This window comes from Rattus norvegicus, chromosome 14, assembly GCF_021556685.1.
Source record: "Rattus norvegicus strain SHRSP/BbbUtx chromosome 14, alternate assembly SHRSP_T2T, whole genome shotgun sequence".
NCBI classification, from domain to species: Eukaryota; Metazoa; Chordata; class Mammalia; order Rodentia; family Muridae; genus Rattus; species Rattus norvegicus.
Genome location: NC_141547.1, coordinates 57,715,886 through 57,860,064, shown reverse-complemented (window position 1 = coordinate 57,860,064; position 144,179 = coordinate 57,715,886). Strand labels below are relative to the sequence as shown.

At 36.4% G+C, this 144,179-nt stretch overlaps 1 pseudogene; it reads left to right on the top strand.

Annotated features, from left to right (window-relative positions):
* The first annotated feature begins 42,164 nt into the window (after positions 1-42,164).
* Dnaja3-ps1 (DnaJ heat shock protein family (Hsp40) member A3, pseudogene 1) lies at positions 42,165-139,372 on the top strand (annotated as a pseudogene).
* The last annotated feature ends 4,807 nt before the right edge of the window (positions 139,373-144,179 follow it).

The following is a 144,179-nucleotide window of genomic DNA, read 5'->3' as shown; positions in this document are numbered from 1 at the left end:
CTATCTAACTCTCTGAAGAATTGGGTTGGTATTTTGATGGGGATTGCATTGAATCTGTAAATTGCTTTTGGTAAAATAGCCATTTTTACTATATTAATCCTGGCAATCAATGCTTTTATTTTATGCTAAATTTTACTTTATTCACTATACTAGTAAATCTACTATCCTCCATCTCCCAATAAATGGCAGAAAGTATGTGGATTTTGATGTCATCACAGGTGGATAGAAACTGGAAAGGACTAGGAAGGAAAAATCATAATCAAAATATATCAAATACCTATTTCCATTAAGAAAAATTTAGGCCAGCATAAAGTATTTTTATATAATAACAAATTGTACATATTTTCTTAACTAGTTTTCAAATAGTGTATTTACTAAACTTATCTATATGTCTATAAACTGCCTATAATGTCTATAATGGGCTAAACATTTTTAGATATTCAGCTGTAGTACTTGAAATAAAATGTCAGCTCTTAAGTCTATCAACAACTGCTAATTAATTAATAGGTAGTATTACAAGAGATCATTAGTAAAAAATTTAATTTTACAATGAAAACAATGTAGTTCATATTGATAAACCATGCTAATAGTAATTTAGCTGATAAATGTTTTAAGGCACAGTATAAAAATGCTAGGCTTGTTATTTTGTTTCTCTCATGTTATGAGCTGTTAATATCTTTGAAGCAAGTTGAATTCATTGGCATATATTAGCAGAAAAGTTAAGGTTCACACATTTGGGGAAATTATCGCAGTTAGGATAATTTAGCCAAAGTTCAACTCTAAGCCTTAATTAATCTTTAATACAAAATAAATGCTTATCTGTGGTTTTAGTGCCTGTAAACCTAACAGTCAGAATATTAGGTTTCATTAGTCTCCCGGTTTGTCCCAAATATAGTCATAAGGAAGTTGCCTAAGAAACAAGACTTTCTACTCAAATTCTTTACAAGTGATTTATATATATTTATTCATTAGTTTGTGAAGAGAAATAAAATCATTTGTCATGATAATTAGTTCATAATAATCATTAAATATACCACATTTTAAAAGTTTAATGAGTTTTATGAGTAGCTATACAAACACAATATTTTAAAAATCTCTAAGAATTAACTGGATTATTTTCCAAATGCATTATAGTCTGCAACTGGAATATTTCCCAAAAATCTATATGTAGAATACTTGGACTACATATAGGCAGAATCTAGGTTTTTGTGGTCTAGTAAGAAGCTGTCGTCATGGGCCCAAACAGGCCCTTCTTTTTTCTCTAGCTTTCTCAACTTCATGGTGATGATGTGACTGGTCTTGCTTACCATGTATCACTGCTAGGATGTGCTCACATAACAAGAGCAAAAATCAACAGGAAAATTTAATTTAAACTGGAGCTTTTAAATACAGGAGTGCAATAAGGACTCCATTGCAAGTATTGTCCACAGTGACAAAAAGCTATACCAAAATCTTCAATCTTTTCTTTAGAAAACACATAACAGAGGTAAAAGGAAATTAACATTTGATAACATCTCAATTGTGAGATGAATGAAGTTTTTGTACTTTTCCCCAATTTTTCATATTATCCCCAATCTTTTTCTTGTTGTTGTTATTAATAATTCAATTTAGAAGAAAAAGTGTGATATTTTCAGTGAAACGGCCATAATTTTTCCATAAGGCAGACAATATACTGCTAAAAAGAAAAATATATTATCAATATTAAAGACATATATAATGTCCATATTTGCTGAAAAGCTCAGATAAATTGGTGTGGTTCTGATCACTTTAATTGGACTGTTTTAGTCATCCTATGTCCAAAACCATATGTCCAATTTGCTCTCTTTAGCCTCATACATATTCCACACTTAATGAGAAGGCAGACACAACAGTTTACTGTTTCCAGATTACCCAGGTTGGAACCTGTAATACTTAGGAATAAAGCAGACTACTGAGCCAAAATATTGACAGATTCCAAACTATGAATGTGAATGACATAATCAAGTCTCCCCTTCAGGAGTCACTTGAACTGTACCTGTCTCTGCTCCAGAACTCAGATTTTTCATGTGTAAGAAAAAAGTCGACTAGAGCAACCATCTTGCCTCGATGGGCTGTGATTAGCATCTTATATATTTGTTATATTTCTAAAAATATGTTTGCAATAATATGTATCAAATGCCTTTAAAAACATAAAACATAGCCATTTAATAGTATACACAATTTTCGTATTACATCCAATTATTTTCTAATTTCTTCCTCTGTCTTTATGCATTAATTTTTAACCTACTCCTATTAATTTATTAATTTACCAAATGTAAAAGGCAAGTGTTTAAGACAAATTTTATGGAAAAGTCATAAAAAAATGAATAATTTTTTCTTTCCATATATTTGTAACTCTATGGAAGAAATAAAAATAACAAATATATTTACATATATTGGATTATATTAGAAATAATATATTATTTTTATAATGGTATCATACTGAGTTATACAATTATTACCTAATAGTAGCTATTTCCTGTGCACCACACACAGTCCTGAGGGTAATATTATTAAATCGTCACAATAAACCTGGCCCAGGTTATTATGGTATTCTTCATTTTTATGGTCAAGAAAAGTAAGGAATAAAATAGGAGGCTGAAAGTGCTCACAGTTACATTTCAAGTAAAGACCTAAACCCAGAGAATATGGCATACAACCTCTGCTTTTTACCACTATGCTATGAATGTAAAAAATAGAAATGGTGAATGTACATATTGGACAGAAATGCCATGGCTACTTGATATCCATGGGAGGCCTGCCATTTTCTGAAGAGAATGGAGGAGGAATGAGCAGGAATGAGTGTGAAGAGAGAGGAAAATGAAACTGCTGTGGAGATGCAAAATAAATAGACAGATGGATGATTTATAGATGGATGATAGATGAGATAGATAGATAGATGATAGATAGAGACAGAAAGACGCAAAAATAAATCAGAACTAAATCAGATCAGATGGTAATTTTCTTCACATGTTCAAGGAGAGCCTTCCTAAGAGAAAAGGCAAATAGTCACAGAAATACTTAAGGAGCAACATGGAGTAGTCCTCGGAGAGAAAGTCCTGATCTCAGTCAGAGATCAAAATAACCACTATGTGGCCAGAGGGAGAACAAATTTGTGTGGACCAGACACTGCCACACTTTCAGTCTGTATATTTAATATGTGCAGAATATAACCTCAAGGCACTCTAAGCGAAGAAATGACATGTTTGTTTGAAAATATTGTGTGCAATACATTTCAAAATATAGTAACAATATTCAAGGTGGAAAAAATGAACCCATTAAGATTTGAAAAAATGATCTGAAGTTTATTCAGTAAAAAATGGTAAGATATGTTCAGCATAAGTTTCTATATGCATACTGTTTATGTTAATATTGACAAAATAACATAGGTGAGCATAGAGGCAAAAATCAGCCTGGCTTTGATGATTGACCTTGGCACACACAAACATTGGGAGACAGGGTCAGTCTTCAACCTACAGCTGTACAATTGCAATATCCTTATTATACCTATACTCTGTAAGATAAGATTCATAAACTATTGAGAATGCTCTCTTCTAGCAAAAGAAATTAAGTCAGTTAAATAAAAAAATCAAAATTAGATCGTTAATAAAACTTCAACTTAACTTTAAGAACTGTCATTGAGCTTTGGTATTGATAAAGCTGTAGGAATATTTCAAATAATTTGTTTTCTGGGTCTAATATTTCAATAAACATGTGGCATCCTGTAATTTGTCTTATTATTGTATAATTCAAGTTGGTCTAAAATGAGATTTGTTATATCCTTCCCTCAACCACTTATTCCAAATCTCCTAATGTATGGTCATTGGTGACAAATATTTAAGGTGTCTACCTTGAGCTATACATTTTTATAATTGTTCCATTTATCCAACAATAAAGAGTAAAATAATAGTACAAAGGAGCAAACCTGTGACATTTCACTTGGGAAAGTGCAGCTATCAACTCACTGCAATGATCAAAGAGCAGCAAGAAACAACGTAAGTGAAATGGGTGATCTTGTCTCATAATTTGAGCAGATGCAGACAGGGATGGGTAAAGTGAGGAGATACTGCCAGAATGTGGCTGGTTTCAGTGCATCCCAAGTCAGGAAACAGGGAGAGGAAGGCTAGTATTCAGCTCACTTTCTTTCTTTGGACAGTGGAATGGTGTCAGTCATTGTTACTGGTGTCTTTAGACCTTAGTTAACCCACTGTATAAAGCGCTTCATAACTCCTTCATACATTCCGTCTCCAAGGTGATAATATCTATCCCATGAAGCTGACACTCAGCATGTTCCATCAGCGTTGTTTTCTCTGCTTTTTGTAGATAAAGACATTTACCGAATCTAGAAATAGAGTCTGTAATGAACAGGTGTTTTTTTTTCACTTTATAAATATGAATACTGAGTGTGCCGATGTTAAATGTATGGCATAGTCTTTGCACGTTGTAGTATGGGTTTTTCTTCATTGCTCTTACTGATGCAACTGCTGCTATCACCTTCATCTCTCCCCTTTAGTTAGCTTGATGAGAGGGCAGCCCAGCTCAAACGCTGCAGCTGAGCGTTTGAAGAGAGACAAGCACTTAATGTGTACAGACATACTTACAAACTTTAAATGGTGTCACAGAATAAAAAGTGAAATGATTTCTTTGACTATATGTGACTGGCAAGCTCTATACCCATTAATTTCCTGCTTTTTGTGTAATTTTGAAAAATTGTATGTTGTTTGCCTTTCCTCCTCCTATTTTCTGTTGCAGTAAAAAAGTTACTTCACTATTTCTTTAGAAATAAATAAGAATTCATCTTATAAAGCATTGTAAGAGACAATATTTATGCTCTTCTATGTGATTAAAAAATATTAAGAATATGATTCTCATTTTGCCATGGGTGAATGAGCCAATGCTTGAAAAACCCATAGGTTTCTCACTCATTAACCCAATCTTTTCTTTCTGCACACATTCTCCCTTCCTTGTTCTTTCTTTTTAATTCTACACTACTTTAACTCTAACAATCATAACAAATATGCAGAGGACCTAAGGCATACCTCTGCATGCTCTACAACTTCTGTTTAGGTTTCTCTTGGGCCAATGAGTCCTGCATAGAATCTATAGACCTTGTTATCCAGATATCCTTGACTCTTCTGGCTCCTATACTTCTTCCTGCCCTACTTCTGATGGCCTACCTCCAAGGGGAAAAACCAGAGGGAGTTCTCCAATTTGTGCTCATTCTCTGTCTAAGCTTGGGCTAGGAGTCTCTGAATCTGCTCCTATCAGCTGCCAGAGGAAGCATTTCTCATGATGATTGGGCTAGAGAGCAATCTATGAGGACAGCAGAATCTCATTAGAAATCACTTTATTGATTTTTCTGTATTTTTTTTACTTTTTCTGTTAAGATATAATCACTTTATGTATGTATCAGTTATAACCTGATATTCTTTTTCTTCTATCCTTTTAATATTGGATTTTTATTTACATTTCAAATATTATTCCCTTTCCCGGGTTCCCAGACATAAGCCCCTTATCCCATACCCCTCCCTCTTCTTCTATGAGAGTGTTCCCCTTCCCCAACCACCCTCCTTCCAGCCCTGGCATTCGCCTACACTGGAGAGCGGTCGAGCCTTGGCAGGACCTCTCATTGGTGCCCAACAAGGCCATCCTCTGCTACATATTCAGCCAGAGCCATGGGTCAGTCCATGTATAGTCTTTGGGTAGTAGTTTAGTTCCTGGGAGCTCTAGTGGGTTGGTATTGTTCTTATGGGGTTGCAAGTCCCTACAGCTCCTTCAATCTTTTTTCTAACTCCTCCATTGGGGACCATGCTCTCAGTTCAACGGTTTGCTGATAGCATTTGCCTCTGTTTTCGACATGCTCTGGCTGAGCCTCTCAATAAACAGCTGTGCTGTATCAGGGTTATTACCATGAAATTCTTGGCCTCATCAATATTGTCTAGGTTTGGATATATATATATATATATATATATATATATATATATATATATATATATATATATATATATATATATATATATATATATATGGGCTGGATCCCCACTGGGGTCAGGCTCTGAATAGTCATTCCTTTGGTCTCTGCTCCAAACTTTGTCTCCATACTCCTATGAATATTTTGTTCCCCTTTTTAAGAAGGACTGGAGCATGCAAACTTTGGTCATCCACCTTCTTGAAATTCATGTGGTCTGTGTACTGCATCTTGGGTAATTTGAGCTTTTGGGCTAATATCTACTTCTCAGTGAGTGCGTAACAGGATGACATTTTTTTGTTCCATCCATTTACCTATGAATTTCATGAAGTCATTGTTTTTTAATAGTTGAGTAGTACTCCGTTGTGTAGATGTACCACATTTTCTGTTCTCATTTCTCTGTTGAAAGGCATCTTGGTTCTTTCGAGCTATTATAAATAAGGCTGCTATGAACATAGTGGAGCATGTTTGAGTATATGTCCAGGAGTGGTATAGTGGGTCCTCGGATAGTATTCTATCCAATTTTCAGAGGAATCTCCAGATTGATTTCCAGAGTGGTTGTACCAGCTTGCAATCCCACCAACAATGGAAGTTTTCTTCTTTCTCCACATCCTTGACAGTATCTGCTGTCACCTGAGTGTTTTAACTTAATCATTCTGACTGGTGTGAGGAGGAATCTCAGAGTTGTTTTGATTTGCATTTCCCTGATGACTAAGGATGTTGAGCATTTCTTTAGGTATTTCTCAGCCATTCTATACTCCTCAACTGAGAATTCTTTGTTTATTTCTGTATCCCATTTTAATAAGGCTATTTGGCTCTCTCGATTGTAATTTCTTCGGTTCTTTGTATGTATTGGATATTAGCCCTCTATCAGATGTAGGATTGGTAAAGATCATTTCCTACTCTGTTGGATGCCGTTTGGCCAAATAACAATGTCCTTTGCCTTACAGAAGCTTTGCAATTTTATGAGGTCATATTTTTCAATTCTTCACTTTCTAAGCCATTGGTGCTTTGTCCAGAAAAGTTTCCCCAGTGCTCATGTGATCGAGACTCTTCCCTACTTTTTTTTCTATTAGTTTGAGTGTATCTGGTTAGATGTGGAGGTCCTTGATTCACTTGGATTTAAGCTTTGTACAGGGAGATAAGAATGGATCAATTTGCATTCTTCTACATGCTGACCTCCAGTTGAACAAGCACCATTTGTTGAAAATGCTACCTTTTCCCACGATATGGTTTTAGCTCCTTTGTGAAAGACCAAGTGATCATAGGTGTGCGAGTTCATTTCTGGGTCTTCAATTCTGTTCCATTGATCTACCTGCCTCTCTCTGTACAAATACCATACAGTAGTTATCACTATTGCTCTATAACACAGGTTGAGGTCAGGGAGGGTGACTCCCCAAGAAGTTCTTAAATTTTTGAAGATAGTTTTCCCTATCTTGGGTTTTTTGTTATTCCAAATGTATTTGCAAATTGCTATTTCTAACTCTATGAAAACTGAGTTGGATTTATGATGGGGATTGCCTTGAATTATGATGGAGATTGCTTTGTCAAAATGGACATTTTTACTATATTAATCCTGCAGATCCATTTACAAGGGAGGTCTTTCCATCTTCTGAGATCTTCAAATTCTTAAGAGACAAATTTCTTGTTATACAGATTTTTCACTTCCTTGGTTAGAGTCACACTGAGGTATTTTATTTTATTTGTACTATTGTAAAGATTGCCATTTCCCTAATTTCTTTCTTAGCCTGTTTATCCTTTGAGTGGAGGAAGGCTCATTGTTTTGAGTTAAATTTCTATCCAGCCCCTTTGCTGAAGTTATCAGGCTTAGTAGTTTTCTGATGGAACTTTTTGGGACACCTTAAATGTACTATCACATGATCAGCAAATAGTGACATTTTGACTTCTTTCTTTCCAATTTGTATCACATTGACCTAATTTTGTTGTGTGACTGGTCTGGTTAGATTTTGAGTACAATATTCAATAAGTAGGAAGAGAATGGGCAGCCTAGTCTAGTCTCTGATTTTAATGAGATTACTTCAATTTTTCTCCATTTAGTTTGATGTTGGCTACTGATTTGCTGTATATTGCTTTTACTATGTTTACTTTTGGGCCTTGAATTCCTTATCTTCCCAAGACTTTTAACTTTGTCAAATCATTCTTCAGCATCTAATGAGTTGATTGTGTGTGTGTGTGTGTGTGTGTGTGTGTGTGTGTGTGTGTGTGTGTGTTTTAGTTTGTTTTCATAATGGATTACGTTGAGGGGTTTCTGCATATGGAACCCTCCCTACACCCCTGGGATGAAGCCTATTTAATCATAATGGATGAACCTGTTGATGTGTTCTGGGATTCGGTTTGTGGGAATTTTATTGAGTATTTTTGCATTGATATTCTTTAGGGAAATTGGTCCGAAGTTCTCTTTTTTGATGGGTCTTTGTGTGGTTTAGCCATAAGCATATAATTGTAGCTAAATGGAAGGAATTGGGTAGTGTTCCTTCTGTTTCTGTTTGTGAAATAATTTGGATAGTATTGGTATGAGGTCCTCTATGAAAGTCTGATAGAATTCTGCACTAAACCAATCTGATCCTGGGCTTGTTTTGGTTAGGAGAATATCATAACTGCTTCTATTTCTTTAGGAGTTATGGGATTGTTTAGATTATTATCTGATCCTGATTTTAACATTGGTACTTTGTATCTGTCTAGAAAAATGTCCATTTCAACCAGATGATCCAGTTTTTTTTAAATATAGACTTTCATAGTAGAATTTGATGGTTTTTTGAATTTTCTCAGATTCTGTTGTTATGTCTCCCTTTTCATTTCTGATTTTTTAAATTTGTATATGCTCTCTGTGCCCTCTGGCTACCCTGGCTAAAGGTTTATCTATCTTGTCGATTTTCTTAAAGAACCATCTCCTCGTTTTGTTGATTCTTTGTATAGTTCTTTTTGTTTCTACTTGGTTGATTTCAATCCTAAGTTTGATTACTTCACGCCTTCTACTTCTCTTGGGTTTATTTGCTTCTTTTTGTTCTACAGCTTTTCAGTATGCTGTCAAGCTGCTAATGTATCCTCTCTCCAGTTTTTTTTTTTTTTTTGAGGCACTCAGTGCTATGAGTTTTTGTTGTAGTATTGCAGTCATTATATCCCATAAGTTTCTGTATGTTGTATGGAAACTCATTGTCATTATATTCTACAAAATCTTTAATTTTTTTCTTTCCTTATTCCTTGACCAAGTTATCATTGAGTAGAGCATTGTTCAACCTCCATGTGTATGTGGGCTTTCTCTAATTTTTGTTGTTATTGACCAGCCTTAATCTGTGGTGATCTAATAGGATGCATGGAATTATTTTAATCTTCTTGTATCTGTTGAGGCCTGTTTTGTGCCTGATTATATTGTCAATTTTGGAGACGCTACCATGAGGTGATGACAAAAGGTATATTCTTTGGTTTTAGGATGAAATGTTCTCTAAATATCTGTTAAATCCATTGGGTTCATAACTTTTGTTAGTTTCTCTATGTCTCTGTTTAGTTTCTGTTTCCATGTCCTGTCCATTGATGAGATTGGGGTGTTGAAATCTCCCACTATTGAGGGAGGTGTGAGGTGCAATGTGTGCTTTGAGTTTTAGTAAGGTTTCTTTTACGAATGTAGGTGCCCTTTCATTTGCAGCATAGATATTCAGGATTGAGAGTTCAATTTGATGGATTTTTCCTTTGATGAATATGAAGTGTCCTTCCTTATCTTTATTGAGAACTCTGGTTGATAGTTGATTTTATTCAATATTAGAATGGCTAATTCAACTTGTTTCTTGGAACCATTTGCTTTGAAAATTGTTTTCGAGTCTTTTACTGTGAGGTAGTGTGTTTCTTTGTCACTGAGATGTGTTTTCTGTATGCAGCAAAATGCTGGGTCCTCTTTAGGTATCCTGTCTGTTAGTCTACATCTTTTTATTAGGGAATTGAGTCCATTGATATTAAGGAGCAGTGATTGTTGCTTCCTTTTATTTTTGTTGTTACATGTACATTTTTATTTCTGTTTCTCTCTTCTTTTGGGTTCATTGCAAGATGATTAGTTTCTTGCTTTTTCTAGAGTGTATTATGATCCTTTGTAGGGCTGGGTTTGTAGAAAAATATTGTGTAAATTTTGTTTTATCATAGAATATCTTGGTTTCTCCATCTATGTTAATTGAGAGTTTTGCTGGATAGAGTAGCCTGGGCTGGCATTTGTGTTCTCTTAGGGTCTGTATGACATCTTCTGGCTTTCATAGTCTCTGTTGAGGAGTCTGGTATGATTCTAATAAGTCTTCCGTTATATGTTACTTGACCTTTTCCCTTTACTGCTTTTAATATTCTTTCTTTGTTTTGTGCATTTGGTTTTTTGATTATTATGTGATGGGAGAATTTCTTTTCTGATCCAATCTATTTAAAGTTATGTAAGCTTCTTATATGATTATGGACGTTTCTCTCTTTAGATTAGGGAAGTTTTCTTCTGTAATTTCATTGAAGATATTTACTGGCCCTTTAAATTGGGAATCTTCACCCCCTTCTATTCCTATTATTCTTAGGTTTGATCTTCCCACTGTGTCCTGAATTTCTTTGTCTGGGTTAGGAATTTTTTTGTGTTTTACATTTTCTTTGACTGCTGTGTCAATGGGCTCTATGCTATCTTCTGCCTTTGATATTCTCTCTTCTATCTCTTGTATTCTGTTGTTGATGCTTGCGTCTATGACTCCTGATCTCTTTTCTAGGGTTTCTATCTCCATTGGTGTCTCCCTTTGGAATTTCTTTATTGTTTCTATTTCTATTTTTAAATCCTTGTTTGTTTGTGATTTCCCATAATTCTTTAAGGGATTTTTGTGTTTCCTCTTTAAGGACTTTTACCTGTTTACCTGTGTTTCTTTAAGGGAGTTATGCATGTTCTTCTTAACATCCTCTATCATTATCATGAATTGATTTTAAATCCAAGTCTTGGTTTGTCCAGTTTGTTTGGATAGCTATAATTTTCTTTGGTGGGAGAACTTGGCCCTGATGATGCCAAGTAGTCTTGGTTTCCTTTGCTTTGCTTCCTGTGCTTGCCTCTCGCCATCAGGTTGTCTCTGGTGCTGGCTTGTCTTGCTGTCTCTAACAGTGGTTTTACCCTCCTGTAAGCCTGTAGGTCAGCACTCCTGTAGAGCTGATTTTTTTTACAGCCAGATCTGAGTACCGAGAGCTGTGGGGCTAGACCATCTCAGGGCACAGGCCAAAACCAGAAGGGTCCTGTCCTAGACTCCTCCTGGCTTTGTGTTTCCTGAGGCCTCCAGGATTGCTTAGAACAGAAGAGTTTGTCTTACCTGTGCTCTCAGCTGTGTCAGTGCTCCTGGTTACTGGCTTTTAGCTCTGGATGCAGGCAGAAGCTTGAAGAGTCCTGCCCCTGACTGCTCCTAGCTTCCTGTGTGGAGATGGCACTAGGCAGGTTCTTCTGAGACCAGGAATGTGAGCAGAAGTGGAGGTCTCCTCTGAGTTCTTAGGAATATCTGCACTTCTGAGAGTCCAGCTCTCTCACAATGGGATTTGGGTACAGAGAGCTGTGGGACAGGTTCATCTCCTGAAGGGTCCTGTCCCAGACTGCTCCTGGATTTGTGTGTCATTAGACCTGCAAGCGGGTTGCTTGGAGCAGAATAGTTGGTCTCTGCTTTCAAGTGTGTCAGAGCTCCTGGCGACTGGTTTTAAGTTCATAATCTGATTTTCTTAAATGTTTTGTAATAGTTTCATATTTTCTCACTATAAAAAACAAATAAACTTTAAATTCATGTCTCAACATATACAACACCTGAACTATTCATAGTTTCATTGGCCATGATTTTTAAATTTTATACATATTGCATATTTAAGAGAACATTGTCATTGTCATATGCACGTATTTACAGATACATATGTATACATATAGCCATCAAAATATATTTTTAAAGAAGTCTAGATTTAACCACAGTACTTAAAAATGTATATCTGTCTTGAATTATTCTCTAGTTTTACTTACATATACTGATAACAGTATCTTATCTTAAATCTTGTACTTTTCTTGGCAGAAAGAATATTTGTGAGTTCTTTTGCAGACATTTTTGCATAAGTATAAAGTCTCAGTGAAGTAACTAGGTGAACAAAACCATAATCAAATGAATAATTTTAGGTGTGTGGGTGTGGGGGGATAAACTCAAATTCCTCCAACCTCTGTTTCTCAAATGCTGGATGCACAGATGTAACTAGTGTTTCTTCTTTATCTCTTCTGTGAATATACCTAAGTGCATTCAGTAATAATTCTATTTGATCAGCACTTCTGAAAACGTAACTTTTCATTTTTAATGCCACTATATAGCACTTTAGTAAACAAACTTAAAGTTACATTTTTTTCGATGCAATAAGCAAGAGGTTTAATGATCCAGTGTACTGGGGTGGCCCTGTAATGGAGACAGAGGTGACCTCGAAGAACAAAGGCACACACTCTTTAAACTTTTTCAGGTTTAGGTTACAACATGAGTTGGCTATTTCTCATTGGCGGGGCTTATTACCTTTCGATTTCATTGGTGGCTGCCTATTGTCACACTTATATCTTTAGGAATGCACGGCTAGGCATGACTTTGAAAGGGTTAATGTTAACTTAGCTTTTATTGAATGTCACTATTATTGACAATGTTATTATAGAAAAAGCTTGTTCATATTATATCTCTAGGAACATTTCAAAATTTAGGTGAATGAAATCTACACAAATTGATGATAAAATAGTAATTTCCATTATTAAACTGGGAACTAAGCTTGGCGATGTGGTACAGTGGATGAAGGTGGTTGCTGCCAGCCTGATAAATTCAGGAGTTATAAAAAAAGAATATATTTCTGTAAATTGTCCTCTGAAATCCACCCTTGCACACAACATACATACATAAACACAAAAACACACTCACTCATAACCAAAGACAGGGAGAGAGAGAGAGAGAGAGAGAGAGAGAGAGAGAGAGAGCGAGCCAGAAACAGCGTGGTAGAGAGGAAACAGAGATAGAGAAGAGTGAGCACTGGGCAAGAAATGTAATAAGATGGAATAAAATATTGAATAAATTGACTTATTTCATAATTTGTGTACAAAGCTTCATGATCCTTGCTAGGATTTCAGAATGTGTTCTTCATATTCTGTGAACATTTTTGGTTAGTCATCATCTCTTGACACTCAGAAAATTGCTATAATCTGGAGATTCACATTGCCAACAAAGTACCACTGTCTCATAGATACATATCTCCAGATGACCAGAAATAATTAATATAAATTCAAACACTAATAGTGAGGTAAACTTTCTTTTTTGTTATTCATACATTTTTTTAAATTTCCCTTCCTGTACTTCCCCACCCTCATGTACTTTCAACAATCTCTACCTCTCAAGTAGAGCCCAGCAGTTGAGGTGAACTTATGGCAAGTCACTATGTAACTGGTACCATGCTGTGTTTTATGACCATTATATTATTAACTCTTCTAAATGCCATTGTGAAATATTTGGCATTATGATTTTTTACTCTATAAGTAAAGTAATTCTGTTTGAAAGGCTTGTTTGAGCAAATCCTACATTGAGAAAAGACCCATTATTTTATCCCCAAATCCTTGTTTTTTTACTACACACTGCACTTCAATTCTTCTCAAAGACTCAACAACACTTTGATCTCCTTAATATATTAGCAGTGAAGATGTCTGTTTGGGATCTATTGACCTATGAATTGATTTAGAGGAAATCCCATATATGGTGTCTTCTTAATTGGATTTATAGCTAATTTTACCTATATAATATATTCTGCATAGGCCATAACTTCCATAGGAAAAGTCTCAACCCTCATACTCAGGAATCTCTAAGATTCAAGTCCACACTAATACATGAATGTGCTCTGTTGTAATCATTATCCTTATTCATGCTAGATGCCCACAACTGGTCTATACAGACCTCTTTCTGGTTAAGTCAACTGAAACAGATTATTAAATAGACACTTGTTCTTTGCTGACAGCTACAATAAAGAGTGTTGTTTGATCAGTGGAGACACTTTATAGAGCATGAGCTTTGTAGTATTGTTCTTCATTGCATACATTACTATTACTCCCTTTCTTACATTTCTACTCTCTGATGAACATTTCCTTTTAAATGTATACATCATTTTTTCCATATTTCACTTCAGATAATTTGAGCAATTATGTCTTTTGTCTTTTGGTTCATCCGTATATCAAAGATTCCAACAGTATAGAAATTCACATCATATCAAGTCCTAGAATATGGATTTTTAAAGGAACATAGTAATTCAGATGAATTACTATAGCATATATTAAAAATTAATAAACTCTGTATTGCTTTTGAGTTGCAACAAAATTTTGCTTTGGATATTCATGGGGTTCGAATGTTAACTTTTCTACATATTACTTTGTGTATCTCTATACAAAGCTCTTCAATGATTTTTGTCTTCCTGATTTTGACCTTGAATAATTTATGTCTGTTATCTTCTTTCATAATGCTAAACATATTTATAATCAGTAATAAAATATTGGTCATTCATTAATCTGATTATCGCTCCAAGCACAGGGTCTGAGCCTATCTTGCTTATCTTGCTTATGAAAATATTTTCATGCTTCCTAGCAAAGTGGTTGGTTCTAAATATTATGTATTAGAAACTTCTAAATGAATACTTGTTCCAGGTATATGATCACACTGTAAATGCTGAAATTCCTCTGTTTACTGGGGAAAGTAAAACTATTTTTGTTTTGGTGTCCCTCAACCCTAACAAACATCCCTAATCCAAGAGCTTCCTGTTTATTGTAAACAGGATTAAATAAAGACATCTATAGGTTAAGAGTTAAACCAAACATCCAGTTGAAAGGGAGTAGGGGATGGACATGGAGAAATAGAGAGGAAGACAGAAGGAAAAGTGGAGAGACACAGGGGAAGTAGAAGAAGGGAGGGATATTAAGTTTGAAGGATTTTTTTGTTTTGTTTTGTTTTTTTTGTTTTTTTTTTTTGATGAATTGAAGAACTTTGTCTTTTTTCTGGGACATCTGCTGAGGAGAAAGGTCAGCCTTGTGCTTTGTCTCTCTGTTCCACCCGGTTTTCACCCTACCATCTGGCTCCAGAGTCCTTATTAGTAAAATAGAATGTTTAAGATTTTGATAAAAATACAGAAAATCCAGGACTCAATGAGAAGATCAAACCTAAGGATAATAGGTATAGAAGAGAGTGAAGACTCCCAGCTCAAAGGACCAGTAAATATCTTCAACAAAATCATAGAAGAAAACTTCCCTAACCTAAAAAAAGAGATACCCATAGACATACAGGAAGCCTACAGAACTCCAAATAGATTGGACCAGAAAAGAAACACCTCCCGTCACATAATTGTCAAAACACCAAACGCACAAAATAAAGAAAGAATATTAAAAGCAGTAAGGGAAAAAGGTCAAGTAACATATAAAGGGAGACCTATCAGAATCACACCAGACTTCTCGCCAGAAACTATGAAGGCCAGAAGATCCTGGACTGATGTTATACAGACCCTAAGAGAACACAAATGCCAGCCCAGATTACTGTATCCAGCAAAACTCTCAATTAACATTGATGGAGAAACCAAGATATTCCATGACAAAACCAAATTTACACAATATCTTTCTACAAATCCAGCACTACAAAGGATAATAAATGATAAAGCCCAACATAAGGAGGCAAGCTATACCCTAGAAGAAGCAAGAAACTAATCGTCTTGGCAACAAAACAAAGAGAATGAAAGCACACAAACATAACCTCACATCAAATATGAATATAACGGGAAGCAATAATCACTATTCCTTAATATCTCTCAATATCAATGGCCTCAACTCCCCAATAAAAAGACATAGATTAACAAACTGGATACGCAACGAGGACCCTGCATTCTGCTGCCTACAGGAAACACACCTCAGAGACAAATACAGACATTACCTCAGAGTGAAAGGCTGGAAAACAACTTTCCAAGCAAATGGTCAGAAGAAGCAAGCTGGAGTAGCCATTCTAATATCAAATAAAATCAATTTCCAACTAAAAGTCATCAAAAAAGATAAGGAAGGACACTTCATATTCATCAAAGGAAAAATCAACCAAGATGAACTCTCAATCCTAAATATCTATGCCCCAAATACAAGGGCACCTACATACGTAAAAGAAACCTTACTAAAGCTCAAAACACACATTGCACCTCACACAATAATAGTGGGAGATTTCAACACCCCACTCTCATCAATGGACAGATCATGGAAACAGAAATTAAACAGTGATGTCGACAGACTAAGAGAAGTCATGAGCCAAATGGACTTAACGGATATTTATAGAACATTCTATCCTAAAGCAAAAGGATATACCTTCTTCTCAGCTCCTCGTGGTACTTTCTCCAAAATTGACCATATAATTGGTCAAAAAACGGGCCTCAACAGGTACAGAAAGATAGAAATAATCCCATGCGTGCTATCGGACCACCACGGCCTAAAACTGGTCTTCAATAACAATAAGGGAAGAATGCCCACATATACGTGGAAATTGAACAATGCTCTACTCAATGATAACCTGGTCAAGGAAGAAATAAAGAAAGAAATTAAAAACTTTTTAGAATTTAATGAAAATGAAGACACAACATACTCAAACTTATGGGACACAATGAAAGCTGTGCTAAGAGGAAAACTCATAGCGCTGAGTGCCTGCAGAAAGAAACAGGAAAGAGCATATGTCAGCAGCTTGACAGCACACCTAAAAGCTCTAGAACAAAAAGAAGCAAATACACCCAGGAGGAGTAGAAGGCAGGAAATAATAAAACTCAGAGCTGAAATCAACCAAGTAGAAACAAAAAGGACCATAGAAAGAATCAACAGAACCAAAAGTTGGTTCTTTGAGAAAATCAACAAGATAGATAAACCCTTAGCCAGACTAACGAGAGGACACAGAGAGTGTGTCCAAATTAACAAAATCAGAAATGAAAAGGGAGACATAACTACAGATTCGGAGGAAATTCAAAAAATCATCAGATCTTACTATAAAAACCTATATTCAACAAAATTTGAAAATCTTCAGGAAATGGACAATTTCCTAGACAGATACCAGGTATCGAAGTTAAATCAGGAACAGATAAACCAGTTAAACAACCCCATAACTCCTAAGGAAATAGAAGCAGTCATTAAAGGTCTCCCAACCAAAAAGAGCCCAGGTCCAGACGGGTTTAGTGCAGAATTCTATCAAACCTTCATAGAAGACCTCATACCAATATTATCCAAACTATTCCACAAAATTGAAACAGATGGAGCCCTACCGAATTCCTTCTACGAAGCCACAATTACTCTTATACCTAAACCACACAAAGACACAACAAAGAAAGAGAACTTCAGACCAATTTCCCTTATGAATATCGACGCAAAAATACTCAATAAAATTCTGGCAAACCGAATTCAAGAGCACATCAAAACAATCATCCACCATGATCAAGTAGGCTTCATCCCAGGCATGCAGGGATGGTTTAATATACGGAAAACCATCAACGTGATCCATTATATAAACAAACTGAAAGAACAAAACCACATGATCATTTCATTAGATGCTGAGAAAGCATTTGACAAAATTCAACACCCCTTCATGATAAAAGTCCTGGAAAGAATAGGAATTCAAGGCCCATACCTAAACATAGTAAAAGCCATATACAGCAAACCAGTTGCTAACATTAAACTAAATGGAGAGAAACTTGAAGCAATCCCACTAAAATCAGGGACAAGACAAGGCTGCCCACTCTCTCCCTACTTATTCAATATAGTTCTTGAAGTTCTAGCCAGAGCAATCAGACAACAAAAGGATGTCAAGGGGATACATATCGGAAAAGAAGAAGTCAAAATGTCACTATTTGCTGATGATATGATAGTATATTTAAGTGATCCCAAAAGTTCCACCAGAGAACTACTAAAGCTGATAAACAACTTCAGCAAAGTGGCTGGGTATAAAATTAACTCAAATAAATCAGTTGCCTTCCTCTATACAAAAGAGAAACAAGCCGAGAAAGAAATTAGGGAAACGACACCCTTCATAATAGACCCAAATAATATAAAGTAACTCGGTGTGACTTTAACCAAGCAAGTAAAAGATCTGTACAATAAGAACTTCAAGACACTGAGGAAAGAAATTGAAGAAGACCTCAGAAGATGGAAAGATCTCCCATGCTCATGGATTGGCAGGATTAATATGGTAAAAATGGCCATTTTACCAAAAGCAATCTACAGATTCAATGCAATCCCCATCAAAATACCAATCCAATTCTTCAAAGAGTTAGACAGAACAATTTGCAAATTCATCTGGAATAACAAAAAACCCAGGATAGCTAAAGCTATCCTCAACAATAAAAGGACTTCAGGGGGAATCACTATCCCTGAACTCAAGCAGTATTACAGAGCAATAGTGATAAAAACTGCATGGTATTGGTACAGAGACAGACAGATAGACCAATGGAATAGAATTGAAGACCCAGAAATGAACCCACACACCTATGGTCACTTGATTTTTGACAAAGGAGCCAAAACCATCCAATGGAAAAAAGATAGCATTTTCAGCAAATGGTGCTGGTTCAACTGGAGGGCAACATGTAGAAGAATGCAGATCGATCCATGCTTATCACCCTGTACAAAGCTTAAGTCCAAGTGGATCAAGGACCTCCACATCAAACCAGACACACTCAAACTAATAGAAGAAAAACTAGGGAAGCATCTGGAACACATGGGCACTGGAAAAAATTTCCTGAACAAAACACCAATGGCTTATGCTCTAAGATCAAGAATTGACAAATGGGATCTCATAAAACTGCAAAGCTTCTGTAAGGCAAAGGACACTGTGGTTAGGACAAAACGGCAACCAACAGATTGGGAAAAGATCTTTACCAATCCTACAACAGATAGAGGCCTTATTTCCAAAATATACAAAGAACTCAAGAAGTTAGACCGCAGGGAAACAAATAACCCTATTAAAAAATGGGGTTCAGAGCTAAACAAAGAATTCACAGCTGAGGAATGCCGAATGGCTGAGAAACACCTAAAGAAATGTTCAACATCTTTAGTCATAAGGGAAATGCAAATCAAAACAACCCTGAGATTTCACCTCACACCAGTGCGATTGGCTAAGATCAAAAACTCAGGTGACAGCAGATGCTGGCGAGGATGTGGAGAAAGAGGAACACTCCTCCATTGTTGGTGGGATTGCAGACTGGTAAAACCATTCTGGAAATCAGTCTGGAGGTTCCTCAGAAAATTGGACATTGAACTGCCTGAGGATCCAGCTATACCTCTCTTGGGCATATACCCAAAAGATGCCTCAACATATAAAAGAGACACGTGCTCCACTATGTTCATCTCAGCCTTATTTATAATAGCCAGAAACTGGAAAGAACCCAGATCCCCTTCAACAGAGGAATGGATACAGAAAATGTGGTACATCTACACAATGGAATATTACTCAGCTATCAAAAACAACGAGTTTATGAAATTCGTAGGCAAATGGTTGGAACTGGAAAATATCATCCTGAGTGAGCTAACCCAATCACAGAAAGACATACATGGTATGCACTCATTGATAAGTGGCTATTAGCCCAAATGCTTGAATTACCCTAGATCCCTAGAACAAACGAAACTCAAGACGGATGATCAAAATGTGAATGCTTCACTCCTTCTTTAAATGAGGAAAAAGAATACCCTTGGCAGGGAAGGGAGAGGCAAAGATTAAAACAGAGACTGAAGGAACACCCATTCAGAGCCTGCCCCACATGTGGCCCATACATATACAGCCACCCAATTAGACAAGATGGATGAAGCAAAGAAGTGCAGACCGACAGGAGCCGGATGTAGATCGCTCCTGAGAGACACAGCCAGAATACAGCAAATATAGAGGCGAATGCCAGCAGCAAACCACTGAACTGAGAATAGGTCCCCTATTGAAGGAATCAGAGAAAGAACTGGAAGAGCTTGAAGGGGCTCGAGACCCCAAAAGTACAACAATGCCAAGCAACCAGAGCTTCCAGGGACTAAGCCACTACCTAAAGACTATACATGGACTGACCCTGGACTCTGACCCCATAGGTAGCAATGAATATCCTAGTAAGAGCACCAGTGGAAGGGGAAGCCCTGGGTCCTGCTAAGACTGAACCCCCAGTGAACTAGTCTATGGGGGGAGGGCGGCAATGGGGGGAGGGTTGGGAGGGGAACACCCATAAGGAAGGGGAGGGGGGAGGGGGGTGTTTGCCCGGAAACCGGGAAAGGGAATAACACTCGAAATGTATATAAGAAATACTCAAGTTAATAAAAAAAAAAAAAGATTTTGATAAAAAGCAGCAAATACTTAAACTATGTCAAAATACAGAAATTGATGGATAAAATGCTTTAGAATATTTATATTTTATTAATTCTACATAATCGTATAGTATGGTTTGATTCTGAAGTTTTATTACAGGTTAATTGTTTGAATGCTTATTCTCTAGCTAATGGTATTGTTTTAGAAAGCTCTAAAAACTTTGGAAATGGAACATCTGAAGTAAAATGGTCACGAGGCAGGGATTTGATGCTAGACCCTAGCCTATAGGCATAGCTTTGTTGTTATCTCCTAGTCTTCAGGTATATAACAGTCTTCTTCTACTGTCTCTTACACACCATGACAGAAATGCATGAAGGGTAAGCAAGCCCGAAAGTTATTTTGGCAAGGTATTTTATCACACCAATGCAAATACAATTCCTAGAGTTCAAAATATTGTCACTTCCATAGTAAGCACAGATGTATTTAATCAAGAATTATGTAAAATCGAACAAAATAAAAGAAGGTCCAGTTTTGTACAAGTTCTAACACTCATTTAATTACATTTATTTTAAAATTCTAGAATAAATAAATTACATTTATTTTTAAATTACATATTATAGGTTCTGAATACTTTTAGTCTTTACATAATTTACCTGTTTATTGTAATATATATATATACATATATATATATATATCTTTGTTATTCCTCCCCCCTCCAACTTCCATTAGCCTTGTGTTTCATTCTTAATATCCTTCTTCCCTCTACCTCACTCCAAGAGAGTCTTCCCTTCTGCTTCAAATATACATAATTTATATAATTTTTGTTCCCTTTCTTACATTTCTACTCTCTAATGCATGGTCTTTTAATATGTAAAACATTGTTTCCATTTATCATTTCATATATTTTTAGCAATTCTAGTTGTTGCTATTGGTTCATTCATATAACAAAAGATTCTAACACTGTAGACATAGACATCATATCAAGTCATAGAATATCAGATTTCTAAAGCAATATATATATATGTATATTTCTATGTGTATGATTATATGTGTATATGATAAAAATGAAATCAGTCTCATTATTTCTAGAAATAATATTCAGAACTTCTGTGGTTACTATGTCTATCTATATTGTTTCATATGACATATTAATATATAATCAATAAATATCCTTACATATAGTATAGATTAGCTTTAATAACTAACATTGTATAAGTAATACATAAGTAAATACTGTGTTTACATAGTTAATTCTTACTGGAAATGAGAAGTAAAGAATTGCCTCTTTCTCTCTGTGTGTGTGTGTGTGTGTGTGTGAGAGAGAGAGAGAGAGAGAGAGAGAGAGAGAGAATTAGATGAGGAGAAATAATCAACTCAGGACCACAATCAATACATGGAAATAAAAGAACAACAACTACTACACAGCGATAACAAGAAAACACTAAAAGAATCCATGAAACATGGAGTTGAATCTTCAGGATAATCAATAAGACTGATAAACCCAAATCCAAATTAGCTCAAAGGTATAGAAAATATCCATATTAACAAAATTAGAAATCCAATTAGAAATTAGAAATACATGAACATACAAACAGAAATTGACACAATCCAGAGAATCATAGGGACATGCTTTAAAAACCTTCACTCTACCAAATTGTAAAATCTTTTTTCAAAAATTGATAATTGTCTGGTAGTAACAATTTAACAAAGTTAAATGAAGACCTGATAAGAAATTTAAACATAAATAGATAGACCATAGTAAAACAGAAGTAGTCATATCATTAGAAGACTTCCAGCTGAAAAAAATCCCAGGGCCAGTATACTGTAGGGTAAAATTCTACTGGACCTTGAAAGAACAGTTAATGCAAATGCTCTTCAAATTATTCCACAAAATAGAAGCAGAATGAACATTGATCATTTCCTACCTGAGGCCACAGTTATCCTGATACTCACCGTACATAAAAGAACATAGATTACAAAATCATTTATTTATTTATTTATTTATTTATTTATTTATTTATTTATTTATTTGCTTGCTTGTTTGTTTGTTAACAACCCATATGCTGTCATTCCTTCCCAGGACTCCTCTCATAGATTACTTCCCACCTATTCTACTTTTCCTCTGAATGGGTACCCCTGGGTAACCCATCACCTTGGCACATCAAGTCTGTGCAGGATTAGCTATAGACTCTTCCAATGAAGTCAGACATGGGCATGGCAGCCCAATAGGGGAGCAAATTCCACAGAGAGTCTATAGCTTTACTATAAAAGATGCATGGGCTGACAAAGAAATTATGAAATAAACACCCTTCACAATAGCCACAAAAATATAAAATATCTTGGTATAACTCAGACCAAGCATGTGAAAGATCTATATGACAAGAACTTCAAATCCCTGAAAGAAAGAATTGAAGAAAATCTCAGAAGATGAAGATCTCCAATGCTCATGGATCAGTAGAATTAACATAGTGAAATGGCCATGTTACCAAAAGCAATCTACAGATTCAATACACTTCCCATGAAAATTCCAACACAATTCTTAACAAACCTTGAAAGAGCAATTTTCAGCTTTATATGAATAAACCAAAAACCCAGGATAGATAAAACAATCGAGAACAATAAAATAACTGCTGGATGAGTCATCATCCCTGACGGAAGGCTGTACTCGAAAGCCCCAGATATAAACCCACACAAATATGGGCACTTGATTTTTTTACAAAGAAGCCAAAGTCATACTATGGAAAAAGAAAGTATCTTTAAAAAATGCCTGTCTAGTTAGATGTCTGTATGTAGATGATTGCAAATAGATCCATATTCATCACCCTGCACAAAACTCAAGTCCAAGTGGATCCATGACCTAAACATAAAGTGGATACACTATATCTCATAAAAGAGAAGTGGGAAATAGCCTTGAATGCATTGGTACAGGATACAATTTCCCTGAACAGAGCACCAATGGCTCAGGCTCTGAGATCAATAATTGATAAACGCAACTTAGGAAACTGAAAAGATTCAAAATTTTTTAATGTAATACTTGCAAACTAAATCAAAGACCCAATCAAAAAATATCCATATGATCAAATAGGCCCTAATCCATGCTACTGGTATTGTTAAAAATACATAAATTGAAATGATAAAAATCATTGAGACATTAGGGATGCAAGGTTTATACCTAAGCATAATAAAGATAGTTTACAGAAAGCCCATAGTCAACAGCAACTGAAAGGAAGAGAAACTCAAAGCAAACTAAGGTAAAATAAGGAACAAGACAATGTTGTCCAATTTTTCCATACCTATTCAATATAATAATTGATGATTTTGCTAGAGACATAAGAAAACTAAAGGATTCCATGGGGAGAACAATTCGAAAGATGAATTTAAAGCATCTTTATTTTCATAGTAAATAATAGAATGTATAAGTTACCCTAAAGATTCTACTGAGAAAGTCTTACAACTGATAAACAATTACAAAAAAAACAGTAGCTGGTCACAAAATTAATTCAACAAAAAGTACCCCTCCTATATACAAATTATAAACTGACTGAGAAAGAAATCAGAGAAACAATGCTTTTCACAATATACAAAAATTATATAAATATCTTGGAGTAATTCTAACACAGCCAGTAAAAATTTCTATGATAAAATCTTTAGACACGGAAAGAAGAAACTGAAGAAGATACTGGAAAATGGATAGATATCCTGTGCTCATGGATTGGGAAGATTAATATGGTAAAATAGTTATTCCACCAAAAGGAATATACATATTCAATGCCATATTCATCAAAATTTCAATATAATTTTTGAAAAGAGTCTTCATCTTCACATAGGAAACACATACACACGCACAATAACAATCCTAATAACAACAAAACAGTTTGCATACAATTATCCCGAACAATAAAAAAACAGCTGCAGATATTACGATTCCCAATTCAATTGTAATAGATAGTTATAGCAATAAAAATTTCATGGTACTAACACAAAAACAGGAAAATTGATCAGTATAATACAATTGAAGACTAAGACATACATGTACACGCCTTTGGTCATATGATTTTTCATAGAAAAGTCTCTCTCTCTCTCTCCCTCTCTCTCTCTCTCACACACACACACACACACACACACACACACACACACACACTAAAGAAACAGCAACTGAAACATAAAATACGTAACACAAACACAAAATAACCATAACAAAAATAATCTAGCATCATCAACAAATCATGCTGGTAAATAAGTTGACTAGATGTAGAAGTATACAAATAAATTTGTACTTGTCACCCTGCTCAAAATTCAAGTCCAAACAGATGAAATACCTCAACATAAACCCAGACACACTGAACCTGATAGAAGGGAAATTGTCAAACAGCCTTGAATGTATTGGCACAGGACACAACTTCCTGAATATAACACCAATAGCTCCGGCAATAAGATCAACAATTAATAAATGGGATCTCATGAAACTGAAAATCTTCTGTAAGACAAATAGACCATCAATAGGACAAAACTGCAGCATGCAGAGTAGAATTTCTTCTTTTCTTCTTCTTCTTCTTCTTCTTCTTCTTCTTCTTCTTCTTCTTCTTCTTCTTCTTCTTCTTCTTCTTTTTTTTTCCTTCTTCTTCTTCTTCTTTGATATTTCTTTATTTATATTTCAAATCTTATTCCCTTCCCTTGTTTCTTGTCCATAAGCCCCCTATCCTATCCTCTTCCCCTTCTTCTATAAGGGTGTTCCCCTACCCATCCACCCCCTCACATTTGCTTACACTGGGGGTCCAACCTTGGCAGGACCAAGGACTTATTTCTGACCAGAACCATGTTACCACAATCAATAAATAATAAATAAGATCTCATGTGACTGGGAACCTTCTACATGACAAAGGATGCTGTAATTCAGACAAGTGGCAGACTATAGAATGGAAAAATTACTAATGACATAGCTAATGAAGAACTAATATCCAAGACATGAACAGGGTGAAAATAATCAATAATTAGATATCAATAAAAGAAATAATGGAATTTAGAATAAGATAAAGATCAAAACAGAATTCCAAAAAGAGGCATCACAAGTGACTGAGAAAAATGTAAATAAAGATTCAGTATCCTCAGTCATCAGGGGAAAATGCACATTAAAAAATATTTTTGAGATGTTTAATCTTAAACCCATCAGTAAGGGTAAATTAAATGAAACAAGTGATAGTTCATACTGTCAAGAATTGAGTGTACAGGGAACACTTATCCATTGCTGGTGGCAGTGCAAATTTGACCAACATACAATAGAAATTAGTGTGGTGGCTCCTCAAGACTGTGGGAATCATCTACCCTAATAGGCAGCTATATATGTACTGGGCATTTACTCAAAGGTTGTTTTGTCCTATCACAGAGACACTTGTTCAACCATGATTTTTTGCTGCTCTATTCATAAAAGCAAAAACTGGAAACAAACTACATATCTTTCAGCAGAACAATGAGTGAAGAAAATACAACACATGTACATAATAGATTATTACTCAGCAATTCAAAAATTGAAATGGAATTCACAGTTAAAATGTATAGAACTAGGAAAGAAAAAAATCATCCTGAGTGAAGTATTCCTGATTAGAAAGACAAATAAGGTATATATAACTTTATATTTGATATTAGCTATAAGATGATAACAGCCATGCTATAATCCATATGACCAGAGATGGCAGGTTTGGAATAAGGGTCTAAGAAGTACAGAGAGATCGTCTTAGGAAAGGGAAATAAAAGATTTAGGAGAAGTGGGAAGATCAAGTTGGGAGAAGGGGAAAGAAAGGTAGAAGAGGGAATATGGTGAAAGATATCTACAATTAAGGGTTATTATGTGTGTGTGTGTGTGTGTGTGTGTGTGTGTGTGTGTGTGTGTTTCAAAAAAGTAGAAAGAAGTAGGTGGATGCCACTTCTCTAACATAGAGGATATCTCCAGTAGATAACTACATACAAATAAAAATTTAGTTTTATGCAAGGGAATTTCAATGAGAAAAGCAACCTAGTCTTTCTGGTAGATTCATGCCTAACAGTGTATGGTCAAAAGAAGAAAAATTCGGTAGCATATTTGGAGGCACTTTTTATAATACTATGTAAGGTTAGGGCTATTTCTTGTTTGGTTGCCTGTTTGTATTGCCATATTTATTTATTTTTGCTTATGTATTATTTTTCTTTTCTCCTTTTACCTTACTCGTACTCTGCATACACAGTTTATTTCCAGTTTATTGTTCTCATGGGATTATGCATAAATGAGAGAGCAAGCCTCTGCACCTCCATCTGTTTTTCCATCTTTACTAAACTGGGTATTTCAACCCAGTGGTTTTTTTTTTTTTTTTTTTTTTGGTTCTTTTTTTCGGAGCTGGGGACCGAACCCAGGGCCTTGCGCTTCCTAGGTAAGCGCTCTACCACTGAGCTAAATCCCCAGCCCCTAAACTGGGTATTTCTTATTTACATCTCAAATGTTATTCCCATTCCCGGTTTCCAGGCCAACATCCCCAAACACCTCCCTATTCCCTTCTACATGGGTGTTTCCCTTCCCATCCTCCCCACATTTCCGCCCTCCCTGCAACAATCACATTCACTAGGGGTCCAGGATTGGTCCAAGGACTTCCCATTCCACTGGTGCCCTTCTAGACTATGCATTACTACCTATGCAGTTGGAGACCAGGGTCAGTCCCTGTATAGCCTTTGGGTAGTGGCTTAGCCCCTGGAAGCTCTGGTTGGTTGGCATTGTTGTTCATATGGGGTCTCAAGCTCCTTCAAGCTCTTTCAGTCCTTTCTAAGATTCTGGCTCAGCCTTTAAAGGCTAGACTCACAACCAAAACTTTTGTTTTAACTTCACAGAAATTTAGACTTTTGCTGCTGGCATTCACCTATGTATTTGCCGTATTCTGGCTATGTCTACATCCGGTTCCTGTCATCCTGTTCATTTGCTTCATCCATCTTATCTACTTTGGTGGCTGTTTATGTATGGACCACATGTGAGGCAGGCTCTGAATGGATGTTGCTTCGGCCTCTGTTCTAAACTTTGCCTCCCTACACCCTGCTAAACTTATAATTGTTCACCTTTTAAAGGAGTGAAGCATCCACATTTTCGTCATCCTTCTTGAGGTTCATGTGTTCTGTGCATCTTGGGTAATTCAAGCATTTGTGCTAATATCCACTTATCAATGAGTGCGTACCATATGTGTTTTTCTGTGATTGGGTTCGCTCTCTCAGGATGATATTTTCCAGTTCTATCAATTTTCCTATGAATTTCATAAAGTCATTGTTTTTGAGAGCTGAGTAGTATTCCTTTGTGTAGATGTACCACATTCTCTACATCCATTCCTCTATTGAGGGGCATCTGGGTTTTTTCCAGCTTCTGGCTATTATAAATAAGGCTGCTATGAACATAGTGGAGTACGTGTCTTTGTTCTATGTTGGAGCATCTTTTGGGTGTATGCCCAAGAGAGGTATGGCTAGGTCCTCGGGTAGGTCAATGTCCAATTTTCTGAGGAACCTCCAGACTGATTTCCAGAATGGTTGTACCAGTTTGCAATCCCACCAACAATGGAGGAGTGTTCCTCTTTCTCACATCCTCGCCTGCATTTGCTGTCACCTGTGTTTTGATCTTAGCCATTCTCACTGGTGTGAGGTAAAATCTCAGGGTTGTTTTCATTTCCATTTCCCTTATGACTAAAGATGTTGAAAATTTCATTAGGTGCTTCTCAGTCATTCACTATTCCTCAGCTGTGAATTCTTTGTTTAGCTCTGAACCCCATTTTTAGTAGGGTTATTTGTCTTCCTGCAGTCTAAGGTCATGAGTTCTTTGTATATTTTGGATATAAGCCCTCTATCAGTTGTAGGATTGGTAAAGACCTCTTCCCAATCTGTTGGCCACCTGTCCTAAAAACAGTGTCCTTTGCCTTACAGAAGCTTTGTAGTTTTATGAGATCTTAGAGCATAGGCCATTGGTGTTTTGTTCAGGAAATTTTGTCCAGTGCCCATGTGTTCGAGATTCTTCCCCACTTTTTCTGCTGTTAGTTTGAGTGTATCTGGCTTGTTGTGGAGGTCCTTGATCTTCTTGAATTTAAGCTTTGTACAGGGTGAATAAGAATGGTTCAATCTGCATTCTACATGCTGACCTCCAGTTGATCCAGCACTATTTGCAGAAAATGCTGTCATTTTCCATTGGATGATTTTGGCACCTTTGTCAAAAATCAAGTGACCATAGGTGTGTGTGTTCATTTCTGGGTCTTCAGTACTATTCCACTTGTCCATCTGCCTGTCTCTGTCCCAATACCATACACTTTTTTTACCACTATTGCTCTGTAATACTGCTTGAGTTCAAGGATAGTGATTTCCCCCAGAAGTCCTTTTATTGTTGAGGATAGTTTTAGCTCTTCTGGGATTTTTGTTATTCCAGATCAATTGGCAAATTGTTCTGTCTGACTCTATGGAGAATTGGATTGGAATTTTAATGGAGATTGCATTGAATCTGTAGATCGCTTTTGGTAAAGTGGCCATTTTTACTATATTAATTCTGCCAACCCATGAGCATGGGAGATCTTTTCATCTTTTGAGATCTTCTTCAATTTCTTTCTTCAGAGGCTTGAAATTCTTATCATACAGATCTTTCACTTCCTTGGTTAAAGTCACACCGAGGTACTTTATATTACTTGGGACTATTATGAACTGTGTCGTTTCCGTAATTTCTTTCTCAGCTTGTTTCTCTTTTTTGTAGAAGAAGGCCTGTTACCTGTCTAGGAAATTGTCCATTTCCTTCAGATATTCAAGTTTTTTTGAATGTAGACTTTTGTAGTAGGATGTGAAGATTTTTTGAATTTCCTCTGATTCTGTTATGTCTCCGTTTTCATTTCTGATTTTGTTAATTTGGACACACTGTCTGAGTCCTCTGGTTAGTCTGACTAAGGGTTTATCTGTCTTGTGGATTTTCTCAAAGAACCAGCTTTTGGTTCTGTTGATTTTTGTGTAGTCCCTTTTGTTTCTACTCAGTTGGTTTAAGCTCAGAGTTTGATTATTTCCTGCCTTTAAATAATACTGCGTGTGTTTGCTTCATTTTGTTCTAGAGCTTTTAAGTGTGCTGTCATTCTGCTAATATATGCTAATATAGTCAGGCACTCAGAGCTATGACTTTTCCTATTAGCACAGATTTCATTGTGTCCCATAACTTTGGGTATGTTGTACCTTCATTTCCATTAAATTCTAAGAAGTTTTTAATTTCTTTCTTTATTTCTTCCTTGGCCAGGTTATCATTGCGTAGAACATTGTGCAACTCCCATGTATATGTGGGTGTTCTTAATTTATTTTGATTTAGACCAGCTTTAGCCCGTGGCTGTCTGATAGGACGCATGGGATTATTTCTATCTTTTTGTATCTGTTGAGACCTGTTTTGTGCCTGACTATATGATCAATTTTGGACTAAGTACCATGAGGTGGTGAGAAGAAGGTATATCCTTTTGTTTTAGGATAGAATGATCTCTAATAAATATCTGTTAAGGCCATTTGGTTCCTAATTTCTTTAGTCTGTCTATGTCTCTGTTTAATTTCTGTTTTCATGATCTGTCCATTGATGAGAGTCGGGTGTTGAAATCTCCTACTATTATTGTGTGAGGTGCAATGTGTGCTTTGAGCTTTAGTAAGGTTCTTTTTATGTATGTAATTACCCTTGTATTTGGAGCATAGATATTTAGGATTGAGAGTTCATCTTGGTGGATTTTTCCTTTGATGAATATGAAGTGTCCTTACCTTTTTTGATGACTTTTGTTTGAAAATCGATTTTATTCAATATTAGAATGGCTACTCCTACTTGCTTCTTCAGACCATTTGCTTGGAAAGTTGTTTTCCAGCCTTTTACTCTGAGTTAGTGTCTGTCTTTGTCTCTGAGGTGTGTTTACTGTAAGCAGCAAAATGCTGGGCCCTCATTATGTATCCAGTTTGTTAATCTGTGACTTTTTATTGGGGAGTTTAATCTACGGATGTTTAGAGATATTAAGGAATAGTGATTGTTGCTTCCTTTTATATTCATATTTGGATGTGAGATTATGTTTGTGTGCTTCTCTTTGTTTTGTTGCAAAACTATTAGTTTCTTGCTTTTTCTAGGGTGTAACTTGTCTCCTTTTATTGGGCTTTACCCTTTATTATCTCTTTTAGGTCTGGATTTGTGTAAAGATATTGTGTAGATTTGGTTTTGTCATGGAATATCTTGGTTTCTCCATCTATGATAATTGAGAGTTTTGCTGGATACAGTAACCTGGGCTGGCATTTGTGTTCTCTTAGGGTCTGTATGACATCTGTCTGGGATCTTCTGGCTTTCATAGTCTCTGGTGAGAAGTCTGCTGTAATTCTGATAGGTCTGCCTTTATATGTTACCTGACCTTTTCCCCTTACTGCTTTTAATATTCTTTGTTTGTGCATTTGGTATTTTGACTATTATGTGGGAGGAGTTTCTTTTCTGGTTCAATCTATTTGGAGTTCTGTAGCCTTCTTGTATATTTATGGGCATCTCTTTCTGTAGGTTAAGGAAGTTTTCTTCTATGATTTTGTTGAAGATATTTACTGGTCCTTTGAGCTGGGAGTCTTCTCTCTCTTCTATACCTTTTATCCTTAAGTTTGATCTTCTCATTGTGTCCTAGATTTCCTGTAGGTTTTGGGCCAGTCACTTTTTCTGTTATACACTATCTTTGACAGTTGTGTCAATGATTTCTCTGGAATCTTCTGCTCCTGAGATTCTCCCTTATTTCTCTTGTATTCTGTTGGCGTTGCTTGTATCTACGGCTCCTTGACTCTTCCTTTGATTTGCTATATCCTGAGTTGATTCCCTTTCTGATTTCTTTATTCTTTCTCTTTCCATTCTCAATTCCTTCACCTATTTGATTGTGTTTTCCTATAATTCTTTCAGGGATTTTTGTGTTTCCTCTCTAAGGGCTCCTCCTTATTTACATTTCTTTTCCTGCATTTCTCTAAGGGAGTTCTTTATGTCTTTCTTAAAGTCCTCCGTCATCATGATCAAATGTGATTTTAAATCTTGATCTTGCTTTCTGGTTTTGTTTGGATATTCAGTGTTTGCTTTGTTGGGAGAATTGGGTTCTGATGATTCCATGTGGTCTTTGTTTCTGTTGCTTAGGTTCCTACGCTTGCCTCTCGCCATCAGGTTGTCTCTGGTGTTACTTATTCTACTATTTCTGACAGTGGCTTGACCTTTCTATAGGCCTGTGTGTCAGGAGTGCTGTATACCTGTTTTCCTGTTTTCTTTCATCCAGTTATGGGAACAGAGTGTTCTGCTTTCACACATGTAGTCATTCCTTTCCACTGGCTTTTAGCTGTTCCTGTGGGTGTGTGTAGCTGAGTCCACCGTGCAGGTCACTTGGAGCAGAAAAGTTTATCTTACCTCTGGTCTCAGGCCTGAAGTTGTTCCTTGGGGTTGGGTTTCAGCTCTCCTTGAGGGCAGCAACCAGAAGGGCCTGCCCCTACTTCTGGGTTCCTGTGTGCAGGAGGTCCTGATGGTGCTAGGTGTTTTCCTCTAGAGTCAGAAATGTGGGCAGAGTAGTCTCCTCTGGTTTCCCAATCATGTCTGTCCCTCTGAAGGTCTAGCTCTCCCTCCCAAGGGATTTGGGTGCAGGGAGCAGTTTGACCGTGTCTGTTCAGATCCAGGTGCAGTCTTGACTGCAGGGCTCCTGCAGCTTGACCGCCCCTATCTTCCTGTGCCCAGAGGCCCTATACAGTTTCCTCTTGGACCAAGGATGTGGGCAACGGTGGGCAGAAGTGTCAGTCTCTCTTGCCCTGCAGTCTCAGGATTGCCCACATGTCTGGGCTATGAGTTCTCTCTCCCACAGGGTTTGGGAGCAGAGAGCTATGGGCCAGTTTCAGCGAGGTTCGGGTGCCAGCTAGAAACCAGAAATGTCTGGTCCCAGAAATATTTTGCTTTGTGTGTCCTGAGTCAACCAAGCATGTCACTTGGAGCAGAAAAGTTGGTCTTACCTCTGGTCTCGGACCTGAAGTCGCTCCTTGGTGCTAGGTTTCAGTTCTCCGTGAGGGCAGCAACCAAAAGGGCCTGCTCATACTTCTGGGTTCCCTCTGTGCAGGGCACCTCCATCTTTTTTGTGTCTTTTCTTGAGATCTCTTTCCTCTTCTTTTCTTCCTTTTGTCCACATTACTTATTATTATTATTATTATTATTATTATTATTATGTTTAGATTATTTTATTTTATTTCATTAGTATCATAAGCCTATTTTCTCTAGTTCTCATTATTTTTTAATGTTATACATTTCATCCCAAATACATTTTTCAATCCTTCCACTCATTCCTATCCTCTCCTTTCTCTACCTTCTTTTCCCACCAAATTCATTCTTCCTCTGTTTCCCTCTAAATAAAAGCATATCTCCCAGGGATAGCCATAGAACATTTCCTCTCATGTTACAATAAAACTAGGCTCAAACCCTCATATCAAGGCTGAATGAGGTAACCCAGTAGGAGAAAACATGTCCTAGTAACAGGCAATAGAGTCAGTGATACCATGCTACAACTGTTGGGTTCCCAGCAGAACACCAAGATACAAAACCATCAGGTATATCCAGACGACCTGGTTTTGATCCATAGAGAGTCCATGTTTGTCTTGAAGCCTGTTTTCTAATTAGAGACTGAAAAAGGATGGCTCTCCACAGGAGGGGAGTTGTGAAAGAACAGAGGAGGGGAAACAATAATCAGGAAATATTGTGTGAAAAAAATCTATTTTCAATAAAAAAATGAACTTTATTTTTCCAATAATTTTATTTTTCTTGGATATTTTATGTATTTATATATCAAATGTAGTATTATTCCTTATCATTGCAAGAGTTAAATATGTCAAAAATGTCATGTATTTAAAATCTTATTAGCTGAGACTCAGTGGACTAATGTGGAACAGAAGAATATTAATGAAATTACAATAAGTATTAAATTATCTCAATTCGAAACTACCTCTGTGTATTTGAGAAATCTTGAGAAATATCATTCAAATTTAATTGTCAATAGTTTTAATTAATAGTAAAGGTATGAAGGGGAAATATATTAAATCCTTTATCCAACACTGTTTTCCAGACATGAAACACAAATACTTTCCATTCAGACCATGAAAAAGCACTGTGCAGACTTTAGAAACTGGATTAAAATAACCTGCCATCTCAAAAAACATAACTTTATCAGTATGTAATCATGATTAACCTACAATTTTTGTTGACATTTTGCTCACTGGTACACAGATATCCACTTTCACTATGTATTACATAAGAGATTCTTGATTTCATGCTAGTTTTTTCTGTAAGACAGCAGACGTTATTACACAGACGTACACTAAACAAAGATTCTCAACACTGGTATTTCCAATTTGTTAATGTATGAATTTTGTGGAAATTTATGTTTTAGGTATTATGCGTCATTATTGACCATGACTAAGAAGAAGATACACTGATATTTAGTTTAAAATCATTGTACTTCCATTTCAGATCCTTTATTCTTAAGTCAATTATCTTAACAGACCTTATTAACTCCTATTCAAGATTAGTACTTTGCTTTAATTTTGTTATACAGGTCTTAGTTTTGATAATGTGTAAATGAACAAATAAAAATAAATATGATATTGAAGTTAATAATATAATGCAATTTTACCCACAAAACAATACTAGTATTTTTATCATATCAGACTAATGACTTAGTTTAATATATAAAGAGAATTAAAACTCAAACTTATAAAATTCATTTATTTTGATAAGTACTCTTTTAGTTTGTATTTGATAAGCAGGAAAGTAAATAGGGTTAATTGCGGCTAAATCAGTGATTAGCAGGATATGAGTAATATGGAAAAAACTGGAAACACACAGATGAAGATCAATATAAAGAGGAAGAAGGAAGAACAAATTACACTCAGGATACATGATAAAGCTTCAAAGAATCATATTGCTATATACGCACCTAAAATGTCACATGTATTTAAATGGCCTGAAAATGATGTCTACAAAAGTCATAGACTTTGTCACAAAAATCCAAGTTAGGGTTCTCTAAGAGCCTCTTAAAACAATATAGGCTCCTACTATCGCACTTGTGGCTTCTCAGAAGTTGTCAGTAAGACCCAGTGTTGACAGTAAGTTCCCTTTGGACACGGGATTCATAAGATTCAATCTGGACAGAACCTGAAATTCTTTCCTCTGAGAACTAACAGAAAGTCCAATGCAAGCTTTCCTGGAAGAAAATACTCACTACTACTACTACACAGATATAAATATCTACTAACAACAACAATGAAAAGTGTGGCAAGGTATCACTAACAGTACCATAATGGTATGCATATAATAACTGTAAGAAACAACTATTTAATTGGAATTAAAGCCTCCTCATGAGGAAAAAATCTATGCATGCTATTGTAAATTTAAACAAACGCAATCTACGGATTCAGTGTAATCCCCATGTCTCAAACACATGCACACTGGGGAAAATTTCCTGAACAAAACACCAATGGCTTATGCTCTAAGATCAAGAATCGACAAGTGGGATCTCATAAAATTGCAAAGCTTTTGTAAGGCAAAGGACACTGTCAATATGACAAAACATCAAACAACAGATTGGGAAAAGATCTTTATGAATCCTACACCCAATAAAAGCCTAATATTCAATATATACCAAGAATTCAAGAAGTCAGACACTAGAGAACCAAATAATCATATTAAAAATGTGGTAGAGAGTTAAAGAAACCATTCTCAACTGAGGATTATTGAATGGCTGAAAAGCATCTAAGGAAATGTTCAATATCCTTAGTCCTCAGGGAAATGCAAATCAAAACAACCCTGAGATTCCACCTCACACCAGTCAAAATGGCTAAGATCAAAAACTCAGGTGACAGCAGATGCTGGTAAGGATGTGGAGAAAGAAGAACACTCCTCCACTGTTGGTGGGAATGCAAGCTGTTAAAACCACTCTGGAAATCAGTCTGGGGGTTCCTCAGAAAATTTGACATAGTACTACCTGAGGACACAGCAATTTCACTCCTGGGCATATACAAAGAAGATACTCCAACCTATAATGAAGACACATGCTCCAATGTGTTCATACCAGCCTTATTTATAGTATCCAGAAGCTGGAAAGAACCCAGATGTCCTTCAGCAGAGGAATGGATAGAGAAAATTTAGTGCATTTACATAATGAAGTACTTACTACTCAGCTATTGAAGACAATGGCTTAATGAAATTCTTAGGCAAATGGATGAAACTAGAAAATATCATTCTGAGTGAGGTAACTCAGTCACAAAGGAACATACTTGGTATGTACTCACTGATAAGTGGATATTAGTCTAAAAGCATGGAATGCCCAAGATACAATTCTGAACTATCTGAAACTCAAGAAGAAGGAATACCAAAGTATGGATGCTCCTTTCCTTCATAGAAGGGGGAACAAAATACTCATGGGATGAAATACAGAGACAAAGTGTAGAGAGGAGCCTAAAGGAAAGGCCATCTAGAGTCTGCCCCACGTGGGGATCCATCCTATATACAGACACCAAATCCAAACACTATTACTTATGCCAAGAAGTGCTTGCTGACAGGAGCCTCATATGGCTGTCTCCTGAGAGGCTTTGCCAGAGCCTGACAAAAATAGAGGCAGATGCTTGCAGCCAATCATTGGACTGAGCAAGGGGTCTCCAATGGAAGAGAACGGATTGAGTTAGAGAAAGGACAAAAGGAGCTGAAGCATCCCCATTTAAAAAAAACGAAATTAACCAACCAGATCACCCAGAACTCTCAAGGAGTAAACCACCAACCAAATAGTAAACATGGAACAACCGATAGCTCTAGCCACAAATGTAGCAGAGGATGGACTTGTTGAAGATCAATGAGAGGAGAGACTCTTGATCCTGTGAAGCCACAGTGTAGGGGAATGCCAGGGCAGGGAGGTGAGAGTGGGTGAGTAGGCAGGGAAGGACCTTCTTAGAAGCAGGAGAAGAGGGATGGTATAGGGAGTTTCCAGAGGGGAAACTGGGAAAGGGGATAACATTTGAAATGTAAATAAATAAAATATCCAATATAATAAATAAAACATTAAAACAAAAAACAAACAATAGTGAGGTCATGAATTTTAAATGAGTATTTCGTACCACCTCTTCACTAGATCAGAATAATTTTCCAACTATATTATGAAACTTATTCCTTTTCCTACAAGGAATTGCTCATTTCATTCCATGTCAAGAAATCTTTCTCTCTGCAACAAACAGAGAAAGTGACAGTAAACAACAACTGGACACAATGCAGGCAGCAAATCATCATGGAGAGCCCAGGACCAACAGATGCATATTCAGCACATCTTCTGCATCCAAAGCTCAGAGGACACCAAAGAATAGGAGGAGGAAATTTAGTTAAAATATGAGAATAAGAAATCTGCTGTGAAGTTGTTTCCCTGATCAAAGACAGGGAAACTATACTCATGATACTTCAAAAATATGACTGCCTAATCAAGACCTGAACAAGGCCAACACCAATAGTCATGGTAAAATAGAAGGGGAAAATGTCATAGTCCCACCCTTAGACAAAGAACAAAAGAACTAACAATCAGAAATAATTTCAGAGACAGGGACAATTTATTCCTTCCTAGATATGAGCTCCCTGATTGCTTATCTAATAAAAAATCATCCCTGAAATATACATACATGAACAAAAATGAGCAGACTGAGCAGGTACAGGTTGAATTCACAAATATATACATAACTATTGTATGTGCACATATATACGCATACATACACAAACATACATAACAATAATAACACTAAAAAGGAGGCCATGAATTTGAGAGGGAATGATGGTGGTACGTCATAGGGACAAAAGGGAGGAGGCATGAGCATGGATAGAAGGAGAAAAGAGGGGAGAGAAGTAATATAATTATATTTTAATTAAATATTTGAAGGAATGATATTTTATGCTCAGGGTTTTTTGTTTGTTTGTTTGTTTGTTTTTTCAGTGCTCTTTGTTCACTTCAAAACATGTGAAGTAACGTTGAAATGTTAAACATACTAAAAATAGTGTTCTGAAGACACATCAGATCGACCTTTACACTAAACCTAACTTTAATAGTTTTATTCTAGGATTTTATAAGCTGCAAAACACATGTAAAGAGTGATCACCACTTGTTAATGTATTTAATTTTAATCTTTTATTAAAGTAATGTTACACCATTTTCTAATTTTCTATTTCTTGACATTTATAATATGAAGTGCTGATATTTAATCTTTATCTAGTACTAGAGAGTAATTCTATGTATATGATTGACCCTTTATAAATCTGGCAAATGATTTTTGATGGATTTTTTTTTCTTTTTGGATTTTCCACAATTTGTAATGCTGTCAATGTCCTTGATATTTAACTCTCAGTTGCAAGTACAGAACAACATAAACCATTGTCAAATATTGTATTTATAAAAACTGTAGGCTATAGCCAAGCATGGTGAGAATTATTTCTCTGCAGGTGTCTTAACAAGTACAGATGGTACAATCTATTCCCTGTTACTTACCACTTTATTTCAAGAGAAACATGCAATAGTAAAGTTTGCACCTTAAAAAGCACCCCCAGGAATTTGGATAAACTACAACAGCTTGAGGGGATAGATTATTGAGTGTCTTTTCACACGATGTTAAAACAGGAGTGAGAGTTTCAGTAACCTAGCAGTAAACAGTCTTGGTATCATAATGGAACACCTATTTGCAGCTGTTTCTCCTTGTTTGCTTCTAAAACACCACAAGGAAGTGGGAAGGGAAGGAGAACAAGAGGCGAGCATGTGGGTGACATCAGACAATTATGTGAGCTGCCTAGAAAGTGGCATGCCTGCTCCATTGCTAAGCTATAAGTGGAGGCATATCTGACCTTGGATTTGAGTTTTGTTCCTGGGATCCTAGTTTCTCCTGTGCCCTGCCTGTTTTCTTGATATTATCCTTACACCTTCTCCTTACCCACTACATTCACCTACAATGTAATAACATTATTTCTTGTCCTGAATATGGATCTAAGTGAGACTCAATGACATTCACTGAATTAGACAAACTTGTTGATGTTAAAGTCAGGGTCAGATCAATCGGTCATCTTTGATTCCCAGTTTGGCTCTAGTCTGGGGAGACTGTAGCAGAGACAGATTATATTTACTAAGAGAAAAAACAAACAAAAACAAAAACGCAAATCACTACACCAAGGTGGCTGAAGCCCTCTTCTTGTTCAGGTAAACCATACAATTATCTAAACCAACATTTTAGAACAGCAATTACTTCTTTTTCTTTTACTTTTTCATTTCCAGTTCTTAAGTAAGTACTGGTTTTGAGCCTAGCCTCTTCTTGAACATGGTTCTTTACAACACTAGCTGCCACAAACACAGCATAGAATGTACTTCTCTAGCCTCCATTCTAATTTCTTTTTAGAGTTTGAACCAAACTAATATTAGTATGAAATTATATGTACAGTATTCTCCATGATGCCAGATAATTAGAGCATTCTCCATAAACTATAGACACATTACAGAATACTTAACTGGAGACTGCTAAGCATACAGCAAAGAACAGAAAATTCCATCAAATTTTGATTAGAAATAAGATACATAATTTTTTTTATCTTTATAAGACTAAGGACCTAGCTCTATTAAATGGCCTTAATTATTTTATTGAGCAGACATTCATTGACTTCTAATTTTTATGATATATATGGAAACGTGTAAAATGATAAATTCATACAAGAAAGAAAGTCACATGTTAACGATTATGGTTTGATATTAATGACTGCTAATCTGCTTTAAAGAATCTCCAGTCTGTGGAAACAATACTCATAGTTACTCCAAATAACTCATACTAAAAGCTAAATTTACAACATAAAAGATACAGAACTCTTCCTTCAGAAGGTGTTGAATACATTTAAAATGACTTTAATTTGGAATAGGGCCATAAATGACTCTACTCACTGTGGTCTTCTGTGATTACAGTTACCCTTTGTGATTCCCTCTCCCACCCACTGAGGTCACTTAGCCATCAAAATCAGCCTGGATCACCTGGACAGCTTGAGCAATGGCCATCCCATCACATTTTCAAAATTGCTTAAAACATAGCAATCATTTAAATGGACACTTTGCCCAAAGAATTATTTAATGCATTACGAAAACAGAATAGGCATTAAGAAGGAGTTTTGAGTGGTGGTAAGTGGAATGAACATTTTTCCTTCTTGCATTTATGTCCCAAACAAATGCACACTAAACTATCTGACATTTCAGCTTTCAAACTTCAAAAATGTATTTCTATTTTTTACTCAAATGTTATTTCAGTGCAAAACAGCAGTGAAGATTTCTAAGTTTTGAAGGTATTCTTTAATGTGGACATCTTGTGATTGATGTGTAGTTAATCATAGTACTTTTACACAGTACTATTTATCAGAAGTGCCTGGAGTGCTTTAAAGTCCTTTATTTTTAACGTTATGGGGCAACTGTTGCATTATAATTTTTTAACCTTTGGGGTAAAAAGGAAAGTAGAAAGTAATTTGATCTTTTTGACTTCACAGAATAAAAGGCAACATATAAACACAAATTATTAGGTACTGATTTGTTTATAATTCACAAACCGAGTTAGCTGGGAATGTCTGTCAATAGAAATGTAAGAATTGGCTCTCAAATATTTTACAAAATGAGTTGTTGAGCACTATTTCTTTGGTGACAGTGGGGTGTGACCCTTTCGGTTTTAAGAAGCATTCATAATCTAACATCTGACCTTTCCTTTCAGTTTGTCAAAATATTTCTTAAAGCTAAATAGAAAAGATTATAAAAATTTATATTAAGTGGAGTATTTGAAATACACATTCTTTATCTTATTGCTTTAAATTTTTGCATAATTTAACAAGCATATTGTCAAATTCTAAATTTAATTATTTTGTGCTCATAGAACGGATGGTTTTTCACTGCATATAGTATAATCCACTATACCTAAATTTTCTAGATATCATAAAGATTTACATTTTTATTGGACTTTTAGAGTTGTGTTCTTGTAGGTTTTCTTTTACAATTATAGCAAAAATTAATTTAAGGAATAAAATTAAGTCTATAGCAAACTCACAAGTTAGGTAAATTTTTGTCACTACAGCAGAGGAAAACCAATTAAAGCCAAGGAGTTCGAAGGAAGGAAATACCTGGAACAAATTTATCTTTAATATTTGCAGTCAGTACTTGTACCAAAGAGAACGATATGAGGGCATCAAATTGGAATGTGTGTGCATAATGAATGCCTATAATCTCAGCACCTGGGAAGCTCAGACAGCTGCATCTCTGACATTTGGAGGATATTTGGGGATAGGTAAGAAAATTGCCTCACAAACACCAAATGTGTGAAGAAATATATAAAATATATTATTAAACATTTATTTAAAATCTGACATGAAATAAATAGTAGTTAAATAAAGAAAGTCATACATATAATGTGATTTTAGGAAAGTATCAGTATGCCTCTCTGTAAGTTTATTAACAATTAATACATGGGCAATAGAGAGATGAGTTGGCAGTTAAGAATACTACCTATTCTCCCTGAGGTCCAGGGTTCAATTTCCAGCTCTCAGAGGATGGTTCACCACCATTTGAAGTTGCAGTTTCATACTTTGTTCTAAAACATGCTGCAGACTCCATAGGGACTAGGCCCTCCTGTGATACAAAAGCATACCACAAAACATGTAAACACATTCTCATAAAACATTTAAACAAGTATAGAAGAAGAGTATATGCATACAAACTGAAGCCACTGTGTAAATTCTTGGAGATTTCATCTTCTTGTTAACCTACTTATGTTTCTAAGGATTTTAGGTATAGAATTAAGTATTTATAAAATTGAAAATATCAGAGATGCTGCTGTCTGAGCTTCCCAGGTGCTGAGATTATAGGCATACAGTTATGTACATCCATTCCAATCTGGTGGATCTACAGTGTGTGTTTATTTAGAAAGCTTCATTATCAGTTCTTAATTTTACTTTGGATAATAAAGGTTTAAAATTTGTAATCATAATTTGATTTGTAATAGATTAATTTCATTTAATGATTGAGAATAAATGCAGAATGCAATGAATTTACTATCTCCAGAAAGTGTTACATTTACCACAGCTATTCTCTATAGACTACCTCAAAGAAGTCAAAATAATTGAGGATATTAATATTGCTTCATAACAGGGTTGGGGATTTAGCTCAGTGGTAGAGCACTTGCCTAGCAAGCGCAAGGCCCTGAGTTCGGTCCCCAGCTCCAAAAAAAAATATTGCTTCATAGTAGAAAATTTAAGGGGACTTCAATAAGAGGTATGGTATATTCATTAATTAGTTCCTGCTTATTGTGAATAATTAAATTATCTATTGGATACATGGATCAAATCTAGGTATAAGAATTATACCACTAAATAGGAATGTAAGAATAGATTTTTGTCATTGTATCTGGTGAAATAAGAATGTTTTACTACTTAGTATAGATAGGAATATTGAATCGACAATAATATTCTGCTTTATTCTTTTCTTACTTAAGTACTAACCAAATGCTTTATGATTGATAGTCCTTGCAATGGCAGCCTGCTTTTTCACTTAATAAATGAAGAAAATGAATCTCGAGGAATTTATTTATTCCCAATCTCGAAGAGTTATTTGGAATATATTTTACACTCTGTAGTGGGTTTTAAAACTATCCAGTTTGGAATCCTATAAAAATGCCTGTTTTCAAAAGTTTCTTGAATCCCTTCCTTCCCATTCAATTTGCTACTTTGAATCAGCTATGAAATTGGGGAGACGGAGAAACTAATTTCCTTAAAGTTGGGTATGAAATAGAGCAGTAATGCGGACATGGAGGTCGATGTAAGAATGAGGTTTGTGACATCAGTGAATGAACATTTACATTCATATTCATGGCAGAAGAATTATGCCTGTGGTGATAGCTGTGGCATGGTCATTAATGCACTTCTGCTGTCACAGACATGTTCTCTCAACGAGCGAGAGTGTTGTCCAACTCATTAGAAGGTGCACATGAATACAATCTGTACATTCCAGTAGTTGGGTGCTCTTTATAAGCTATTGTTAAAACATTTTAGAAGTAATGTGATTATGTGTATGGGTGGGGTGAGAAGGATATAAGAATTTCTTACCATTCCAAATTCAGGTTGTTGTCAGTGCTGTGATTCCTCAGAAAATTCTTAGAATTAATATATTTTTGTCTCTTCATGTATCTGCTGCTCCAGAATTTCCTTGTGTGGAATACTATTAAGTTGATTAGGCATCAAATACACCAATTTTACAATAATGGGGCAAAACATAAGAGGCTTCTTCTTGAACCAGTTTAATAAAGATCCACCTCGAGTGTGAATTCTCTGCTTTGTGCCTGTGGTTTGCATCTGTCTGTAATCTGCGGTCTAAGGCCTGTTTATGGAGCCTGTTGGTTAATATGAGTGAATGTTCCTATTGCCTGTCTCTTCCATGAGTTTCTAACAAAGGGCTTTTCTCTGTTTTTTTGTTCATATTTTTTTTGTTAACTTGAGTATTTCTTATATACATTTCGAGTGTTATTCCCTTTCCCCGTATCCGGGCAAACATCCCCCTCCCCCCTCCCCTTCCTTATGGGTGTTCCCCTCCCAACCCTCCCCCCATTGCCGCCCTCCCCCCACCAGTCTAGTTCACTGGGGGTTCAGTCTTAGCAGGAACCAGGGATTCCCCTTCCACTGGTGCTCTTACTAGGATATGCATTGCTACCTATGAGGTCAGAGTCCAGAGTCAGTCCATGTATAGTCTTTGGGTAGTGGCTTAGTCCCTGGAAGCTCTGGTTGCTTGGCATTGTTGTACATATGGGGTCTCGAGCCCCTTCAAGCTCTTCCAGTTCTTTCTCTGATTCCTTCAACGGGGGTCCTATTCTCAGTTCAGTGGTTTGCTGCTGGCATTCGCCTCTGTATTTGCTGTATTCTGGCTGTGTCTCTCAGGAGCGATCTACATCCGGCTCCTGTCGGTCTGCACTTCTTTGCTTCATCCATCTTGTCTAATTGGGTGGCTATATATGTATGGGCCACATGTGGGGCAGACTCTGAATGGGTGTTCCTTCAGTCTCTGTTTTAATCTTTGCCTCTCTCTTCCCTGCCAAGGGTATTCTTGTTCCCCTTTTAAAGAAGGAGTGAAGCATTCACATTTTGATAATCCGTCTTGAGTTTCATTTGTTCTAGGCATCTAGGGTAATTCAAGCATTTGGGCTAATAGCCACTTATCAATGAGTGCATACCATGTATGTCTTTCTGTGATTGGGTTAGCTCACTCAGGATGATGTTTTCCAGTTCCAACCATTTGCCTACGAATTTCATAAACTCGTTGTTTTTGATAGCTGAGTAATATTCCATTGTGTAGATGTACCACATTTTCTGTATCCATTCCTCTGTTGAAGGGCATCTGGGTTCTTTCCAGCTTCTAGTTATTATAAATAAGGCTGCAATGAACATAGTGGAGCACGTGTCTTTTTTATATGTTGGGGCATCTTTTGGGTGTATGCCCAAGAGAGGTATAGCTGGATCCTCAGGCAGTTCAATGTACAATTTTCTGAGGATTCTCCAGACTGATTTCCAGAATGGTTGTACCAGTTTGCAAGCCCACCAACAATGGAGGAGTGTTCCTCTTCCTCCACATCCTCGCCAGCATCTGTTGTCCCCTGACTTTTTGATCTTAGCCATTCTCACTGGTGTGAGGTGAAATCTCAGGGTTGTTTTGATTTGCATTTCCCTTATGACTAAAGATGTTGAACATTTCTTTAGGTGTTTCTCAGCCATTCGGCATTCCTCAGCTGTGAATTCTTTGTTTAGCTCTGAACCCCATTTTTTAATAGGGTTATTTCTTTCCCTGCGGTCTAACTTCTTGAGTTCTTTGTATATTTTGGATAGAAGGCCTCTATCTGTTGTAGGATTGGTAAAGATCTTTTCCCAATCTGTTGGTTGCCGTTTTGTCCTAACCACAGTGTCCTTTGCCTTACAGAAGCTTTGCAGTTTTATGAGATCCCATTTGTCGATTCTTGATCTTAGAGCATAAGCCATTGGTGTTTTGTTTAGGAAATTTTTTCCAGTGCCCATGTGTTCCAGATGCTTCCCTAGTTTTTCTTCTATTAGTTTGAGTGTGTCTGGTTTGATGTGGAGGTCCTTGATCCACTTGGACTTAAGCTTTGTACAGGGTGATAAGCATGGATCGATCTGCATTCTTCTACATGTTGCCCTCCAGTTGAACCAGCACCATTTGCTGAAAATGCTATCTTTTTTCCATTGGATGGTTTTGGCTCCTTTGTCAAAAATCAATGGACCATAGGTGTGTGGGTTCATTTCTGAGTCTTCAATTCTATTCCATTGGTCTATCTGTCTGTCTCTGTACCAATACCATGCAGTTTTTATCACTATTTCTCTGTAATACTGCTTGAGTTCAGGGATAGTGATTCCCCCTGAAGTCCTTTTATTGTTGAGGATAGCTTTAGCTATCCTGGGTTTTTTGTTATTCCAGATGAATTTGCAAATTGTTCTGTCTAACTCTTTGAAGAATTGGATTGGTATTTTGATGGGGATTGCATTGAATCTATAGATTGCTTTTGGTAAAATGGCCATTTTTACTATATTAATCCTGCCAATCCATGAGCATGGGAGATCTTTCCATCTTCTGAGGTCTTCTTCAATTTCCTTCTTCAGTGTCTTGAAGTTCTTATTGTACAGATCTTTTACTTGCTTGGTTAAAGTCACACCGAGGTACTTTATATTATTTGGGTCTATTATGAAGGGTGTCGTTTCCCTAATTTCTTTCTCGGCTTGTTTCTCTTTTGTGTAGTGGAAGGCTACTGATTTATTTGAGTTAATTTTATACGAAGCCACTTTGCTGAAGTTGTTTATCAGCTTTAGTAGTTCTCTGGTGGAACTTTTGGGATCACTTAAATATACTATCATATCATCTGCAAACAGTGATATTTTGACTTCTTCTTTTCCGATCTGTATTCCCTTGACCTCCTTTTGTTGTCTGATTGCTCTGGCTAGAACTTCAAGAACTATATTGAATAAGTAGGGAGAGAGTGGGCAGCCTTGTCTAGTCCCTGATTTTAGTGGGATTGCTTCAAGTTTCTCTCCATTTAGTTTAATGTTAGCAACTGGTTTGCTGTATATGGCTTTTACTATGTTCAGGTATGGGCCTTGAATTCCTATTCTTTCAAGGACTTTTATCATGAAGGGGTGTTGAATTTTGTCAAATGCTTTCTCAGCATCTAATGAAATGATCATGTGGTTTTGTTCTTTCAGTTTGTTTATATAATGGATCACGTTGATGGTTTTCCGTATATTAAACCATCCCTGCATGCCTGGGATGAAGCCTACTTGGTCATGGTGGATGATTGTTTTGATGTACTCTTGGATTCGGTTTGCCAGAATTTTTTTTTTCTTTTATTCTCTTTTCCCGCTGTTATTTCCTTTGCAGGCATTAGCATAGCGTGACATATGTATTTATCACCTCCCTCCAGCCTTTGCATTATAAGCCTCCTGAATCAGAGATTACTTTTTAAATTTGAAATTATAAACATTTAAAGCCTCTACACTTAGACGAGCACACCAAACTATGGCAGGCAAGAGGAATATGATGAATGAGTAAATAAAACTATCAAGAAAGGGATTCCTCTCTGCAATAGCCTGCACTTGCAGAGAGTTCTTTAAAAATATATATGATAGCTGCAACAATCTCTAAATATCCTACTAGCTACTGTTACTGCCTTTTGGAAAGAGCTCATGTCACTGGACCAAAGAATGATGGAGTCTCATATTTAAAACCAATCTGGGAGAACATTTAATACATACCTTTTTTTAATTATTATTAACTTGAGTATTTCTTATATACATTTCGAGTGTTATTCCCTTTCCCACTTTCCGGGCAAACATCCCCCTCCCACCTCCCCTTTCTTATCGGTGTTCCCCTCCCCACCCTCCCTCCATTGTCCCCCTCCCCCCAACAGTCTAGTTCACTGGGGGTTCAGTCTTAGCAGGACCCAGGGCTTCCCCTTCCACTGGTGCTCTTACTTGGATATTCATTGCTACCTATTATGTCAGAGTCCAGGGTCAGTCCATGTATAGTCTTTAGGTAGTGGCTTAGTCCCTGGAAGCTCTGGTTGCTTGGCATTGTTGTACATATGGGGTCTCGAGCCCCTTCAAGCTCTTCCAGTTTTTTCTCTGATTCCTTAAACGGGGGTCCTATTCTCAGTTCAGTGGTTTGCTGCTGGTATTCGCCTCTGTATTTGCTGTATTCTGGCTGTGTCTCTCAGGAGCGATCTACATCCGGCTCCTGTTGGTCTGCACTTCTTTGCTTCATCCATCTTGTCTAATTGGATGGCTGTATATGCATGGGCCACAAGTGGGGCAGACTCTGAATGGGTGTTCCTTCAGTCTCTGTTTTAATTTTTGCCTCTCTCTTCCCTGCCAAGGGTATTCTTGTTCCCCTTTTAAAAAAGGAGTGAACCATTCACATTTTGATCATCTGTCTTGAGTTTCATTTGTTCTAGGCATTTAGGGTAATTCAAGCATTTGGGCTAATAGCCACTTATCAGTGAGTGCATACCATGTATGTCTTTCTGTGATTGGGTTAGCTCACTCAGGATGATATTTTCCAGTTCCAGCCATTTGCCTACGAATTTCATAAAGTCGTTGTTTTTGATAGCTGAGTAATATTCCATTGTGTAGATGTACCACATTTTCTGTTTCCATTCCTCTGTTGAAGGGCATCTGGGTTCTTTCCAGCTTCTGGCTATTATAAATAAGGCTGCAATGAACATAGTGGAGCACGTGTCTTTTTTATATGTTGGGGCATCTTTTGGGTATATGCCCAAGAGAGGTATAGCTGGATCCTCAGGCAGTTCAATGTCCAATTTTCTGAGGATCCTCCAGACTGATTTCCAGAATGGTTGTACCAGTTTGCAATCCCACCAACAATGGAGGAGTGTTCCTCTTTCTCTACATCCTCGCCAGCATCTGTTGTCACCTGAGTTTTTGATCTTAGCCATTCTCACTGGTGTGAGGTGAAATCTCAGGGTTGTTTTGATTTTCATTTCCCTTATGACTAAAGATGTTGAACATTTCTTTAGGTGTTTCTCAGCCATTCGGCATTCCTCAGCTGTGAATTCTTTGTTTAGTTCTGAGCCCCATTTTTTAATAGGGTTATTTGTTTCCCTGTGGTCTAACTTCTTGAGTTCTTTGTATATTTTGGATATAAGGCCTCTATCTGTTGAAGGCTTGGTAAAGATCTTTTCCCAATCTGTTGGTTGCCGTTTTTTCCTAACCACAGTGTCCTTTGCCTTACAGAAGCTTTGCAGTTTTATGAGATCCCATTTGTCAATTCTTGATCTTAGAACGTAATCCATTGGTGTTTTGTTCAGGAAATTTTTTCCAGTGCCCATGTGTTCCAGATGCTTCCCTAGTTTTTCTTCTATTAGTTTGAGTGTGTCTGCTTTGATGTGGAGGTCCTTGATCCACTTGGACTTAAGCTTTGTACAGGGTGATAAGCATGGATCGATCTACATTCTTCTACATGTTGACCTCCAGTTGAACCAGCACCATTTGCTGAAAATGCTATCTTTTTTCCATTTGATGGTTTTGGCTCCTTTGTCAAAAATCAAGTGACCATAGGTGTGTGGGTTCATTTCTGGGTCTTCAATTCTATTCCATTGGTCTATCTGTCTGTCTCTGTACCAATACCATGCAGTTTTTATCACTATTGCTCTGTAATACTGCTTGAGTTCAGGGATAGTGATTCCCCCTGAAGTCCTTTTATTGTTGAGGATAGCTTTAGCTATCCTGGGTTTTTTGTTATTCCAGATGAATTTGCAAATTATTCTGTCTAACTCTTTGAAGAATTGGATTGGTATTTTGATGGGGATTGCATTGAATCTGTAGATTGCTTTTGGTAAAATGGACATTTTTACTATTTTAATCCTGCCAATCCATGAGCATGGGAGATCTTTCCATCTTCTGAGGTCTTCTTCAATTTCCTTCTTCAGTGTCTTGAAGTTCTTATTGTACAGATCTTTTACTTGCTTTGTTAAAGTCACTCCGAGGTACTTTATATTATTTGGGTCTATTATGAAGGGTGTCGTTTCCCTAATTTCTTTCTCGGCTTGTTTCTCTTTTGTATAGAGGAAGGCAAATGATTTATTTGAGTTAATTTTATACCCAGCCACTTTGCTGAAGTTGTTTATCAGCTTTAGTAGTTCTCTGGTGGAACTTTTGGGATCACTTAAATATACTATCATATCATCAGCAAATAGTGACATTTTGACTTCTTCTTTTCCGATATGTATCCCCTTGACATCCTTTTGTTGTCTGATTGCTCTGGCTAGAACTTCAAGAACTATATTGAATAAGTAGGGAGAGAGTGGGCAGCCTTGTCTAGTCCCTGATTTTAGTGGGATTGCTTCAAGTTTCTCTCCATTTAGTTTAATGTTAGCAACTGGTTTGCTGTATATGGCTTTTACCATGTTCAGATATGGTCCTTGAATTCCTATTCTTTCCAGGACTTTTATCATGAAGGGGTGTTGAATTTTGTCAAATGCTTTCTCAGCATCTAATGAAATGATCATGTGGTTTTGTTCTTTCAGTTTGTTTATATAATGGATCACGTTGATGGTTTTCCGTATATTAAACCATCCCTGCATGCCTGGGATGAAGCCTACTTGGTCATGGTGGATGATTGTTTTGATGTGCTCTTGGATTCGGTTTGCCAGAATTTTGTTGAGTATTTTTGCGTCGATATTCATAAGGGAAATTGGTCTGAAGTTCTCTTTCTTTTTTTTTTTTTATTAACTTGAGTATTTCTTATATACATTTCGAGTGTTATTCCCTTTCCCGGTTCCCGGGCAAACATCCCCCTCCCCCATCATCTTCCTTATGGATGTTCCCCTCCCAACCCTCCCCCCATTGCCACCCTCCCCCCATAGACTATTTCACTGGGGGTTCAGTCTTATCAGGACCCAGGGCTTCCCCTTCCACTGGTGCTCTTACTAGGATATCATTGCTACCTATGGGGTCAGAGTCCAGGGTCAGTCCATGTATAGTCTTTAGGTAGTGGCTTAGTCCCTGGAAGCTCTGGTTTCTTGGCATTGTTGTACTTTTGGGGTCTCGAGCCCCTTCAAGCTCTTCCAGTTCTTTCTCTGATTCCTTCAATAGGGGACCTATTCTCAGTTCAGTGGTTTGCTGCTGGCATTCGCCTCTGTATTTGCTGTATTCTGGCTGTGTCTCTCAGGAGAGATCTACATCCGGCTCCTGTCTGTTTGCACTTCTTTGCTTCATCCATCTTGTCTAATTGGGTGGCTGTATATGTATGGGCCACATGTGGAGCAGGCTCTGAATGGGTGTTCCTTCAGTCTCTGTTTTAATCTTTGCCTCTCCCTTCCCTGCCAAGGGTATTCTTTTTCCTCATTTAAAGAAGGAGTGAAGCATTCACATTTTGATCATCCATCTTGAGTTTCGTTTGTTCAAGGGATCTAGGGTAATTCAAGCATTTGGGCTAATAGCCACTTATCAATGAGTGCATACCATGTATGTCTTTCTGTGATTGGGTTAGCTCACTCAGGATGATATTTTCCAGTTCCAACCATTTGCCTACGAATTTCATAAAGTCGTTGTTTTTGATAGCTGAGTAATATTCCATTGTGTAGATGTACCACATTTTCTGTATCCTTTCCTCTGTTGAAGGCATCTGGGTTCTTCCCATTTTCTGGCTATTATAAATAAGGCTGCGATGAACATAGTGGAGCACGTGTCTCTTTTATATGTTGAGGCATCTTTTGGCTATATGCCCAAGAGAGGTATAGCTGGATCCTCAGGCAGTTCAATGTCCAATTTTCTGAGGAACCTCCAGACTGATTTCCAGAATGGTTTTACCAGTATGCAATCCCACCAACAATGGAGGAGTGTTCCTCTTTCTCCACATCCTCGCCAACATCTGCTGTCACCTGAGTTTTTGATCTTAGCCATTCTCACTGGTGTGAGGTGAAATCTCAGGGTTGTTTTGATTTGCATTTCCCTTATGACTAAAGATTTTGAACATTTCTTTAGGTGTTTCTCAGCCATTCGGCTTTCCTCAGCTGTGAATTCTTTGTTTAGCTCTGAACCCCATTTTTTAATAGGGTTATTTGTTTCCCTGCGGTCTAACTTCTTGAGTTCTTTGTATATTTTGGATAGAAGGCCTCTATCTGTTGTAGGATTGGTAAAGATCTTTTCCCAATCTGTTGGTTGCCGTTTTGTCCTAACCACAGTGTCCTTTGCCTTACAGAAGCTTTGCAGTTTTATGAGATCCCATTTGTCGATTCTTGATCTTAGAGCATAAGCCATTGGTGTTTTGTTCAGGAAATTTTTTCCAGTGCCCATGTGTTCCAGATGCTTCCCTAGTTTTTCTTCTATTAGTTTGAGTGTGTCTGGTTTGATGTGGAGGTCCTTGATCCACTTGGACTTAAGCTTTGTACAGGGTGATAAGCATGGATCGATCTGCATTCTTCCACATGTTGCCCTCCAGTTGAACCAGCACCATTTGCTGAAAATGCTATCTTTTTTCCATTGGATGGTTTTGGCTCCTTTGTCAAAAATCAATTGACCATAGGTGTGTGGGTTCATTTCTGGGTCTTCAATTCTATTCCATTGGTCTATCTGTCTGTCTCTGTACCAATACCATGCAGTTTTTATCACTATTGCTCTGTAATATTGCTTGAGTTCAGGGATAGTGATTCCCCCTGAAGTCCTTTTATTGTTGAGGATAGCTTTAGCTATCCTGGGTTTTTTGTTATTCCAGATGAATTTGCAAATTGTTCTGTCTAACTCTTTGAAAAATTGGATTGGTATTTTGATGGGGATTGCATTGAATCTGTAGATTGCTTTTGCTAAAATGGCCATTTTTACTATATTAATCCTGCCAATCCATGAGCATGGGAGATCTTTCCATCTTCTGAGGTCTTCTTCAATTTCTTTCCTCAGTGTCTTGAAGTTCTTATTGTACAGATCTTTTACTTGCTTGGTTAAAGTCACACCGAGGTACTTTATATTATTTGGGTCTATTATGAAGGGTGTCATTTCCCTAATTTCTTTCTCGGCTTGTTTCTCTTTTGTATAGAGGAAGGCAACTGATTTATTTGAGTTAATTTTATACCCAGCCACTTTGCTGAAGTTGTTTATCAGCTTTAGTAGTTCTCTGGTGGAACTTTTGGGATCACTTAAATATACTATCATGTCATCTGCAAATAGTGATATTTTTACCTCTTCTTTTCCGATCTGTATCCCCTTGATCTCCTTTTGTTGTCTGATTGCTCTGGCTAGAACTTCAAGAACTATATTGAATAAGTAGGGAGAGAGTGGGCAGCCTTGTCTAGTCCCTGATTTTAGTGGGATTGCTTCAAGTTTCTCTCCATTTAGTTTAATGTTAGCAACTGGTTTGCTGTATATGGCTTTTACTATGTTTAGGTATGGGCCTTGAATTCCTATTCTTTCCAGGACTTTTATCATGAAGGGGTGTTGAATTTTGTCAAATGCTTTCTCAGCATCTAATGAAATGATCATGTGGTTCTGTTCTTTCAGTTTGTTTATATAATGGATCACGTTGATGGTTTTCCGTATATTAAACCATCCCCGCATGCCTGGGATGAAGCCTACTTGATCATGTTGGATGATTGTTTTGATGTGCTCTTGAATTCGGTTTGCCAGAATTTTATTGAGTATTTTTGCGTCGATATTCATAAGGGAAATTGGTCTGAAGTTCTCTTTCTTAGTTGTGTCTTTGTGTGGTTTATGTATAAGAGTAATTGTGGCTTCGTAGAAGGAATTCGGTACGGCTCCATCTGTTTCAAATTTGTGGAATAGTTTGGATAATATTGGTATGAGGTGTTCTATGAAGGTTTGATAGAATTCTGCACTAAACCCGTCTGGACCTGGGCTCTTTTTGGTTGGGAGACCTTTAATGACTGCTTCTATTTCCTTAGGAGTTCTGGGGTTGTTTAACTGGTTTATCTGTTCCTGATTTAACTTCGATACCTGGTATCTGTTTAGGAAATTGTCCATTTCCTGAAGATTTTCAAATTTTGTTGAATATAGGTTTTTATAGTAAGATCTGATGATTTTTTGAATTTCCTCTGAATCTGTAGTTATGTCTCCCTTTTCATTTCTGATTTTGTTAATTTGGACGCACTCTCTGTGTCCTCTCGTTAGTCTGGCTTAGGGTTTATCTATCTTTTTGATTTTCTCAAAGAACCAACTTTTGGTTCTGTTGATTCTTTCTATGATCCTTTTTGTTTCTACTTGGTTGATTTCCGCTCTGAGTTTGATTATTTCCTGTCTTCTACTCCTCCTGGGTGTATTTGCTTCTTTTTGTTCTAGATCTTTTAGGTGTGCTGTCAAGCTGCTGACATATGCTCTTTCCTGTTTCTTTCTGCAGGCACTCAGCGCTATGAGTTTTCCTCTTAGCACAGCTTTCATTGTGTCCCATAAGTTTGTGTATGTTGTATCTTCATTTTCATTAAATTCTAAAAAGTTTTTAATTTCTTTCTTTATTTCTTCCTTGACCAGGTTATCATTGAGTAGAGCATTGTTCAATTTCCACGTATATGTGGGAATTCTTCCTTTATTGTTATTGAAGACCAGTTTTAGGCAGTGGTGGTCCGATAGCACGCATGGGATTATTTCTATCTTTCTGTATCTGTTGAGGCCCGTTTTTTGAGCAATTATATGGTCAATTTTGTAGAAAGTACCATGAGGAGCTGAGAAGAAGGTATATCCTTTTGCTTTAGGATAGAATGTTCTATAAATATCCGTTAAGTCCATTTGGCTCATGACTTCTCTTAGTCTGTTGACATCACTGTTTAATTTCTGTTTCCATGATCTGTCCATTGATGAGAGTGGGGTGTTGAAATCTCCCACTATTATTGTGTGAGGTGTAATGTGTGTTTTGAGCTTTAGTAAGGTTTCTTTTACGTATGTAGGTGCCCTTGTATTTGGGACATAGATATTTAGGATTGAGAGTTCATCCTGGCGGATTTTTCCTTTGATGAATATGAAGTGTCCTTCCTAATCTTTTTTGATGACTTTTAGTTGAAAATTGATTTTATTTGATATTAGATTGGCTACTCCAGCTTGCTTCTTCTGACCATTTGCTTGGAAAGTTGTTTTCCAGCCTTTCACTCTGAGGTAGTGTCTGTCTTTGTCTCTGAGGTGTGTTTCCTGTAGGCAGCAGAATGCAGGGTCCTCGTTGCGTATCCAGTTTGTTAATCTATGTCTATTTATTGGGGACTTGAGGTCATTGATGTTGAGAGATATTAAGGAATAGTGATTATTGCTTCCCGTTATATTCATATTTGGATGTGAGGTTATGTTTGTGTGCTTTCATTCTCTTTGTTTTGTTGCCAAGACGATTAGTTTCTTGCTTCTTCTAGGGTATAGCTTGCCTCCTTATGTTGGGCTTTACCATTTATTATCCTTTGTAGTGCTGGATTTGTAGAAAGATATTGTGTAAATTTGGTTTTGTCATGGAATATCTTGGTTTCTCCATCTATGTTAATTGAGAGTTTTGCAGGATACAGTAACCTGGGCTGGCATTTGTGTTCTCTTAGGGTCTGTATGACATCAGTCCAGGATCTTCTGGCCTTCATAGTTTCTGGCGAGAAGTCTGGTGTGATTCTGATAGGTCTGCCTTTATATATTACTTGACCTTTTTCCCTTACTGCTTTTAATATTCTTTCTTTATTTTGTGCGTTTGGTGTTTTGACAATTATGTGACGGGAGGTGTTGCTTTTCTGGTCCAATCTATTTGGAGTTCTGTAGGCTTCTTGTATGTCTATGGGTATCTCTTTTTTTAGGTTAGGGAAGTTTTCTTCTATGATTTTGTTGAAGATATTTACTGGTCCTTTGAGCTGGGAGTCTTCACTCTCTTCTATACCTATTATCCTTAGGTTTGATCTTCTCATTGAGTCCTGGATTTTTTCTCTGTTTCAAAAGAAAACCTTATAATACATGGTAAAGAAAAAATTTATAGACACCTTTTTTTAAAACTATTTAACCCAGATTTTACAAGAGAAGGATTTACTTTTCTGATCCAAACTGACACAGAAGAGCATTAGAAGGACACACAGATGCAATTAACATATATCCACATTTTGCTCCCAACTTTTGTGCAGTATTTGTTTAAAGCATATCTTGACCTGTTTGCTGTTTCAGTGAATGATTAAAATAACACAACACACACACACATACACACACTATACACAAACATAAATATACATACAGAAACATAAATACATACAAACATAGATACACACACATACTTTATTCGGAACCAGAATTATGAAAATGTATACAGTTTATGGTTAAATTTACACATTTATGCAAGGCTGTATAAAGTTATAGCATGGGAAATCCAAAGAAAAAAGAATATGGCTGTATTTTAAGGGAAGGATGAACTTAAACAGGCTAAGTACACAGCAAGATTCATGACAGGAAATGTGTCTTTATGTGGCTGAAGTCTAGAGCAGCATCATTATAAGATGGCAGGATTGGTACTCTAGAAAGACTTTGAGGTTCAGAAGATTCCTAGTTTAAGAGTATCTAAAATAGTTTAAAAACTGGAAAACTGCAACACATGACATGGTTACTAGAAAACTAAGAAAAAGCTCAAGAGAGATACTAATAAAACCAGTCATTTGTCATTTACTGTGTTTAACAGAAATTAATTGTTAAAAGCCTTTACCCAGGAAGTTTTTATTCAGTTGAATTGTATTGTCTATAGCCCTACAACCCTGAATGCATATAATCCCATCAAATATGACTCCTATTTACTGTCTCTGTCAGCATTTTGACATTATTCTCCTCATCTGCAGGTGGTATTATCTTCACTAGAGGCATTTTAATCCCAATTTTATTCTTTGACAACTTCACACAAACACAAATATTGTGTGTGTGTGTGTGTGTGTGTGTGTGTGTGTGTGTGTGTGTGTGTAAATTTTGGATAATAGATGACTTCCATCTATCTGCCCTCATCCAATTCCATTTCTGCTGAAGCACTGTTTTCCATAATAATTCTACTTTGTATTTCTTTTTCTCTCTCTTCTCTCTCACTCTCATCATGTGTGTGCATGTGGTATGTGTGTGATTGTGTGTACATGTGCATGCATGACTGTGTGCATGTGTGTGTACATTGGAGACCACTGAATGTATGCACTGAGCACTTGGATTGTACAGTTTTCATCACCTAAGTACATTCTGTTTGATCCAAGGAATTAAACACCATCAATGACATTTTAAGTGGGCTACTTAAAACTATATCAAAATTAATTGATAAGTTTTAGGTAAACTGAAAGCAAATAAGTTACAGTAAAGACAAATGAGGAAGACTGAATGGCCAAGTTAGAATTTTATAAGAAGTATTAAAGTACAAGATGGTTTTAAAATATCAGGGTTCTTCTTGGCTTTTAGATTTCTCACATTGTACATAAATGAAAACATTTATCCTATCTTTACCGTATCTTGATAGCAAGTCAATTTCTGATTATTACATCAATAATTTTTTCATAAGGGTGAAACATTCACTTACATAGATGAACAGTAAGGATGAATATACATAAAATCATTCTGAAATTAGAGCACTGGACTTTCCAGGAAGATTGTGAACTGGACTCTAAGTAGACCGAAATGGACTCTGGTAAGAGAAATGGAATGCAAACCATAAGAAAAGAGCTAAGCGACAAATGATGAAAGAAGATGGCTGTAGAAAAAGAGCCTTGGAAATATTTAAAATACAACACAGATTTTGACTTACAAGGGAATATATACTTTTTCAGAATAAAAGTTATAACTTCAATAATAAATTGTTTTTAATACTATATTTTTCTTCCATCTTTATAAAATTGGGTATTTCTTATTTACATTTCAAATGTTGTTCCCTTTCCCAGTTTCCAGGACAACATCTCCCTAACCCCTCCTCTCTCCTTCTATATGGGTGTTTCCCTCCCCATCCTCCCCCATTACCGCCCTCCTCCCAACAATCCCGTTCACTGGGGGTTCAGTCTTGGCAAGACCAAGGCCTTCCCCTTCCACTTGTGCTCTTACTAGGATATTCATTGCTACCTATGAGGTCAGAGTCCAGGGTCAGTCCATGTATAGTCTTTAGGTAGTGGCTTAGTCCCTGGAAGCTCTGGTTGGTTGGCATTGTTGTTCATATGGGGTCTCAAGCCCCTTCAGCTCTTTTAGTCCTTTCTCTGATTCCTTCATCAGGAGTCCCATTCTCAGTTCAGTGGTTTGCTGCTGGCATTCACCTTAAATACTATTTTTAATTGTAAGGAAAATTTGTTTTCTAAGTGATTCAGTCATTATCTCAACATGAAATCTAATCCCTGAAATATTTCAACGGTTTGTGAAAGTTGTCGTCATCTTCAAGTCACTACTAATAGCTTAATAAATTATATTTTATCACTAGCTGGTACATAAAAATGCTGAAAGATATATATATATATATATATATATATATATCACTAAGATTTTGTGTCAGTCACACACAGTATATGTTGATTGTAAAATAACGTGATTATAAAATTAATCTGTGACATTATTTGTGTTGATATAACAAGTAATTAGATGTTTCTACAGTGTACAGTTCCTATAAAAGAATAACATTTAATCATTTATCTCATTCTCGTTTTCTGAATTCTAACACTGCCACCTTTTTCCTTTAAATGCATTCCCCACCATAGAAAACATTGGCTGTGAACCTGACTTCTTCTACTAAGCATGCGTGCTAAGATACTATTTGCTTCCATTTCAGTTAATTAAGTGCATAAATATTCCAAATACATTTCATTTAACTGAAATTTGAAAAGTAACAAATGTACTTCGGTTTCAATTATAGGTTTTAGAATAATAAATAGGCCATTTTCTGTAAAGTATGGTTTTTGAAACCTTAGACTCTAATGACAAGTATGCAGAACTTCCATTTGGACTTCGGGCCTATGTTCCTATTGCTCATAATGTGGATTGGCAATGTCGTGGAATGGAGAGAATGCCTGTGAGCATTTAATGAACTGACATTTATGAGTTTTGTAGACCACTGTTTATATATATGTAATATATATATATATGTAATATATATAATATATATTCTTTTTCTAAATTCTTTTTATTTAATTCTTTTCTTTTTTTTACAAACCAGATTTTATTTCCTTCCCAGTCCACCCTCTGACTGTTCCACATCCTGTACATCCTCCCATTCCACTGTCTCTACTCCACCCACCCCACTGGACCTCTAAAGTCCCTGGGTCCTTCAGTTTCTTAAGGGTTTAGGTGCATCTTCTCTGAATGAACCCAGACCTGGAAGTCCTCTGCTGTGTATGTGTTGGGGGCCTCATATTGGCTGGTGTATGCTTCAATGTCTGAGAGATCTCGGGGTCCAGGTTAATTGAGACTTCTGTTCTGGTCCTCCTACAGTGTCACCCTCCACTTCAGCTTCTTCCAGAGTTTCTCTAATTCACCCACAGGGGTCAGCAGCTTCTGTTTATTGATTGGGTACAAATATCTGCATCTGACTCTTTTAGCTGCTTTTTGGGTCTTTTACAGGGCAGTCATGATTTTAGAGGGCAGTCCCTTTTTGTGAGCACTTCATAGCCTCAATAATGGTATCAGGCCTTGGGCCTCTGCTTGAGCTGGATCCCACTTTAGGCCTGTTGCTGGATCTTCTTTTCCTCAGGTTCTCCTCCATTTTTTGTTTTTATTTGTCTTAGTCCGGGTTTTTATTGCTGAGACAAAATACCATTACCAAAAAGCAAGTGTGGGAGGAAAGAGTTTATTTGGCTTACACTTTCACATTACAATTCATCATTGGAGGATGTCAGAACAGGAATTCAAGCAGGTCTTCAGGACCAGAACCTGAAAGCAGGACCTAATGCAAAAGTATATGGAGGGTGTTGCTTACTGACTTACTTCCCATAAATTGCTAATCATGCCTTCTTATAAAACTCAGGACAATCAGCCCAGTTTTGAGAGTATTCACCATGGGCTGAACCCTCCATCACTGATCATTAATTAAGAAAATGCCTCACTCCTATATCTCATGGAGGCCTTTTCTCAACTTAGTTTCCCTCCTCTCTCATGAATCTAACTTGTGTCAAGTTGACACAAAAAAACAGCCAGTATAGTATTTAAATATAAAAGAATGAGATGAAAAGAGGGAATGTAGACAGAAGAAAATGAGAAACATTGTTTTCCAATGAACCAATACGAGCATTAGGTATTTATTTTAGCCACCATCCCAGAATGAATATGATTGAAGACTTCCCATACAAATATCAGTTATAAAATAATTTTTCTTTGCTCAGTTTGCTGTATTGAATGTGGTAAATATATCACATGATAACATTAACAAATAATGAACCATTTTCCTATGTTTTATTTCTATAGAAAAAAATAGTTACCAACATTTTTAAAGGAAGCTTACTAAATGTTTGTCCAAGTAATTGACTAGACACACTCCTGTTTCCACCATGATTAAGTATATCTAGTCATGAGTAAATTTTGCAGAGGCTAGGGAACAGAGGAATCCCAAATTGTAAACTCATAACGCCCTTACACAAATATAAAATGGAAAGTTGGGTTTATCTTACTCACAACCCACCCAAGGACATTTGAGAATAAAGAGGCCATGCACTGAGACTATTGTGTTACTGAGAGTATAGCTTGGTAGCAGAGACCTTTAAATGGTTTAAGGAGAATACTGCAGAAAATTAGTCAAGTTGGAGAAAAGCAGAACATCTAAATTTCAAAGGTAGAATACCTCAGGGATTAGCAATATTCATAGCCTAAGAACCAATTTCACAAACAGAAATAGTCAATTCCCCCATAATTATCCCTTAGGTAATCTAAAGAATGGAGAACACTTAGTGAGTTTGTCTTGAAAAATCCATACTCAGAAGAGACTGATATCTCTGCATGGATGTAACCAAAGAGAGTATCATGCATTCGTTTCACAGCTACTTTCAGGGGACAATGCCCCAATGATGCCTTCAATAGTCCACATTCAGCTTCCTAAATTTTGTTGTGAATACAACCCCTGGTAACTCCCGAATATCCAGCAAAGCAGGGTAATGACAGTGATAGATATGAAGACTGTAGGTTGAAAGGCATTAGACATGTACAGAGCAGTCAGATGCACTGTTCAAAGACAAAAATAATTATAGTATTGCTAAAGTGCTTTTAAAAACCAACTGAATGGATAATAGAAGAGAGTAGGGGACAGGAAGAGAGAGCAGAAAAAATTGATTTTTTAGCATATTCAAGGAACATATTAGTTTCAAGAGATGGCTTACTTGCAGTGATTCAGTTTTGTGATGTGAGCTATTGTATTTATTTAGGAATGCTTATTATTTCAAGATATTTGGTTTTTCCTTCTGAAATATTTCCAGTACACATTGCTAAGTGAATAACAGTATAATTTTCCTACAATAACTTTATTCTTATTGCCATTCTTTCCTGTTGTATTATTGTGATACCCAAAAATTATACTTTCTTTAGAAACAGCAGTATTAGTGGTCTCTCCTTGGACTTTCCTTTCTTTAAATATCCAATAGGCAATACATGTTTACCATTTAAGTAAATACCCCATGGTCATTCTCCTCACCTCTGGAGAAGCAGAGTCTTTTGTTGTAATATGTAATATTTAGTAGAATATCAATTACAGTTTTCTCTTTGCATAGTTGCACTTTTGAGGCTATAATGAGTACTAGTCACCATATCTCTTTTTCTTTTTTTTCTTTTTCTTTTAAATATACAGTACATTCTCAACATAGATTCTCCTTCCTCACCTCTTCCCAGATCTTCTCCAACACCATGCACATTCAATTCTGAGCCTTACCCCTTCCCCAACTCTCCAGAGAACGGGCAATTAAACAAATAAGAATTTTCAAAACAAACAAACAGGAAAAGGAAAGAAAAAGGTGAGGTACACACACATACATATGTACAGTCTCTCTCTCACATACACACATACCACACATACATGCAAGCGCACACACACACACGCGCGCACACACACACACACACACACACACACTAAAAACACAAAATTGGAGACCATAATAGATAAGCAGAGATAAGTAAATTTAAAAAATACCCAAAAACAGAACTGCAAGCAAAATTTTCCTGAAAAGAGCATTGAGTTTATTTTGTGTTGATTGTTTACTCCTATGCATGTGTCCTTTAGATGAGGTTTTTAGTGCCAGCAAGTGCATTTGTGTTTTCTTATAAAGAATTCAAAGAGGCTTAGTGGTTAAGTGTACTGACTGCCCTTCCAGAGGTCCTGAGTTCAATCCCCAGCAATCACATGGGGGTAACAACCATCTGTAATTGGATCTGATGCCGTCTTCTGGTGTGCCTGAAGACAGCTACAGTGTACTCATATATGTTAAATAAAATATTTTTGAAAAAGAAGTTAAAATTCCTGTTATAATGAACTGAATATCTAGAAGTTCAAGTAAATGATTATCAGGAGTCTAGCACAACATTTTAGGTTATTTCATTTTATTATTTTATGGGTGTATGTATGAATGGATGAATGTATGTGATGTATGTATGTGCCTATGTGAATTTATGTATACCATATATATGCAGTGTTTTCAGGATCCAGAAGTGTGAACCACATTTTATGAAGCAATGTGAAATTTGGTTGTCAGCCTTCTGATCAGAGTGCTCAGAATCAAATCCTAGATCTCTATATGAGAAAAGAATAATCTCAACCACACTTTGGGATCTTAATTAGACCCTCAAATCTTCTTTAATACAGTAACAATACAGTTGATTTTCAAGAAACCATTATTAGTCAATTTCAATCAGGTAAATATTCTAAATTAGCCCAGAATTTGTCAAGATTAGTTAAATATGTTATCATGTATATCATATGTGTTCAATAGTAATAGATTTTTAAGAACATTCTGAGATACACATGTAGACCAAGCTGCAGATCTGCTACATGTGCACAGGGAGTCTTAGGTCCAGTCCATCTCTTTGGCTTCGTTTCCAAAGTATCCCTCTTCTTTAAATTAATCTGATTGTGAATTATGTGTCAGATAAATGTCTAAGGAAGACAAGGAGTTGAACCTGCTGAGTGAGAAGATCTAAAAACTAACAAATACCATTTTATGATATTTTATCCTCATGCTTAATATGAACTATACTTTTATCTGTTTTAAGTATGGATGAAGATTGTTTTCATTGTCAAATTAGTGATTTTAGGATGGGACATAATACTACATGGTCTTTATTGTCATTCATGCTGATTCAATATTTTGGAAAAAATGCAATTAGTAAATGGTTCCTCTATTAAACTTGGTTAATTAGAATGTCTTTCTGAATAATTCATGTAGGCATTTAATGGTGATTGGCTAAAGTGCACAAATTTTAACTGAGTTGAAACAGCCAGTGTGAGTTCAGAAAGAGCTAGAAAGGGTAAAATTATTCAGCACTAAGCATACATGATGCAAATTACATTTATGAATAGAAGTTCCTTTATAATTTTTATCTTAAAAAATTATAATGTATAACTGCTTAATAAAAAGAAATAAAAGTAAACATACACTATAATAAATAAGCATAAGGACTATTTTTAACATTCTCCATGAATTGTACAATGTCTGGAATATCACCTACCTTGGAGGAACAAGTTAAGATTGTTTGTAAAGTGCTAGAGATAGTTTTGAAAAGTAATACGTTGAATTTTTAAAAGCTGCAGTGTTGTTTTAGCCACTGTTACTGAAATATCCTATTGTGGTCCACTGAAAAAATTAATTATTCACCATTAAGTATGTTTTATATGCCTAATATTAAGGAAGAGACAAATTATACAATTTAAGGGTTCACTGAACATCTATTCTTAGTAGTATCTAGTTTTTATGGAAAATATAGACATAGCAGAAAACTGCATCTTGTAGAATTTTAAATTACTCACTGATACCACAATTAATGATGGATACATACTGGGAGAATTAAATTATTTGGAAAACAGAAAATTTTGGAAGAGGAGAGGAATATAATTTTTGTTTTATCCATTGAATGATTTTGAAAGATGAAAACTAGGAGACAAGTCCCTCCGAACTGAAACTCCTGAACCAAAACACAGGAGAGAGAGATGACCTTAAAAAGAACTTTATAGTACAAAAAACCTATATGAGGAAAATGATTGTGAGGCTCTCAAAGATACAGATCTGCATTTTTGAGAGGCATGTAGTCAGTTCTGCCTGCTCTAAATCACAATGTATACACCCATGCACAGCAAAGAATGACCATAATTACATACTATGTTGTCAAGCTGGTGCACCAAAGATGCTGCATGATTAGCACCTTTATACCTTACTTTGAGTATTTGAAATCACCAAAATTCATAAATTCCATGCATGTGTTGAATTTTAGTTCGTAATTAACACACACCACAATCAGTAGAAATTTTATACTCCTTTATAATACATAAATTTATTATCTTGATACCAAAATCTGCTTAAATACTTACTATGCAAATCAGAACATGCCAGCACACATCACCCCACTTTCTGATTAATGCAGATTTTGATAGTATTTTAACAATTTAAATCTAAATTTTGACAGCTGTATCATCAAAGTGCATACCCCCTTTTATTACTTCTTACCTATATCACACATTTTTCTACTTTTATCTGGAAATGCTTTCGAATATTCTTTTTAATTCCAAAAAGCTGTCTTGATACTTCTCTTCCTGCATTTCATTTGAATCATAGCACATCACTGGAGTGTTTTCTTTTCACAGTATATTCATGTGTATGGCCCAACATGAGTGTGTAGAGGCCAAAGGTAAACATCAGGTATTGCTTAGATTTAAGCTTCTTGTTAGTTTCAGCAATTAGGTTATGTCGTCTGCTCAATGCACCACAATAATCCACCTATATTTGCTTCCTTCGTGGTAGGGGTTACAAGTGAGCACCACCGTGCTAGACATTTTAATCTGAGTCTCTCGATCAAGAGGGGTCCACAGAACTGCAGTACAAGCATTATTTTTTTTCTCCTGAGGACTAGGGACTGTGAAACTCATGCAGGAAAAAATGCCATTTTTTTTCTTTTTCCATCTTTATTAAATTGGGTATTTCTCATTTACATTTCAAATGTTATTCCCTTTCCCGGTTTCCATGCTAACATCCCCCTAACCCCTCTCCCTCCCATTCTATATGGGTGGTCCTCTCCCAATCCTCCCCCCATTACCGCATTCCTCCCAAGAATCCCGTTCATTGAGGGTCCAGCCTTGGCGGCTTCCTCTTCCACTGGTGCCCCTACTAAGCTATTTATTGCTACCTATTCAGTTGGAGCCCAGGGTCAGTCCATGTATAGTCTTTAGGTAGTGGCTTAGTCCCTGGAAGCTCTGGTTGGTTGGCATTGTTGTTCATATGGGGTCTCAAGCCCCTTCAGCTCTTCCAGTCCTTTCTCTGATTCCTTCAACGGGGGTCCCATTTTCAGTTCAGTGGTTTACTGCTGGCATTCACCTATGTATTTGCCGTATTTTTTTTTAATGGAACTATCAGCTCAGTCCTTTTCTTTTCAAAAAATACAAATCATGAAATGTTAGTCCAAACTTATAAAAAATTGATGAAGGTTCAAATGTTTTATCTGAAAATCTAATGAAGTAATGAGTCATTTAGTCAAACACAGTTTCTGTTTGTTTCTCTGAAACTGTTTTTAGATTCTACTAGCCTTTAAATACAGAGCCAGCAAATGTCCTACATAAGTATATATGATCCTCTTCAAATGAAAATTTAAGTATAAAAATGCAGATTCACTTATGAAGCTTTCTCCATTACTTAATCCTGAAATCTGAACCTCTTATTGTTAATACATTCTAGTGAAAACTTTACCCATATAAGGTCTTGAGTCTGTTAGTTTCAGAATGGAATGAAAAGTGCCTGCCCTCCTGTTAGGTGCAGATGTTAGGACTTTTTGGCATAAAAAATTATTTGAATTAATACATTGGATTACATAAATGATTAAGATAGATACTTAGATAGATGATAGATAGATAGATAGATAGATAGATAGATACACTATTTTTATCTCTCTTGTTTAATCACTTGAACAGTTGATGTTTTCATACTGTTCAGAATTTTATTTTAAATATATATATATATATATTTCTTCTGCTTAGAATGAAATTTTCCTTCATATCTCAGTTACATTCAACATTTTTCTGTTCAAACATGTATTTTTAAGGATATAAATGCTGTCTAGAACATTTTATGCTGAAATGAAAAGTAACCTTCTCTTGCTACTCCCAAGGACATTCAAATATCTATACATTAGAACAAATAAATAATCTTCTATCATATTGAATATACTTTTAGTATTTATTGATTAATATCTTTTCCTACATTAAAATGTATTATATGTCTGTTAGTTTCACCAAATCCTCTGCCCCAAGAAATTAAATACACACACAGAACTTAATTGATGATTAATAAATAGTTGTTATATAATCAAACTAATATTTATCAAATCTTAGCTGTGTGCCTGAGACTATTTTAAAAATTAATTTAATTCTGGATCACTTAATGACGCAGTTTATATGATTACCTGATTTTTCCAGATAGAAAATTAAAATATTGTACAATTTGCTTATAGATCAAACATTAAATGATACTAATGAAGATGATAACAGAGATTGGATATGTTCCCCAAAGAACTCAGTTACAACCAAGACAGAAAACTTACACCTGAAAATTGTATTTTTACTCAGCTAAATGCTTATCACTTTGTATTCTAATAATATATAGATGTCAGCTTTTAACATGTTGAGATAAAAATAGAGATGTGTTGCAATATAAAGAGAGAAAGAACATTTGTTATATTCTTTAATGTAAGGTTCTTGTTGCATAACCCACCAGAAATAGAAGTCTAAACTTAATTCATTAGAGATAATGACCACATCATGGCCAAAGTTGTTGCTATATGATGATCAATGAAAACCATAGAATGGTACAATTTGGCCCCATCAAAAAGACATTCATCTTTAAAATTAGTCAAGTGACACAGGTCATAGTGGTCTGTAAACACCTAAAATAAATGTAAAGATGAGAAGAACTGAGAGTAACTAGTCTTCAATCCACTGTTCAGAATACCTAAAACAGGCATTAACTATTCTGATCAAGATACCATGATGCATGGGTTCCCTTTGAAATTATCCTTGATGTATTTTGCAATGGAGTGCAGAGAAACAAAATTGTCATACACTTTTCAAATTGCATGTTCTGAAGTATTTAATCAGTAAATGCACATGCAAAATATTCATGTTGGTATGGTGATATTTATAAGCCCCTGATATGTACTAACAGAAGATCTGGAGCTGTCTGATACTCCACTAGATGTTGTCTGTTGGACATAAATGCTGTACCCATCTGTTAAAGAGTGATTTCTACCCATCTGTAGATCTGAAACTAATGATCCACAATAACAACTAAAATTTTAAACAACTTAAAAATTAGCTTCAAATTTCACATGCTCAACACTTCAGCAATGTCAAGAATCCATCCTTTAAAATATCCTTATAGGCTTTATTTGATAGATGTAATTAGTCTTCATCTTCTAGAATGCGTATATTAATTAAGTTATTGGTTACTTTGATCTATAATTAAGGAAAATACATATTTACAATAGTCAATCTGGCCATTCTAAAAGATCCAAACCAGAGTCATTGTGAAACAAAACTGCTAAATTCACCAAAGATTTGATAGAGTCTTTCAGGAATTGGGAGGAAGAGCCACCCCACGTTATTAAAACAGATGTAATTTTTCCAGTGTGCTAATATATCAACATAATTTCAACACAATGAACAAACATAAATTTGTACTGAATTTAACTCCATGACACATATTATAAAGAAATTTCCTCACACAGAAGACAGAGTAATTATTATAAAACCAGCCCATTGGCATTGTATAAGCAGTTCATAAATCCCATATAGGTCTCAAATATTTGTGGTATGGAAGGAAAATGTAATATATGCAGACCATCATTCATAGTGATCTCCATATTTATTGCATAATATCGATTATAGTTGTCAGACCATTGCTTCCAGTGAATACAAAAATAGGACCTATTGTGATAAGTAGAGATGCTTTATACATCAAGCCAGATTATCAGCTATAGTTCCTGAACTGTAGTTGGAACAGTACTATTTAGTTATATATTGTTTTTAGGAATAGATTCTTCTCTCACACATCTGAACCTCAATTTTTCTTCCCTCCTCTGCTCCCATCTCAGCGTCCCTTCTTTTTTCTATCTTTTAAATTTATTTATTAACTTTATATCCCAATTGCAGCCCCCAAATTTTCCTCTCCTCCAAGTTCTACCCTCTCATACCTCTGCCCTACTCTTCTCCTCAGAGAAGAGGTAACCTCCCTTTGGAACGAATGGGCCCTGAGACTCAAATCCCATAAAGAATAAGCACATCCTCTCCCACTTAGGCTAGAAAAAGCAGCCCAGTTAGGAGAATGGGATCCAATGGTAGGATCAGAGACAGAGATAGCCCAATTGTCAGGTGTTCCACATAAAGACCAATCTGAACATTTGCTACAAATGTGTATGTCCAGTCAAGGCATGCCATTTGGTTGGTGGTTTAGTATATGTGAGGGCCCTTGGGTCCAGGTAAGTTGAGTCTTTTGATCTTCTTTTGGTGTCCTTGACCCCATACAGCATTGTATAAGCAGTATTGTATTGCAAAATCCAATTGCCATTTTTCCACAAGAGTTTCTGAGTGCTGCCTAATATTTGGCTATGGGTCTCTGCATCTCTTTCAATTAGCTGCTAGGTAAAGCCTCTCAGAAGACAGTTATGCTGGGCTCCAGTCTTCAAGCATAGCAGAGTATCTTTAATAGTGTGAGTGAGATCCAGTGAGATTCAGCATCCTCCCTTGGATATTCCCTGATACTTAAAGTCTTTGGGTCTGTAGATTGTAGGATGGTTATCCTGTACTTTGTGGCTAACATCCACTTATAATTGAATACATATATACTATGTCTGTCTTTCTTGGTCTGGGTTACCTCACTCAGATAATATTTTCTAGTTCCATCCATTTGCCTGAAAATGCCATGATGTCTGTTCTTAATAGCTAAATACTCATGCATTATGTAAAGGAATCCATTTTTTTCTTTATCTTTGGTTGAGGGCTTCTGTAGGGCAAAGGACACTACCAATAGAACAGGATGGCAGACAGACTGGAAAGAAATCTTCACCAACCGTACATTGAACAAAAGACTAATATACAAAATATTCAAACAACACAAGTGATTAGACGCCAGCAAATCAAATAAACCCTTCTCTTCAGATTCATTTCACATCTGTTTCCATAACTAAAGAACAGGTCTCCAAGAGAAACAACCAAACATGACAAAAACAAGATACAATAAGACAAGGCAAAAGTCTTCTTATCTAGGCTAAAAGGCAACCCAGTAGAAGGAAAAGTTTTCTAATAGCAGACAAAAAGTCAGAGACCCACCTACTTCCACTTTGAAAAGTCCCACAAAAATACCACACTAACACCCATAGCATGTATGCAGAGGACCTGGCACAGACCCTTGCTGATCCTGAGCTTGCTATTTCAATCTCTATAATATCATATGATCCTTCCTTGGTAGATTTGGTGGGTCATGGTCTTCTAGTGTCTTCTTTCCACTCTGACTCGTACAATCTCCCCCTACCCCTTATTATGGGTTCCCTGAGGTTAAGAGATACTACTCTGAAGACTAGAGAAAGAAAATCTTGAACACAAACCCAATCATAAACCCCTCAATCAGTACTTTGTCCAGTCTTCAAGAGAGGCTGGGGCAATGGTGACACAAAAAATGCAGGAGTGGCCGAACAATGTCTAGTTTAAGTTGAGATTCATGCCCTGAGACAGAGCCCGTGTACAACTCTTTCTAGGTGGAAAAAACTGCTTGCATCTCCTCTTATGACGAAGCAATAAAGGTTTGACTATTTAGAAAAGAGAATGAAATAAAACCTTCAATACAGGCACACATGTAGATACATAGGTTACATGAACAATTGAGTTTATCCTCTATTATTAATCATATGCTGAATACAGTAATACACTTACTGCAGAAATTTGGGTCTATGTTGTTTCTTTGGTCAGTGGAATAAGAGAGAGTTTATGTCAAAATGGCAAATATTTATAGACAGCGTGTGTGTGTGTGTGTGTGTGTGTGTGTGTGTGTATGTGTGTGTGTGTGTGTGTGCGTGTGTGTGTGTGATGTAGGAAAATAAATAAATAGATAAAAGAAGAGTGAGAAAGGAATTGAAGAGCATGAAAGACAAGAAAGTCAGCAGGCACAATGGATGTTCCAGTGAATACATAGTTCAGGAAACACACAAAGAAATAGAGCCTGCAATCTAGGATGCCCTTCCGTTTTCTTATTTTCTTTCTTTCAAACCAGAGGCCTTGTACTCAGTAGGCAACACTCCACAGGCCTCTGGTTTGAAAAGAAAGAAAACTAGAGAACATCTAGATACTTATTGGTAAATCATTGGCACTTACTAGGCAACACTATGCCAATGGGTTATATTTCAGCCACTGGGGTTAGACATAAGTAATGACACTGTGCAGGTGCAGTAAGGGTCACAGTCTTAGGGAGTTCTATAAGATACCTTGAATACTTCTTACTTTCTCCACAGCTCCTGACAAAACTGTTTATTCACCCTCCCCTTAACACCAATGCTGCTGAAATGGAAACTAAACTCTGCTGAATTTAAGAGTTATGTTAGGTAATACATTCTGAAATGAAACTACTTTCCTGTCTCAAGCAGTGTAGGAACACTATAATGTTGCCTTATAAGTTATGTTTATTGCTAAAGATAAGTGATAATGATAATAGATGCCTATGTTGTTGATTTATTTCTTTACTATATTTTCTCACAAAGAAGAGAACATCTTTGAACAGGTACATGATGAAAACACTGAGGATTTAAGGAGGTAGGTTGACACAGATACACACACACACACACACACATATAGTGGTTATATTAGTTATATCTAAAATTAAGGATATCAGAATTATAACATAGAACATGCACAGCTTATAACATTTTAGGGGGAAGTTTTGAGAATATGTTCATCATTGGAGAAGAATTGTCCAAAAGAAATATGATGAAGTTTCATAGTATATTTTTTAGAAATATTTTACCCAAACTATTACAAATTTGTAAGACAAATGCACATATTTTGAAAATCACAAAAATTGAGAAACTAACATATAAAATTAAAGTCAGCTTGTTGTTATTATATTAGCATTATGCTATATGCCTATTCACTCTCATTAAAGCTGACACAGAACATTCAAAAACACCTTAGATAACTAAACCAGAATATTTTAAAACCCAAATAACATGATTTAATTTTCTGAATCATGTAAAACTGGATTATCATTTTAAAATCTTTTAATGTTATCTTGTCATGTGTACCTAGAAAAATATAAGAAAAAGTTAAAGTATAAAAGAATTATTGAATTCAATACAAAATTCATCACACATTATTCATACCAGAATTAATTGTAATATTAAAAATTAAAACTATGGGCTGGAGAGATGGCTCAGTGGTTAAGAGCTCCAACTGCTCTTCCAGAGGTCCTGAGTTCAAATCCCAGCAACCACATGGTGGCTCACATCCATCTGTAATGGGATCCGATTCCCTCTTCTGGTGTATCTGAAGATAGCTACAGTGTACTACTCATATACATAAAAAAAATAATAAAAAAAATTAAAACTAGCCCAAATATCCTAAAATGGAATATTTGCTTAAAGGAACCATGTACATGTTCATTGTACTTAACTACAGGTATATAAGTCAAGGAACTCCAATCATCATAACAAAATATATTAATTTTATAAGCATATGACTTGGTGATGTATCCATTATAGCTCAAGTGTTAAAAGTCAGAAGGCTGCACGACCAGGTACTGTGTATTTACTTAGCAAACAGCCAATCAGCAATGTTGAAGAGATTCATAAAAATCGGCATTTTACTAAAATTCATGCTACCAGGGCTGGAGAGATGGCTCAATGGTTAAAAGCATTGACTGCTTTTCTAGAGGTTCTAAGTTCAATTCCCAGCAACCACTTTGTGGTTCACAACCATCTATAATGGGATCTGGTGTCCTCCTCTTCTGTGTCTTAAGAGAGCAACATTGTATTCATATATATAAAATAAATAATTATAGCTTAAAAATAAAATAAAAATAAAATTCATGCAACCATAAAATTAATACTGTTTGGACACTTACAAAATCTACAGGCATGCTCAGAATTGAAGAATATTTAATGTTCTTCCAGCTGAAATAAAATAAGGGGAGTACTTCTTTATAAGTTACTATATAGAAGTTTCCAGAAGATGGAGAAATTAAAAAAGTGGGAGAAACTTGTCTTCTGGGATTTGTTCCACAGCATTTAAATCTCCACTCAGACACTTGGTTACTAGCACAAACACAGTTGAAGTCTTATGACTCCTCTAAATAATTTTGAAAGAAAACAAAACACATGACAGTGATTAGGCTTTTCAATTTAAGGTTATATAATCCAAATTAAACCCCCCAATTGCTTGCTTCTCTCTCTCTCTCTCTCTCTCTCTCTCTCTCTCTCTTTCTCTCTCTCTCTCTTGCACATATGTCTGCTAAAAGCAAGGGTAAGACTTCTTGATTCAGTGTTCAGTTCAGTATTGTGGATATATATTTTTTTAATTTTATAGAATCAAGCAATAATTATGAAGCCAAGAAAATGTTGACTACAAAGAGCAACTCTTTAAGAAAAAAGTTAGACTGAGAATAACAATTTGAAAAAGAAGATGAATGAAATGTAAGAAATTTGTACTCTGATATATAATACATGTATGATGGCCTTAGTTCTTTACTTTGTTACCAACTTACTATATGCAGCATATAAAATCTCTATGAATTCACACATTATGTTGATGAGACTTTTTGAAACAAATATTTTTTAAAACAATTCCCATCAATAAACAAGCTATATGTGTTTAAGGCTAAAATAAATATAGTATTGTACATAGGTAACTGTAAATATGAGCATGTTCATCTTTCTTTTAATTTTGAGAGTCAATCTATGGATCATAGCCAAAATATACTGATTTTCATAAATTTTATATTGTATTTTCATAAAATCGTATTAAAATGCTTTTGGCAGTATTCAGTCTGCTCTATAATAGTTTCAATTAGAATAACACCCATGGGCTCAAATATTATACTTGCTCCATAGTTGGTGGAGCTATTTGGGAAGGATTAGGAGGTGAAGTTTTGTTGAAGAAAAGTTATCTCTTGGTGTGGTATCCCCAATTTATTCACTCTGCCTTGTGTTTTAATATGTGAGCACTCAGCTACTACCCAAGCATCATGCCAATCTGCCAATAGGTTATATTGGTTGCCATGCTACATGACAGGGTAATCATATACTCAAATCCTATTAAACTTTAAGCTCCATACATTGCTTTCTTTTATAAGCATCTCAAACACATGGGCACTGGAGAAAATTTCCTGAACAAAACACCAATGGCTTATGCTCTAAGATCAAAAATCGACAAATAGAATCTCATAAAACTGCAAAGCTTCTGTACGGCAAATGACACTGTGGTTAAGACAAAACGGCAACCAACAGATTGGGAAAAGATCTTTACCAATCCTACAACAGCTTATATCCATAATATTCAAAGAACTCAAGAAGTTAGACGGCAGGGAGACAAATAACCCTATTAAAAAATGGGGTTCAGAGCTAAACAAAAAATTCACAGCTGAGGAATGCTGAATGGCTGAGAAACACCTAAAGAAATGTTCAACATCTTTAGTCATAAGGGAAATGCAAATCAAAACAACCCTGAGATTTCACCTCACACCAGTGAGAATGGCTAAGATCAAAAACTCAGGTGACAGCAAATGCTGGCGAGGATGTGGAGAAAGAGGAACATTCCTCCATTGATGGTGGGATTGCAGACTGGTACAACCATTCTGGAAATCAGTCTGGAGGTTCCTTAGAAAATTGGACATTGAACTACCTGAGGACCCAGCTATACCTCTCTTGGGCATATACCCAAAAGATGCCCCAACATATAAAAAAGACAAGTGCTTCACTATGTTCATAGCAGCCTTATGTATAATAGCCAAAAGCTGGAAAGAACCCAGATTCGCTTCAACAGAGGAATAGGTACAGAAAATGTGGTACATCTACACAATCGAATATTACTCAGCTATCAAAAACAATGACTTCATGAAATTCATAGGCAAATGGATGGAACTGGAAAATATCATCCTGAGTGAGGTAAACCAATCACAGAAAAACACACATGGTATGCACACTTTGATAAATGGCTATTAGCCCAAATGCTTGAATTACCCTAGATGCACAGAACACATGGAACTCAAGAAGGATGACCAAAATGCGAATGCTTCACTCATTCTTTAAAAGGGGAACAAGAATACCCTTGGCAGGGAATAGGGAGGCAAAGATTAAAACAGAGGCAGAAGGAACACCCATTCAGAGCCTGCCCGACATGTGGCCCATACATATACAGCCACCCAATTAGACAAGATGGATGAAGCAAAGAAGTGCAGACCGACAGGAACCGGATGTAGATCTCTCCTGAGAAACACAGCCAGACTACAGCAAATACAGAGGCGAATGCCAGCAGCAAATCACTGAACTAAAAACGTGACCCCCATTGGAGGAATCAGAGAAAGGACTGGAAGAGCTTGAAGGGGCTTGAGACCCCATATGAACAACAATGCCAACCAACCAGAGCTTCCAGGGACTAAAACACTACCCAAAGACTATACATGGACTGACCCTGGACTCTGACCTCATAGGTAGCAATGAATATCCTAGTAAGAGCACCAGTGGAAGGGGAAGCCCTGGGTCCTGCTAAGAGTGAACCCCTAGTGAACGTGATTGTTGGCGGGGAGGGCGGTAATGGGGGGAGGATGGGGAGGGAAACATCCATATGGAAGGGGAGGGGTAAGGGCTGGGGGGGATGTTGGCCCGGAAACCAGGAAAGGGAACAACTTTCGAAATGTAAATAAGAAATACTCAAGTTAATAAATAAAAAAAAAACGAAAAAAAATAAGTTGTCTTCGTCAAGGTGTTTTATTATAGTAAAAATATCTGAGACACATAAAAATATGTGTTTTTTATGACATCTTTCATAGAAAGTCAGAAGTTAGTAGTTTTGTTAAAAAATATGTAATTATACATATGTTTTGACATAGATATGACAATCTATTGTTAAATATTAATTTCCCAATTATTCATATATATTTATATGCAAATTTAATATACATATTGTAAACGTGTAAGTGTTCGTGCTTGGAGAAGAAGACTTATTGCGCAGTCCCTATCTACTCTATTTTTTGAGATGCAGTTACTCACTGAACCTAGAGGTATTCATTGTGGATCGACTTTGCTGGTCAGTTAGGCCGTATGGTCTGCTTAGATATGCATGTCCTCAACATGACAAGAACACACTGCCACATACATTTGTGTTCATACTAGGAAGAAAATGCATGTCCTTATCATTTCTTGGGTATTTTCTCCACTAAATCATCTTCCCAGCTCAGACTTGTGTAGTTTAATGAAAATATCCTGGTCGAAAGGGGTTAAAATATCAACTCTCCCAATTTTCAAAAATTTTGTCGCCTCCTTCTTCAGTGCAGTTTCTCAACACTATTCCTAACTAGAAAAGCAATCCAGAGGGCATTTTGATGATAATTAATGAGAAAAGATGAATACCTTTTTAGATTATAAAATCACCCACATGTATCTGATGGTAAGGATTCTGAGTTGGAACAATAAACCAGCACAAAGTACAGAAAATCATTTGTTTTTATACATGATCCATCAGTACAAATGTACTTATGCTTTCTGAGTTACAAGGAAGGTATGTTATACTAAACCCATCTTAAACTGAATACTTTCTAGGAATAAAATACACAGGCTTTACCTACCATAGTGAGCATCACAGTTTTCTATTCAAATAAACTATGGAAGACTAACTGTTTAGATATTATAAAGCTAGGAGATATTGCATTTATACATTTTGAAAAAACATTTTAAGAAAGCGTCAGACAGTATATGATGAATCAAATAAAGTGATGAAATTCCAGAATGTGAAGTAAAATATTTGTCAAATATTCATAATGCTAACAATAAAAGTATAAATTAAAGTAAATTTAATAGTCGGTCTTGTGGCTACATTTGTTTTATGATTCATAAAAAAGAAGAAAAAAGTACTTGATGAATTAAACTATAAGCAATGTACTCAGCAATGATACTTACCTGCTAAATTGATTGAAATAATTACATATTATGACAAAAACAAAAGGTTTTGTTGAAAAATACAGTTTGTAATTAGAATGTTTAAATGTATTTGTGAAAGGTAACATTTCATGGAGCAAACATCATATTCCAAGGATGGTTAATGTAAGATCACCTTTAAAGTTATTTTAGGTTATTTGCATGCTATTTGAATACATAAACAATAAGAGGACAATTAGGATACTTCAACAAAAGCTGTATTTTACTTTTATTCTTACTTTTATTCTTTAAGACTTTGTAAATCTAAAAATGGAAATTCCTTTGAGAGATTGGAGTATCAGGCTAAAGACCTCTCTATTCTTAAAAAAAATTGATGCAGAAAGAAATTTTTCAAAATTAAAATTTGGTTTTTTAGTTTTAAAATTTTTACATTTACTTCGTTTTAAGAGTACTTTCAAATTTTCCCTTAATTCTACTCTTCCTTGTGAAGATCAATTTATCCTGAAAGTGAAATTCTTTCATTAATGGCCTAGTTGATTTTCATCAAAATGCTTTCATTTAGAGTGACATGCTTACAACTGCTTGAAGAATTTCAATTTAGATTGAAAAAAAATCACATACATTATGCTTATATTATGTTATCTAGAATTTGAAAACAAAAACCAATTGTTAAAATTCTTATACTTTGAAATTTATGACATCAATTTGATGTTTTTCTTATATTAAACTATGATACACTATATGATTTCTAAAAGATGTGTCAATGGAATTTACATGATTTAGCTTTTATCTTGTTGCTGACAAAGAGGAAGCCTCATTTGTAGTTGAATTAATTTCTATTACTTTTAAAATCTTTTAAGATTTCTTTTTGACCAAAGACCTTTTGATTATACTCATATTTTCAGTGTAGCCTTTCCAGAACACCCTCACTACCTAAGTGTGCAGAACTATTTATCATTTTCCTGGGGCTAGGAAAACAGGAACCAACCAGGAGATCTCATTTGCCTGGAGACTCACACACTTACAGTGCACATAGTCACAATTCATTATAATTTCCCTTTACTAATTCTACTGGGCAAAACCAGACAATAGCCTTAGTGAAATAACAGTGTGATAAGTGCATGAGATATTTATGTTGCATTTCAACAAGATATTTGGAACCTCTTCTTAATGTTTCCAAGAACAAAAGGGGAAATGGCAAAGAGGTCAAGACTCTCCAATCTGAGAGCCATGCTATACAGAGAAGCTGACCATGAGATAACTAATGGTGGTCTCACGTTGAGATGCTGCTACTGACTCTTTATACTCATTCTTCTCACATAGCTTTGTCAGGAAATATCATTGTTTAGAAAAGCAGTTTTTGCTGGTTTTGTTTTGTTTGTAAATCTACTACAGTCATCTTGATAAATTCCTCTGATTATAAACACTATATATTTTTCATCAAATTGTTTTTCAGTAAATATTTCAAAAATGTAATTTCAAGATGACACATCCGTTTCATTTGTTAATTGTGGAACTAAAGACCATGTGCAAATCTCCAGTAAACAAAAATAAATAGTGACTGAGTGAACAAACGGTAAGAGAGTATTACTGCCTATAGCAGAAGAGTAGAACACAACTTTCCATTTTTTTTATATTTTAATTTTCTAAATTTTAGTTATTCAGGATAGGAGAAACAGTCCCATGTGGGTTCTTAAATATGAAACAGGGCAAGAGTTATTGAAAAATTGCAACTTGAATTTTATTTAATTTTACTGGATTTAAATTATATTTTGAATAGTAACTTATAGCTAACATATCAGTTAATTTAGTAGGATAAAATTCATAGATGCTCATGAAATAAAGAACAAGTTGGGAAAAACATAATATTCATCTTGGACATTTGTGAAAATAAAAATCTGTAAAATTTTATGACTAAAGATGAGAAGAACATAGAACAGAAAACAGAAATTGGTTTGAAATAAATCCCGGTTCAAACATGGTAAATCATGACTACTATTTTAAAAGAGAAGTAACATTTGCAAAATCTGAAAGACAGTAGTCTCCTTTAATACTGAATTTTCCCAGAGACACATGGAAATATTAGAACACTCAACAAACATTAATATTTAAGCACTTTACCTCTATAGTTTGCATAGAAAATTAAATATTGTTGGTTATGATAAAAGTACCTGACCACACTGCAGCTTTCATGTTAAAGTTTTTATGACATCTTGAATCCTTTACATATGTTTTATATATATATATATATACATATATATATAATATACAATGTATGTCTTAGTAACAGTTGTTATAACTTATGACTCTCTCATGAAAAATTTTTGCCTTTATTTTACCACTTTTATTTTAGTCATGCAGCCATACCAATTTGAAAGTTTTGTCTGTAACTCTCAATTATATGTGAACCACGAAGGTATAACAGAGTATTTAAATGTTAACAATGTACAACAGTTAGTTGTACATGGCATACTTCTATTTCTAAGTAAAATAAAAGTAACTTTAGTATATTAATAAAATAATAAGTGAATTGATATACATTTGAAAATATTCTCCATTGTATCTGCAATATAGTTCTTAAAATATATATTGGTGGAAGTTTGAATAGGGTTGCGCCCCACAAAATTAATGTGTTTAAATGTTTTGCCATCTCAAGTGGCTCTACTACTGGGTGTGGCCTTTTTGGAGAAGGTGTGACCTTAATAGAGAAAGCATGTCACTGTGGAGGTGAGGCTTTGAGATCTTAAATACTAAAGCTAAGCCCATTGTGAAACATGTCCAGTATCCTCCTTGATCCACCTTTTATCAAGATGTAGAACTGTGGCATACTCCATCACCACATCTATCTGGTGATGCTATGCTCCCTGCCATGTTGATAATGGACTCAACCTCTGAAACTGTAAGCCAGTCCCAATTAAATGCTATCCTTTATAAGAGTTTCCTTGGTCATGATGTCACTTTACAGCAGTAGAAGTCCTAACTAAGACAATATTTAGAATGTGTGTTTATCCCAAACCATGAAAACAGCCTATTGTTCCCCAAATGGTCAGTAACATTCAAGTCTCCCAAAGACAATGTTTTTTTTACCATTCAGACTATAAAACAGAAGAATAGAGGAAAAATGAAAAAATGAAATATAAGATGACCCAAAGAATGCAGAATAATTCCAATAAAAGTGAGACCAAGCCAATGCTATTTGTTTTTAACTTTTGTGAATACATGTGGTCCACATTGTACCATAATCCCCTTTTCTAAGCCTCTTGAGTACTGGTGCTATGAATATGCCTCATGAGAACCATCATTCAATGACAATTTATTGGAAAAAAGACCAAAATAGTAACCGTAACTTGTAGAGATAATTATCGCTGTGAGTTTACCTTCATGACAACCACAATATTGTAAATGCTATTTGACCTCATATTTTGAGGTAAAGCAAATTTGGAGTTTAATATTGCTTTAAACAATGATTATAATCCCATTGAGTTATATATATGACAGTTTATATTTCAGTCGGTTGCTCAAGGCATTCCACAAACTTCATCTTCTAAATGATGGCCTTTGCTTCTGAATGATCCTTAAGTGTCATATTTGCATAATTATCTAGATTTGTGCATATAGTAGCCCTTTGATTTTCTCAAGCTCAGTTTGAAGTTCTGTCTTAAACACACAAGGTATTCTTTTTTAATTGTTATGTTTTTAGAGATTCTAAAATAATTACATAATTTTCTCCTTCACTTTCCTAATTCCAATTCCTCCCAATATGTTTTTCTTTGTTCTTTCTTAAATTAATCTCATTTTTCATTAATTGTTCTTACATACATATATCTAAGGATTTTTATACAGATCCATATTCCTAAATCAATAAACACAACTTGCTTCTTCTGTACAATGTAACTTTATATGCATTTTCAGAAATGACCATTTGGTAAGTTTCTATTGGATTATTTTATTTTTTTACATTTTAAATGTTATACTCCTTCCCTGTTTCCCCTCCATAACTCCTTTTTCCCTTACCCCCTGCCTCTATAATGGTGCTCCCCTACTCACCCATTCCTGCCTCAGTACCCTAGCATTCCCCTATGCTGGATCATTGAGCATCCAAAGGACCAAGGGTCTCCCCTCCCATTGATGACAAATAAAGCAACCTCTGCTATATATCTAGCTGGAGCCATGGGTCCCCCATGTGTACTCTTTGACTGGTGCTTTAGTCCCTGGGAGCTTTCTGGGGTCTGGTTGGTTGGTATTGTTTTTCTTCCTATGGGGTTGCAAACCCCTTCTGCTCCTTCAGTCCTTGCCCTAACTCCTCCAGTGTTGTCCCTGGATTGAGTCCCATGTTTGGCTGCATGCATCCTCATCTGTATTTGATAATGAATTGGTGTTCTCTTTCCAGAAGACTATTCTATCACTCTCATTATTCCTTACTCCTATAGTTTGTTGTGTAGAGTTGAGGCTTTATGGGATTTCTTGGTGTCCTTTAACAAGTCTATCCTTGCTTAGATAATGTTTAGGCCGTCATTTTGGCTAAGACAAAACAATTTAACTTCTGAGATTACTAGTCAACTTTCCTTTGAAATAGACAGAGACCAAAATATAGAACTGTGAGGCCTATTTTCAAAGGAGAAATCTTTATAAATTTATTTTTTAAGATTTTATTTTATTGTATGAGTACACTGTAGCTGCCTTCAGACACACCAGAAGAGGGCATCAGATCTCATTACAGATGGTTGTGAGCCACCATGTGGTTGCTGGGATTTGAACTCAGGACCTCAGGAAGAGCAGTCGGTGCTCTTAACCACTGAGCCATCTCTCCAGCCCCCAGGAGAAATCTTTAAAGCAATTTCTATATCTAAGTCCTGAGGAACATTGCAGAAGAAGAGTAGAAAGATTATAAGAAGATCACTGAGTTTGCTGTGACCTGAATCTGCTATGTATTTCTTACTAAATTGGTCTCAACCATATCAAAGACTCCACTTTCAACCTTTGTGCAGATGAACTTCAAATTTATTTATCTACATTACCTATCTCCTCTGACTTTTCTCCTTCTATATCTCTAAAATTCTTAGAATCTCCTTTATGTTAGATCATACCTTAGAGGAAGGAAGATGACACTAAACAGGGATTTCCATCTTGCAACCCCAGTAGTTACACAGTGTAGGACAATGTGTATTGGCAAATGATATCACTATCCTTCCAAGAGCAGAATCAATGAAGCCCATGTTATTCATGTCACAAACTGCCTATCGATCATATATCTATCCACTCTTAGTAGATTAATGTACAGATCTATCACTATTGCAAACATTCATACCCTTTGAAAAGGCATCCACAAATTCCATGTGTATCTAACAATTATTTCCACAATATAATCAGGTATCTAATCTTATGTATCTTATCATATAATATCTTATCATTGTCAATCTTATCACAAGTATTATATATATATATATATATGGAGAGAGAGACAGAGACAGAGAGACAGAGACAGAGAGACAGAGACAGAGAGACAGAGACAGAGAGACAGAGACAGAGAGACAGAGACAGAGAGACAGAGAGAGAAGTCATAAAACTAGACTACAAATAGTGTTGTGGTTGAAGGAAAATGGCTGCCATAGGCTCAGTGATTTGAAAGACTAGGAAGTATAGACTTGTTGAAGGAAATAAGTCACTGGTGGTTGGCTTTAAAGTTTTTAAAGCCGTACCAGGTCCAGTTACTCTTTCTTCCTACTACCCATGCATCCATGTAGAGAATTCTCAGATACTTCACCAGTATATTTCTGTCTACATGACACCATGCCTCCCACCATGATAATAATGAACTAAACTTCTGAAACTGTAAGCAAGCCCCAATTAAATATTTTCTTTCATAATAGTTGTCATGATCTTTGTACCTCCTCACAGCAATAAAACATCGACTAAGACAAAGAGTATAAAATTTTAACTGATGAGCTAATTAATCTATTCATAATATTTTATAAAAATTCAAATCTTTACAATTTTTCATAATTGTTAAACCTCTTATAATTGATAATTATTAAATACACAATTTCATATAAAAAATGAAAAACAACAATTATTCAGCCTAGGACAATATAAGCATTAATTAATTTGTGTGCATGTGTATGTGTACACATATTCATACATAAGAAGAGATACCTATTTAATATTTTGACTAGATTCAGTGAATTTACTTGTAGAATTTAAATAGCTCTATAAATACTTTATCTTAATTTTAATAACAAAATACTTAGAGATGTAGGTTGATCATAAGTTGACTAAGATTAGAATCTTCACAGTCACACTGTGACATAGTTTTATTGAATGCTAAGCTAGCACTATTCTTAGATAAAACACTTTTACTTAGAGATCTTCTTCACTAGGTCATTACCCACAACACAGTATGGCCTCAGCTTAGCACCTGGGTCACTCCATTTTGTGTTCCTTGTCTTTGCATTGTGGATGAAATAAACTTCTGATCTGTTATTTGGAGATGGGGAAAATTCTCAAGCTATTTGAACCTATAAATGGGTCAATGTTTTCTTCAAACCTACAAAGCAATATGCTGCAGCAATGTGATGAGGAATCGTCCCAAAATAGTATTCCCCATTTCTTTACAAAAGCTTCAGCCTATCATTTTGTAATTGAGATGGGACACTCATAAGCAATAACAAAAAGACAACTTTGTGTTCTATATTACCTTGTTTCTACATGGGTAAATGGAAAATTAATTTTCATATGGTGCTGAATCTTTGAAAATATATAACTTCAAACTTATTAAAAGGTTCCAAAGTCACTATATTTCTGAGGGAGAAACATTGTAACCACCATATGACACCATTATAACTAGATAAAAAATATCATGTTTGTTCTAAAGATGAAGTTGGCATCATTTTCACAATAACAGGTTGTTTGCCTGAATTCAACTTTATATTACTGATCTAAGCATGACAGGTTCTTGTGTGTTCAGATGGCCTGAGATACATAATTAAAGCAAAGATTTCATGACAACCAGAAACTTAAATCTGTTTCTATTTTATATCACGATTTGAAAATTTTTTCAGCACAAGATCTTTACACAGACCAACCTAGTTCACCCATTCTTACCAAAGCATATTTGGTCATGAGATTGGTGATCTCTTTGCTAGTCTCTAAGTGAAAAGAACACAATCCTTACTTATCAGGTTAACCTATATTAGGTGATAAACTGAGATTTGTCTATTATAATTGAATCAGATTCAGGAACTTTGGCTTTATTTTCCTTTTGTTTGTGTTGGTTTGCTTTAGTTTTGTTTCGGTTTTTTGAGACAGATTTCTGTTATATAACATCCCAAGCTGTCTAAAACTTGCTTTATAGACTTGATTGACCTGAAATTCACAGAGTTCTGCCTTTGTCTCTTAGTGAGATGGTTGATATCTCATTACATGCTGAGAAAGAATTTGACAAAATTCAACACCCCTTCATAATAAAAGTCTTGGAATGATCAGGAATTCAAGGCCCATACTTAAACATAGTAAAAGCAATATACAGCAAACCAGTAGACAACATCAAACTAAATGGAGAGAAACTTGAAGCAATCTCACTAAAATCAGGGAGTAGACAAGGCTGCCCACTCTCTCCCTAACTATTCAATATAGTACCTGAAGTCCTAGCCAGAGTGATTAGACAAGAAAAAGAGTTCAAAGGCATACAAATTGGAAAGGAAGAAGTCAAACATCACTATTTCCAGATGATATGATAGTATACATAAGTGACCTCAAAAATTCCACCAGAAAATTTCTAAACCTGATTAACAAATTCAGCAAAGTGGCTGTATAAAAAATTAACTCAAACAAATAAGTAGCCTTCCTCTACTTAAAAGATAAACAGCCTGAGGAAAAAAAAATTAGAGAAACTGTACCCTTCACAATAGTCACAAATAATAAAACACCTTGGTATGACTCTAACCAAGCAAGTGAGAGACCTGTATGATGAGAACTTCAAGTCTCTGAAGAAAGAAATTGAAGAAGACCTCAGAAGATGGAAAGATACCCTATGCTCATGGATTGGCAGGAAAAATATAGTAAAAGGGGCCATCTTGCCAAAAGCAATCTTCAGATTCAATGCAATCAAAATTCCATCTTAGTTCTTCATAGAGTTAGAAAGAGAAATTTGCAAATTAATTTGGAATAACAAAAACCCAGAATAGAAAAAAAAAACAATTCTCAACAATAAAAGATCTTCTGGGAATGTCACCATCCCTGACCGCAAGCTGTATTACAGAGCAATTGTGATAAAAAACTGAATGGTATCAGTACAGAATCAGGGAGGGAGATCAATGGAATAGAATCAACAAATGGGAGCTCACAAAATTGCAAATACACATGGTATGCACTCACCGATAAGTGGATATTAGCCCAAAAGCTACTCCCAAATGGAAGAGTTAATGAAAGGACTGAAGGAGCTGAAGGGGTTTGCAACCCCATAAGAAGAACAATATCAACCAACCAGACCCCACCAGAGCTCCTAGAGACTAAACCACCAACCAATGAGTACACATGGAGAGATGCATGGCTCTAGCTATGTATGTAGCAGAGGTTGGCATTGTCTGGCAACAATAGGAGGAGAAGCTCTTGGTCCTGTGTAGGTTCATTTCCCCAGTGCAGGGGAATGCCAGGGTGCTGACATGGGAGTGGATGGGTAGGAGTAGAAGCATACTCATTGAACCTGCAGGAGGAGGAAGGGGATGGGAGAGGGGGAAAGAGGATAACATTTGAAATGTAAATACAAGAAATATCCAATAACAAAAATGTTTGTACCACCAAACCTGGCAGAACTTTGGCTCCTATAACAATCACTTTCTTGTGTTCTTTTTGATGTGTCTAGGTATATGCTATTTGCTTTTTTTTTTTAATGCTACTTTCAACATTGGCTTTTCCCAACTTCTCAGCCATATTTGATCTTTTCCAGACTCCTTGTATCCCTGTGTTCTGAACAATAAATCAAAATAGATTTGTGATATAACATTGAACATGATAGGCATAAAGGCAGATTTGCTGGGAATCAAACTGACAAGACTGTCGTTGGTAGTAGGGAGCACAGTGGCTGAAAATCAAGCTGATTTTATGACAGTCAGGAGGAGGGGATCCACGCAGACTATCGTGGACTGATGAGGTACTAGGAGCTGTGTTAGAAGCAAAGCTTGTATCTGGACAGACTACACCAGGCCAGTAGAGTTCCACATGAGAGAAGTTTATTGTGAGGGAAAGGTGGGTGACTGAGATGAAGGTGTAAAAGAGAGAGAAGAGAGAGCGAAAGTCAGGTGGATCTGTCTTTTTTTTAACTATATAAAACATAGAGAATTGTATTTATTGTAAGAAGTACAATTATACATTTCAAAATGTTTGTGTTATTTGTATGGGGGATAACTGTGCTACATATCTCGAAAATCCATATTCTATGAGATAATATTTCATTAATATTCCTATGTATTTCAATTTGATTAGATCACACATGTAACAAGCCTTATTTTGACAATCACTTTTCTATTACATAGTACACAGACTTCCTCATAGGTTACCAATGAGTTTACTTTTTTTTTTTTCTCTCTTTTTCGGAGCTGGGGACCGAACCCAGGGCTTGAGGTTGCTAGGCAAGCGCTCTACCTCTGAGCCAAATCCCCAACCCCATGAGTTTACTTTTTTTTTTTTTAGTATTCTTTTATTTATTTATTTATTTTTTTATTAACTTGAGTATTTCTTATATACATTTCGAGTGTTATTCCCTTTCCCGGTTTCCGAGCAAACATCCCCCTCCCCCCTCCCCTTCCTTATGAGTGTTCCCCTCCCAACCCACCCCCATTGCCGCCCTCCCCCCCATAGTCTAGTTCACTGGGGGTTGAGGCTTAGCAGGACCCAGGGCTTCCCCTTCCACTGGTGCTCTTACTAGGATATTCATTGCTACCTATGAGGTCAGAGTCCAGGGTCAGTCCATGTATAGTCTTTAGGTAGTGGCTTAGTCCCTGGAAGCTCTGGTTGGTTGGCATTGTTCATATGGGGTCTCGATCCCCTTCAAGCTCTTCCAGTTCTTTCTCTGATTCCTTCAACGGGGGACCTATTCTCAGTTCAGTGGTTTGCAGCTGGCATTCGACTCTGTATTTGCTGTATTCTGGCTGTGTCTCTCAGGAGCGATCTATATCCGGCTCCTGTCGGTCTGCACTTCTTTGCTTCATCCATCTTGTCTAATTGAGTGGCTGTATATGTATGGGCCACATGTGGGGCAGGCTCTGAATGGGTGTTCCTTCAGTCTCTGTTTTAATCTTTGCCTCTCCCTTCCCTGCCAAGGGTATTCTTTTTCCTCATTTAAAGAAGGAGTGAAGCATTCACATTTTGATCATCAGTCTTGAGTTTCGTTTGTTCTAGGCATCTAGGGTAATTCAAGCATTTGGGCTAATAGCCACTTATCAATGAGTGCATACCATGTATGTCTTTCTGTGATTGGGTTACCTCACTCAGGATGATATTTTCCAGTTCCAACCATTTGCCTACGAATTTCATACACTCATTGTTTTTGATAGCTGAGTAATATTCCATTGTGTAGATGTACCACATTTTCTGTATCCATTCCTCTGTTGAAGGACATCTGGGTTCTTTCCAGTTTCTGGCTATTATAAATAAGGCTGAGATGAACATAGTGGAGCACGTGTCTCTTTTATATGTTGAGGCATCTTTTGGGTATATGCCCAAGAGAGGTATAGCTGGATCCTCAGGCGGTTCAATGTTAAATTTTCTGAGGAACCTCCAGACTGATTTCCAGAATGATTTTACCAGTCTGCAATTCCACCAACAGTGGAGGAGTGTTCCTCTTTCTCCACATCCTCGCCAGCATCTGCTGTCACCTGAGTTTTTGATCTTAGCCATTCTCACTGGTGTGAGGTGAAATCTCAGGGTTGTTTTGATTTGCATTTCCCTTATGACTAAAGATGTTGAACATTTCTTTAGGTGTTTCTCAGCCATTCGGAATTCCTCAGCTGTGAATTCTTTGTTTAGCTCTGAACCCCATTTTTTAATAGGGTTATTTGTTTCCCTGCGGTCTAACTTCTTGAGTTCTTTGTATATTTTGGATATAAGGCCTCTATCTGTTGTAGGATTGGTAAAGATCTTTTCCCAATCTGTTGGTTGCCGTTTTGTCCTAACCACAGTGTCCTTTGCCTTACAGAAGCTATGCAGTTTTATGAGATCCCATTTGTCGATTCTTGATCTTAGAGCGTAAGCCATTGGTGTTTTGTTCAGGAAATTTTTTCCAGTGCCCATGTGTTCCAGATGCTTCCCTTGTTTTTCTTCTATTAGTTTGAGTGTGTCTGGTTTGATGTGGAGGTCCTTGATCCACTTGGACTTAAGCTTTGTACAGGGTGATAAGCATGGATCGATATGCATTCTTCTACATGTTGCCCTCCAGTTGAACCAGCACCATTTGCTGAAAATGCTATCTTTTTTCCATTGGATGGTTTTGGCTCCTTTGTCAAAAATCAAGTGACCATAGGTGTGTGGGTTCATTTCTGGGTCTTCAATTCTGTTCCATTGTTCTATCTGTCTGTCTCTGTACCAATACCATGCAGTTTTTATCACTATTGCTCTGTAATACTGCTTGAGTTCAGGGATAGTGATTCCCCCTGAAGTCCTTTTATTGTTGAGGATAGCTTTAGCTATCCTGGGTTTTTTGTTATTCCAGATGAATTTGCAAATTGTTCTGTCTAACTCTTTGAAGAATTGGATTGGTATTTTGATGGGGATTGCATTGAATCTGTAGATTGCTTTTAGTAAAATGGCCATTTTTACTATATTAATCCTGCCAATCCATGAGCATGGCAGATCTTTCCATCTTCTGAGGTCTTCTTCAATTTCTTTCTTCAGTGTCTTGAAGGTCTTATTGTACAGATCTTTTACTTGCTTGGTTAAAGTCACACCGAGGTACTTTATATTATTTGGGTCTATTATGAAGGGTGTCTTTTCCCTAATTTCTTTCTCGGCTTGATTCTCTTTTGTATAGAGGAAGGCAACTGATTTATTTGAGTTAATTTTATACGAAGCCACTTTGCTGAAGTTGTTTACCAGCTTTAGTAGTTCTCTGGTGGAACTTTTGGGATCACTTAAATATACTATCATATCATCTGCAAATAGTGATATTTTGACCTCTTCTTTTCTGATCTGTATCCCCTTGATCTCCTTTTGTTGTCTGATTGCTCTGGCTAGAACTTCAAGAACTATATTGAATAAGTAGGGAGAGAGTGGGCAGCATTGTCTAGTCCCTGATTTTAGTGGGATTGCTTCAAGTTTCTCTCCATTTAGTTTAATGTTAGCAACTGGTTTGCTGTATATGGCTTTTACTATGTTTAGGTATTGGCATTGAATTCCTATTCTTTCCAGGACTTTTATCATGAAGGGGTGTTGAATTTTGTCAAATGCTTTCTCAGCGTCTAATGAAATGATCATGTGCTTCTGTTCTTTCAGTTTGTTTATATAATGGATCACGTTGATGGTTTTCCGTATATTAAACCATCCCTGCATGCCTGGGATTAAGCCTACTTGATCATGGTGGATGATTGTTTTGATGTGCTCTTGAATTCGGTTTGCCAGAATTTTATTGAGTATTTTTGCATCGATATTCATAAGGGAAATTGGTCTGAAGTTCTCTTTCTTTGTTGTGTCTTTGTGTGGTTTAGGTATAAGTGTAATTGTGGCTTCGTAGAAGGTATTCGGTAGTGATCCATCTGTTTAAATTTTGTGGAATAGTTTGGATAATATTGGTATGAGGTCTTCTATGAAGGTTTGATAGAATTCTACACTAAACCTGTCTGGTCCTGGGCTCTTTTTGGTTGGGAGACCTTTAATGACTGCTTCTATGTCCTTAGGAGTTATGGGGTTGTTTAACTGGTTTATCTGTTCCTGATTTAACTTTGATACCTGGTATCAGTCTAGGAAATTGTCCATTTCCTGAAGATTTTCAAGTTTTGTTGAATATAGGTTTTTATAGTAAGATCTGATGATTTTTTGAATTTCCTCCGAATCTGTAGTTATGTCTCCCTTTTCATTTGTGATTTTGTTAATTTGGACGCACTCTCTGTGTCCTCTCATTAGTCTGGCTAAGGGTTTATCTATCTTGTTGATTTTCTCAAAGAACCAACTTTTGGTTCTGTTGATTCTTTCTATGGTCCTTTTTGTTTCTACTTGGTTGATTTCTGCTCTGAGTTTGATTATTTCCTGCCTTCTACTCCTCCTGGGTGTATTTGCTTCTTTTTGTTCTGGAGCTTTTAGGTGTGCTGTCAAGCTGCTGACATATGCTCTTTCCTGTTTCTTTCTGCAGGCACTCAGCGCTATGAGTTTTCCTCTTAGCACAGCTTTCATTGTGTCCTATAAGTTTGGGTATACTGTACCTTCATTTTCATTAAATTCTAAAAAGTTTTTAATTTCTTTCTTTATTTCTTCCTTGACCAGGTTATCATTGAGTAGGGCATTGTTCATTTTCCAAGTATATGTGGGCATTCTTCCTTGATTGTTATTGAAGACCAGTTTTAGGCCGTGGTGGCCCGATAGCACGCATGGGATTATTTCTATCTTTCTGTACCTGTTGAGGTCCGTTTTTTGACCAATTATATGGTCAATTTTGGAGAAAGTACCATGAGGAGCTGAGAAGAAGGTATATCCTTTTGCTTTAGGATAGAATGTTCTATAAATATCCGTTAAGTCCATTTGGCTCATGACTTCTCTTAGTCTGTCTACATCTCTGTTTAATTTCTGTTTCCATGATCTGTCCATTGATGAGAGTGGGGTGTTGAAATCTCCCACTATTATTGTGTGAGGTGCAATGTGTGTTTTGAGCTTTAGTAAGGTTTCTTTTACATATGTAGGTGCCCTTGTATTTGGGGCATAGATATTTAGGATTGAGAGTTCATCTTGGTGGATTTTTCCTTTGATGAATATGAAGTGTCCTTCCTTATTTTTTTGATGACTTTTAGTTGAAAATTGATTTTATTTGATATTAGAATGGCTACTCCAGCTTGCTTCTTCTGACCATTTGCTTGGAAAATTGTTTTCCAGCCTTTCACTCTGAGGTAATGTCTGTCTTTTTCTCTAAGGTGTGTTTCGTGTAGGCAGCAGAATGCAGGGTCCTCGTTGCGTATCCAGTTTGTTAATCTATGTCTTTTTATTGGGGAGTTGAGGCCATTGATGTTGAGAGATATTAAGGAATAGTGATTATTGCTTCCCGTTATATTCATATTTGGATGTGAGGTTATGTTTGTGTGCTTTCATTCTCTTTGTTTTGTTGCCAAGACGATTAGTTTCTTGCTCCTTCTAGGGTATAGCTTGCCTCCTTATGTTGGGCTTTACCATTTATTATCCTTTGTAGTGCTGGATTTGTAGAAAGATATTGTGTAAATTTGGTTTTGTCATGGAATATCTTGGTTTCTCCATCTATGTTAATTGAGAGTTTTGCAGGATACAGTAACCTGGGCTGGCATTTGTGTTCTCTTAGGGTCTGTATGACATCAGTCCAGGATCTTCTGGCCTTCATAGTTTCTGGCGTGAAGTCTGGTGTGATTCTGATAGGTCTGCCTTTATATGTTACTTGACCTTTTTCCCTTACTGCTTTTAATATTCTTTCTTTATTTTGTGCGTTTGGCGTTTTGACTATTATGTGACGGGAGGTGTTTCTTTTCTGGTCCAATCTATTTGGAGTTCTGTAGGCTTCTTGTATGCCTATGGGTATCTCTTTTTTTTAGGTTAGGGAAGTTTTCTTCTATGATTTTGTTGAAGATATTTACTGGTCCTTTGAGCTGGGAGTCTTCACTCTCTTCTATACCTATCATCCTTAGGTTTGATCTTCTCATTGAGTCCTGGATTTCCTGTATGTTTTGGACCAGTAGCTTTTTCCGCTTTACATTATCTTTGACAGTTGAGTCAATGATTTCTATGGAATCTTCTGCTCCTGAGATTCTCTCTTCCATCTCTTGTATTCTGTTGGTGAAGCTTGTATCTACAGCTCCTTGTCTCTTCTTTTGGTTTTCTATATCCAGGGTTGTTTCCATGTGTTCTTTCTTGATTGCTTCTATTTCCATTTTTAATTCCTTCAACTGTTTGATTGTGTTTTCCTGGAATTCTTTCAGGGATTTTTGTGTCTCCTCTCTATGGGCTTCTACTTGTTTATTTATGATTTCCTGATATTCTTTCAGGGATTTTTGTGTCTCCTCTCTATGGGCTTCTACTTGTTTATTTATGTTTTCCTGGAATTCTTTCAGGCATTTTTGCGATTCCTCTCTGTAGGCATCTACTTGTTTATTAATGTTTTCCTGTGTTTCTCTAAGGGAGTTCTTCACGTGTTTCTTGATGTCCTCCAGCATCATGATCAAATATGATTTTGAAACTAGATCTTGCTTTTCTGGTGTGTTTGGACATTCCATGTTTGTTTTGGTTGGAGAATTGGGCTCCGATGATGCCATGTAGTCTTGGTTTCTGTTGCTTGGGTTCCTGAGCTTGCCTCTCGCCATCAGATTATCTCTAGTGTTACTTTGTTCTGCTATTTCTGACAGTGGCTAGACTGTCCCTAAAAGCCTGTGTGTCAGGAGTGCTGTAGACCTGTTTTACTGTTTTCTTTCAGCCAGTTATGGGGACAGAGTGTTCTGCTTTTGTGCATGTAGTCTTTCCTCTGTACAGGTCTTCAGCTGTTCCTGTGGGCCTGTGTCTTGAGTTCACCAGGCAGGTCACTTGCAGCATACAAGTTGTTCTTACCTGTGGTCCCAAGGCTCAAGTTCGCTCGCGGGGTGCTGCCCACAGGCTCTCTGTGGCGGCAGCAACCAGGAAGACCTGTGTCGCCCCTTCCGGGAGCTTCAGTGCACCAGGGTTCCAGATGGCCTTTGGTGTTTTCCTCTGGTGTCCGAGATGTATGTACAGAGAGCAGTCTCTTCTGGTTTCCCAGGCTTGTCTGCCTCTCTGAAGGTTTAGCTCTCCCTCCCACGGGATTTGGGTGCAGAGAACTGTTAATCCGGTCTGTTTCCTTCAGGTTCCTGTGGTGTCAGCATCTGGGCCCTCCCCCACGGGAGCCCAGAGGCCTTATACAGTTTCCTCTTGGGCCAGGGATGTGGGCAGGGGTGGGCAGTGTTGGTGGTCTCTTCTGCTCTGCAGCCTCAGGAGTGCCCACCTGACCAGGCAGTGTGGTCTCTTTCCCACGGGGTCTGGGAGCAGAGAGCTGCTGCGGGCCGGGATCCGCGGGTGTGGGACTTCCGGTCGCGGATCTGTCTTTTATTTAGGCTGTGATATAACTGCTAGCAGGTAAAGGTGGGAGGTAAACAAGATGGACACTGGGAATTTATGGTGATTGCCATGGTAGCAGATGGGTGGGTCCATGTCGCCTATGGTTATTGCCATTGTCATTACTTGATTCAGAGGAAACCTGTAACCATAAAGATACTTTCTGATACCAACATAGTTGCCCTTGCCAGTGGTAAATGACCTTAGCAAGATTAAGAAAGATTCCTGGAGGGTTAAGGGCAGTTCCTGATGAACACCACCTACTTTAAGGGATCTGTTTCTCTAGTATACTGAAACCGTAGACATCTTTACCCAGTGATAGGCATTCTGTTTATACAGCCAAAGTCCTCCTGTTTAGGATAATGTCACCTACACTGTCATTTGGGTGAGAGAAATTGGACCTGACAACTATAAACTATGTTTCTCCTGTTTTTGTTTAAATTTATTATGATATATTTGTAATAATACACACACACACACACACACAAAACTATACACAATTATCAGGGAATGTGTGTAATATGCATTAAAAAACTATTTAGACTTTTTTAAACCTGAACCAAATATAAATCACTTTAAGGTAAAGGTTAAGAAATATGTTTCTATGTTCTTAATAAGAGCTTTTTATGACTGTTCTTACTGAATCTTGTTGGACCATGTTCAGTTGATGACCCTAGAAGGCCTGCTCTTTATTTTTTTTTTTTTAAGGAGACAAGGAGAAAAGTTGGGAAGGGAGAAGAGAAGCTGCAGTCCCAATCCTGGTATATTATATGGGAAAATAATAAATACTAAAATAATAAGCCCTCTCTGGTCTCTTCGTACTGACAAATAGTCTACAAAGTGCTAATATGTTTTACTCCAGGTAATTAAGATTTTCGCTTAATATTTATAAAAACAATAAAAGTTCTACAAACCACATGCTTGGCTTGCTTTTCATCACTATATCTATGAGGTGTACATGTTGCCTTATTTATTGGTGCTTTATTTTATCTCGATGTCTGAGGAAAATATTTTTGCAAGAATATCTACAACATAGCTTCCCCATGGGTCAAATTTGCCATCTATATGAGTAGCAATTGCTGTGAAAACTATTAATTACTACAAAGCATGGCATTTTCAGTTTCTTTTGTTGTCTCATGGTTTTAGTGGGCCAGTAATATTGGAATAGTTTTTGGATCTAATATCATTTCAAACTTCTCATTACCCATCAAAGCTCTAAGATTGAGTGGAGACTTCACTCAGTCTCTCATCCATGGCTGTTAACTGGTCCAATTCAGGTATTAGAGATTCTGTTTACATATCAACTGGTTTCACTATAAGATTATCAACATGTCAATTTTCTTCTTCTAGAGATAATAATAGGAGAAAAGGCCTTGATCCATGCCCTATGGCATGTACTCAAGTAACTTAGATCAACACCGAATTCTTTTTTTTTTTTGACATTTTTTTGACATTTTTTTTTATTAACTTGAGTATTTCTTATATACATCTCGAGTGTTATTCCCTTTCCCGGTTTCCGAGCAAACATCCCCCTCCCCCCTCCCCTTCCTTATGGGTGTTCCCCTCCCAACCCTCCCCCCATTGCCGCCCTCCCCCCACCAGTCTAGTTCACTGGGGGTTCAGTCTTAGCAGGACCCAGGGCTTCCCCTTCCACTGGTGCTCTTACTAGGATATTCATTGCTACCTATGGGGTCAGAGTCCAGGGTCAGTCCATGTATAGTCTTTAGGTAGTGGCTTAGTCCCTGGAAGCTCTGGTTGCTTGACATTGTTGTACTTTTGGGGTCTTGAGCCCCTTCAAGCTCTTCCAGTTCTTTCTCTGATTCCTTCAACGGGGGACCTATTCTCAGTTCAGTGGTTTGCAGCTGGCATTCGCCTCTGTATTTGCTGTATTCTGGCTGTGTCTCTCAGGAGCGATCTACATCTGGCTCCTGTCGGTCTGCACTTCTTTGCTTCATCCATCTTGTCTAATTGGGTGGCTGTATATGTATGGGCCACATGTGGGGCAGGCTCTGAATGGGTGTTCCTTCAGTCTCTGTTTTAATCTTTGCCTCTCCCTTCCCTGCCAAGGGTATTCTTTTTCCTCATTTAAAGAAGGAGTGAAGCATTCACATTTTGATCATCCGTCTTGAGTTTCGTTTGTTCTAGGTATCTAGGGTAATTCAAGCATTTGGGCTAATAGCCACTTATCAATGAGTGCATACCATGTATGTCAACATCGAATTCTAATGTTGATTAGTATGAGGGTCAACAGGAAGTCCAGAAAATCTGTAGAAAATGATGCCAAGAAGTGCTTGCTGACAGGAGCCTAATATGGATATCTCTTGAGAGGCTCTGGCAGAGCCTTATTTATACAGTTGAGGATGCTTGCAGCTAACTATTAGACTGAGCACTGGGACGCTAATGGAGGAGTTAGAGAAAGGACTGAAAGGGGCTGAAGGGGTTTACAACCCCATAGGAAGAACAACGATATCAAACAACCAGACCTCCCAGATCTCCAAGAGATTAAACCACCAACCAAAGAGTACACATGGAGCGACCCGTGGCTTCAGATGCACATATAGCAGAGGATGGTATTTTCTGCCATCAGTAGGAAGAGAAGTCCTTGGTCCTTTGAGGGCTCTTTCCCCAGTGTAGGGAGGGGAATGTCAGGGTATTGTGGTGGGAGTGGGTGGGTGGGAAGGAGAGCATTCTCAAGGAAACAGTAGGAGGGGAAATGGGAGAAGGGGGAAAACAGAAAAGGGGATAACATTTGAAATGTAAATATATAAAATATCCAATAAAAAAGAAAAAAGAAGGAAAAGTATCTAAGTATAGACTTATATTCAGGGTAGAACTGGGAAGTTCAAACTGTATTTCTAAGACAGAATATGAAATATTAATCTATAAGCTAAGCTTTTTTAAAACAACTGTACTTTTCATAAAGGTTTTCAAATGCTTTAACCCACCTTCTACACCACCCACCAGCATCCAAAGGAATGGAAGAAAAGATGGTAAATAAGACAAGGGGATGAGGACCTATTTAAATGTAGTTCTTTGAGGTGATTTGAATCTCTCTTTGTCGGATACCAGTAGTCTAGTTCAATAGAGTCATAAAACCAAATAAGAAGCAGTAGTAGGAGTTATGATCCAACAGAAAGTGGCAGGTCTCTGCTTAGTCAGCAAGAGTCAGCAGGAGGGACAGGAATCATCCAGGACTCCAAGAGAATTTCTCTGCATGCCTCTCTCAATGAAGTGAAGATCAGGGAAGCTCACGAACAATAAAGCTTTGCAAAGCTAGTTATGCAAGTGTGCTGTCACTGTCCATAGAGTCCTATTTATGCTCTTTTCAAATGTCACCTGTCCTCCCATGGATCTTGCTTTAGTGAGAAAAACACATCAATCTTCCTTAGCAAAACACCACTTTAGGTTGCATCAAATGGTACACACACACACACACACACACACACACACACCACCACCACCACCATCACCACCACCACCACCACCACCACCATCACCACCACCACCACCACCACCACCATCACCACCACCATCACCACCACCACCACCATCACCACCACCATCACCACCACCATCACCACCACCATCACCATCACCACCACCACATATATCAGAAACTTCCACTTTATTAAACCTTTTGTTTCTATTCAAATTTAGCTATTGTCATATATTTCTTGTTACTATTTTGACCTAAGTTGACTTGAGTATGAGTCTTTTTTATTAAAGGAAGTTCTATTTATTCATTATATATGAGTATACTGTAGCTGTCTTCAGACACACCAGAAGAGAGCATCAGATCTCATTACAGATGGTTGTGAGCCACTATGTGGTTGCTGGGATTTGAACTCACACCTCTGGAAGAGCAGTAGTGCTCTTAACCACTGAGCCATCTCTTCAGCTCCGAGTATGAGTCTTAAATAGATTCAAATATCCATGGATTTTGCTGTTCTCAAGGTTCCTATGGTTTATTTTAGTTGAATACTAAATTTCTACTCCTTAAATTTAAAGTTCTAGGCAAGCTCATCCTCTATATTTTCTTAATATTAACACCATATCATAGTATTATATATACTCCAAGTACAGAAAAAGCATGTATATTCACTTTGGATAATAGTAAATAGCTTAAAGAAGTTGATATTGTTATTTATTTCGGACAATTGCCTTGAAACATGCATATCCACACCTCTCTGTGTTTGCATACATTATGATTTCCTTCCTGCCAGTGGATAACATCAATAAAAGAAAATGTTAGTCTTACCTACACAGTTTGATTATAACTTTATCCAGTAGAGTCAGGTCAAGACATGTAAATTTAGTGAAGTTTATTTAGTTTTCTACAGTTTTAATTCATTTAAAATAATGAAATACTAGTGACAACCTCATTTTATAGACAAAAATTGTACTACTATGCTTAGAATAGTATAAAATATAAAATTATCAAACAGTATTAATTTTCTAAAGACTTCCCCACTGCATTCATTTCAAACTAAGAGAATACTTGATGATGTAATTATTAGTAGAAAGAACATTTAAAAATGGGAAAATGTTGTGTATGCTGATAGAATGATTTCCTAAAAACAACTTTAGGACTTAATTTTGTTTATCAATGATTGGTACAAACACAATGCTATAATACTTTAACAGAAGTCATATTCCCAAATGTTTGTGTTATAAGTAAACAAAGTAACTGATTGCTCAGTATCCTTCTTCCCTCTCTCCTTCTTTCCTTTCTTTTCCTTTCCTTTCCTTTCCTTTCCTTTCCTTCTTTTCCTTTCCTTTTGTTAATGATGTCAGGTTTGCACAGCTTTTTACTACTTAGCTATGTGGCCTTCCCTGGAGTGTGTCATCTGCCTCCCAGTGAGCCAATCTTTAAATCTGATTTCCATCCCCATCAGCCAATACTTACCAAAGTTTCCTCAGCCATGTGTGGGACTTAGTGCCTATTCTTCATCCTATGATTCATTCTCCAATTCATGTTTATATAAACAATGCTAATTAAAGACATTAGCTTGCCAAAGGAAATGAAAAAGGAAGATATGAAGTAGGAAAGTAACTAATTAGAAAGAGAGGGATCATTGAATGTGTAAAAAAAAGTTGGTCTTAGAGTAGTGAGAAATGATCAAGATACATTATGCATTTGTGTTCAATTATAGATTGAAAATTTTGTTATGTATAATTGATATATGTGACAAAATAAAAAGAAATCATGAAATATTAATTTTATATATTAAAAACAAGTGCATTACTCTTTATTAATATTATGTTCTGTCAATATCAGTGAACAAAACTTGGAAGAATAATTTACTTTTAAACTTATTATTAATTAACATAGTTTCAGTTTGTTGATGTGTTCCTGTAAACCTTACATAGCAACATATTTAGAGCCTGCAAGTTGACTCTTTGTATTAAGGCAAATCTCAAGTTCTAGATCTACATAGTTTAAGGACAGACATGACTCCCAAAGGTTGTCCTAGTAACCCAACCACCTGACATGACTCAATTAAAATTAAAAAGCTAAATATAATACTCTACACATTTAAATGGTATATAATAGTGACATCTAACACATTTATTCTATGTTGTGTGACAATATAGTTTATATACTTGATCTATTTTCTGTTCTGTATTTGAAAATTTCATAGAATACAACAAACTTCCTCTATTTGTATTTGGCTGTATGAGTTCTTATATAAAGTTAAAGACTAGAAAATCTGGGACTATGACTGACTGATGCCAGGCTGATAAGTTGGGTAGGTTAATGATGCATTTTTATGTTCCAATTGGGTGATATTGTACATCTTATGAATACTTTAACTCGTTTGAGTGACATCTCATAGTGGCAATAAGATAAGGGAAACAAAATGAGGCTATTTTAGTTATAGCACAATTTGTCTCGAGACAGAAAATATAAGAAAAACATGTGATAGCATCACTTAGTATTTGAATATCTCATTATATTTTCATAATTAATCATTCTGCATTAAAGAAGTATAGAAATAATAAATGGTGCAAAAAAATTGATTAAATTATCTTGTTGTTACAGATGGTCCCATTGTATCACAATAACCGATTCTTTAAATGAAGTCAGGAAACATTTTTATTAAGCATCTATTTTGTTAAATTAAAATATGAAATTAAATAGACCATGGGGCCTGCTAACATATCTGTCTGTTTGCCTAAATCAATCTAAATTATTATTTCTATATGCTTAGAAGCAGAATTTGTGGACCTCAAAGATTTATCCTCACAATGAAAAGTGAGAGAATTGGCTGAAACTTAGGGATATTTTTATAGACTTTGCATTGACATTGTTAAATACATAAGCATGCACATAATTTTCTATATTTCTAATAAGTCCCAGGTAGATTAATTCTAGCTGTAGATGTTCATAGGCAATTAATTTTATTACTCAGTATATTTTAATAGTTTGAAATTGCCTAATGAGATTGATCAAGTATCTTCTTCATGATAAATGGTTTATTATTGATTTTAAAATGTGCCTTGATGAGATAAAAGATAATAAGAACTAGCTTCCCCAATCAAAAGTTTTGAACATGTAGACAGTGACTTCTGCATTATTAGGTCTTCCTTGGGTTATAATCCATCATTTTCAATACTTGCCATGAACAAAGTGCAGTCTGTGAATCAAGAGTGATATTAAAGAGACCTAGAAGCTTTATTAAAATTCAGAAATGCACTATCCATAACAATAATTATAATATAAAAAAATGAGATTTCCTGGTTACTTGTATGTATGTTTTATTGTGAGAAACAGTACTAACATTTTCTTAGTATGCATTTCAGAGTCTTGAAACTTCTGAACGTTAGTCATATGCTCACAAATTTCTTTTGTAATAATTTCTGCTTAGGTATAATTTATTTATTCTTAAGTGCATGCATCTTAAGTGAATAACTTAATCACTTTTATTAAGTCTATAATCATCTATATTACCAACATTAACCTGAAAGTTGTTAATGTTCTCATTACTTGACACGAATGCTCTGAATTTCAGGAAAATTCTTCATTGCTTTGTATCATTAAAAGTTAATTTTTCAGTATGCTATATCATTATAATGATGAGATAATTTGATGCACGTTAATTTTTGTTAAATATTACTTCAATCTGATATAAGCAGTCTGAGATTCGTCCATGTGGTTGGATATAGGAACAGTTTGCTAGCTTCCACTGCTATGTAGCATCCTGTTAGGTAAATATCACACCATTTGTTTACCCATTCTGTCTGTTGTGTGGTAATTGGGCTTTTCACAGTTACTGGTTGCCATAAATATTCTTGACTAGTTAACTTTGCTAGCATATGTTTTCATTTCTCTTAAATACTCACCTAGAAATAGAATTATTTTGAGTACAAATGAAGGTTTAATATTTGCAGGGTATTATCTAAAATATTCAAACACAGAGAAAATTAAAATAAACTTTTCAGTGACCAGTCATATCTACCACCACTACCTAGCATTTGCCACTAATCTTTGATTACATTTGATTTGCTACATATCTATCAATTTAGATAATTTTTGTCTATGCATCATTCTAAGGGATTTTTAAATAACCAAGTTATAATCCCCCTTCAATATTACAGCCAGCATATAATTAGTGTTTTAGTTAGTGTTACATTGCTGGGGAGAGACACCATAACCAGAGCAAGTCTTATAAGGAAAACATGCCACTAGGGCTGGTTTACAGTTCAGGCTTTTAGTCCATTACAATGGCAGGAAGCATGGCAGCACAGGCAGACAGTTCTGGAGAGTTCTACACACTTCCTCCATCAAGTCCACACCTACGCCAACAAGTCCATACTAATAGTGTGACTCCTTGTTAGTCATTGGGGGACATTTTCTTTTAAACCACCACAACTACTAACAACTATTTTTACTTATATACCTTCTTTAGAAATAACATGTAGATGAAATAAAATGTGTACATTTGTCACGTTAGATGTAGACATTTATCTATACAACTTAAACCTATTTTTCTTTCCTGAACATTACTATTGTCTAGATAATCTTTTTATACTTTTATTTCTCCCAAGACCTTTTTGCAGTTTATATCAACAAAGTGTTCTAGGGATTTTTCTCCATCAGAGAGTTTATTTGGGCTTGAAAATCCATATGAATTAAATATAAATGTTATTTATATGATTTTAATCAGTTTATATCTTTTCTATTATTACACTTCCTTTGTGATTTCTCAATATTTTTTGTGTTTTTTAGCAACCCATCTCTTTTTCATGACTGAAGAATATTTTGTTACATAGCCAAATTGTACATAGGCTTAGTCTTTTAGCTACTGATGCAAACCTAGGAGTTCTACTTCCTACTATTTTTAAATGAAATAAGTCAATGTATAAGCTTATCGAGACTTTCTGAGTGATGCTTTTTATATAAATTGATTTTGATTTCTCTTTGTGTTCTATCTAGAAGTGGAATTTTTGAGTCTAAAGTAAGAGTAAGTGTATATTTGTTTCTGCCAGAACTCATTCTAAAATGATGCCCCCTCACTAACATTTGGTGTTGTCAGTCTGCTTTATTTCAGTCATGCACGTGGGAGTAGAGCTATCTAACACTGTAATTTTCGTTTTCGTTCTCCCACTGACTCATGGCATTGAGGCTTTCTTTTAAGTACATTGATCATTCACACATTCCGTGTGATGTAGCTAAACAAACATATTTCCCATTTTAAAAGCCAGGGTTCATATTGATAGAAGATTTCTTAACTATGTTAAAGACATTGTGCATCCTAGTACATATGCTTAACACATAAGCTTTCTAGAAGTAATTTATACCAATCACCCAATTCTTTTGTTATTTTGTTTAGGTGGTCTTTTATTGGGCTTTCAAATTTGATTTAACATAATTAAGGCTTTCTTTTACATACCTTCAGGTCAGAATACAATGTCTGGCTATTTCTTCTTTTGTTTGGTTTGTTTTTTGAGACATTATCCTATATAGCTTAGGTTGTCCTCAAATTATCTATGTGGTGAGAACAGATCCTTAACTCAAGATCCTCCTATTTCTACTTGCCCAGGTTTTTGGATTACACTCCTATAGTAGTTCCATGCCTAGCAACTTTAAATATTTTAGACTGTTTACTTGCTTTGTTTGCTAATCTGTGACACATTTTGCATCTAATATGTATATACTATGAAGAAAGTTCATTTTCTTTCCAAGTCATTTTCAAGTTTTTTGAGAACAATTTTAAGAAAAAAATGATGCTTCTGCCTTTTGAAATGCTTTAATATTTGTGAAGCAAAGAGTAAGAAAATAGGGATAAGACATGAAAAAGTCATGTATTGAAGTCATGGCAAACAATCAAAAGATATTGAATTTAGAAAGAAATTTCACAATAAAGTGCTATTGTTTGCATCTGGGTAAAAAAACAAGTAGTTTCTCATATGGAATATAAATGAATAAATGAACCACACTCAATGGTAAGCCCCATGCAGTTTCCATGGTTTTGTTTGGTGTGGGTTTTTTATTTTTTTTGTTTTGTTTTTTGTTTGTTTGTTTGATTGATTGATTGCTTTGAAAGATAAAAACAACAACAAACAATAAATTTGCCTGAGGAATGGAAGAAAATGATCAGAATACAGTATATGAGTAGTTCTAAAAGTTAAAAAGAGAAAAAGAGGGGTTGGGGATTTAGCTCAGTGGTAGAGTGCTTGCCTAGCAAGCACAAGGCCCTGGGTTCTGTCCTCAGCTCCAGAGAGAGAGAAAGAGAGAGAGAGAGAGAGAGAGAGAGAGAGAGAGAGAGAGAGAGAGAGAGAGAGAGAAAGAGAGAGAGAGAGAGAGAGAGAGAGAGAGAGAGAATAAAGAGTGGTTGGAGAAATAAAGGAGGAGAGAAGAAAAACCTATGGAGAAGGAAGAAGGAAGGAAGAAAGGAAAGGACAGAAGGAGGAGAATGGGAAGAAAGGAACTAGGTACAAAGAAAGGAAATCAGCAGGAGTGTGGGGACCACAGCAGCCAGTCAGTAATGGGAAAGATGCAATCAAAAATTATAAACATATGAAAATGACATGAAGAAATTAGATTTATTAATGTGTGTCATATATAAATTATCTAGGAAAATATATGCTGAACAAAACTTTAATGTAAAAATTTCTATTTTTGAATCTCATTTCTGGGTTGTATATTATTTTAATGGTTTATACTATTATCTTTTATACCTTAAAATTTATTTTTTGTTAATGCTACAATAAAACATATGTAATCATTTTCCATCCAGTAAATAACTGAAGTTCTTTACAGATATGAAAATGTGATCATCACTATTTCTATTTTAGTTCTTTTATGAACATTTATTTCTTTTATTACATATTAATATACTAATCATATAAAAATTGTTATTATAGGATCAAAACAATCATGAGAGAACACTTCAGTTAACATTTTATGTGATTTGTCAATTTTCATTACTGAAATATTTAATTTATTCATAGTACTATTTAAATAAAATAATATTCTTTAAATTTTGTATTTCCCTACTAGTTATTCTGAAGTTCAGAAATTATTTTTGACTATTGAGTATATCTGGATATTATTTTAAGTGATTATTGTTCACTTTTAAACTTAACGGATCTATTTATATTTGACAAAGGAGGACATAGCAATGAATTAGACATATTCCTTTTTTTTTTTGTTTTATCAGATTTTTAGAATTGTATCTTCAACAGTATTTTTATGGAAGGCTTTTATCTGTCTTTGTTGGTTGCTGTGAATATTTTCATGAAAACATAAATTCTACAATGTTATTACTTTGTTCATTAATCTGGAAACTTAGCTTTCGTGGTATGTTAAATTCCCACAAGAACTAAAATGAAGTAATTATCAAAATGGTAGATCCCTTAACAAACTGCTCGTGTAAAAACACCCAATGAACTATTATTTACTTTTTCAATTGTAAATTTTACTCATTTATTTGTCTTTTATGGAGGACTGTTGAATTACCTTTCATTAAATTAGCTATCATATATTTTGAGGTTTTATTTATTTATTTATTTACTTATTTATTTATTGGTTTTATAGCTTTAGGTTTTTCATTTTTTAAATATTTTATTATATATATTTCTTTACTTACATTTCAATTTATTCCCCTTCCTGGTTTCCTGTCCATTAGCCCCATTCCCTTCCCTCCCCATCCCCCATACAGGTATTCCCTCTATATATTCCCCTTATTGCCCTCCCCATATCCCCCTGCACTGGGAGTCCAACCTTGGCAGGACCAAGGGCTTCCCCTGGTGCCCCAACAAGGCTATTCTCTGCTACATATGCCTTTGTTTTTGTTTTATTTTATTTTATTTTTTTATTATTAACTTGAGTATTTCTTATATACATTTCGAGTGTTATTCCCTTTCCCGGTTTCTGGGCAAACATCCCCCTAATCCCTCCCCCTCTCCTTCTTTATGCTTGTTCCCCTCCCCATCCTCCCCCCATTGCCGCCCTCCCCCCAACAATCTAGTTCACTTGGGGTTCAGTCTTAGCAGGACCCAGGGCTTCCCCTTCCACTCGTGCTCTTACTAGGATATTCTTTGCTACCTATGAGGTCAGAGTCCACGGTCAGTCCATGTATAGTCTTTAGATAGTGGCTTAGTCCCTGGAAGCTCTGGTTGCTTGGCATTGTTGTACATATGGGGTCTCGAGCCCCTTCAAGCTCTTCCAGTTCTTTCTCTGATTCCTTCAACGGGGGTCCTATTCTCAGTTCAGTGGTTTGCTGCTGGCATTCGCCTCTGTATTTGCTGTATTCTAGCTGTGTCTCTCAGGAGCGATCTACATCCGGCTCCTGTCGGCCTGCACTTCTTTGCTTCATCTATCTTGTCTAATTGGATGGCTGTATATGTGTGGGCCACAGGTGGGGCAGGCTCTGAATGGGTGTTGCTTCTGTGTCTGTTTTAATCTTTGCCTCTCTATTCCCTGCCACGGGTTTTCTTATTCCCCTTTTAAAGAAGGAGTGAAGCATTCACATTTTGATCATCCGTCTTGAGTTTCATGTTCTAGGCATCTAGGGTAATTCAAGCATTTGGGCTAATAGCCACCTATCAATGAGTGCATACCATGTGTGTTTTTCTGTGATTGGGTTACCTCACTTAGGATGGTATTTTCCAGTTCCAACCATTTGCCTACGAATTTCATAAAGTCATTGTTTTTAATAGCTGAGTAATATTCCATTGTGTAGACGTACCACATTTTCTGTATCCATTCCTCTGTTGAAGGGCATCTGGGTTCTTTCCAGCTTCTGGCTATTATAAATAAGGCTGCGATGAACATAGTGGAGCACGTGTCTTTTTAAATGAGATACATATGCCTTTGTATCCCTGGGTCAGTCCATGTATAATTTTTCTGTAGTGATTTAGTTCCTGGAAGCTCTGGTTGCCATTGTTGTTTTTATGGGGTTGCAAGCTCCTTCAACTCTTTTAATACTTCCTCTAATTCCCCCCAAGGGGGTCCTGTTCTCAGTTTGGGGTTTGCTACTATCATTGACCTCTGTATTGGACATGCTCTGTATGTGTCTTTCAAGAGCAATCTACATCCAGTCCCTTTCAGCATGCATTTTCTAGCTCCATCAATCTTATCTAGTTTTGGTGGCTGTATATATATACGGGTCACATGTGTGTCAGGCTCTGAATGGCCACTCCTTGAGACACTGCTATAAACTTTGCTTCCATATCGCCTCCTATGGATATTTTCCCCCTTTTAAGAAGGAGTGGGAGCACCTGCATTTTGGTCATCCTTCTTCTTGAGCTTCCTATGGTCTGTGGATTGCATCTTGGGTAATTCGAGCTTTGTGGATAATATCCACTTATCAATGAGTACATACAAACTATGTTTTGAGGTTTTAAATCTTTGAACATAATCTAATTTTTACAATTTGGTGTTTAATATATATTTATTTTCTGCTTCACCTATTTACTTTTGTATACAATGATTGTTCTCTTTTGCTTATTTCTTTTTTTTTTATTTTTGTTAGTAACAATTCAAATGTTACCTCCCTTTCCAGTTTCCCCTCTCCAAATTCTCTATCTCCTACACCTACCCTCTGCCTCTATGAGGATGATCTGCCATTCATGTTTCAGTGCTCTAGCATTCCCCTATCCTAAGTGATAGAGCGTCCATAGGACCAAGGGACTCCCCCCTCCAGTGATGCCAGGTAAGACAATCCTCTGCTACATAAGTAGCTGGAGCCATGGGTACCCCCCATGTGGACTCTTTGGTTAGTGATTTAGTCCCTGGGAGCTTTAGGGGTGTTGAATAGTTGATATTGTTGTTCTTCCTATGGGGTTGCAAACTCCATGACTGGATTTCCAGGTGGGGCAGTCTCTTGTTAGCCTTTCCTTCAATCTCTGCTCCAAACTTTGTCTCCATATTTCCCCCTGTGAATATATTTATTCCCCCTTCTAAGAAGGACTGAAGCATCCACACTTTGGCACTTTGGTTGTCCTTCTTTATCTAAATGTGGTCTGTGGATTCTATCTTGGGTAATTTGAGCTCTTGGACTAATATCCACTTATCAGTGAGTGCACACCATGTGTCCTTTTTTGTGATTGGGTTACCACATTCAGGATGATATTTTCTAGTTCCATCCATTTGCCTGCAAGTTTCATGAAGTCATTGTTTTTAATAGCTGAGTAGTACTCCATTGTGAAAATGTACCACATTTTCTGTATCCATTCCTCTGTTGAAGGGCATCTAGGTTCCTTCCAGCTTCTGGCTATTATAATAAAGAAGGCTGCCGTGAACATAGTGAAACATGTGTCCTTGTTATATCTTGAATATTTTTTGCATATATGCCCAGGAAAGGTATAGCTGGGTCCTCAGGTAGAACTATTTCTGTATGGTTGAGTGGGCCCCATGTCTGCTCCCTCACAGGGCTTGGCTGCTTGGGGATCTGGGAATCTGGAAGTTTGACTGCGCTTATCCCACACTGTAAGCCTGTGGGTGTTGGAACTTAGGGAAAGCCCCTGGATAACTCTCTAGGGGTGGGAAAGTGCAGTCTGATGTGTGAGATAGTCAGACTGGTTCAGGGTTCCCTGGGCCTGCAATGAGGCCAGGATCCTCTGATTCTCAGGCTCTTGAACATCCAGCAGTGGATGCCTCAGAAAAGCTGAGAATGGAGTAGGGGGCCTCAGGCTGGATGTAGCCTGGGGCCAAAGGAGCAAAGAGAGGGGGAGCTCTGACTGGTCGTTGGTTGGCTTGAGCTTGTCTTGGTGGCAGCTGGGAGCAGAGAGAGACATTCTACGGGAGATTAGACAGTGGCTCCATAGGTAAGGCCTTCTCTGTGGCTCCCCATGGAGGACATTGATGAATAGAAGCAATCCATGGTTTTAAGGCATTTATTGTCATAATGGAAAGTGGATGGGTAAAACCATACTCCCCTTCTCAGGATGGGACGGAGGAATGTCTGAGAAGGAAAGCTTATTGACTAAGCCCTCCAAGTCTTTAGGTGCCTCATTAAAATATAGATCTTGAGGGGCTTGGAGCATTGCCATTATAGGGCTGATGGCCACAAATCTATGGAGGCTGCAGCGAGTGACAGGGTCCTGGTGCCCAGGAACAGGCGAAATGCCTACCATCACTTCATGTTTTCTGACCTTTGGAGCCTTGGCTCAACCAGGAACCAGGCTACCTTTCAAGGTCTCCCATATTTCCAATTATCTGACGAACCAACAAAGTGATTTCTAGAGTGGTTGTACCAGCTCAAAATCCCACCAGCAATGGGAGTGTGGTCCTCTTTATCCACATCCTTGCCAGCATCTGCTGTCACCTGACTTTTTGATCTTAGCCATTTTGACTGCCGTGATGGGATCTCAGGGTCATTTTGATTTGCATTTCCCTGATGACTAAGGATGTTGAACATTTCTTTAAGTGCTTCTCATTCATTTAAGATTACTCAGTAGAGAATTCTCTGATTAGCTCTGTGCCCCATTTTTAACAGGGTTATTTGGTTTTCTCAAGTCTAACTTCTTGGGGTCTTTGTATATTTTGAATATTAGGCCTCTATCTATTTATGAAAGGATTGCTACCTGTTTATTTTGGGTTTTCATTTAAAGATGTTACTTTTGGATCTTTTAATGCAAAGCATTTATTGTTTCCAGCTATTTTGAAGTTAGCCAGCCATGAATTTTACATTTATTTTCTGCTTCTGCATCTTACAAGTGTTGTCATACTCTTCTGCTCATTCATTTCCTCTTCCTCCAGTACTCCATGAGTTAACCTGACATTTCGAACCTTTGTCACTCTTATTTCATAAATTTGGAGTTACTTTGGCTTATACTCAGCAACTTTCAGATATATTTTTCTGACAAATTACTCCATTTTTATAATCTTTTTAATTCTTCAAATTATAATTATTGCAATTCCCTTAGCTGTTTTCTCCTTGAAATCTCTCCCATATACATACTTGTTCTCTTTCAAATTTGTGGACTTTTCTTTAATTTTTATTACATATAAAGACACACACACACACACACACACACACACACATACACACACACACATACATACACCCATAAGATTTCAAAGGACTCGTTATTGGATATTGGATAAGTAGTTAGGAAACTCTTCCCTGTGAAAGATTAATTTCTTCTTTCAGCAGTTTGTGCTTGCCTGTGCTCTTTTGTCTAGGACTGACTCTCAGTGATCTTTCTCTTTTTCATGTTAGCAGCTCTAACTTATTCTATTTTAGTATTATTTTCTTAATTTCCTCTTTGAGCCTTTCCTGTTATTCTTTCAGTTGCCTTGTATATAGACTCTACATATCAGATTTCCTGCAAGGAGCTGGTTCTTTTCTTCACCAAATAATTGTCTAATTGTCTTTTGTAGGAATAATATTTATATGCACTGTATTAAGATATATATCTCTGCCCTTTCCTTCCTAATTAAGGAAGCTTTGGCTTGGTTTATTTACAACTGACGACCTAGAGCAAAGCTAGGAAGTGGAAGATGGGATGTCTGAGAAGAGATAGGACTCTGGGAAAGAGTGAGCCATGAGAAGATTGGCCACCCAGCCTCAGAAACAGACCTATGAAACTGAGGAGAGGCAAGCAGCCACATAACAGTCATGGAATCGTATAAATGCGTTAATAGAAGTTAGGGGCGAGGTGGGGAGCAAATCTAAAACAATGCCATGAAAACTGTAAGTTAAAAGAGGCCTCCAAACGTTTACAATGTATTTAGACTCCATTTATACCTGTTTTATTTTCCCATGCTCATATATAAAAATGTTTTCCTCATTGTTTAACATGTTTCTTTCAATATAAAACTACGTGTTCTGTTAGCCTTCTCAGCTAAGAGAATATCAGATTATGATTATTTTGTGCTTGAAGTTGGTGAAAATAGAACTGTTATTAATTTAAATTAATATTTATTAATTTTTAATTTGGTGGACTGGATCTTTTGGTATAGCTAAGGTCTTCTTTAAACTCATAATTATCCCTCACGTCCCAGTACTCTTGTTACTGGGATTACAAGCTAAGCATGCACTATTACAGACAGCAAAGTTGCTTTTCTAGTGGTCAAATCACAAAACAATAACTTAACCCATCTTGGGCTTGTTATTGCTTACTCTTTCTTTGAAATGTCAGTCATCACCCTAGGAGTTTTACTTCATGAATAAGTTATGATTAATTCTTCAAGTTTTTTTTTCTCACGAACACCTCCCTCCACCAAATGTCAATGAGCAACCTTTCACAATCTTGCTTTCAACAAGTCATTTGTATATAAGCAATGCTAAATAGACTAAGTAGTTCATACACATGCGTGTGCGTATAAATACCAAATCACATGTATGTGCATGTATAGTTCATACTAACTTAGGAGAAATGGGCAAATAGGAACAATTAAAAGAAGAAACAAGAAATAAACAACATGTAGGCACATTGTTCGTATATGACATTCTCCAAATTAATTATTTTAGAAATAACTCTTCAAAAGCAAACCAAATAATACCCCCCAATTTTTAAATTGACTTACAGTTATTTGAGGTCTCAGTAAACTAGTGGCACATTAAAACAAATCCATCTTGTTTATCTGCAAAGGTCCACAGACAATCAGATTTCATTATTTAAGCAAAGTTTGTAACTAGTGTAGTGATAAGCATACCAGGATCTTAAAAGAATTGTAAAATCATAAATAAAATAATGGGAGAGACACACTTGTGTGTGTTGAATAGAGAATAAACTCTGCTGAAGTGCTATGGAGGATGAGTCAGGGTTTGCAGGTCAAGATATGATAACCCTTCTTTCTACATTAAGTAATGTAGAAAAAAAGCTTTACATGAAAACCTCAGCTAAATGCTTTTTGTCAATGCGCACACTTGTCCTCAAGCCTCTCAAATAATATATTCTCATCTTCACCAGTGCTTTTTACCTAGATAATAGCATGAAGAAAATTTTCTTATTTATCTTCATGTTCATACTGTACAGTAGAGGAGACAGAAAGCTTTGAAACTCTGGGAAACATACGTGCAAGTGTCATCACTTCACCTTGAGCCATCACTTCTGCCTCCATTGTGATAAAAGCAATAGAAACCGGTCTTCTATTTATGAATACATCATGCATGTAAATTTCTTCTTAGAGTTAAATTAATTATTCACAACAATATTTAAAATAATATTTTGACAGGGATTGCAAATATACCACCTTATGAACTGAGGAGGCTTTGATTTCAGTTTTCATAACTATTCTAATTAGAATTATAGTGGAGTTAAATCCTGGAAGAATGAAAAGTGAAATCTTGCCAGAACTGAATCCATCAAGATTTTTAACTTTGAGCCTGATAAAGTTCTCTTTAAAATATGTAGCAATGAGAATTTTATAGATATTAGGTTAGAAATGAACTCTGACTGCAGGGTCATATCGCTTAAATTAAGAACAAGACTTAACCATAATTAGCAGATTTCAGATTTGTTTCAAAGCTCTTCTGCATGACTCAAAGAAAGATCCATTGTGTAGTTGTTCTATTTTCCTCTCCAGATTGATTGCATGATTATTCTGCCCCCACTTGATTGGGTGCTCCCAGTCACTGCACAATCAAGGTAGGACAAAAGCAATCCAACTGTTTTCACTAGGACTTGTGTTTATGGGGAAACTTCTCTAGGAAACATTGGACAAAATGGAATTATTTTAACAAACTGTGGGGGAAAATCTATTTTAGAGAGAGAAGAAAACATTTAATCAAGTAGATACCAAACCTAATTTTAGGCTCTGCTATATTAGAACCAAATTTGGTATTTTATCAGAATATAGTGAAAATAGGTATGTATATGAAAGTGGAAAAGATTTTACAGGACAAAGAAAGTTGATGAAGAAGCAATGGTTAGAATGCACATTTTTCTTCAGAGGAGTACAGCAGAATAGTTTTGAAGCCTGCACATTAGGGAACAAGTAAATAGCAGATTATTTTGTAAGGAACTGTTGACCAGTGACAGGAAGCTACTGTCTAATACATGGGAGGTGGTTGGCTGGCTGACAAGTGAGTGATAGGGATTGACTAACCTTATCTGATACTTCAACTGTATGATTATAGGCACATTCTTCCTAGGCACACATTATTGCTTTTTGTTGTGTTGCTATTGTTATATTTCTCTTATTTTTGATAGTATAATATCATACTGTCTACCTAAAAACTGAATTAGATGTTTTGTCACTTTTCCTGGAGAGAAGCAAACAAATTCAAGTATACCTCAGACAGTGTACTAATACCAAACCATGTAAGTTACTTTACCTAAGTCATGAAGTAAGCCAGTGACTTTCTTAGTGTTACCTACAGGAGTATACATGAAGGATTACTTACAGGAAAAGGAAAACACATAAGGCATTATCAAAATACCCAAACTGCTGACTGGGTGATGGCTCATGAGAGGTGCATCCCTGAGGTTCCCTACATAGTGTACAAGGGGTTCAATTAGACAAAGCATCTCATCTGCCCAGCAAACACACTGTTTTTATAACCTTAAGGACAGGCATTGGGCCTTCTGTAAATTGCAGGAGCATGCCAAGGCTTGTAAGTATGATTTACTTCCTGAGCCTAAGCCTAGTAATTTTCATTTACAAAGTTTAGCAGCCCCTCCCCTCGCCCTAAGAGATAATTCTATTTGGAAGAAATACCTGTAATATTAGCAAGAGATGAAGAATAAGTACCATTAAACTCTCCAACATGAAAAACAATAAAAAAATTAGGTTGTACTTTCTGCTAACCAGAACTGAATTGAAGTTCCATCCAAATTCTTAGCTCTGATTTACTTTCTAGGGAAAATGACAGAACTCAGGGAAGTCCATTGACTTACAGGTGTATTCCACTATACTTTGCAACAAAGCACACAAATAAATAGCTCATTTGAAATAAATACGAATCACAGTACAAAAGAAGCATGGACTCTCTGAGCTTTAACTCTGACATATTTGCATGCAGTTATAAGGAAATCTTCACAACTCAGTGCTTTGTCCATTTTTCTCTGTTTTATTCAGTTTGCTTTGGGGGAAGCTTCATTAGTACCCAGGATTGAAAAAGTCATTGGTTATTGAATGAAAAGGAGACAGGACCTCTTCTAGGTATGGTTAAAGAGATGGATTATATTGAATAAATGAAGAAGAGACCAATCAGGAGCTTTTAAGAGGGTTTAAACAGAGTTGAGTCAGAAGAGAAGAGAAAGAGAAGGAGAGGAGAGAGAGGTGGGCAAGCAGACCAAGAGGGAAGCTATGGAACAAGAGGCAAAGAGGGCAGAAGGATCAAGAGAGTGCAGGAGAACCAAGAAGGCATGTAGCCTAACTGCCTGAGTGATATAGGAGTCCAGAACCTGAAGGAATGGAAGCAAAACCCAACTCCTGGTTTGGAGATGTTTAGGGAGAGGGTAGAGTGAGAAATGGTGGAAGGAACCACAAGTACTGAGTCTGGTCTCTGGTTTACTGGGGACAGCTATTAGCTTGCTAACTGAAAATTGAGCTTCTCTTGCCTCTTTGGAGATTATGGGTTAAGACTAAAAGTCCCAGTCCTATAACCACTTGGTTGCCTCTCCTCATTAACACTTCTATATTGACTAGATTTTTTTGTTTGTTTAGTTGGTTTATTTTTTTGTTTTGTTTTATCTGACTTGACATAAGCTATGGTCATTTTGGAAAAGAGAACCTCACTTGAGGAATTTTGCTAATCACTTGTTCTTGATTGATTATTGATGTGGGAGGACTCAATCACTATGCTATATCTGAATTGATAGCCCTTTTGTTGTCTAAAAAAGTAGGTAGAGCAAGCCATGAAAATAAAGCTAGTATGCATCATTACTTTATGGCCTCCTCTTCTGTTCCTGCCTCCAAGTTCTTGCCTTGAGTCCCTTCCCTATCTTCCTTTGTTAATGGACTTTAATATGGAATTGAATACTTTTCTCCCCAAGTTACTTTTTATAGGGTGCTTTATTCACAGCAATAGAAACACTAAGTAAGACAAACTCCAATCCAAGATATCCAGCTTATAGTCCTTTCCTACTTGTGCCCAACAATATAAAAAGATACACATACTTTTGACAATTTTGTGTGATTTGGGATCTTTGTGTCAGAAATAAAAATGTTAAATAAAAATGCCTGTCTCACAATCTACACATATCTATATATCTGTATCTGTATCTATATCTATATATCCATCTCTGTCTAGAACATCTATCTCTATATCTATCTCTATCTATATTCATATCATCTATATCCCTATCCATATCCCTATCCATATCCATTATCCATATCTGTATCTATATTTATCTATCTCTATATAATCTATATCTATCTATATCTAATATATATATCTAATATGTATGTATGTATATATATATATACATATATATATATGTGTGTGTGTGTGTGTGTGTGTGTGTATGGGAACAGTCACTAAAATCCTTTTTTTTTTTTCGGAGCTGGGGATCGAACCCAGGGCCTTGCACTTGCTAGGCAAGCGCTCTACCGCTGAGCTAAATCCCCAACCCCCAGTCACTAAAATCTTATATACCATTTAATGAATTTATTAATCTGGTTTGAATAAAAACATATATATTTTATTCCACAGAAATATATATATATATATATATATATATATTTAATCATCTAACCTCTGAGCCATCTTTCCAGCATTTTTCCAAATGTTAGATCAAACTGCCCTGGATACATGGTATCCTTGCCCCTGAATACTTCAGCAAATTCTATTGCCATACACTACCACAAACAGCAAGAGAAAGAAGGCAATCAGTCCACTCCACAGTTCATCTATGCCGCTTTTGATCATACAGCCAAAGTTGGCTTTATCTTCCCACAGAGATACTTGCTCAACCATGTTCATTGTTACCTTTTCCACAATAACCATAAATTTAAAACCTAAATGTTAATCAAAGGAAGAATAAAGTACTGCTATACATGTGTGAAGACCATATGTCCAGCCTGACCATACTCTTTGGTTGATGGTTCAGTCTCTGAAAGGCCTCAAGAGTCCAAATTAGTTGATTCTATTGGTCTTCCTGTGGAGTCCCTATCTCTTTCAGGGTAGTCAATCCTTCAGAAACTTGTCCACAAGAGTCCTTAAGCTCTTCCCACTGTTTGTCTGTGAGTGTGTGCATCTATCTGAGTCAGCTGCTGGGTTGAGCCTCTCAGAGGGTGACCACGCTAGGCCCTTTTCTATAAGCATAACAGAATATCATTAGTAGTGTCAGGAATTAGTATTTGCCCATGGTTGGGTCTCTACTTGACTTGGTTACTGCTTGGTCATTCCTCAGTCTCTGCTTCATCCCCCTGTCTCTGTAATTTTTTGTAGGCAAGATAAATTTTGGATTGAAAGTTCTGTGGGTAAGTTGGTGTTCCCATCGCTCCCCTGGGATTCCTGCCTGGCTACAGGCGGTGTCCTCCTCAAGTTCTATATCCCTGCTCCTGTCTCATCTCAGGTCACCCCCGTCTCATTGGGACCTCCCCTATCCCAGGTCTCTGGCACAACCTCGGGACCTCTGCCCTGCCTGCCAGATTTCCACTCATTCTCATGGCCACTTGGCCATCTCCCTTGTCTCTCCCCACACCTGATACTGAAACCTCCCCATTTACCTTGCCATCTCCTCTCTGACCCAGTTCTCTCCTTGACATGGACCCAAAAGATGCCCCACTCCATCACAGAGACACTCAATCAACTATGCTCATAGCAGCTTTATTTGGAATGACTAGAAGCTGGAAACAACCTAGATGTCCCTCAATGGAAAACAGATCAAGAAAATGTGGTACATCTACACAATGGAACGCTATCTAGATATTATAAAGAAAGCCATCATAAATTTTGCAGGCAAATGGATGGAACTTGAGAATATGATCCTGATCCCAGATCTAAAAGGAAATGCATGGTATGTACTCAATTATAAGTGTGTATTAGTCATAAAATACAGATACAAATCATGCACTCCAAAGACCCAAAGAAGCTAAACAAGAAGGAAGGCCCAATTTCTCCTAAGGGTAGGCTGTTTGCCCAGTACTAGGCAGCCAACTAAAAATAAACTCACTGGCATTTTTTGGAAGTTCCTTGACTTATAACTTCGTATCAGAGATCTTGCTTTAAGGTAGCCAAATCACTTCTCTCCAGCCACTGATTTTATGACAATATTGCTTTTCTAAAATTAGTTCTTTAAATTGAGCAAAATTCTCTCAAGCTAAGTGGAATATATATATATATACATATATATATGTATATATATACATAAATTATTTCAGGGACTGCTAAATATTATTTATATTGACATTTCATTGCATTTGTAAATATTTCTTCTGAGAAAGCATCCAAACTTAAGCTAAAAACGTTGACTATAATTCAGAAAATAATTGGGATTATTCTAAAACAGAATATAATAATTTTTTGGCTTGTATTTAATACTTTATTTAAAATTGCTAGTACTGTAGTATTCTTCAATGAAATCTTTTCAATAACAATTGTGGAAAGAATGGTTTAAATTGTTTTAAAATTATAATTCTAGAATCTATAGTTTTATTAAATAAAATTACAGTTCCATTTTAAGTCAAGGTTCTACCATTATGAGCAATCATTTTGGTTTGAATTTAAACAAATGGCACATGTCTTCAATTATGCCGTTCATCCTGAGTTAAGCTCACAAGTACTTCCATATGGTGCTAAATTTAGTGTTATTAAGCAGTGTAACAAATGTATGTTATGGCCAGCAAATGTAATTCCAACATTAGGGTCATTCAAAACAATGTTTTCAAATAATTCAGAGGGCAGGAAACTCAATGTAATCTTTCTAACAGATATTTTTTTAAAAATGTCTGTCATTATTATGGATTATTATGGATTATGAGATGATTTTCAATAATGAAAAACAAATATGTTCTACTTTTACAAATATGTGAATAAATATTCAAATTCTCAAACAAGTTTATTTCTTAGAGACTTAGTATTTGAAAATTGAGTATTAAACTTCAATACACAGATGGCAATTATATTATCCCTATAAAGTGAAATTTCCAGGGATAAAAATGCTACACTTGTGCTAAATATTGTAAGAGAAAGATTGATTAATCAGGAGACAATTAGAACATTGCAAATTCAGGATCAAATTTTCTTGGGCTGATATTTTGGCCTTTAATTGGTGTGATAGCTATTTTTGTTCATCAAATTAACTAAATTTGGAGTTAACTACAATCCAAAATTGGATATGAGATCTTTTTGCTGAATTTGAAATGGTAGATTCAATTCTAATCTAGATCTTTGATATAGAAAGACTCACTTGGTGAGTCTCACTTCGTGAACCCTCTGAGGAGTTAGTTATGGTCGGACCCTGTCTACAAGAATAGCAGAGTATGATATATTGTGCCAGAGGTTGGCTCTCTCCTATGGGATGAGTCTCTATTTGGGGCTTTAATTGGATAGCTGTTGCCTCAATTTCTGCTCCCTCTATATCCCTGCACATCTTATAGGCAGGACAAATTTTGTCTTGAACGTTTTATGGTTGGGTTTATGGTCCCTCCTTCCACTGGATGTTTTGCCTGCCTAGAGCAGTTGGCTATGTCAGTATCAATATCCACAGCTGCTAGGAGTTTCAGCTAGGATCACAGTATAATCCCTGTATACTCCCAAGTACCAGGTTCGAGCTAATCCCAGGGATGTGCCCTACTGATTTCTGTTCTCATTCCCAGCCTTCTCCTCATCCCAATTCCAATCACACCCACCCTTCCACCTTGTTGCCTCCCTCCATTGACCTCAAATGTCTTTTATTTCTCCTTCTCAGTGAGATTCAAGCATCCTTCCTTGGGGGCTCTTTTATAACTTAGTTTAGTTAGGTCTGCGGGTTGTAGCATAGCTATTCTGTATTTTCTGGCTAATGTCCATGTGTAAGTTAGTATATGCCATGTATGTCTTCCTGGGTTTGAGTGACTTCACTCAGGATGATAATTTGTCATTACATCATTTGCCTATATATTTTATAATACTGTGTTTTTAATAGCTAAATAGCATTCTATAGGGTATTGGTTATGCTTTCTTATTCTAACACTGAATATGGTCAAAGAAAAATATATATTATATCTAAAACTTTTAAGAAATATTTTCCTAAAATCTATCATACAAAAATTGCCTAAAATTTAACTTTCATAAAGTCAAATGACATTTTAGCTTATGCTACTTAAAAAGCTGTGATGGTTGACATTGTTTAAGTCTACAATATTTAATTATATAGTCAGTATTTTTTATCAAATTATATTTAATAATAAATTATTTTGAAATAAGTTCTCTGCAAACTCTTTTTGCAATTTGTTCTTCCTGGTGCAGTCAGTTCCTTAGGCTATATATGATTAAATTAGAAAATTTAAAATGATACTTAAAAGTAAATTAGCTTTAATGCATTCCTAAGCACCATTCTATTTTATTAATGAAATACAAACTATATGTTTACATACTCCCCTTTCAAATATAGGACAACTATATTAATCACATTTTCACAATAAAATAAGATATTAAATTCTAAATATAATAATTTAGATAAATTTTAAGACTACTATAGAATATTTTTCACAGTGATTCTAATGTAAAATTTGTATAGAACTAGGTCTGAATATAATTTAATGAATTTTTCATATATTGTCAGTAGCTTTTAAATAAACTTTCCAGTAAAATATGTTCTCATTTATATATAAGAATAAAACACACAAAGAAATACACAAATATAAATTATTTAATACAGAACTTATAGGCATAGACAATGGAGTATATATTTATAGAAATTTTAATATTTGTTTACCAAAATCCAGCCCAAAAATAGGTATTTTGTGTTCACAAAAATATAAAATGTTGACATCCAAAAAATTTGGCTTGCTATGATTGTTTTTTTACTACATAACAAAAACGTGTTGTTCTGAGTTTATTCCAAGAGCCTAGCCTATTTGTTTTCAAGTTCCTTTCCACTGGATACTGTGGCAGTAAATGGATAATCCATAGCTTGATTTCACACAATTAGGCATCCCAGCATGCATTGGGAATAAAGCAAATTGCAGAAACAGGACATTGGTAACAAAGCTCCCTGCAGGCTCATTAATGGCAGTGTCATGAACCATTACAAGCCTTTGGATCAGAGAGCTCAGAAACACATGTAGTGATATACCACATTCATTGAAATATAGCATAATGCATTTTCTAGTGCTCTAATCTATATTAACCTTCCCTCTTAACAGTCATTACAATTATAATTCACATATAGGCAAGCATTAATTTATAGTATTTTCAAGTATGAAACACATTAGGAAGTAGGAAGATACAAATATATGAGTAATTGAAGCTTTTAAGAGTCTTCTGATTCAAAATAATGCCATAGTGTGGGGTCAAATTATTCTACAAAACAACACCCCATTTAATATAAGGTTTTGTGTATTCTTTCAAAACGTATAAAGTAATGAAAATTTTATATTGACTACATTATATTAAAAGTAAACTGTTAGCAATATAGACATTTTCAATGGAGAACAAAACCTTTAAATTTGTCACTCTAGCAAATAATATAAAAATGAATTCACAGTTCAGAAGGCCGTATAATAAATAGAAAAGGTAGGTATACCAAAAAGTGTGGTATCCATGGATATGCCTAAACATCACAAATATCAGGGATATATAAAGTGCATCATGATCGATCAATTTAAGTTTAATTCTTTTTACTATGTGTGCATGAATACATGCATATACCATTGGCGAGCAGAAGCAGCATCAAATCTGCTGGTGCTTGGGTTTGGTACCACTTGAGTGTGGGTATTTGGAAGAGACCACTGGTCCTCTGTAAGAATAGCAAGCATCCTTATCTACAGAAATACCTCTCTGCTCCAAGATTAACCATTTCATAATGCAGTACAAAACAGTTCTTTATTTATACTATCGAAAATCAAAATTAAGGTTTGGTATGTTTAATAATGAATTCATGGCTGCCTTTTAACTACATTTTGAAGTCTATAGGAAACCAAGGACATAGCTATTATAGCATAATACAGTATGAAATACAGATTATAGATAATCTACATAAAGTTTCTAAATGTGGGCCAGAGCAGATGATTTATGTTCTGACTTCTGTATCTTTTGGGGTGTGTGTGTGTGTGTGTGTGTGTGTGTGTGTGTGTGTGTGTGTGTTTGTTGTTGTGTGTGTGTATGTGTGTGTATGTGTGTGTAACAATTTCAGTGTCTGTGTAAATAAATGTTACACACACACACACACACACACACACACACACACACACACTCTCACACACACAGTTACCTAGAGTCTAAAGTAATGCGTGGATAGATCTCTTGGAACTGCACTTACTAATAATACTGAGAGCTAATGTTGGGATCCTCTGGAAGACCAATATGTAGTCTTAAACACTGTGCCATTTTTCTTGTGTTCTGATAAATAAATACCTATTTTTATAACTATAATTCAGCATCAATACATTTATTCATCGCATCAAACCTTATACTTATATAATGCCTTATACATAGACAAATATGTAGTAAGTAATAAGTAAATATGTTAGTTAAACTCACCTTAATTTAAAATAGCCATGATCCCAAATTCCAAGCCCTTAATTGTTCATTCTATTTATCAAACTAAATTTAAAAGCACTGAAATGATGAATCTGTTTGTTGAAACTATTGTGTAGCTACAAACACATACTGATCACTTACATATTATCATAAGAATATATACTTTACAGCAGTTAAGTAAAATATTGAAAAAAAGCTGCATACTTTATATAACCAGAATTTTTTAATACAAATCAAAATAATTTTAGTTTAGTCAGTTTATATCATTTAAAATTGTTTATACGAGATACCTATTTTTGTTTTCAACTGATTCTGTTAGGGTTAGTGTAGTTTTGATTCATAAAGGAAAACAGAGGGACATGCTAACAGATGCAGACTCACTGCCTAGAAGGTATTTTAAACATTATGAATCTCACACCATGCTAAATGTGTGAAGAAGCATATTCAACATTGAAAACAGTCTTATACACATTTTGTCCCAGAGTCTAGATCATCAGTTGATAGCATATGGCAAGCTCACCATATATAACTAGGAAATAATTTTTAGTAAAGACTTTGAGGATATATCTATAAATAAAAACAAGTATTACTTTTAAGAAAAATAAAGATCAGGAAGTAACATTGGAGCTATTTTCACTGGTCTTGCTCCATTTTTGGAATTTCTTTCTATGTGTTCCTCTGAGACTCCTAATTCACTCTTTAAACACTTATTTACTTTCTTTATATTGATTATTTTATTTATTTACATTCCAATGTTGTCCCTTGTCCCCCTTCCTGGTTTCCCCTCGGCAAAACCCCATTTCATCCCCCTCCCCCTGCCACTATGAGTGTGCTTCCCACCCACCCATCCACTCCTGCCTCACCACCCTAGCATCCCCCTCTGCTGGAGCATCAAGCTTTCACAGAACCAAGGGCCTTCCCTCCCATTGATGGCCCTAGATAAGGCCATCCTCTGCTGTACATAGAACTAGAGCCATGGGTCCCTATGTGTATACTTTGGTTGGTGGTTTAGACCCTGTGAGCTCTGAGGGGTCCAGTTAGTTAATAATGTTCTTCCTGTGGGTTTGTAACCTTCTTTAGCTCCTTCAGTCATTCCCCTAACTCTTATATTGGGGTCCCTGTGCTCAGTCCAAAGGTTGGCTATGAGCATAATTTAGAGCGACTTTTAAGACATTAACCAAAAATTAAGAATTCACCTTATTGGTGTAAACTAACTTCAACTCACACTTTTTATCTATTTGAAGTGTGTAATATATTGAGTAAAGATTTAGCTAAACAGGGCCTGGAATGAAGAAAAGTAGGGGAAGTTTTAACGAGAATATACAAAGCCCTGGCCTTGACCACAAGCATCAAAGCATCAACAAAATATAAATGCCAGAATTCATAGGTGTGTACATAAATATATATGTATAGACTCCCACATAGTATGTATATCTGCATAGACATTTTAATATATATACACATATAAGAGATCATCCATATGTGTGTTCATACAGCGTCATGAACCTTTAATGCATAGAAAACCTGAAAGCTCACTCTTTCTTATATAATAAAATGGATTATCCTGTGATAAAAATGAAACTAGCTGTTTTTTCCAAATACACCCTTAATTATCAGGCATAATTTGATGAAAACTTGATATCCCCAGAAAAATGCATTTAGCATAACATCTTCACCAAATGCTCAAGAGTATCTGTGTGTTCTGGAGCCACAAGGGAGAAACCTACCCGAATTCCTAAGGATTTGAAGCATAATGGAAGATGAGAGTCAGGTCATATGGCCAAAGTCCACACTGATCCCCCACGGTGCTGAAGAAATAAATATCCAGGCCTACCTATTTGCAGTCCTAGTGGAGTTAACAGCTACTGGAAATGAAACATTAATAAAGAACTGCTCCCTACAACAATGCAATGGATCCAAAAATAGACATTGAGTGAAAGACGGCACAATCAAGAGGATTTGTTCCATGTAATTATGTATTTTATGTAGTTCACAAAAGGCAAAACTCACTGCATGGTGATAAAAATCATAAGCAGAGTTATTTTGGAGCCTAGAGACAAGGTGATGGCTTCCTGGTTGCTGGTAGTTTTCTATTTATTGATCTTCATGGTAATTAAATAGGTGTGTTTGCTTAGGGATAATCATTCTGTCATTCATCTATAATAGCTATAATTTGCAATGTGTATGTTCCCATTCAATTTTATAAAGAAACAAGAAAGAGTAGCAGTTTCTTTATGAGAGATGTTTTGGAGAAAAGTGTTAAGCCACCTAGCACACATAACTATGGTAAGGATCAATAACATTTAACAGCCATTAAAAAGATATTTTTAGGAAAAAGAACAAAAAGTATCAAAAACATACAGCTTCCATATACCACTCACAGAAGAAAGAAAACATTTTGAAGTCACAAAATTTTAATGTATAAGTATGCATGTGTTGATACATAAAGGATTGTGACTTTTTTCATTATATGTTTAATATGATTTTTTAATGAGATGGACATTATTGACCTAATTTTAAAAGTTTCTTTTAAAGACAAAAGATTCAAGTCTAATATCTTTCAATATTCTATTTCCCAGAAAAATATGTATCTTACTTTACTCTTTTATTTTCTGAATATAAAACAATATGATAATTTCTTCCTCACCTTTCTCCCTACCCAAAGCCCCTTACACTCTTCCTGTGCTCTTTGTAATTCATGCCCTTCTTGATCATTTATTACTACTTTTATAATCTTATGTATTTAGAAATATATACATACACACATATAATATGTTCCTCAATACAATTGTCTATACAATGTTACCTTTATGTTTTCAGGGTTGACCTTCTGGTATTGGATAATTGATTGGTGTGTTTTTCCCTGAAGAAAACTATTTCTCCCACTTTCAGCTTATTTTAGTTGCCTGTAATTCTCTGTATAGTTTGAGAACTTATTTGCTTGTCAGCGTCGACTTTGTCATGTCCATTGTTTTAATCCCAGCTCATGCCTAGACACTCATGTTGGTGATACTTTATGGGTGCACCCTGTCACATAAAGTTTCTATTATAAACAAATGCATGGTGTACTGGCCAGTTTTGTGTGTCAACTTGATGCAAGCTGGAGTTATCCGAGAAAGGAGCCTTACTCAAGGAAATGCCTCCATGATATCCAGTTATAAGGCTTTTTCTCAAATAGTGACCAGGGATGGGAGGGCAGCCCATTGTGGGTGGTGACAACCCTGGGCTGGTAGTCCTGGGTTCTGTAAAAAAGCAAACTGAGCAAGTAAAGGGCAGCAGGCTAGTAAGCAGCACCTTCCCTGTCCTCTGCATCAGCTCCTGCCTCCAAGTTTCTGCCCTGTGTGATGAGCAGCAATGTGTAAATGTAAGCTGAATAAACCCTTTCCTCCCCAACTTTCTTCCTGGTCATAATATTTTGAGCATGAATATAAACCCTGACTAAGGTAGGGGCCAACTCAAATCCTGGTTGGAGCTGTGTGAGACATGGAGAGTTTTTGTGCTCATATGAGCATAAGGAAAACCAGTAGTGTTATGCAATACCATAAATGATAAATCTAAGAATATAGTGTATACTATTTCAAGGCAATTTTTCTACATAAATAGACTCAGAAATACATAGTACTGAAAATCACTGACTTGAAATAATGAATTCACAGCCACCCAATTAGATAAGATGGATGAAGCAAAGAAGTGCAGGCCGACAGTTACCAGATGTAGATCTCTCCTGAGAGACACAGCCAGAATACAGCAAATACATAGGCGAATGCCAGCAGCAAACCAATGAACTGAGAATGGGACCCCCATTGAAGGAATCAGAGAAAGAACTGGAAGAGCTTGAAGGGGCTCGAGACCCCATATGAACAACAATACCAACCAACCAGAGCTTCCAGGAACTAAGCCACTACTCAAAAACTATACAAGGACTGACCCTGGGCTCCAACCTCACAGGTAGCAATGAATAGCCTAGTAAGAGCACCAGTGGAAGAGAAAGCCTTTAGTCCTGCTAAGACTGAATCCCCAGTGAACATGATTGTTGGGGGGAGGGTGGTAATGGGGAGAGGATGGGGAGGGGATCACCCATATAGAATGGGAGGGGGAGGAGTTAGGGGGATGTTTGCCCAGAAACCGGGAAAGGGAATAAAAATCTAAATGTAAATAAGAAATACTCAAGTTAATAAAGAAAAGAAAAGAAATAATGAATTCAAATATTCTCTTTGTACACCATCGGTGATTCCACACTGTCATTTGCATATAAAAGCAGTAATTAAACTCAGTGGGTTATAAAAGACATAGAACTTGATGTTGGGATATGGGGCATATAGAAGGAGAAGAGGGAAATAAAGTGCAGATGTGACCAAATATATTCTGAGCATATATAAAATGTATGGAATGAGTAAACAATTCTTAAAGTATGATTTGATGTTTCAGTTTGCACTCCAAGCATCTGCTACCATTTAATAGGATATATGTTTTAACAAAATAAGAGTTATATCTTTCTCCTCTTATTCTAAGCCACCAATGTATTTTCAGTTCCCTTAATGTCATAAAACATTAGATTTCTATTCCATAACTAGCAGCTATTATGAGCCTGCCTGTAGTGATATGGCCTTTGTCTTTTGCAGTTTAATTAGTCTTCCTTTACTATGTACTTTGTGTATTTTAATGAAATATATTCCACAGGAGTTTCTTTCTGGTCCTGTCTATTTGGAGTTCTGTAGATATCCAGGTAAAAGTATTGGGAAATATTTTTATCATTTTATTAAAATTAATCTCTGTGATATTTGTATGAGGTTCTTCTTCTTTGGATATACATTGTGAGATTTCCAAATACTGTCCCCAAATTCTCTCATGTTTCTTTTGCAAATATTTTAAATTTAATTGTTGAGGTTTACTAAAACTCAACAAAATATGGAAAGAACTAAGGCCAAACTTTCTCAAATTATTCCTAAACATTAAGTAGAAAGACCAGTTTGAAATGGACTGTACAAGAAATGATTTACCCAATACCAATACCAGCCAAATACAATATTCATCAAAAATTTGCTCATTATAAACATTGAAAATCTATTTTTATTTATAAGTCTAGACAATTAAGCTCCCATTCAATATTAAATGTTATATTTGTTTTATATTGAATTGTTACTCAACAAAATATTTAAAGAATTTTCAATATTCCTTAATTAGTCTAACAAGATTTTAAGCATTGAATGATAAATACTTACACAGTGTGAAAGGCATGTTGATAATGTGGTTATTGTGAAAAATAATGGAGAAGAATCAAAATGTTTAAAACAGAATTAGCACAATATTTGCACTAATAGTGATAAACATATGACTAAGAATTTGAAATCAGTATATCAAATGTTATCTGCTACCCACTGTTGTTTCCTTCAATCTCCAGAACAGAGAAATCATCTAAACCATGCCATAACCTCTGACAAAATAGAAGTAGTCATTAAAAGTCTCAAAACTAAAGAAAGTACATGAACAGAGAAGGGTTTAGTGCAGAATTATATCAGATCTTCAAAGAAGACCTAATACTAATACTCTTCAAAGTATTCCACAAAATAGAGACAGACGGAGCACTACTCAAATCTTCTGTGAAGCCACAATTACCCTTATACCTAAACCACACTAAGACCCAACAAAGAAAGGGAATTTCAGACCAATTTCCCTTATGGGTATCAATGCAAAAATCTCAATAAAATTCTCGCAAACTTAATCCAAGATCACATCAAAATGATCATCATGGTCAAGTACACTTCATCCCAAGGATGCAGGGATAGTACAATATACGGAAATCAACATAATCAACTATTTAAATAAACTCAAAGGAAAAGAAAATATATGGTCATCTTATTAGATGCTTAGAAAGCATTTGAAAAAATTCAACACCCCGTTATGCTAAAAGTTTTAGAAAGATCAGGAAATCAAGGCCCATACTGAGATATAGTAAAAGCAATAAATATACAGCAAACCAGTAGCCAACATCAACCTGAAAGAAGAGAAACTTGAAGCAATCCCACTAAAATCCGAGACTAGACAAGTCTGCCTACTCTCTCCCTACCTATTCAATATAGTATTCAAAGTCCTAGTCAGTGCATTTAGACAACAAATGGATGTCATAATTGGAAAGGAAGAGGTGAAGATATCACTATTTTCAAATGATATTGACCCCAAAAATTCCACTAGAGAAATCTTACAACTGATAAACAACTTCAGCAAAGTGGATGGGTATAAAATTGCCTCAAACAAATCAGTAACCTTCCTCTACTCAGAGAATAAACAAGCTGTGAAAAAATTAGGGAAATGGCACCCTTCACAATAGTCACAAATAATATAAAATGCCTTGGTGTGACTTTTACCAAGCAAGGAAATGATCTGTATGATAAGAACTTCAAGTCTCTGAAGAAAAAAATAGATCTCAGAAAGTGGAAATCTCCCATGCTTATTGGTTGGCAGGATTAATAGTGTAAAGATGGCCATCTTGCCAAAGCAACCTACAGATTCAATGCAATCCCCTTCAAAATCCAACACAATTCATAGAGTTAGAAAGTTGCAAATTCATTTGGAATAACAAAAAGCCCAGGATAGGGAAAAATATTCTCACCAATAAAAGAACTTCTGGGGGAATCACCATCCCTGATGTCAAGCTGTATTATAGAGCAATAGTGATAAAACCTGTTTGTTATTGGTACAGACAGGCAGATAGATCAATGGAATAGAATTAAAGACCCCAAAATGAACCCACACACCTATGGTCACTTGATCTTTGACAAAGGAGGTAAAAACATCCAGTGGAAAAAAAGACAGCATTTTCAAAAAAAAAATGGTGCTTGTTCAACTTGAGGACGAGGACAGCATGTAGAAGAATGCAAATTGAGTCATTCTTATCACCTGGTACAAAGCTCAAGTCCAAGTGGATCAAGACCCTCCATCAGAAAGATACACTGAAACTAATAGAAGAGGATGTGGGGAAGAGTCTTGAATATATGGGGAAGTTTTCCTGAACAGAATACCAATGGTTTATCATTGATCAAAGATCAATAATAAACAAATGGGACCTCATAAAATTACAAAGCTTCTGTACGGCATGGGTCAATGTTAATAGGACAAAAGGGCGGCCAACACATTGGAGAAAGATTTTTTACCAATCCTACATCAGATAAAGGGCTAATATCCAATATAGAAGTGAGACGCCTGAGAATCAAATAACCATATTAAAAACTGGGGTACAAAGTTAAACAAAGAATTCTCAGCTGAGAAATACTGAATGTCCTGAAGCATCTCAAGAATTGTTCAACATCCTTAGTCATCAGGGAAATGCAAATCAAAATAACCCTGTTATTTCACCTCAGACCATTCAGAACAGGTAAGATCAAAACCTCAAGTGGTAGAAGATTTTGGTGGAATTGCAAGCTTGTATATCCACTTCAGAAATCAGTCTGGAAGTTCCTTAGAAAATTGGACAGAGGAATTGAGGAACCAGCTATTCCACTTCTGGAAGTATACCAAAAGATGCTTCAAGATATAAGAAGAACAGTATGTTTATAGCAGCCTTATTTATAATAGTCAGAAGCTGAGAAGAACCTGGATGTCCTGCAACAGAGGACTGGATACAGAAAATGTGGTACATTTACACAATGGATAACTACTCAGCTATTAAAACCAATTACTTCATGAAATTCTTAGATAAATGGATGGACCTAGAAAATATCATTCTGGGTAAGGTAGCCCAATCACAAAAGACCACACATGGCATATACTCAGTGATATGTGGTTATCAGCCCAAAAGCAATTTATAGACCACATGAAACTCAAGAAGAAGGAAGACCAAAGTGTGAATACTTCAGTCCTTCTTAGAAGAGGGAACAAAATACTCAGAGGAAGAAATACAGAGACAAAATATGGAGCAGAGACTGAAGAAAAAGTCTTTCAGATACTGCCTCACTTGGGGAACCATACCATACACAGCCACCAAACCCAGTCACTATTGGGGATGCCTAGAATTCATGCTGACTGGGGCCTGATATAGCTTCCCCCTTAGATGCTCTGCCAGAGTGTGACAAATACATAGGTAGATACTCACAGCCACTCATTGGACTAAGAACTGGATCCCCAATAGAGGAGTTAGAGAAAGGACTGAAGGAGTCGAAGGGTTTTTCCACCCCATAGGAAGAACAACAACATCAACCAACCAGACCCCCTACACCCCCCAGGGACTAAATCAACCACCAAAGAGTCCCCATGATGCAACCCACGGCTCCAGCCACATATGTAGCAGAGGATGGACTTTTTGGACATCAGTGGAAACTGAAGGTTCTATGTTCCAGTGTAGAGGAATGCCAGGAAGTGGAGGCAGGAGGAGGGAGTGGGTTGGAGGGTAGGGGAGCACTGCCAAAGAGTCAGGGGAAGGGGGATGGGATACAGGGTCTCAGAAGGGAAACCAGGAAAGAGGATAACATTTGAAATGTAAATACAGAAAATATCCAATAAAACTAAAGAAAAAATATATAGTCATGGTAGTTGTATGTGTCCATCTGTAGAGGACTCAGAAACTGTGACACTAATAACCAGGTGTCTATAAATCTATGAAAATATATATGTTGAGTAGAAATACCAAAAGTTCAAGATACACACACACACACACACACACACGCGCACGCAAGCACGCGCGCGCGCGCACACACACACACACACACACACACACACACACACACACACACGGAAGAGAATAATACTTCAGTAAGTCATTTGACATCTTTGTCAGTTCTTGGAAGGCAAGTATATACTGACTTGTGCTACTGAAAAATTTATTTTCTGACAAGTTATGTTTAAGACAAAGGTTTTGCCAGCAGTATTATATTCTCTTGAACTGCAACTGGCTAAGCATTTACAGCTCCAGGCCAAGCACCACATTTCTGGCAGTATCAGGCTGCCATTTCTAAAACAGTGTCAGAGAGTTCATGTAGACAGATGGATAAATGAACAAAAGCAAAATATCATCCTAAATTTTCTTCTTCTACTATGGCTTGCTGCCAAATGGAACTATATTTCTGTAGAACACTGAAAAAACACACAGGCACATTTTTTTCTTCCCATATCAGTTTTTTCTCTGAATTTTACTTTCTCTAGAACATCTTTGTTTCATAGACTGTGTATTTATAGCAACATTTAACCAAGCTTTCTCTGTTTATACATTAGTCCCCAGGAAAAAGTTTTTATTTACACATTCAACAATTAAATTTTCTATATTTATAGGGTGATCCATGTTCGTTTTAGGCTAATAAAGTGATGTGTGTGAGCTTTAGCCTGGAGTGACCATTTGCCTGAGAACAAGCATTCACAGGAAAAAAAACACATGAAGTTCCAGGAAGGCATGGCTGTCTCATGAAGCCTTGTTAACATGTTGACCTCAGATTTTAGCCTTAAATAATGTGAAACAACAAAATTCTCTTTAATCCTCAAGTCTGAGGACATTTGTTATGGAAATCCTACAACATACATAGAGGAGCACACACACACATATACGCAGAGAGAGAGAGAGAGAGAGAGAGAGAGAGAGAGAGAGAGAGAGAGAGAGAGAGAGAGTGAGTTAGAGTTAAATTCAATTTGATATGGTTAACCTTAAAAGGCTGTTCTGTTGAGCACTGGTTGTGTTATATATCAATGACAAATTTCAGATTATTATACCAACATCATACCCCAGAAATCAACTAGTCGTAAGAATGAGTTAAGGATTATGGCTGGGATACAGGACATTAATTGCTTGAAAGCTCTGTGATTGCTCATTAAATTTAAAGTGCAATATTTGATGCTATGTTGTCAAAAGTTATTCTTTTCATTGAAGAAAATGTAATGTCTTTTATAATTAATAACATTGAAACTTACTCAAAGGGTTGGAGGAATGCATGTCTGTAAATAAAAAAAAAACAAAACAAAAAAAAAACAAGTCATGTGCCAATATTCTGTATTGTATTGAGATGATCTGAGAAAGACACCTTCTGTCGTTTAACTGCTACTTAAAAAATAATGAAACATATAAGTCTAGAAGGGAAGGTGTGGGATTGCTACTAGCATCAAATGTGATGGCAGCATGATTGTGGAATCAGATCAAAATAAACACAATACAAAGGCTAGGCATAGACAGGGAATGGCAGTACTACATGTGAGAAGTAATCAATGGGTGTGATTCCTTAGATTAAGCATTGTGTGTTAGAAAATATTAGGATGTAGTTAGTTGCAAGAATTCAGAAGAAGCACAAGATTTAGAAGTAATATGAAAGATACAGAAAGGCTTTCACAGAGGAAGATTTCTTAATGAAAATAGTGTGTAAAACACATGTGTCAGGCAATGCAGGCTATGCATTTCCTTGGTATTTTAGTTTTATGATTGTAAATAAAAGATAATGAAATATGACTTCAGAAATTGAGAGGATTAATTACAAAAGCTAATGTTTGTAAGGAGCTTTAAGAAGTGCCGAATTTGGAGGTTTATTGCCTCTGAGTTCAGAGCATTTGAATTCTCTCTCTGGTAAATTTCTGTTTATATTTTCTGAAGTTGCCTTTGAGTGGGCTTTTTAAAAATGGGGTTACTGAGAGCATTTCTGGAAATGAATCACCTGAGGAGAGAAATGGGTCCTTTTGAACCCCTTGGCAATGTAAGAAAGGCCAACATCTCAGGATTGGCAAGTTCACAAGAATAAGTTTCAAAGAGTAATAGACAACCAAAGATCATTTCTGTCTAGCCCTTCTCTTTTGTTCACGTTTCAGAGCCAAGCTTTTGGTCCACTCAGGAAAACCTAGAAGGTTAATATAGCCAGTACAAAAGTAATTAAAAGATTTAGAATCTATTTTTAAATGTTTTAACATATTTTATCATAAGTACAATAAAGTAATGCTGTTGGAGGACAAATCAGTTTAGTAATATAAAGTATACTTAACATGTTTAAATACAAATTACACTGACTCCTAAAATATGTATTATTCTTGCATGGAACTCCAGCCTTAGATCAAATATATGAAGAAAACCTTTACCTTTTTTTCCAATCAGTTTGCAGTGATAATTATAGCTCAAATAATAAAATTCTGAACATTTTATAACACAAGATTATTTCAAAAACATCTACTAATATACGTTATGTTGCATTAAAATGAAATTTTTAAAAGTTTTTTTTAATCCCATGCTAATGAAGGCATCCTAGGGCCACATGTCATCTATGGGATTTTTTCATCTCAGTCAGCAAAGCATCTCACCCACTAAGCTTCATCCCATTTCACACCACTGACGGCTACTTTCTGAGCCCAGCAACAATCACTCTACCCATCCAGTTCCTGAGGCAGGTCGCTGCCACACTAGTTTTATACAGAGACGGCTTACCTGGCGGCTCTCTTACTGTGAACTCAATTAAGTCGCCACATGAAAGATCACACCACACAATAATCTCTGACCTGTTCGATAAGATATAATTTGCCCATTTAGACAGCACAAAATCCTGTACACACCCATCCCTTAAAAATAATAATAACAACCAGTATCTATGTGCAGTGAGGAATCTTAACATCTGCTGCCATGTTCTCCCAGCTCCTCCTCACTCCTCTTCTTCCTCCCTTCTTTTTCTTTTAATATTTATTTGTTTTATGTAAATATACTGTACACTGTCATTGCCTTAAAACATACCACAAGAGGGCACCAGATTCCATTACAGATAGTTGTGAGCCACCATGTGGTTTCTGGGAATTGAACTCAGGACCTCTGGAAGTCAGTGCTCTTAACCACTGAGCCATCTCTCCAGCACCCTTCTCCCTCCCTTCTAAAACCTCTGTTCCCACCTCTTTTCCTTCTTGTCAAATGACAGGCTTCTTTTTATCTTGTCTGCCTTCACCTGCATAATGACATCAACCTATAGCATTATAATAATCTAAAGATGAAGTTAGAAATTATTTTTCATGTGTTACATTTAATCTTATCTGTCATCACAACTGTATTAATATTGGACGTGTGAAATTAAATAAAATAAATTATTTTCTTTCTACTAAAATCCTTACTGATGCAGAAAGGTTCTTGGGTGAGAAACTCCATAAACCATTTACCTTTCCATCTACTTATTCAAAACAGTATAAAGGTTTTCAGTAGTAATGAAGAAATGCATAAATTTATTTTCCTTAAGAACTATGTATTAGCCATACAAATATTGCTAATGCAAATATTGGTAAATAATACTAGAATAGAAAAGCAAACAGAATCAATAGTTCCCAGACTAGGGAAATAATAGGCCCATGATAGAACGGGTGATCTACTTTTGATGTTTTTCTAAATACTCACATTGTCAAACTGCATTCCAAATATTCATGATTTAACCTGAAGATTTGTATTCCACTCAGCTTTGATCAAATACACCTTCATTCTTGTTGGGTTTGTGTTTTTGTTTTGGAGTGGGGAATAGTTATTGGTAGAGATACATACCTGATAGAAGTGTTGAGAATAAATATTTTTGAGTGGTCAGTTATGGATGTGTCATCTACACCAACATTCAATCATATCAGTCTGAGGAAACACATGAAGAGAAGGAAGAATGACTATAGGAGCCATTCTAAATGATTGAGAGTTGTCAAATACCAAGATGTCAACCTGACTTTATAGTTGCATATATTAACTCTCAATAGCTGTAGTTATGCACAGCATACTTGGAAAACAATACAGGTATGCAAACTTTCAGCATGAGTGTGACATAGAAAGTTCTGGTTTCTTTGAAGACTCGGTTGTGTTATATAATGTTTTTTAAGAAGCTGTCTTATGAGAAAATATTGTGCTGACACAAATAAGTGAGTTGATGCTTTGCTCAGGCAGACACTTGAGAGGATGCATGATGTTTGGAAAGAGTATAAATAGAATCTAACAGAGAGTGAATGATGCTCTTGCTTTGGTTTACTTTGCAGGGCGTAATGGTCTTCACTGTTTTTCTGCTTGTCATACCTTTGTAGAGAGAAATCTGCCAAAGAACTTCTCATAGTATTCTGAATGCTTCCTGCCACTTCTGAGGACTCATGCCTCTTAGGCTGAACCTGACTTCTTCTGGATTGAGCTGCTGCTATTGATTCTTGTCTGATGTTTGCTGAATGGACTGTACTATCATGAGTGATTTGTGATTGGTGTCTTGGACTAGAATAATGACATCCTAACAACGAAGACTGAAATCACCCAAAGGAACTACTTCTAAACAGGTCCATATCCCCCTTGTGGGCTAGCAAAGAGGTTGAAGCTATTGAGAGCCCGTATACAAGTGAGTTTTGAAAAATCTAGACCTGCATGGGTCATTGTTGGGAGATGAGTCTCCAAAGACCCAACCAGTTTTGAAAGTGACTGGCTGCTGATAGCTGCTGACTGAGAGTCTCTTTGAGTACATGGCCATTGGTAGGTGCTCATACCACTGGATGGGCATACACTCATGTGACTCTGAGCAACATTAGCTAGACTCTAGTGCTGTCTTAACTACAAAAAGTAATTAAAAGAGGAACAAAAGCTTGAAGGATATGATGTAGGGGATACTAAATAGAGAAATAAGCAGTCAATGGATATTATCAATATACTTTAATCAATTCATAGATGTTCTAAAGAATACAGCATTATAAAAACAGTAATTTCACATTTCCACTATAATTTATAATATAATGAGTCTATGTATGTATTTTGGTGAATTTTCTGGGAAACACAGGGCTTCAGAACACTAACTAAGTACTCTGCCACTCTCAACTTTCTAGCCTTACATAGTTATTTTTATTAATGTGTACCTGCTTTGATTTCATAGAACTTTGATTTCATGGGGCTTTCACTTCAAAGTATTGTGAATTAGTCTACAGTTCCCTGGAACACAGAAATGTAATAAATAAAATAAAATCACGAATTGTGATTTTATAATTGCAGAAATGTGAAATTATTAAAGAAATATAAGTATATGGGAGATTTTGCCATCACATAGTGGAAAATATCACACAAACACTTCACTTATTACAGCTGCTAAATAGTATATTTAAGGTTTTAATACTTACTTATGAAGAAAATGTTCCTGCTTTCTAGCTCTCACAAATCTATGTTCATATTCATTGTATCAGGAATATATTTGAGGTAACAATTCATCCACCTGTGTGTATATCATTAAGCAGATTAATTAAATGGTGGAAGCTCTTTATAATAAAATTAATGTGGTTCTCTTTCTTGTTAATTGTATTAAACAAAATCCTCTCTTGAGACTAAGTCATTAAATTTATTCTCTCAACCTAGACAATGGAGCCATTAGATATTCAAGCTGATCGATATAAATAAATGCCCCATTAAAGCAATTCAGACCTAAATAATGTTCCTGTTCAACTGATTTTTGTTAGATATTTCAAGACAGATTTAGTAGACATGAAATTGTTTTCATATATATATATATATATTACATATACTATTACTAAATGCTGATACACAAAGACACAATCAAAGGAAGTTAAAATATAAGAATATTTTATCATTTAATCAAAGACATAAATAATGAGGTTGCAACAGAAATGTAATATAATCTCTGTTAGAATTCTTTAAAACATTATACTCTGAACAAAATATTATTAGACATAGATACCAAAACATGCTCCAGTTATCTATACCCAAATGATCTCCAATTGAGTAAAGATCATCCTAAAATACAGGAATCAGGTATAAGGTATAAGGACCTAGAGACAGCAGAAGCCTGGTATGAGGGATGGATTTGGGGAAATTCCAAGAGTCATTCAAAATGCTTAAATGGGCTATTTAATGGTATTCCACCTCACATGTAAGGGCTTTGCAAGAGTCTGCATTTGTCTCTATGTATTGTTATTAACAATGATTTTGTATCTACAAAATAGCATTAATATCTACTGTATAATTCATAATTTAGTATGAATGTATGTGTGTATGTGTCAGGTCAGAGGTTTTCAATAAGAATCTTCCACAGTGTCTCCTCCAATTACTTTCTGATGCAGATTCTTAGTCACAACCAGACTTCTTGACAAATCTCATCCTGCTGGCCAGTTTGCTTTGAAAGAAATTGAAATAGCAGAAGTTGGGGGTGGGGGAGTTTAAGCAAAACATTATATTCTTATGTAAAATTCTCAAACAATAGATTTAAAAAACGAATTAATTTAAAAGAGCTTGAGTAGTAATTCTCATGATAAACACAGTATACATGGTTTATTTTAGTGACAGGCTAAAAGATACTTTATAAATCTTATTCTTATATTCTTCCTATTTTTTGAATCCTTTTTGATTCCTACTTTGTTTGGTATTCACACATGCATTCAACCTTAGTGGTTTCTTATAAATCTGTCATTGTATACTTTTTGTGTTATGGTGCTGATTGGCTTGTCACTTTTTCTGTCAATGTAGAATTTATGTCACTGATACCTATTTACTACAAGTGAGAGAGTTTTCAGGTTGGAAAGTAGAATGGCAAGAAAATGATTTTAAGAGTGCTGGAAAGATGGCACAAAGTTTAGTAGGAAATTCTAGTCTCCAAGAAGACCCAAGATCAGTTGCCAGCACCTGTGTTCCTATGTTGACTTGACTGTCACTGAGGCTGCAGGGATTCTATGGCCTTTTCATCTCCATAGACAACCCCACACAGGTGGCATACAAATACATAAACATACACATATTCCCATAAAGAATAGACTTAAAATTGATGTTAGATTGTTCCCAAAAATTCCACTTATTTAATCTGTGACTGAAATTTTTACACTTTAACTAAATTAACTGTAGTTTTTTTCTCCACAATTTAAATTTTAAAAATTTTATTAATCCTGATATTATTTGACAATATTAAAATTTCTAGAATATATCTTCTCAGAATTGAAGAGGTCAATCAGATAATTATGTGCAAAAGGCTTAATATTATTACATGTTGTTAAATAAAATTATCCAGACTCAGAAAGACACCACTTAATGAAATAAAATAATTATAAGAGGTACTAGAGACAAAAGAGGTCAATTGGTTGAAAATACAGTTTTCTTTAAGTGTCATAGTGAATTAGATTATTTTGTACAAATGATCCATACTAATTTAAAAGAAAAAATACAAAGCTGGAAAGATAGGTCAGTGGTTAAAAGAACTGGGAGGTTTTTCTTTTTTTCCATTAATCATTGTATTCATTTGCACTTCAACAATAACCCCTTTCCTGTTTCCCCTCCATAAACTCCCCATTTCATCCCCCCTCTTCCCCATCCCCTTTGCCTCTATGAGAGTGCTCCTTCGCCCATTCACCCAGTCCAACATCACCCGTCTAGCATCCCCCTATGCTGGAGCATCAAGCCTCCACAGGACCAAGGGCCTCCCAGCCCATTGATACCTAGATTGAGTTCCAGCAGGTACATCATATGTCACAACCACCCAGTTTCTCAGGATCCTTTGCCCTCTTCTATCTTCTACAGGCCTGTATGCATATCGTACAGAGGCATACATGTTAGTAAAACATCCACCCATACACAAAAAACAAAAAAGATTTTATAATACAAAGCTGGTACACAAATGAAATAAAAACTACTTTGCCCAGAGTTTATAAAGAAAAGTCACTTACTTTCATTTCTATTTAATGTGTGTTAAGATGAAGTAGAGGATTCTCATTGCAGTAGAAGATCCAGATTACTATTGGATTTAATCCTATAAAGCTAGAATACTTATAATCATTTAAGACTAAGTTTCTGTTCCTATTAGGAGGGTGGACATACATAAAAAAAATCTAGCCCTATAAGAACATAAGAAGAAAGATGCTCATGACTCTCAATGACAGGCCAAGTAAACTGTACTGAAAGTCCTCAACTTGTAGGATCCACGACCACCTTTTATATTCCTTTCTAAACTACAGGTGAAGCAGATAAGAACTATCTTGAAATTATTGGATGCGAAGGACATCTAATAGTTTAGATACATTCACAAGTGACCCTAACAGAGGAAACTTTGGAAACCCCTGGCTTCTTTGACAAAAGCCAGTTGTACTGATTTGACTTGGTTTGGGTGGCTCTTTCTTAGCGTTCAGTTTTTGACAAGGCTGACTTGGATACATATCTCTGCTGTATCAGAAACCTTCTGACTCACTAAGGAGTATATCAAAGTTAGTGATTCAATGGGAGTCTCCTAATTCCCACTTTCTGGATCGTGTCTGGGGTTGTATATCTGACTGGTCAATTCAATGCACAAGAGTCTCATTTTCCAATAAAACTTTCCACTAAATGTTTTCCTGCCATGTATAGTGCCATTGCTTAGTGTTAAAAAAAAACAAGACAGAATTGAAAACTGCCTATGTTGCTGTGGTTGAACACAATAAAGAGTATGGAATGTACCTAAATGCATTGGTGTTGCAGTAATAAAATAGAACAGTTTCATTGGAATAAGACCATTTGAAAGACAGTATAAAAACCTAATACAGAAAAAGCTTCTTACATTAGGTCCCTATCTGAAGGTGATCTAAGTGAAATTGGCAAATAATGGAGACTAGAGAGCTCCAACTGGACATCTCTTGTCACCAAATGAAGCTTCTTGTACCAGAATAGGATATATCTGAGTTATTGTGGGAAAGGATACCATGAGAATCACCAAGCAACCAAGGTTGTCGCCAAGAATACTGGTTGCTCTCCACAAACTGACAGCAAGGTCCCATTGCTGAAAATAACACCTACACAACTCATTGAACATGAAGAGAATGAACTAGTGCTTTTCTAGATCTTTCATTCTGATGAGCTCATGCTCATATTGGACAGTACTGTACCCACAGCCTCTTAAAGGAGAAACACAAACAAAAACCCAAACAAATCCTTTGATCTTGATGGTCCCCCTCCAAGGTATGCAGCCCTCATCTTCTCATTTCCAGTTGAAATAGGAAGAGTTTATGAGAGATCAGATATAGGACTCCTTCAGTCTGTTGTTGAAATATTTTCACTCATTACGACACAAAAACTACATAGAAATAAAATATTTTCCTTTTTTCTCCAAGAATACTTAGCCTGAATAGAGATTTAAACAGTATTTCTTTAAAGTATTTTTTTTCCTTTTTTTCTTTATTAACTTGAGTATTTCTTATTTACATTTTGAATGTTATTCCCTTTCCCGGTTTCCAGGCCAACATCCCCCAATCCCTCCCTCTCCCCTTCTATATGGGTGTTCCCCTCCCCATCCTCTCCCCATTACCGCCCTCCCACCCAACAATCATGTTCACTGGGGGTTCAGTCTTAGGACCAAGGGCTTCCCCTTCCACTGGTGATCTTACTAGGCTATTCATTGCTACCTATGAGGTTGTGGATTGCCCTGAAGTTATCTTTATTTTGATGCTAATTCCACTGCCCCAAGGACAGCGGACTACTCAGGAATCAGGTGACTTCACCAGAACCTCTCCATTGAATTTGTAAAGTACAGGTAAAGGGCAGGTACAGGATAGAAGGAGGCCTGTCATTGGAGGAGAAGGAAGGATGGTTAGGAGAGAAGTTTGAAGGAAGAGGAGGAGACTAGAGGAGAAAGGGAGAGAGAGAGAGAGAGAGAGAGAGAGAGAGAGAGAGAGAGAGAGAGAGAGGAGAAACCGTGGCAGGACAATATGGCAGGTGACGTTAAGATTCTACTCTGTGTATTTGTAGGTTGTTATTAATGTTCCTAAGGGATGGACGGTACCAGGCTTTGTATGTTTAAGTGTGCAATTATATCTCATCAATTGAATCTAAGATTATTGTGTTGTGTGTTCTTTTATGTGAGGGTTTGAATGTAGGAAAGTGTGCATCTGGGATGTGTTTCCGCCAAGATATCTAGCAGATATCCTGGGGCACTGAGGTGCCAGACCTAGCAGGGTAAAAAACACAAATACATATTTTATTTTTTATATTTTACAACAACGATTTTATTTAATATAAACTATTCCATACAGAAAGGAAGGGAGTTGGGAGTTTGCAGCTACTCAGTAATTGAAGGCACCTAATCTACCATGGCTTAGGTTCTACCACAACCTCAAGTCAGACCCATGTGATCCACACAGCGCTCTAGTTCTAAGTCACCAAGCATACATTCTGTCTATACAGTACCAGGAAGGAATAGTTAAAGAGATCATTAAAGTAATCTATTAGCTTATGACTATAAAATATTAAATTAGAATCAATTATAGATGCATAGAAATGAGGGAGAATTAAGACATTTTCTAAGTGAAAACACACAGTTAAGTGAAGATTCTGTACATTATGAAAAGTACTTCTCCTGCCACTACATGTAGTAAACTTCCATGTGTCTTGTTACTCACCATAGAGGAAATGCTGTCACCAAACCTGTTAGGTGTTAAAAAGAGAATTATCTACACAGTTCTATGTACGTATTGTTTTTCCTGTGTTCATACTTAAAGAGAATAGCTAAATACAATCACTTCTAAGGTGATTTTCAGAGAAGCACAATATTGAGGAGATTCCAGCTGTTCAAAGGATATGATATTGTAAGAGCAAATTACCCCAGGATATTTACTTTTATTAAGACCCGTGGATTCACTTTCTTAATATTGTCAGGGATAAGACTGCTTAGATATTGGGGAGATAGCCCTGGCAACAACATTTTAGAATTCATCATGATTCTATCTAAAATGTCAGTACTTCCTTTGAATTTATTACCTACATGAAAAGATAAACAAGGTCTATGAGAAAAGCTTTAAAGTTCAAATTTCATTATAAAATTTACAAATGATTTTAATCACCATAGTGAGTGCACCCTGCAGGTTGGTTCCCTCAAGTTCCTGATAAAAGAGCATTATCAAATGCATGACATTTTTTCATTTTGATGAGAAGGTTTTTTTCCCATAAACAGGAAAATTATTTAGAATCCCAGCCATACTTGTAAACATTGAAATTTTTAAATGATGGTTCTCAGAAAACTGATACCAAGGGGCAATTTGGCCATTTGCCAAGGGATTCCAATCAACAAATTAATGCAGTGAGTTCACCAGCTGTGTGATTAAACTAACCAAATAATGTGCTCTTTTTAATGTGAAAGGTGTAGAGTAACTGCCAGGTAATTCATTAATTCTATTCCTTTGACTATGGTCTGAGACCTCTCTGACCCCTGATGTGAGAGGATTCATTGATTTACATGCACTATGGCTATAGAAAGGTCACATATCTATATCACCCCAAGGACAAACGCCTGTCTAGGAAGAATGAGAACTAACGAATCCAGCGTTTCCTTTTACTTTCTCCTCTGAAACCTGGAGAACTTTGAAGGAACAAGGAAAACACCTTGTAAGATAATGATTTAGGGTTAATGATTTTCTTTGGAAAAATGTCATTGATATAAAATGATAATTTTGGAGTGCACAGACAGTGTCCCCAGTTCAAGAGGGCTCTGTTCTCCATGCTGTTGAGGGTGGCAGTAGGAATATTTCCACACACACTCAGGTTGTGGGTTGCAGATGGGAGCGGGACCCAGCAGCACCACTAGAGACATAGTGGGGGGCATTCTTGTGTCACAAGCTGAGCTCTCTGCCTTCAGGCTTTTCATGGGCGCCCTGAGGCACTGCTGACATTGAGACCAAGTGTCTTTTTGACAGGAACAAAACGTTTCCCTTTTATTTGTACTGCCTCCTTCCACACACTCACTTCTTTGGCCAAAGATGATTATTACCAGATATTAGGAGTGCCCTGAAATGACAGACAGAAATATGTCAAGAAAGCCTACTATCAGATTGCCTAGAAATATCTCCCGGACATGAATAAGGATGATCCCAAAGCCAAGAAGTATTCCCAGCTGGCAGAAGCAGATTAGGTGTTGAATAACAAAGTAAAGAAAAAGCAGCATTGTACTTAAGGTTCTGCTAGCTTTCATCTTGGGACCAAGTGCTCTCGGAAGGGCTTCTGACGAGGAGGTCCCCTCTGTTGACCCTATTTCCAGACTGAGTTCGATCAATGTCAGGAATACATCATAGAATTGACATTCAATCAAGCAGCCAAAGGTGTGAACCACGTTCACTGTGAACAATGAGTGCTGTGATAGCAAGGGGAGTGATCCTAGGAGGAAAATACAGCATCCCCACTGCTGTGGCTCCTCAGGTATGGAAACTTGCAATACAACTTCTCAAGCTATTCTTGTGGGCACAGCCAAAGGCCAGGGATCTTGTGAGATATCAATGTGACAATCCTTGCTGGGATTCAGACACACTAGAGAATTCGCTTGACTTGTGAAAGACATGCCCCCAAATTAACAGCTGTGGCTACAGGGGCCACTATATTCATACGAAGATCATGGTTCCAAAGAGGCTAATTCGTAGTCAGCAGAACCTGATCCTGAAGTATGTTGAAGATGAGATTGACGAGGAAACAGTGAATCGTGACACCCACACAAGCACTGGAAAACGGTAAACCGGAAATGAAATCAGGAGTGGAGAGGCAAGCAGTCACTCTTCATGGCCAGGGGATCAGACTCAGGAAAATCCCACAACAGTAGCAGCATTGAGCGCCTGCCTACAAAGCCCACTAAACCGCCTAGCAACAGCAAAGCTATGTGAAGACACCACTCTACATAGAAGCGAATAATGGCAGTGACATACGGCCCTCAAGCTGGTGCAAATATCCTTCCCGTCCGCTGGTAGGGGACTTGCTTCTTCTGATTCAGGAATGGTAAAACACTTGGACTCTTCTTGCAGCACTAAAAATAATTTGGAATCGCAGGTAGTAGAGAGCTGAAAGAAGTAAAGGCTGTTTTTACAGCTTAAAAGGAAGCTTTAAGCTACACAGTATTGTGAAGTAATTTCCGCCTCAACAAACCTCATGGTGGTTCCGGAATAGATCCTTCCTGAGGTCTTCTCTGGGATCGGGGCCGCACACCCCACTAGCACCATCCTCCCTGACAGGTTCTGCTGAGGTCTATCTTTGTTGGTTTGTTTATTTGTTTGTGAAGGTACCAAACAGCTGAAACGTGGGTACCAGGGCCCTGGATGGCACACTTTTGGAACACAGTCCCTCTATCCACTTCAACTCAGATGGCAGCATGTCTTTTTTTCTGTGTAAATGTTAGTAGAGCGAAGCACAGTGTCACTGGTGAAGGCTCTCCACCATGCATTTAACAACCTCATTTCTAGCCTCCAGTGGCAGCATGTGGGGATTTCTATGTGTTCAGGGTCATGGAGCTACCTTAAGACAAGCTGATGAACACTTTATCTATAGTTTCCTTCTTTTCATTTAAATTTACAAAAGTAAATCACCTTATTGGTTTTTCTATAGTGCTTTTAAAAAAAAGTTATGTAGATAGGTTTGATAGACTGATGAGGCCATTTTGTTGGTGTGGTTGGTTGGTTGGATTTCCTGTTTGTTTATTTGTTGGTTTTCATTTGTTTGTTTGTTTGTTTTTCTAAAAATCTTTCTTTACCAGGTAGCTCTGAGTGCATATATACTTGTTAACTTGCAGACAGATTTTACTACATTCTTTCTACATCTATGAAGTAACTTCTCAGAACATCTAATTGTGAGATACAGAAGGGGTGAGAGAAAATGGGATATATGGTAAAAAGAAGGGAATAAAAGAAAACAGAAAGATAGGGAGGTAGTATGAGAAGCAGTCACACTTTTACTATCTGCAGATACAGTGAGAAATATTCTTCAGGTTTAGATGTTTGTTCTTAAGAATGTTTTCTAATCAGAGTATTTCTTCTCTTTCCTCTCTCCAACTTCTACCACATATCTGTTCCTTCTCTTCTTCAAATCCATGGCCTCTTGTCATTCTTATTTGTTTTATCCTCAAGTATAGTATAGTATGCTCTGGTTTGATTGTTCTTTTTTCCTTCCTTCCTTTCTTTCTATTCTATTCTATTCTTTCTTTCTTTCTTTCTTTCTCCCTTTCTTTCTTTACTTTCATGTCTCTCTGTCTTTAATTCTTTCTTGTGTGAGTGTGAGTAATGTGTGTGTGTGTGTGTGTGTGTGTGTGTGTGTGTGTGTGTGAATTTTTCCTTCGGTTTCTTTTGCTGTTTATGAGATTTTATGGTTGGTGGTTTAATCTCTGGAGGTCCCCAAGGGTCCAGTTTAGCTGAGTCCATTGGTTTTTCCTATGGAGTCTCTATCCTCTTTGGTTCTGTCAATTCTTCCAAAACTCTTTTTCAAGATCCCCAATCTCCATCTATTGTTTGGCTGTGGGCCTCTATATTTGCATCCATTAACTTCTGGGTAGAGCCTCTCAGAGGAGAGATATGCTAGGCTCCTGTTTGTAAGCGTAACAGAGTATCAATTAGTAGTGTCAGGCATTCATTCTTGGCATGAATGGGTCTCACAGTGAGCCAGTCACTGGCTGGCCATTCCCTCCATCTCTCTTCCATCTTTGTCCCTGCCCATATTTTAGGCAGAACACATTGTGCGTGAAAGATTTTGTGGGTGGGTTGCTCCACCTTGTCCTTCCCTGGGAGTCCGGCATGACTACAGGAGTTGGCCACTTCTGCTTCCATATCCGCCACTGCTAGGAGTATCAGCTGAAGTCACCTTTATAGACACGTCAGGGCCTGGTTGGTAGTGATTTGAATATGCTTGGAGTAGCGAGTGGAACTATTAGGAAGTGTAACCTTGTCAGAGTAGGCATGACCTTGTTAGAGGAAATATATCACTGTATGGGTAGGTTTGAGGCACTCCTTTGTGTCACATATGAGCTAGGCTTCTGCTTTTTGACTTTAGAAAAAGATGCAGAACTCTCAACTACCCTAGCACCATGACAGCCTATATGCTACCATGTTCCCATCTTAAAGATAATGGACTGAACCTCTGAACCTATAAACCAGACCCAATCAGATGTTGTCCTTTATATGAGTTGTTTTGGTCAGAGTGTCTCTTCATAGCAATGGACACCCTGAGAAAAGGTCTCCAGAATACCTTAGAGATGTCTTACCCTGCCCACTACTGATTTCCATTCCCTCTTCTTGCTTTCCTTAAATCTGACCCCCTTAGCCCTCCAAACACTCTCCTACCCAGTTTTCATCCTCCATCCAACGATAATATCTATTTGATTTCCCCAAATGAGAAAGACTCAATCATCTTCCCTCGGGCTCTCCTTGTTAGTTGTCTTCTTATAGTTTGTAGATTATAGCATTGTTATTTTGTTATTCATGGCTAATATTCACTTATAAATGAGTACATGTCATTTTCTGTATGGGTTATCTAACTTGGGATGATATTTTCTAGTTACATAACAAATTGTCTGCTTGTAGAAAAACACAAATAGTTCTATATTTATCACCTTGCACAAAACTCAAGTGTAAGTGGATCAAAGACTTCAATATAAAACAAGTACACTGAATCTAATAGAACAGAAAGGGGGGCATAGCTTTGAACTCATTGGTAAGGGAGACAATGTACTGAAGAGAACACTAAGATCAAAAATTACTAAATGATACCTCATGAAATTGAGAAGCTTCCATAAGGCAAAGGAAAACACTGTCAATAGGACAAATCAGTAGCCTATAGATTGGGCAATGATCTTTATCAACCCTACATCTGACAAAGGGCTAATATCCAAAATACGCGGGGAAGAAAAACTCAAGTTAGATGCCAACTACCAAATATGCCAATTGTAAAACCTGGGGTATTATTTGGGAATATTATGAAGGGAGTCGTTTCCCTTATTTCTTTCTCAGCTTGTTCTCTTTTGTGTAGAGGAAGGCTACTGATTTATTTGAGTTAATTTTATACCCAGCCACTTTGCTGAAGTTGTTTATCAGGTTCAGTAGTTCTCTAGTGGAACTTTTGGGATCATTTAAATATACTATCATATCATCTGCAAATAGTGATATTTTCACTTCTTCTCTTCCAATCTGTATCCCCTTGATCTCCTTTTGTTGTCTGATTGCTCTGGCTAGAACTTCAAAAACTATATTGAATAAGAAGGGAGAGAGTGGGCAGCCTCAGTGTGACAGTAAGCAAGCAATAAGAACTTCAAGACTCTGAAGAAGGAAATTGAAGAAGACCTCAGAAGATGGAAGATCTCCCATGCTCATGGATTGGCAGGATTAATATAGTAAAAATGGCCATTTTACCAAAAGCGATCTACAGATTCAATGCAATCCGCATCAAAATACCAATCCAATTCTTCCAAGAGTTAGCCAGAACAATTTGCAAATTCATCTGGAATAACAAAAACCGCAGGATAGCTAAAACTATCCTCAACAATAAAAGGAATCACTGTCCCTGAACTCAAGCAGTATTACAGAGCAATAGTGATAAAAACTGCATGGTATTGGTACAGAGACAGACAGATATACCAATGGAATAGAATTGAAAACCCAGAAATGTACCCACACACCTATGGTCACTTGATTTTTGACAAAGGAGCCAAAACCATCCAATGGAAAAAATATAGCATTTTCAACAAATGGTGCTGGTTCAACTGGAGGTCAACATGTAGGAGAATGTAGCTCGATCTCTGCTTATCACCCTGTACAAAGCTTAAGTCCAAGTGGATCAAGGACCTCCACATCAAACCAGATACACTCAAACTAATAGAAGAAAAAGTGGGGAAGCATCTCAAACACATGGGCACTGGAGAACATTTCCTAAACAAAACACCAAAGGCTTATGCTCTAAGATCAAGAAACAACAAATGGGATCTCATAAAACTGCAAAGCTTCTGCAAGGCAAAGGACACTGTAGTTAGGACAAAACGGCAACCAACAGATTGGGAAAAGATCTTTACCAATCCTATAACAGATAGAGGCCTTATATCCAAAATATACAAAGAACTCAAGAAGTTAGACCGCAGGGAGACAAATAACCCTATTAAAAAATGGGATTCAGAGCTAAACAAAGAATTCACAGCTGAGGAATGCCAAATGGCTGAGAAACACCTAAAGAAATGTTCAACATCTTTAGTCATAAGGGAAATGCAAATCATACAACCCTGAGATTTCACGTTACACCAGTGAGAATGGCTAAGATCAAAGACTCAGGTGACAGCAAATGCTGGCGAGGATGTGGAGAAAGAGGAACACTCCTCCATTGTTGGTGGGATTGCAGACTGGTACAACCATTCTGGAAATCAGTATGGAGGGTCCTCAGAAAATTGGACACTGAACTACCTGAGGACCCATCTATACCTCTCTTGGGCATATACCCAAAAGATACCCCAACATGTAACAAAGACACATGTTCCACTATGTTCATAGAAGCCTTATTTATAATAGCCATGAGCTGGAAA